The sequence below is a fragment of the Rhinoraja longicauda genome, chromosome 2 (assembly GCF_053455715.1).
Source record: "Rhinoraja longicauda isolate Sanriku21f chromosome 2, sRhiLon1.1, whole genome shotgun sequence".
Classification (NCBI taxonomy): domain Eukaryota; kingdom Metazoa; phylum Chordata; class Chondrichthyes; order Rajiformes; family Arhynchobatidae; genus Rhinoraja; species Rhinoraja longicauda.
This window is the reverse complement of record NC_135954.1, coordinates 107,208,926-107,353,104: the sequence shown is the minus strand read 5'-3', so window position 1 is coordinate 107,353,104 and position 144,179 is coordinate 107,208,926. Positions and strand designations below refer to the sequence as shown.

The following is a 144,179-nucleotide window of genomic DNA, read 5'->3' as shown; positions in this document are numbered from 1 at the left end:
CCGTTCTTATCTATTGTTTGTCATGCATATTAATGATTTGGCCGAGAATGTAGATGGCGTGATTAATATATTGGCAGATTGCACCAGTATTTAGATCAACTGGCAAAATGGGCAAAGGAATGGCTGATGGAATATAACTCAGACATGTGTGAGGTGATGTGTTTTGGGAAGTTAAATCAGGTGCATCGTAAATGATAGGGCTCTGGGGGACGTTGTAGAACAGAAAATCCTTGAGGTACAGTACATAGTTCCCTGAGAATGTTGACACGGACTGACAAGATGGTGAAGAACGCGTATGGCATGTTTACCATCATCGGACAGGACATTGAGTATAGGAGTGGGGAGATAATGCTAAACTGTATAGGACTTTGGTGCGTAGGAAGGAACTGCAGATGCTGGTTTAAACCGAAGATGGACACAAAATGCTGGAGTAACTCAGCGGGACAGGCAGCATCTCTGGATAGAAGGAATGGGTGATGTTTCAGGTCGAGACCTTTCTTCAGACTGAGAATCGGAGGAAAGGGAAACGAGAGATATAGAACAAATGAATGAAAGATACGCAAAAACTTAACAATAATAAAGGAAAGAGGCCATTGTTAGGTGGGAACAAGAAGCTGGTGTGACTTGTGTGCAGGGAGGGATGGAGAGAGAGGGAATGCTGGGGTTACTTGAAGTTAGAGAAATCAATATGTTCATACCACTGGGCTGTAAGCTGCTCAAGCGAAATATGAGATGCAGTTCCTCCAATTTGTGTTTGGCCTCACTCTGACAATGGAGGAGACCCAGGACAGAAAGGTCAGTGTGGGAATGGGAAGGGGAAATAAAGTGTTTGGCAAACAGGGAGATCAGGTAGGTCCAGGTGAACTGAGGAAGGTTCAGCGAAATGTGTTCCCCTTATTCTTAAACTGTGGCCCCTGATTCTGGAATCCCCCAACATTGGGAACATGTTTCCTGCCTCTAGCGTGTCCAATCCCTTCATAATAGTGTACCAGCGAAATGTGAGATAGGTTCTGGAAGACAGTGTGCCATAGAATGAAGACACACCAAAAATATCCTGAGATAATATCTCAAACAAATAGGAAACTTAAATCTGAAATTTGATACACTTTAATTTAACCAGCAGATGGCAAACCCACCACGTGAAATTGATATTCTTTGCCTTGGAATTAATTATGTCTAACTCCATACACTTAGAGATGGGATTTCAAATAATGGATTGTTATGACTGCACTTAGAGGTTAAATAAATTGATTAAATTAATATGTTCAACGTCTGTCTTCATATACATAGAGACAGGGTTTTAAAAGAACATTTATTATTACATTTAGGACACATCAATGTGAAGCTGCAACAAGACAGAATTTCATTGTACTGGTGCAGCTGACAAATAAACTCTCTTGTGGTGTCAAGTGCAGTGAGATTTGGTTTGTCAACCTTGAGCTCAGCTTTCGTGCAGCAGGGGAGTGCAGTGAAAGGAAGGTGATTACCTTGCAAGTGGATCAGGAGTAGCACTGGTACAACCTAACCCACTTGGGCCTAGCAAAAGTACAAATCCTCCTGAGTAAGTCAAAGCAAGTCATAAGTGATAAGAGCAGAATTAGGCCATTCGGCCCATCAAGTCTACTCCGCCATTCGATCATGGCCTGATCTATCTCTCCCTCCTAACCCCATTCTCCTGCCTTCTCCCCATAACCCCTGACACCCGTACCAATCAAGAATCTGTCTATCTCTGCCTTAAAAATATCAATTGACTTGGCCTCCACAGCCTTCTGTGGCAGAGAATTCCACAGATTCACCACCCTCTGACTAAAGAAATTCCTCCTCATCTCCTTCCTAAACGAACGTCCTAGACTCTCCCACTAGTGGAAACATCCTTTCCCCATCCAAGTTGAACAAATATTTAACATCATTGAAAATCTTAATTAATTTATTGAAACACCGAGTGCAGTCACACCCAACCTATTTTTTTGAAGTTAGAGAAGCTAATATTCATACGGCTGGGTTGTGAGCTGGGTCAGTGTGGGAACGGGAGGGGGAGTTAAAGTGTTTAGCAACTGGGAGATCAGGTAGGTCTAGGCAGCCTGAGCGAAGGTGTTCAGCCAAACGATCACCGAACCTGCGCTTGGTCTCGCCGATACATAGGAGTCCACACCTGATCTCAGTCTGAAGAAGGGTCTCGGGTGTCAGCGTTATAAGTGTCATCTCCTTCTTTACGTGGATACGGTCATAAGGTCACAAGTGATAGGAGCAGAATTAGGCCATTCGGCCCATCAAGTCTACTCCGCCATTCAATCATGGCTGATCTATCTCTCCCTCCTAACCCCATTCTCCTTCCTTCTCCCCATAACCCCTGACACCCGTACTGATCAAGAATCTATCTATCTATCTCTGCCTTAGAAATGTCCACTGACTTGCCCTCCACAGCCTTCTAGAAACATAGAAAATAGGTGCAGGAGTAGGCCATTCGGCCCTTCGAGCCTGCACCGCCATTCAATATGATCATGGCTGATCATCCAGCTCAGTAACCTGTACCTGCCTTCTCTCCATACCCCCTGATCCCTTTAGCAAAAAGGGCCACATCTAACTCCCTCTTAAATATAGCCAATGAACTGGCCTCAACTACCTTCTGTGGCAGAGAATTCCACAGACTCACCACTCTCTGTGTGAAGAAATGTTTTCTCATCTCGGTCCTAAAAGACTTCCCCCTTATCCTTAAGCTGTGACCCCTGGTTCTGGACTTCCCCAACATCGGGAACAATCTTCCCGCATCTAGCCTCTCCAACCCCTTAAGAATTTTATATGTTTCTATAAGATCCCCCCTCAGTCTTCTAAATTCCAGCGAGTACAAGCCTAGTCCATCCAGTCTTTCTTCATATGAAAGTCCCGCCATCCCAGGGATCAATCTAGTGAACCTTCTGCGGCAAAGAATTCCACAGATTCACCACCCTCCATCTGAAGAACAGTCGCGACCCGAAACTTCACCTGTTCCTCATCTCCAGAGATGCTGCCTGGCCCGCTGAGTTTCACCAGCATTTCGCGTCTAACTTCGGTTTAAACCAGCATCTGCTGTTCCTTCCTAGACACTCCCTGTTTTCTCTTTGGTCTCCGGCAATCAGTCGCAGTGAAATATGTTTTGTGTGTGTTTTGTGTGACATATAAATTTGCTGCGGTATTTTTGAAAAGATCAGGTGGGTCAGGGAAGACAACAGGATAATTGGAATGGAGAAGAATGTGCTACTGATTTGCGTGGGAGTAATTATCTGGCGAGTTAAATGCTCACTCAAAATAGTTCATTTCCTAGAAAAATAAAATAAATTATCTCTTGATGAAGTGGGTTTTACTGAACCGCCTGCAATCGTTTGGTAGGGGATTGGGGGTGGAGGGGGTGGGGATCTCATTTTCTATGCTTCTCAGAAGTTCTGATCCTGTAAGGCAAACTACAGTGTTATTAGACAGGAGCTCGGGAAGGTACGTTGGAATCATAGAAACATAGAAACATAGAAAATAGGTGCAGGGGGAGGCCATTTGGCCCTTCGAGACAGCACCGCCATCCATTGTGATCATGGCTGATCATCCACAACCAGTAACCCGTGCCTGCCTTCTCCCCATATCCCTTGATTCCACTAGCCCCTAGAGCTCTATCTAACTCTCTTTTAAATTCATCAAGTGAATCGACCTCCACTGCCTTCTGTGGCAGGGAATTCCACAGATTCACAACTCTCTGGGTGAAAAGGTTTTTTCTCATCTCAGTTTTAAATGGCCTCCCCTTTATTCTTAGACTGTGTGACCCCTGGTTCTGGACTCGCCCAACATTGGGAACATTTTTCCTGCATCTAGCTTGTCCAGTCCTTTTATAATTTTATATGTTTCTGTAAGATTCCCTCTCATCCTTCTAAATTCCAGTGAATTCCAGTGAACTAATCGGTTGTTTAGTTTAGTTTAGTTTAGTTTACTTTAGAGATACAGCGAGGAAACAGGCCTTTTAGCCCACCGAGTCCGCACCGACCAGCGATCCCCGCACATTAACACTATCCTACGCACACTAGGGAAAATTTCCACTCATATCAAGCCAATTACACTACATACCTGCACGTCTTTGGAGTGTGGGAGGAAACCAAAGATCTCGGAGAAAACCCACGCAGGTCACGGGGGAGAACGTACAAACTCCGTACAGACGGCGCCCGTAGTCAGGGTCAAACCCGGGTCTCTGGCGCTGCATTCGCTGTAAGGCAGCAACTCTACCGTGGCCACTGTTATTGGGTAAGTCCATATCTGACATATGGGAGCCTTTGAAGGCCAGTTGATTGAACTCCAGAACCAGCACGTCTCAGTAAGGAGGAAGGATAAACATGGCAAAGTATGGGAATCTTGGATGATCAAAGAGGTTGTAAATTAGGTCAAAATGAAAAAAGGAAGCAGATGCAAGGGTTAAGAGGATGGATTCAGACAGGGCCTTTGAGGAATATAAATAAAGGCCAAAGGAACTCAAGCAGGCAATTAGAAGGGCCAAAAGAGGCCACAAAATGGCTTAGGTGAGTCAGATTAACAAAAACCTTAAAGCTTGTTATACCTACATTAAAAACAAGAGGGAGAACATAGGATTTCTCAAGGATAAAGCAGGGAATTTGTGGTTTGAATCTGAGGATGCAGGCAACGTACTAAACAAGTACTTAGCATCTGTTTTAACTAAGGAGAAGGACATTGGCCAATTAACCAATGTACCTGCACGTCTGTGGAGTGTGGGAGAAAACTGAAGGTCGCAGAGAAAACCCACGCAGGTCACAGGGAGGACGTTCAAACTCCTTACAAACAAGTACCTGCAGACAGGATCGAACCCGGGCCTCTGGCGCTGTAAAGTTGCAGCTCTATCGCTCCGCCACCGTGTCGCTACTCCAGCATATCGTGTCTTTTGTTTTACAAACATGCAAGACTAGTCTGAGATAAAGAAGGAGGAGGTGTTAGAGCTCTTGAAGAGCATTAAGGTGGATAAATCTCCAAGATCCGATTTATCCCAGGTTATTGAGAGAGGCAAGACAGGAGATTGTGGGGGCCTTGGCGAAGATCTTTGTGTCTTTTCTAGCCACGGGTGAGGTCCCAGAGAAGTGGAGAGCAAATAATGTTGTCCTTTAATTTAAGAAGAGAACATCCAGGGAATAACAGGCTGGTGAGTCTCAAGAAAGAGTCAAGAGTGGTTTATAGTCATGCTAGACCAAGTGGACCCGTTAGGCCCAAACCTCTGCTGCATTGGTGCAGCACCCTGTCCTACCCCCCTCCCCTCTCCCCTCCCTCCCTCCTCCTCTCCTCCCCTCCCCTCCACCCCTCCCCTCCACCCCTCCCCTCCCCCTCCCCACCTCCCCTCCCCCTCCCAAGGCTCATCGATGCGTGAGTGCAACGAAGACCATCACGTCCGATCCACGGCGTTTCCACCTCGAAACTTACAGGACTTGAAGGATCTGCTGCTAATGTTTTGGTGCCAGATACCACAGGACACCTTCAGGGGTCTTGTAGAGTCCGTGCCTCGGCGGGTCGGCGCTGTTTTGGTGGCACACGGAGGACATAGAAACATAGAAAATAGGTGCAGGAGTAGGCCATTCGGCCCTTCGAGCCTGCACCGCCATTCAATATGATCATGGCTGATCATCCAGCTCAGTAGCCTGTACCTGCCTTCTCTCCATACCCCCTGATCCCTTTAGCAAAAAGGGCCACATCTAACTCCCTCTTAAATATAGCCAATGAACTGGCCTCAACTACCCTCTGTGGCAGAGAATTCCACAGACTCACCACTCTCTGTGTGAAGAAATGTTTTCTCATCTCGGTCCTAAAAGACTTCCCCCTTATCCTTAAGCTGTGACCCCTGGTTCTGGAACTGTGACCCCTGGTTCTGGAGCAACCAGAGATCAACAGCATATTAGGCAGGTGGGCATAATGTTTTAGCTAATCGGTATATATGGGAGAGGGGAGAAGAGGGAGTGGCCAGGGTGCGACTCGTCCTTGATTGTGCTGCTGGCCTTGCCGAGGCAGCGTGAGGTGTAAATGGAGTCAACAGAAGGGAGCATAGACCGCAGACTGCGAGGAAGGTTGTTGAAGTACACAGTGTGATACCTAATCCACAACAGATTTTTGAGTTTTGAGATGCTCCAAGTAGTCTACAGTCTGTTGTTAATTCATTATGTGCAAACTAATACATTTTCAGTAAACCAGATGAAGGTGTAGAAAGGAACTGCAGATGCCGGTTTAAACGGAAGATCGACACAAAAAGCTGGAGCGACTCAACGGGACAGTCAGCATCTCTGGAGAGAAGGAATGGGTGACGTTTCGGGTCGAGACCCTTCTTCAGTGGGAGTCATGGGAGAGGGAGGGTGGGTAAGGTGTGAAAATGAGACATCAAAGGGGATAAAGTTCAAGGAAAATGTAGAATAAATCATCGTTAGCTAGGAGAAGGTGACAACAAAGCAAACAGAGATAAAGTATAATCAGTTGACCAGCCAGACTGGTCGGAAAACTAGGATGGGAGACAGATGGAGAGAGAGAGAGAGAGAGAGAGAGAGAGAGAGAGAGAGAGAGAGAGAGAGAGAGAGAGAGAGAGGGAAAGCAAGGGTTACTTGAAGAGAGTTGTGAATCTGTGGAATTCTCTGCCTCAGAAGGCAGTGGAGGCCAATTCTTGCTATTGAGGGCGTGCAGCATAGGTTTACTAGGTTAATTCCCGGAATGGCGGGACTGTCATATGTTGAAAGACTGGAGCGACTAGGCTTGTACACACTGGAATTTAGAAGGATGAGAGGAGATCTTATCTTATAAGATTATTAAGGGGTTGGACACGTTAGAGGCAGGAAACATGTTCCCAATGTTGGGGGAGTCCAGAACAAGGGGCCACAGTTTAAGAATAAGGGGTAGGCCATTTAGAACTGAGACGAGGAAAAACTTTTTCAGTCAGAGAGTTGTGAATCTGTGGAATTCTCTGCCTCAGAAGGCAGTGGAGGCCAATTCTCTGAATGCATTCAAGAGAGAGCTAGATAGAGCTCTTAAGGATAGCGGAGTCAGGGGGTATGGGGAGAAGGCAGGAACGGGGTACTGATTGAGAATGATCAGCCATGATCACATTGAATGGTGGTGCTGGCTCGAAGGGCTGAATGGCCTCCTCCTGCACCTATTGTCTATTGTCTATAAGTTGGAGAAATCAATATTCATACCACAAGGGTGTAAGCCGCCCAAGCGAAAAACTTGAGGTGCTGTTCCTCCAATTTGCGCTGGGCCTCACTCTGACAATGGGAGGAGGCCCAGGACAGAAAGGTCAGTGTGGGAATGGGAGGGGGAGTTAAAGTGTTTGGCGACCGGGAGATCAGGTTGGTTTAGGCGGGAAGAGCGGAGGTGTTCAGCAAAACGATCGCCGAGTCTGCGCTTGGTCGCGCCGATGCATAGGAGTCGTCATGTGTACAAACGTTGTGGGGGACATGTAGCAGGCAAGGTGCCACCCGCCTACTTCAAACTTTGAAGAGGCATCAAACAAATCCGTCGTATCTGTTGGGAAACTTAGCCCAAACAATTCTGTTTGTCGAATGTCGCTTTGAAGTCTATACATTCAACATGAAAATGGGTCGTCTAATGCGACTAGTTCTCTATTGCACTTGTGATTTATTGAAAACATAAATCTGAAATTAGAACCAACATTACCACGGCAACGGCAATAATTATTCCACGGTCCCCGGCATCTAAGAAAATCTGTCGCTGAGTATTCTCCGAGTAATGAGACATGTTTTCCACCGAGTTAAATGAATGCAGATGAAAGGATGTTTAGGAAGGGGGAGTACAAGTCCCAAGTGAATGCAAACCCTTACCTGCCAGAGTGCTGACAGAGCATAGCTCAGCCGCAGAATCACAAGAGGCTGCTGGATACTCGCTTCAAATCAGCAAGTCTATCCATGAACGGAAAACTGCCCAATCTTTATAAATGACTGATTCTGCCCCACTCTGCGCACTGTGCTTCAGAAGAAGTGTAAGAAAATAACTGCAGATGCTGGTACAAATCGAAGGTATTTATTTCACAAAATGCTGGAGTAACTCAGCAGGTCAGGCAGCATCTCAGCAGAGAAGGAATGGGCGACGTTTCGGGTCGAGACCCTTCTTCAGACTGATGTCAGCGGGGCGGGACAAAGGAAGGATATAGGTGGAGACAGGAAGATAGAGGGAGAACTGGGAAGGGGGAGGGGAAGAGAGGGACAGAGGAACTATCTAAAGTTAGAGAAGTCAATGTTCATACCGCTGGGCTGCCAGCTGCCCAAGCGAAATATGAGGTGCTGTTCCTCCAATTTCCGGTGGGCCTCACTATGGCACTGGTGGAGGCCCATGACAGAAAGGTCAGACTGGGAGTGGGAGGGGGTGTTGAAGTGCTCAGCCACCGGGAGATCAGGTTGGTGAAGGCGGACTGAGCGAAGGTGTTGAGCGAAACGATCGGCGAGCCTGCGTTTGGTTTCGCCGATGTAAAGAAGTTGACATCTAGAGCAGAGGATACAATAGATGAGGTTGGAGGAGGTGCAGGTGAACCTCTGTCAAACCTGGAAAGACTGTTTGGGTCCTTGGATGGAGTTGAAGGGGGAGGTAAAGGGACAGGTGTTGCATCTCGTGCGGTTGCAGGGGAAAGTGCCCGGGGATGGGGTGGTTTGGGTAGGAAGGGACGAGTGGACCAGGGAGTTACGGAGGGAACGGTCTCTGCGGAACGCAGAGAGGGGAGGGGATGGGAAGATGTGGCCAGTAGTGGGGTCCCGTTGGATGTGTCTATTGTCTATTGTCTATTATCTCCTTCCTAAAGGAACGTCCTTTAATTCTGAGGCTGTGCCCTCTGGTCCTAGACTCTCCCGCAAGTGGAAACACCCTCTCCACATCCACTCTATCCAAGCCTTTCACTATTCTGTATGTTTTAATGAGGTCCCCCCCCTCATTCTTCTAAACTCCAGCGAGTGCAGGCCCAGTGCCGACAAACGCCCATCATATGTTAACCCACTCATTCCTGGGTTCATTCTTGTAAACCTCCTCTGGACCCTCTCCAGGGCCAGCACATCCTTCCTCAGATACGGTGCCCAAAATTGCTCACAATACTCCAAATGTGGTCTGGCCAGCGCCCTGTAGGGCCTCAGCATTACAACCCAGTTTTTGTATTCTAATACTCAATATTGAATTCAACAATTTCAGATAACCGGCCTCTCCAGCTTCGTCTGACCGTACAGCTTCTTAGTTTAGTTTAGAGATACAGCACGGAAACAGGCGCTTCGGCCCACCGGGTCCGCGCCGACCAGCGACCCCCGCATATTAACACTATCCTACACACACTCGGGACAATTTTTACATTTATACCAAGCCACTTAACCTACAAACCTGTACATCTTTGGAGTGTGGGAGGAAACCGAAGATCTCGGAGAAAACCCACGCGGGTCACGGGGAGAACGTACAAACTCCGTGCAGACGGCGCCCGTAGTCGGGATCGAACCCGAGTCTCCGGCGCTGCACTCGCTGTAAGGCAGCAACTCTACCGCTGCGCCACCGTGCCGCCCTGGGTGAGAGTAGGAAATGTGTGTGTGTGTGTGGGGGGGGGGGGGGGGGGGGGGGGGTCACTTGGTGTTTGGGTGGCATCGGTTGTGGTGGCTGCAGGGAGGAGACACAAGGAGTTGATCACCAATCAAAGAGGGATGGGGTTGTTGATCTCAGGTGTTAATCCTCCTTCTCTCTCTGCAGTCGCTGCCAGGCCAACTGAGCATTCCCAGCATTTCCTCTACGGTACACGTGTCAGATTTCCAGCGTCTGCTCTTTCTTCACTTTTACAACCTCTGACCCCTTTAGGTGATGTGCTCTCTCCACACGTGCTGCCTGACCCGCTGCGATTTTCTTCTTTCTCGTTTTTCTTCTGCTCTCCCCCTCTATTGAAGGATTAGCTTCCGTCAACAAATCGTCAGCCCCCTCGTCGCATCAACACTGTCATCCCCCAGACTCAGTCCCCCAGTCATTCACTCTATTATAGACAATAGACAATAGACAATAGGTTCAGGAGGAGGCCATTCGGCCCTTCGAGCCAGCACCGCCATTCAATGTGATCATGGCTGATCATTCTCAATCAGTACCCCGTTCCTGCCTTCTCCCCATACCCCCTGACTCCGCTATCCTTAAGAGCTCTATCCAGCTCTCTCTTGAATGCATTCAGAGAATTGGCCTCCACTGCCCTCTGAGGCAGAGAATTCCACAGATTCACAACTCTCTGACTGAAAAAGTTTTTTCTCATCTCCGTTCTAAATGGCCTACCCCTTATTCTTAAACTGTGGCCCCTGGTTCTGGACTCCCCCAACATTGGGAACATGTTTCCTGCCTCTAACATGTCCAACCCCTTAATAATCTTATACGTTTCGATAAGATCTCCTCTCATCCTTCTAAATTCCAGTGTATACAAGCCTAGTCGCTCCAGTCTTTCAACATATGACAGTCCCACCATTCAGGGAATTAACCTGGTGAACCTACGCTGCACGCCCTCAATAGCAAGAACGTCCTTCCTCCCTACCTTTTTTTTCTGCAAGATAAAACATCTCTGCTTTTAACACAGATGGTGATGACTGCCTTGAAGGGGGGGCTGGTGGAGGCAGATAGAATGGTGGCCTTTAAGAGACGCATGGATATGCAAGGAATGGAGGGAGATGGACCGCGTGCAGGCTGAGGAGATTAGTTTAACACTGTGGGCCGAAGGGCCTGTTCCTGAGCTGCACTGTTCTAAGTTCAGTGTCATAGAGCCATGCAGCACGGAAACATGCCCTTCGGCCCGATTTTCCCATGCCAATGAAGGTGCCTCATCTGTGCTGGTCCCATGTGTGTCCTAGAGCACTCCAAGTCTTTCCTATTCATGTACCTCACCAAATGTCTTTTAAGTAGCACCTACATCAACAACCCTCTTGTTTTTAATGTCGGTATAACAAGCTTTAAGGTTTTTGTTAATCTGACTCACCTAAGCCATTTTGTGGCCTCTTTTGGCCCTTCTAATTGCCTGCTTGAGTTCCATTGACCTCGCCAAATGTCTTTTAAATAGCACCTACATCAACAACCCTCTCACCTTAAACCTATATTCTCTGGTTCTTGATTACCTTACTCTGGGTAAAAGACTCTGTGCATTCACCCTATCTATCCCCCTCTTGATCTTATGTCCATTTTCAATACCTTCTTATTTCTGAGGAGAGGCTATTGACTCAAAATTGTAACTGTTTTCTCTCACTACAGATGCTCCTTCACCTGCTGAATGCTTCTAGCAATCTCTGTTCTTATTTCAGATTTCTCGCATCTGCATCTTTTGGTTTTCAATTTCCCTTTTTCTTATTCATTCACAATTTACAGATCTAGGCATCACTGCCAAGCTCGGCATTAATTGCCCATCTGCGACTAGTCTTGAAAGGATGGTGGCGATTTATTGTGTAGGAAGGAACTGCAGATGCTGGTTTAAACTGAAGATAGGCACAAAACGCTGGAGTAACTCAGCGGGGCAGGCGGGCAGAAAAGAAGTAGGTGACCTTTCGGGCTAAGTCCGAGTCCGAAACGTCACCTATTCCTTCTCTCCAGAGATGCTGCCTGACCCGCTGAGTTACTCCAGCATTTTGTGGTGGTCTATCTCCTGAAGGGTTGCAGAAACATCCACTGTAGGTACTCCTGCACTGTTGATGAGGTGGGTTTCCCAGGATATGGAGCCAGCAGAAATGAAACAGTAATATATGTTCAAGTCAGACCCTCTGTGGGGAGGCATATACTAGAGCTCCTATGCAAATGCTGCCCTTGCCCTCCTTGGCTAGAGATGCCGAAGGGTTTAGAAGATGCATATAGACCAGCCTAGGCAAATAACAGCAACGCTTTCACCATATGGTACACAAGTCAATGGGCAGGAGAGATGAAGATAATAATAATAATAATAATAATAATAATAATATATTCCTTTATTCGTCCCACACCGGGGAAATTTACAGTGGTTACAGCAGCAAAGTGAATAGTAAGAGATCATTCATTATAAATAAAAGATACATAAATTGTCATCAGTTTTCTGTGTGTTCTTAGCTGTTACTGTTGACTCGTCTGCCGGGAGCAGTGCTGGTTGTGCAGTCTCACAGCAGCGGGAAGGAAGGACCTCCTACATCTCTCCTTCACGCACTTGAGAAGGGAACAAGTGTTCAGGATTGTGGATGGGTACTTTGTGCAGGAAGGAACTGCAGATGCTGGTTTAAACCGAAGATAGACTCAAAATGCTGGAGTAACTCAGCGGGACAGGCAACATCTCTGGGCAGAAGGAATGGGTGTCATTTCGGGTCGAGACCCAAAACGTCACCCATTCCTTCTCTCCAGAGAGGCTACCTGTCCCGCTGAGTTACTCCAGCATTTTGTGTCTGTGATGGGTACTTTGTTTCGGATAGTGCTGGGTTTCTTGAGTATTGTTAGAGCTACGCTCGCATAAACAAATGGAGGATATTTCAACACACTACCGATGTGTGCATGGCAGCTGGTGGAAGGGTTCTGGGATGCTAGGTGGACAGTCACTCCTGACAGGATATCCAAACTCTGACACGCTCCTGTAACGGCTGTATTTATGTGGCAGGACCAGTTGAAATTCCGGTTAATGTTCATGTTCTTCCCCCATCCTTTCTGTGTTCAGGACGTGACTCTCCCAATTTCAGTTTAGTTTGGAGATACAGTGGGAAAACAGGCCCTTTAATGAACCGAGTTGATTAGCGCTGCACACTAACACTATCTTACACACACTAGGGACAATTTTGCATTCATACCAAGCCAATTAACATACAAACCTGTACGTCTTTGGAGTGTGGGAGGAAACCGAAGATCTCCGGAGAAAACCCACGCAGTCATGGGAAGAACGTACAATCTGCATACAGTCGGCACCCGTAGTCGGGATCGAACCCGGGTCTCTGGCTCTGTAAGGCAGCAGCTCTACCGCTACACCACCATGCCCCCCTTCTGATGAAAGGTTTTTGATCTGAAACACATGAACTCTGCTCCTTTCTCCATCTCTTCAGATTCCACTTGGTTTACTGAGCATTTCAACCTTTTGAGTTTTTATTTCAGATTTTGAACATCGGCATTCCTGACTTTTTGCCTAATACGTTCTCATTTTGCTGTGCTTTGTTTTGTTAAGCAAAGAAACCATTTGCGACTTTTGAGGTGCAATCATATTTTTAGGATTGTTCTTTCGAAAACATCTGTTGCCTCAGCCGAAAGATTTTTTAATAAATTTAGAAATAATGAGCACTCCACAGTCTTATTCAGCAAAAACCTTTTATGCTTAGTTTTATTTGCTATGCATTTTAATTAACCATGCAATCGTTAGCATTTGAATAGTTTCTAAAATGTAAATTGTTACTGGATTTTACTTTTAATTTAAGTTTTAGATTTTAGATTTTTTTTTAGATTTAGAGATACAGTGCAGAAACAGGCCCTTCGGCCCACCGTGTCCGCGCCGCCCAGCGATCCCCGCTCATTAACACTACCCTACACCCACTAGGGACAATTTTTACATTTGCCCACCCAATTAACCAACAAAGCTGCACGTCTTTGGAGTGTGGGAGGAAAGCGAAGATCTCGGAGAAAACCCACGCAGGTCACGGGGAGAACGTACAAACTCCGTACAGACGGCGCCCGTAGTCAGGATCGAACCTGAATCTCCGGCGCTGCATTCGCTGTAAGGTAGCAACTCTACCGCTGCGCCACCGTGCCGCCCACAAGTTGAACAAATACTTGTTAATATTTCCAAAAGTCCTTTAAATGGAAATCAAAACAGCATGATGAAGATCATTGAAAATGGGCATGCATTTTATATTTGTGCCACCATTTCATTCGGAAAAGTAGTTTGAAGTTAATTTTAGTTTAGTTTAGTTTTAGTTTAGAGATACAGCGCAAGACAGGCCCTTCGGCCCACAGATTCCGCCGCGCCGACCAGCAATCCCCGCACACTAACATTATCCTACACACACTAGGGACAATTTACACATACACCAAGCCAATTAACCGAAGATCTTGGAGAAAACCCACACAGGTCACGGGGAGAACATATACAAACTCCGTGCAGACAGCACCCATAGTCGGCATCGAACCTGGGTCTCCGGTGCTGCAAGCGCCGTAAGACAGCAACTCTACCGCTGCGCCACCGTGCTCCCATTGTTACACAATGTGTTTCATCTGGGTAATTTTCATCTTGATGCTTTCAAGAGAGAGTTAGATAAAGCTCTTAAAGATAGCAGAGTTAAGGGATATGGGGAGAAGGCAGGAACGGGGTACTGATTGTGGATGATCAGCCATGATTACAATGAATGGCGGTGTTGGCTCGAGGGGCCGAGTGGCCTACTCCTGCACCTATTGCCTATTGTTTATTGTCTAATTTGACATCCATATTTCTACATGGGACTGTATTTGAATTTTAACTTTCTACCAAGTTTTGAAAGATTCCTTTGCTCATCACTATCAAACTCAGTGGCCAAGTCAAATTTTCATGGAGGTTTTTACCAACTTGAGGTTCAGTGTCAAACTTGGCTTGACTTTCAGAGCAATAGCTTGTATGTTTGATAAAGGATCAGGCAGTAACATAATAGAAACAACCATTTGATCGCAGAACAATTATCCCCCTGGTGTGTCGTGGTAAATGTCACCACAATGTCACTGAAACATTGCCAAAGAGCTGCAAAAAAAAGTGTCCAATGCATCAGTGAACATGATTTTTCCTTTTACTAATTTAGATTAATTCCCCAGACCAAGCATATTAATAGCATTTAAAGGACACCGGAGCCCAGGAAGTGCTGACTGAATAAAGCCCGGAGCTCTGAAATGGTTTAATGAAACAGTAGCAATTTATCATTTCAGTGAAGGCCAATGACAGTTAAATAAGGCCAGTTAGTGCAAGTCACTGTGAATAAACCGGAACTACGAATCTAATCTGTTGCATGCATTATGGTCATTCTTTAAACTTTGTTGAATTTCCGACATTTTATCCGTGTCAATGTGTGTCTGTATGCGTTGCCAATCTTCATTCTTTCCTCCCTCTCTGCCGCCCATCACAGCCTTTCATTGAACTGTGTAGCAAGGAACTGCAGATGCTGGTTTACGTGGAAGATTGACACAAAATGCTGGAGTAACTCAGCGAGACAGGGAGCAAACTCTGGAGAGAAGGAATGGGTGACGTTTCGGGTTGAGACCCTCCTTCATACTGGAGAAGTCTGAAGAAGGGCCTCGACCCGAGACATCGCCCATTCCTTCAATCCAGAGATGCTGCCTGTCCCGCCGGGTTACTCCAGCATTTTGTGTCCATCTTTCATCAACCTGTACGTTTGGGTTTCAGCCCCCAGATCTCATTAAAGCCTGGCCATACCCTGGGGGTATGGAGAGAAGGCAGGAACGGGGTACTGATTGAGAATGATCAGCCATGATCACATTGAATGGCGGTGCTGGCTCGAAGGGCCGAATGGCCTCCTCCTGCACCTATTGTCTATTGGACTAAAGAGATGCATTACAGAGGTGATATGAGAGTGGTTACTCTTGATATCAAGGCACCCTTGATTGAGTTCGGCATTGAAGAGACTTGGAAAATATGAGTCAATAGACAATAGACAATAGGTGCAGGAGGAGGCCATTTGGGCCTTCGAGCCAGCACCGCCATTCAGTGTGATCATGGCTGATCATTCTCAATCAGTACCCCGTTCCTGCCTTCTCCCCATACCCCCTGACTCCGCTATCCTTAAGAGCTCTATCTAGCTCTCTCTTGAATGCATTCAGAGAATTGGCCCCCACTGCCTTCTGAGGCAGAGAATTCCACAGATTCACAACTCTCTGACTGAAAAAGTTTTTCCTCATCTCAGTTCTAAATGGCCTACCCCTTATTCTTAAACCGTGTCCCCTTGTTCTGGACTCCCCCAACATTGGGAACATGTTTCCTGCCTCTAACGTGTCCAACCCCTTAATAATCTTATACGTTTCGTTTAGATCCCCTCTCATCCTTCTAAATTCCAGTGTATACAAGCCTAGTCGCTCCAGTCATTCAGGGAATTAACCGAGTCAAGGGTTAAACTCAAGGGTTAAAAAAAAGCCAATGGTTGTGGTCTTACTTGGTTTTTAACCCTGGTTATGTTGTTTCACCCTAGGGATCCCTACTCAGAGGTGATGTGGAAATACCTCCACAGAGCACAGCCTCGTGGTTCAAGGTGACGTCACAGCACCACCTTCTCAAGGGCAACAATGCTGGTCTCATGAGTGATCACAGCATCCCTATTAAATGTCAGTTTTAGTTTTAGAGATACAGCGCGGAAACAGGCCCTGCGGCCCACCGAGTCCGCGCCGACCAGCGATCCCCGCACACTAACACTTCCTTACACACACGAGGGACAACTTACAATTTTACCAGGCCAATTAACCTACAAACCTGCACGTCTTTGGAGCGTGGGAGGAAACCGAAGATCTCGGAGAAAACCCACGCAGGTCCCGGGGAGAACGTACAAACTCCGTACGGACAGCACCCGTGGTCGAGATGGAACCCGGGTCTCTGTCGCTGTAAGCGCTGTAAGGCAGCAACTCTACCGCTGCTCCCCAATATTAAAACAAGGGGAGCTGGTGCAGTTTCTTAGCATCGGTGAAGATTAAAATAACTGCAGGTGCTGGATATCCGAACAATAAGAACCGAAAATACAGGAAATGCTCAGGTCGGGCATAGCCCCTGTAGAAAAGAAAGCACTTCAAATCAGAGATCTTTTGTCAGAACCGGAAAAGAGAAAAAAATCTGACTATATTGTTGTAGAGGAAGCGTGGGTAGAAAAAAGGAGACATCTCTGACAGGGTGAGACCAAAGATTTACAGGGCCCTAGTGAGACCGCACCTGGAGCACTGTGTGCAGTTTTGGCCTCCAAATTTGAGGAAGGATATTCTTGCTATTGAGGGCGTGCAGCGTAGGTTTACTAGGTTAATTCCCGGAATGGCGGGACTGTCATATGTTGAAAGACTGGAGCGACTAGGTTTGTATACACTGGAATTTAGAAGGATGAGAGGGGATCTTATCGAAACGTATACAATTATTAAGGGGTTGGACACGTTAGAGGCAGGAAACATGTTCCCAATGTTGGGGGAGTCCAGAACCAGGGGCCACAGTTTAAGAATAAGGGGTAGGCCATTTAGAACAGAGATGAGGAAAAACCTTTTTAGTCAGAGAGTTGTGAATCTGTGGAATTCTCTGCCTCTGAGGGCAGTGGAGGCCAATTCTCTGAATACATTCAAGAGAGAGCTAGATAGAGCTCTTAAGGATAGCGCATGTCAGGGGGTATGGGAAGACGGCAGGAACAGGGTACTGATTGAGAATGATCAGCCATGATCACATTGAATGGTGGTGCTGGCTCGAAGGGCCGAATGGCCTTCTCCTGCACATATTTTCTATTGTCTATTGTCTATTGTCTATTATAAACGTGACATTTATAAATTTATGTTATCCTTATTTCCCTGTATTATGTGTAGCTAAAGCAGGGCTATGGGACAGTGTATACTAATAGAGTGAGAAAACCGAAGATAAAATAGAGAGAGAAACTAGCGATTCACTTGCACTTCAGTAACAAAAATAAACGTCATCCACAGTTTATACTGTGCAGGAAGGAACTGCAGATGCTGGCTGAAACCGAAAATAGACACAAAGTGCTGGAGTGACTCAGCGGGACAGGCAGCACCTCTGGAGAGAAGGAATGGGTGACGTTTCGGGTCGACACCCTTCCTCAGAGGCTTGTTTATACTCCCGCACGCTGAAGAAACTAAATACAAGTCGGGTGATTGTTTTGTGGAATAGCTGTGCGCATTTCACAAGCGTGTCCCTGGTCTTCCAGTTGCCTGTAACTGTAATCTCACATCCCAGCTCTGGGCAAGCTTGACGAACAACATGCCATCTGCTACCCGGGCACATGACAGCAATCTGGGGTAGGAAAATAACTGCAGATGTGGTTCTGATCGAAGGTAGGCACAAAATGCTGGAGTAACTCAGCGGGTCAGGCAGCATCTCAGGAGAGAAGGAATGGGTGACGTTTCGGGTCGAGACCCTTCTTCAGACTGATGTCAGGGGGGCGGGACAAAGGAAGGATACAGGTGGAGACAGGAAGATAGAGGGAGATCTGGGAAGGAGGAGGGGAAGAGAGGGACAGAGGAATTATCTAAAGTTGGAGAAGTCGATGTTCATACCGCTGGGCTGCAAGCTGCCCAGGCGAAATATGAGGTGCTATGATACTTCAGATAGTTCCTCTTTTCCCTCCCCCTTCCCAGTCTTCCCACTGTCTCCCTGTCTCCAACTACATCGTATCTTTGTCCCGCCCCCTCCCCTGACATCAGTCTGAAGAAGGGTCCCGACCCAAAATGTCACCCATTGCTTCTCTCCTGAGATGCTGCCTGACCCGTTGAGTTACTCCAGCATTTTGTGTCTACAGCATCCTGGAATTTCTCCACCTTTAGCTAACTCGTGCTTTCTCCCTGTTGCATTACAACTGGTAATTTCTGCCAGTTAGCCTCCTGTGATTTGGCACAGTTTTACTTTCTCCAGTTAAATCCATTGTCCATATTACTTCACAAGACTACTTCTAGTAAGCCTATAAGGAACACGGATTATTCCTCTCTGTGTGTTTTTCTCTAGTTCACTTCATATGCCTTCGTGTTGCCACCAACCTAGCCGTCAGACTGATGCAGTGATCACGAAAGTTCATCTGAGAAGATTCAGCACGTTTGCACAAGGATTCTCTCAGACTGATGCACTGTGGAAAGCGTGTAGGAAAGAACTGCAGATGCTGGTTTAAATCGAAGAAAGACACAAAATGCTGGAGTAACAGGGCAGCATCTCTGGAGAGGAGGAATGGGGGATGTTTTGGGTCAAGATCCTTCTTCAGACTTCATGGGGAAAGGGTCGAGATGGGTTGACCCGAAGTGTCACCCATTCCTTCCCTCCAGAGATGCTGCCTGTCCCGCTGAGTTACTCCAGCATTTTGTGTCTGTCTTCGCACTACAGAAGGTATGCTGCTGGGATGCTCGCAGCCTGGTATTGATCTGCCCTGCCATCACCGCCTGAACCCATAGAGAGTGGTGAACACAGCCCAGTCCACTCCAGGCTCGTCACTCCCTCCCACCCAGTCCATCTGCAGGATGCATGCGTCAGGGAGGCTGAAAGTATTTTCAAGGATTCTTGCAACTCTGGCCATTTCCTTTTCTCTCTTCCACCTCCTGGGAGAGGATACAGGAGCTTGAAAGTGTGGACATCCAAATTTAAGAACAGTTTCTTCCACGCTGCTATCAGACTCCTGAAACAATCACTTCTTTCACACTCCCAACCTGATGGTGCTGCCACACACTCTCACTGACGAAGGATCTCGACCCAAAACGTCACCCATTCCTTCTCTCCAGAGAGGCTGCCGAAGTTACCCCAGCTTTTGTGTGCCAACTCTATCTCATTTGGTTAGTATGTATTTTGCATTACTTCAGTGAAATACAATCCCATGCACTATTCTGCTTTTGTTTTTGGATTTGCTGTTGCGTTTATTGTCGTATCGATCACTGCCAAGTATACATTGTACTCCTTGAGCTTGATGCAAAACAGGAATTTCATTGCACCCCGGTGAAACTAACTGAACCTAAATCTGAAGGTAGACACGAAAAGCTGGACTAACTCGGCGGGTCAGGCAGCATCTCTGGAGAGAAGGAATGGGTGTCGGTTCGGGACGAGACCCTTCTTCAGACTTCAGGGGGAAAGTGAACGAGGGATATAGACAATGATGTAGAGAGATTTAGATTTAGATTTACAGCGCGGAAACAGGCCCTTCGGCCCACCGAGTCCGCGCCGCCCAGCGATCCCCGCACATTAACACTATCCTACACGCACTAGGGACAATTTTTTACATTTACCCAGTCAATTAACCTACATACCTGTACGTCTTTGGAGTGTGGGAGGAAACCGAAGATCTCGGAGAAAACCCACACAGGTCACGGGGAGAACGTACAAACTCCGTACAGACGGCGCCCATAGTCAGGATTGAACCTGAGTCTCCGGCGCTGCATTCGCTGTAAGGCGGCAACTCTACCGCTGCGCCACCGTGCCGCCGATGTAGAACAATGAATGAGAGATATGCAATAAAAGTAACAAAAAAGTAACAAATCTGCCTACGTCAAGACTCATTAATCTGACCCTCACTATCCTGGCGTATTCACTTTCCTATACTAAATTGTGTCTTAATGAAGCATAAACATACGTCTTAATCTGATGATTCATATTCCGATATCAATGGCTTCTCTAACTTTAGATAGCTCCTCTGTCCCTTTCTCTTCCCCTCCCCTTCCCAGTTCTCCCACTGTCTTCCTGTCTCCACCTATATCCTTTCTTTGTCCCGCCCCCACCCCTGACATCAGTCTGAAGAAGGGTCTCGACCCGAAATGTCACCCATTCCTTCTCTCCTGAGATGCTGCCTGACCCGCTGAGTTACTCCAGGTATTGTGATGCCTTCAATTTATACCAGCATCTGCAGTTATTTTCCTACATAACCTTCCGATATCGAGGAATCGAAGAAGCACAACAAGCCCACGCCAACAGAAGTCTCTACTGCTTAGAAGATTTGTGTTTATACAAGTAAAATTATTTTTTAGTTTGTTATAAATGTTTTAACATTTCAATGAATATTTAAACCTTAATTCTTAAACCTTAAACCTTGGCGGCACAGTGGCGCAGCAGTAGTGTTGCTGCTCGTGAGAGACCCGGGTTCGATCCCGACTACGGGTGCTGTCTGTACGGAGTTTGTACGTTCTCCACGTGACCTGCACAGGTTTTCTTCCGAGATTTTCGGTTTTGCCCCACACTCCAAAGGAGTACAGGTTTGTAGGTTAATTGACTTGGTATAAAAATGTAAGAAATTTTCCCTAGTGTGTGTAGGATAGTGTTAATGTGTGGGTATCAGTGGTCGGTACGGACCTGGTGGGCCGAAGGGCCTGTTTCCGTGCTAACCTAAGCTAACCTAAACAGAACTTATTTACTGATTATTTTTAATCTTCTACAAAATGGTTGCATTTTTTAATTCATATAAAAGGAATAACAAACATTGCTTCAAAAAATATGCGTATGTATGTTTTTACCATTAACATATTTATGTATGTTATTACATATGTTATGGGTGGGAAAGAAAGCTGCAGATGCTGGTTTAAATTAAAGGTAGACACAAAAGGAGTAACTCAGCGGGTCAGGCAGCATCTCTGGAGAGAAGGAATGGGTGACGTTTCAGGTTGAGACCCTTCTTCAGACTGAATAACATATGCTATGTTTGTTATAGAAAACATTTTTAATCATAAAGTTACATGTCAATATATGCTGTGCTTACAACATTAGAAACTTGTCACTCATTGTCAGACAGTTATGTCCAAGATCGTAAAATTAGATAATCCGATTTATTTGATAATCTGACATATACAATGCATAACGGATTGGTTTGGATTAACACGCATCTACTGTATTTATTTGTCTCAAGTATACCATGTGGTAACAGGATTTACACTCGAATCAGTTTCTGGAGGTGAGAATTCACCAAAATTTCTCATTGGATTTATTAATGTTCACCACATTCATAACCTCTTGTTTTGGATTCCCCTACAAATGGAACCATTCTATTAATATGCCAAGTTTATCAAACACTTCCACAGTGTGAAAGATGCACATGAGAGGACATATCTCAGCTTTGCAGAGAAATGTGAGGTGTTGCATTTTGGGACGTTGAACAAGGGCAGGACCTACGCAGTGTACGGGAGGCCTCTGGGTAGTGTTGTAGAGCAGAGGGATCTAGGAGTGCAGGTGCATGGTTCCTTGAAGGTCGAGTCGCAGGTAGATAAGGTGGTCAAAATGACTTTTGGCACATTGGCTTTCATCAGTCAGAGTATTGAGTATAGAAGTTGGGAAGTCATTGTTGCAGTTGTATAAGACACTGCTGAGACCACATTTAGAGTATTGTGTGTGTTCAGTTCTGGGCACCATGTTATAGGTAAGATTTTGTCAAGCTTGAAAGGGTTCAGAAAGGATTTACGAGGATGTTGCCAGGACTAGCTCAGGGTCTGAGCTATAGGGAGAGGTTGAGTAGGTTGGGTCTCTATTCCTTGGAGCGCAGGAGGATGAGGGGTGATCTTATTGAGGTGTACAAAATCATGAGAGGAATAGATCGGGTAGATGCACAGAATCTCTCGCCCAGAGTAGGGGAATCGAGGACCAGACGACATAGGTTCAAGGTGAAGAGGAAAAGATTTAATAGGAATCTGAGGGGTAACTTTTTCACACAAAGGGTGGTGGGTGTATGGAACAAGCTGCCAAACGTGGTAGTTGAGGCTGGGACTATCCCAACGTTCAAGAAACGGTTAGACAGGTACACGTTTGGAGGGATATAGACCAAGCGCAGACAGGTGAGGCTAGTATAGCTGGGACATGTTGTCCGGTGTGGGCAAGTTGGGCCGAAGGGCCTATTTTCCACACGGAATCACTCTATGACTCTATGACTGTCCTCTACAAAAAAGTGCCTCTTTCTGGTTTACAATTAAAAAGAAGGTAGGGATATAGATATGAGAAAGAGCAGCACAACGACACAGTAGTAGAGATGCTGCCTCACATCACCAGAGACATAGAAACATAGAAAGTAGGTGCAGGAGTAGGCCATTCGGCCCTTCGAGCCTGCACCGCCATTCAATATGATCATGGCTGATCATCCAACTCAGTATCCTGTACCTGCCTTCTCTCCATTAAATTGACTTCATGGTCTGCAGAGACATTTGTGGGTCAAAGAGCCTTTTACTGGGTTGTACTGTTCTATCAGACATTTACTTCGGGCATTCTATCTTACACACCTCTTACATAGGGCAGCACTGTGGCTCAGCAGTATTGTTGCTGCCTTACAGTGCCAGAGGCCCGGGTTCCATCCTGACTGTACCGAGTTTGTACGTTCTCCCAGGGACCTGTGAGTGTTTTCTCCAGGTGCCCTGATTTCCTCTCACAGTCCAAAGACGTGCAGGTTTGTAGGTAAATTGTAGGTTAAATTGTAAATTGTCCCTAGTGTGTATAGGATAGTGTTATCGCTGGTTGGTGCAGACCTGGTGGGCCGAAGGGCCTGTTTCCGCACTGTTTCTCTAATCTAAACAAAAAAATTCTAACTTAAGTCACTAAATTGCAAAATAGAGCACAAGTCATCCAAATCATTAAGAAAAACCAACAGGAATTCTTAATCAGAAGTCAGAAAACCTACCAAAAGGCTAAAACGGAGAAAGATATTTCCTGTAAAAGTAATGTTAGGATGAGATATGTATTACTATTTTAGAGATGCGACATGGAAACAGGCCCTTCGGCACGCCGTGTCCATGCCAACCATCGATCACCCATACACTAGTTCTATGTTATCCCACTTTCACATCCTGCACACTGGAGGCAATTTACAGAAGCCAATTAACCTACAAACCTGCACGTCTTTGCAACGTGAGAGGAAATCAGAGCGCCCGGAGAAAACCCACACAAGAACGTATAAACGCCACACAGTCAGCGCCCGTAGTCACGTTCAAACCCGGGTCTTTTAGGACCGAGATGAGAAAGTTTTTTTTCACACAGAGAGTGGTGAATCTGTGGAATTCTCTGCCACAGAAGGTAGTTGAGGCCAGTTCATTGGCTATATTTAAGAGGGAGTTAGATGTGGCCCTTGTGGCTAAAGGGATCAGGGGGGTATGGAGAGAAGGCAGGTACAGGATACTGAGTTGGATGATCAGCCATGATCATATTGAATGGCGGTGCAGGCTCGAAGGGCCGAATGGTCTACTCCTGCACCTATTTTCTATGTTTCTATGAAAGATATGCAAAAAAGTAACGATGATAAAGGAAACAGGCCATTGTTAGGTGTTGGGTGAAGAGAGAAGCTGGTGCGACTTGGGTGGGGGAGGGATGGAGAGAGAGGGAATGCCGGGGTTACTTGAAGCGAAATATGAGATGCTGTTCCTCCAATTTGTGTTTGGCCTCACTCTGACAATGGAGGAGACCTTGGACAAAAAGGTCAGTGTGGGAATGGGATGAGGAATTAAAGTGTTTGGCAACCGGGAGATCAGTTCGGCCCAGGCGGACTGAGCGAAGGTGTTCAGCGAAACCATCGCCCAGTCTACGTTTGGTTTCGCCGATGTATAAGAGTCCACATCTTGAACAATGGATACAGTCAATGAGGTTGGAGGAGGGTGTAAATGAACCTGTGCCTAACCTCTGCCTTCAAGATTCTCAGCCTCCTTTTGAACTGAGAGAGGATGAGAGATTCAAAAAGAGCATCTGAAGAAAGGCCCTGTCCCAAACGTTGACCGATCTATGTTCTCCAGTGATGCTGCCTGAACCACTGAGTTATTCCTGCACTTTGTGTTTTTGCTCATGATTCCAGCATCTGCAGTTCTTTGAGTCTATTTAAATTAGTCCCTTCCCAACCACAAGTCATCTATAAATTCCCCAAAGACCAGTATTCCTTTCCCAGCCAACGCCATTGATCAGCTTATTTCATTGTCACATGCACTGAGGAACAGTGAAACTATCCAGTCTGCAGAAAGACAAACCATGATTACAATCGAGCCATTTATAGTGTATAGATATATGATGAGGGAATAACATTTAGTGCAAGGTAAAGCCAGCAAAGTCCGATCAAGGCTAATCCGAGGGTCACCAAAGAGGTAGATAGTAGTTCAGCCCTGCTCTCTGGTTGTGGTGGGATGATTCAGTTGCCTGATAACAGCTGGGAAGAAACTGTCCCTGAATCTGGAGGTGTGCGTTTTCACACTTCTATATCTTTTTCCTGATGGGAGAGGGGATTAATTATGCACCAATCATTTTGCAGTTGAAAATATTCTTGCAGTGTGCAATTTGGATGTTGCATCTAATGGCGAAGCATCTCTGGCGAGAAGGAATGGGTGACGTTTCGGGTCGAGACCCTTCTTTAGACTGATGTCAGGGGAGAGGGAGATACATAGATAAGGAAGTGTAAGGTGTGAAAACAGGACAAAGGGGATGAGGCTCAAGGAACATCTGCAGTTCCTTCCTACACAACTATCTCCTTTGTCTTGCTAACATTGAGGGGGAGAGGTTACAGTCCTGACACAAAGTTAATAACTTTTCTATCTCCTTCTTGAATTCCATCTCATGGTTGTTTGTGATGCAGTGGTGTCATCTGCAAACATGTAGATGGAGTTAGAGACGAATTTTGTCATACAGTCTAGTGTGTAGGGAGTGAGTAGGGGACGGAGAATGCATCCTCGTGTGGCATTGGTGTTTAGTTTAGTTTAGAGAAACAGCGCGGAAACAGGCCCTTCGGCCCACCGAGTCCGCGCCGACCAACGATCCCCGCACACTAACGCTCTCCTTCTGCGAGGGACAATTTATGCATACACCAAGCCAACCAACCTACAAACCTGTACGTCTTTGGAATGTGGGAGTAAACCGAAGATCTCGGAGAAGACCCACGCAGGTCACGGGGAGAACGTACAAACTCCCTAGAAACAGCACCCGTAGTCCGGATCGAACCCGGGTCTCTGGCGCTGTAAACGCTGTAGTGCAGCAACTCTACCGCTGCGCCACCGTGCCGACCACTGTGTTGCCTTACTGTGTCACCGTGCTTGTAAATCAGCATCTGGGCCATTCTTAGCCATTGGAACCTAATCAGATGTACAGCACTTTGGTCAACGTGGGTTGTTTTTAAATGTGCTATACAAATAAAATTGACTTGACTTGACGTGACGTGTGTGGCCAAAAATATGAAAAATTGTGGAATACATCTCTTCTAATTCTGAAAGCACTACAGGTATATTGTTTTGCATTGTGTATATGACTTATATATGTCAAAGTTTATCAAGTCAAATTTTTATATGTTATGCCGACAATGTTTATTTAGGGTCCGAGGTCAAATATGGCTGGTCACGTGTGTGACCTCACACGGAAGCAGTTTTTTCCATAAGTTTTATCTTACAAACTCTGTGAATTTTAAAAAGCTAGAATGTTCATATCTTTAGCAGACATGCATTATAGTTCTGTAGGTAGGAAAATAGCAACGAATAAGATTAATCTCTCGTTAAATAATTTTTTTAATGTGTTACTTTATGTGATTACTTTCAGTCTGAAGAAGGGTCTCGGCCCGAAACGTCACCCATCCCTTCTCTCCCGAGATGCTGCCTGACCTGCTGAGTTACTCCAGCATTTTGTGAATAAATACCCTTCGATTTGTACCAGCATCTGCAGTTATTTTCTTACAACATCTTTAGCAGACATGCACTATAGTTCTGTAGGTAGGAAAATAGCAACGAATAAGATTAATCTCTCGCAATAATTCTTTAAATGCATGACTTTATGTGATGGTGTCTGGTCACGTGTGTGACATTGTGGTTCACTTTCCGAAGAATGGCCCATCTGCAGCTCCATGGATCTCGAGTTTCCTTCTCCTTTTCTTCACCTTTCCCAATGGACCTCCTCCCTCTTGGTTCCATCTCCCCATCATTTCCCACCCTGCCTGGTTCCAGCTAACACTTACCAGACTCTGCCCGAGCCCACGTGGACCTCTTCCAGCGTTTGATTCTTGTTTCTCACGGGTCGGAAATGGAAATAGAAAGGGAGTTGTCAGTTTGCTGGGAGAGCTCTACTGATATTGACCTGTGAGTCAATAGGCGATAGAGGAACAGATATTTTGGACAAATAGCAGTGAGATATGATGAAAAATATATATTTACATTACTCAGGGATTTTTATTTCCCCATTATTAAATGTATTTTCAGTAGTATTCAAGGAGTGTCCTGGAGAGTTTGTTGTCACAGAAGATAGACACAAAATGCTTGGGTAACTCAGCAGGACAGGCAGCATCTCTGGATTGAAGGAATGGGTGACGTTTCAGGTATCTGTTGAATGTACCTGCAGAGACTACTGCCATCACTGAAGAGTTGGTTGGATGTATGTATGTTGCGGGCCAATGCTATAACTGAAAATCAGCATTATTTTGTCTTCTTGCTACGGAAATTATAATGGGAATATAAATGTGTTTGACACAAGACAGCCCAGGGGAGACTTGCACAATTCCATTTCAATTAGAATTTAATCTAAATTTGCAGGTTGAACAAATCATAAGGTTATAAGATCAAAAGTGATAGGAGCAGAATTAGGCCATTCGGCCCATCAAGTCTACTCCACCATTCAATCATGGCTGATCCATCTCTGCCTTCTAACCCCATTTTCCTGCCTTCTCCCCATAACCCCTGACACCTGTACTAACCAACAATCTAACTAATTTTGCCTTAAAAATATCCACTGATTGGACCGCCATAGCCTTCTGTGGCAAATTATTCCACAAATTCACCACCCTCTGCCTAAAGAAATTCCTCCTCATCTCCTTCCGAAAGGAACCTCCTTTAATTCCAGCACCGCCATTCAATGTGATCATGGCTGATCATTCTCAATCAGTATCCCGTTCATGCCTTCTCCCTATACCCCCTGACTCCGCTATCCTTAAGAGCTCTATCCAGCTCTCTCTTGAATGCATTCAGAGAATTGGCCTCCACTGCCTTCTGAGGCAGAGAATTCCACAGATTTACAACTCTCTGACTGAAAAAGTTTTTCCTCATCTCAGTTCTAAATGGCCTACCCCTTATTCTTAAACTGTGGCCCCTTGTTCTGGACCCCCCCCAACATTGGGAACATGTTTCCTGCCTCTAACGTGTCCAATCCCTTAATAATCTTATACGTTTCGATAAGATCTCCTCTCATCCTTCTAAATTCCAGTGTATACAAGCCTAGTTGCTCCAGTCTTTCAACATACGACAGTCCCGCCATTCCGGGAATTAACCTAGTAAACCTACGCTGCACGCCCTCAATAGCAAGAATATCCTTCCTCAAATTTGGAGACCAAAACTGCACACAGTACTCCAGGTTCGGTCTCATTAGGGCCCTGTACAACTGCAGAAGGACCTCTTTGCTCCTATACTCAACTCCTCTTGTTATGAAGGCCAACATTCCATTGGCTTTCTTCACTGCCTGCTGTACCTGCATGCTTCCTTTCAGTGACTGATGCACTAGGACACCCAGATCCCATTGTACATCCCCTTTTCCTAACTTGACACCATTCAGATAATACTCTGCTTCCTGTTCTTACCACCAAAGTGGATAACCTCACACTTATCCACATTAAACTGCATCTGCCATGCATCCGCCCACTCACACAACCTGTCCAAGTCGAGACCCTTCTTCAGACTGAGGTAAATTCTGCCTCTGTACAAAGCCTGGTGCTCAGTTGCTGCATCCTGTTTGTTCAGCAGTTGCTATTCATAAGGTCGCGACCATACGTTTTATTGCAAAACAAGATGGTCACATTGTCCTTACTTGCAACCGCAACATCACTAAAACGTCCTCCTTGAACGTGCCTCATTGTATTAACCTGCCTTGCGTTGTTATTTTCCTAATGGTTTTCCCTATTACCGAGATTGATACTTTATTCAGCCTCTGGAGCTTACTTTGGTCTCATCTTGTGCCTCGTGTGTGATCTCAGGCAGTAGCTGCACAGTCCCTCTTGCTTTCCATGCAGTTACTACACATCGGTTGCATTTGCTCGAGTATGACCTTATGTATGTTTATTTTTTTTCCCCTTAGTACCTAATCAGATGTGCAGCACTTTGGTCAACGTGGGTTGTTTTTAAATGTGCTATACAAATAAAATTGACTTGACTTGACTTGACTTATAAGCCGCGTTCCGACATCTCATTGACTTCCGCGTGCAACTGCCTCTCACCTGACCACAGTGCTGAACAAAAGACAGCAAATGCCTCTCGATGGAACGACCCAACTGCTTATTCCTCCTCTTTTCTTGTCCCACCAAACGTGGAGCGTGAACAGAAGACGTTGACCCCAAATGCTCTCATCTGGTCCCTCTCCAGCGTCAAGGTTTTGGACGCCTTCTTGCCACCAATATCAACAGCAGCTCAACTTTCTCCAGTGCTTTTCCAATGGTGCATCTCAGTACCCTGCTCCCACACAGCCTTGCTGGTATATGTGGATAGTCGAACATTGTCTTTCATTGGCGGGACTTATCCAAAGTCATGTCCGTATAGTCTCGCCCTATTACAGAACAATCTGTGGCAGGATCCAAACTCAAGAGTCAAGAGGGTCAAGAGTGTTTTATTGCCACGTGTCCCAAAACGGAACAATTAAATTATTACTTGCAAGAGCATAACAGAAACCGTAAACATGTGTAGGGAGGAAGTGCAGATGCTTGTTTAAACCGAAGATAGACACAAAACGCTGGAGTAACTCAGCGGGTCAGACAGCATCGCTGGAGAAAAGGAATAGGTAACCTTTCGGGTCTGAGAGTCGGGGAAACATGGAACTCTGAACATCGAACCTGGAACCCACAATAAACAACAGAAAAATATTACACACACACAGAGACACCGAGATCAAAAATAATGCCCCCAAGTCCTTGTAGTTTGGAGCTTATTTGGACGTTGTAGTGCTTAGTAGCCTGATGGTTGTAGGAAAGAATCTGCTCTTGAACCTGGATGTTACAGTTTTCAGGCTCCTGTACCTTCCTCCCAATGGCAGGAGTGAAGAGAGTGTGGCAGGGTCTCTGATGGTGCTGGTTGCCTTTTTGAGCCAGCGACTCTTCTAGATCCCTTTGACGGTGAAGAGGTCAGTACCAGTGATGGGCTGGGAAATGGACACCAACTTCTGCAATGTTCTTCATTCCTGGCCGTTTGAGTTGTCTGAGACAGACAGTCAATGAACAAACAGGGCAGCACGGTGGCACAGCGGTAGAGTTGCTGCCTTACAGTGCCCACAGCGCCTACAGCACCAGAGACCCGGGTACGATCCCAACGACGGTTGCTGTCCGTACGGAGATCGCACGTTCACCCCGTGACCTCTGTGGATTTTCTCCAAGATCTTCGGTTTCCTCCCACACTCCAAAGACGTACAGGTTTGTATGCTAATTGGCTAGGTATAAGTGAAAATTGTCCCTAGTGCGTATAGGATGGTGTTAATGTGCGGGGATCGCTGGTCGGCGCGGACTCGGTGGGCCAAAGGGCCTGTTTCTGCGCTGTATCTCTAAACTAAATTAAAACACAAGGGATAAATCCATTTCGTCTTCTCTTTGCCAATATAGCTTACGTCACGAGTCAATGATATGACCACACGCCACACTATTAATTTAAAAAGAAATAGAAAAACCTATAAAGGCACAGTAGATCAGGCTGCAGTTGTAGAGAGCAATACAGAGTTAATGTTTCAGGTCCTGGATCTTTATCAGAACCATTGCAAATCATCGATGAAGGGTCAAATGATGTATCCAACGGGACCTTGATCAACTGGTCCAAGGGATGGCAGAAGGAGTTTAACTCAGATAAATGCAAAGTGTCGCGGGTCGACCTGCGGTCGGCGGCCGATGAGAGCGTGGGGGGATCTGCCGGGAGGGGGGGGGGAAAGAACAATGGAGGATCCGGCAGGGGGGTATGGACGTGAGAGGGAGGGGGATGAACAATGGACAATGGAGGACCCGGCATGGGGGGATCGCTGTGGGGGAGGGGGGGTGGGGAGAATGAAGGAGGACCCAGCATACTTTGTAACTCTGTCAGCGCCCTTTACGTGGCGACTATTTGCATACCTTGGGTAAGCAAGCAAAGAATTTCACTGCGCTTGTCACATGTTACAATAAAGTATTCCATTCCATCCCGATAAGACAAACCAGGCCAGGACTTTCACTGAGCCAGTAGGGTGCTGGGGAGTGGTGTTGCAGAACAGAGAGATCTAGTTCTCTGAAAGTGGCAACGCAGGGAGATGAAGACGGCATTTAGTACGATTTCCTTCATCAGTCAATGCATGGAGTACAGGAGCTGGAATGTTCCATTACAGCTGTACAAGGCGCTTGTACATTTGTACCGTTTTGGTTCCCCCCCTAGAAGATGTCATCAAATTGGAAAGATTGCAAAAGAGATTTATGAGAACCTTGCTCGTTCTGGAGAACTTGAGTTATAAGGGGAGATTGGACAGGCTGGGGTGCAGGAAACTGAGGGGTAGTTTGTAAAACCATGAAGGGCATGAGATAAGATGGATAGCCACAGTCTTTTCCCCAAAGTTGGGGAGACTAAAACGAGAGGGCACGAATTTAAGGTGTGAGGAGACAGATTAAAAAGGGACAACTGTTTCCACACAGAAGGTGGGTAAAAATCTGGCATTTAAGACGTTTTAAATTGCTACATAAATAGGAAAAGTTTGAAGAGATATGGCCCAGGTGCAGGCAAGTGGGACTAGCTCTATTAAGTAACTCGGTCGGCATGGCAGAGTTGGGCTGAAGGGCCTGTTTTCTGTACTGTATGAATCGATGGTTCCAAGTGAACAGTCTAAATCCTGGCCCTATCTTACCTGGGACTGAAATATTAATTCTGTTTCACTTTTCATATCTGCTGCCTGATATGTTGAGTGTTTCCACCTTTTTCAGTTTTCTATTTCAGATCCAACATCTACAGTTTTTTAAAATTATAAATATAATTATGTAATTGGGAAAAGCCAACATTTTGGTAGAGGTATGCTCCAACTTTCACTGAGCCCATTTAAAGAAGCCTACAATTATAAATCTGATTATAATTATAATTGTGGGTTCCTTTAAATGGCCTTTGTGAATGTTGGAGCAAACCTCTACCAATTTGTTGGCTTTTACCACCCACAGCTCATTGCGTATTGCTTATCATCATTGCAGCCTTCTATAATACAAACAGGAAAATCATGTCCAAACATTCCAACTAATCACCAAATCCCTCGCAAACTTTCTCATCTGTTTCCAGCTTTCCAATATATACCGAACAGCCAAAACATTATGACCACTGACAGGTGAAGTAAATAACATTGATTATCTTGTTACAATGGCACCTGTCAAGGGGTGGGATATATTAGGCAGCAAGTGAACAGTCAGTTCTTGAAATTGATGTGTTGGATGCAGGAGAAATGGGCAGGAGTAAAGACCTGAGCGACTTTGACAAGGGCCAAATTGTTATGGCCAGACGACTGGGTCAGAGCATCTCTGAAACGGCAAGGCTTATGGGGTGCTCCTGGTCAGCAATGGTGAGTACCTACCTACAGTGGTCCGAGGAGGGACAAACCACAAACCGGCGACAGACAGGGTGTTGGGCGCCCAAGGCTCATCGATGCGCGAGGGCAACGAAAGCTATCCCGTCTGGTCCGAACCGACCGAAGGTTGACTGTGGCACAAGTCACAGAAAATTGTAATGGTGGTCACGGGAGGAATGTGTCACAATACACAGTGCATCACACCCTGCTGCCTATGGGGCTGCACACGGAGGACCAACAGCATATTAGGCAGGTGGTCATAATGTTTTGGCTCATCAGGTCATAATGTTTTGGCAGATTGGTATATATCCCTTCCTTCACTATTTCTGGCATCTTGTCTTCAGCCCTTGCTTGGCATGTGCTAATCTTATTTTAGTTTCAACTAATGTCTTCTGTTGCACCAAGTCTTTTGCAATGTTGTAAAGTTACCCAGTTTTACTCTCCACAGCCAAGGGCTTCCATTCAAACCCTTCCTCGTCACTAGTGCAGCGTATTGGACTTTCCTGAAGTGGTCACGAGCAGTGCTTCAACTATTTCAGTGTCACTCACCCTTGAGCCTTTATCACAAAATTTCATTCACCCTCGACTAAATTCTCTTATGTTTTTTGGCAAATTTTTGTCTTATTCTCCCCTGTGTGAAAAAATATATATAAAGACCTGAATAAATTAAGTCATTCACCCCTCTAGTTTCATTCACCCCAAAATAATTTCATTCACCCTTGGGTGAACCATTCACCAGTTTAATAAGCGCTGGGGTAGAGTATCGCTTTCACTTGCTCACTGAGCCATGAAGCATCAAGTGAACACTGGTTATTATGGCAGCCATTTGAAATGGCAAGCAATGTACAATGATGTTACAGGAAGTGGCACAGTCACCATATGAATACAGTCTTTTACGGTACTTGCACATCACCAACCTTTGTAACTACTATCTACACACCATCATTCCAACCTCAAGTTTACATTTTAGCAACAGATATCAGAGACCCTTCTGTAAATGGCTTCTGGTGTTATGTTAGCTTTCTATGTAGTGATTCCATCTCCTCAATAAATGGCAGACGGTGATAAAGCCTTCAATAGTAAATCGAATTTCTCAGAGACTCGTGTGACAAATACCAATGTGCATCCATTATTTATTCACAAAATGCTGGAGTAACTCAGCAGGTCAGGCAGCATCTCGGGAGAGAAGGAATGGGTGACGTTTCGGGTCGAGACCCTTCTTCAGACTGATGTCAGGGGGGCGGGACATAGGAAGGATATAGGTGGAGACAGGAAGATAGAGGGAGATCTGGGAAGGAGGAGGGGAAGGGAGGGACAGAGGAACTATCTGAAGTTGGAGAAGTCGATGTTCATACCACTGGGCTGCAAGCTGCCCAGGCGAAATATGAGGTGCTGTTCCTCCAATTTCCGGTGGGCCTCACTATGGCACTGGAGGAGGCCCATGACAGAAAGGTCAGACTGGGAATGGGAGGGGGAGTTGAAGTGCTCGGCCACCGGGAGATCAGTTTGGTTAATGCGGACCGAGCGCAGGTGTTCAGCGAAGCGATCGCCGAGCCTGCGCTTGGTTTCACCGATGTACCATCTGCAGTTATTTTCTTATACTGCATCCATTATTTGCAAGGTTCTTGCCCGAACGCTGCACCTTAATAAGTACAGCAAGCATCTGATACCAATTTGTTCAGGGTTATCGCCTTGTTCATTATAAATCAGTTACTTTGCTTACTTGTGAATAAGAATTGACAAGAAAAAGATACGTTGAAAATACTTCTAATTTGGCAGGGCTCGTGTTCGTTTATAGACGAAAAAGGGGTTAGATACTTAAACAGCACCTCCCGTGACTTCAGGCCACACCAAAGCACTTTGCAACCAATTAAGTTTTTGAAGGTAATGAAGTTTTGAAGTTTTTGAACATAATTGGAAGATTGGCCAGAATATCCTGCATCCTCCTTGCAACATAGTGAGAGATGGTTTTAGTTTGAAGAAGCCATGCTTAATGAACTGAGTCAACCCACTTGCAAGTCTGATATCAAACCGGAGAAGTCTCTGGTGCTTCAGGGCACTGGGATGCACTGGAAGTAGACATTTATCACTGGGAAATAATACTGCAAACAAGAGCCAAATCAGCTTTGGGTGTACAACATTTGGTGGCACAGCGGTAGAGTTGCTGCCTTACAGAACCAGAGAACCGGGTTGGATCCTGACCACAGGTGCTGTCTGCGTGGAATTTGTACGTTTTCCCTGTGACCTGCGTGGGGGTTTTCTCCGAGATCTTCGGTTTCCTCCCACACTCAAACACGTACAGGTTTGTAGGTTAATTGGCTTGGTATAACTGTAAAATTATCCCTAGTGTGTGTAGGATAGTGTTAATGTGCCGGGGTCGCTGGTCGGTGTGGACTCGGTGGGCCGAAGGGCCTGTTTCCGCGCTGTGAACTGTAACTAAAACATTTTCTATACTGGAAAGCTAATAGCTGATTAAAGTCTCCGCAGAGTTACACACGCCAAGTGTATAGGACACATTTGACAAATCTTCTACATACGAGGTTTTCTCAGTGGTGTGGTTGGGCCATTCTAAACTGGGGAACCCACACAAGGGAAATCAAGCCAATCAAAAGAAACAAATCGGTCAAATAATGTAAAAATATCTAAGGCTGCGAATAAAATTTGGACCACTTTACCTCAATTTCCTATCGCTAGCCAGTCAATGATCAACATCCTTTTTAGACAGGCATTTCCGAAGATACTTTTTTTGTAAAAGGTTAAGGTGCACATCATATATATATTTTTTTAAATAGGAGCAATGTTATCTCAAAAATGAAACCGGAATTTGAAATGCTGGTTCTGCAGTCTCCTCCCATGTAATTTATGTGGAATGCAACAGCTAAATCAGCTGAATAACACCAAGGCTCTGTGGGGGAGGGTCACAGTCTAGGGTCCTTCCGCTTCTGGTCATGGGCGAGGGGGGGGGGGAGGGGCAGGGTGTGATGGAGACGCCCCTCAAAATAAGGGAAGGGATTCCATGCCAGTGGGCCACATGAGTGGCATGGGTGGGGGGTAATTTTGTGTAATTGGTGTATTGAATGTATGTATATATAGCCTCCGAGAATGTCGGCTGATGTTTTGTAAGGAGCATGTTTTGTATATATTTATTTCTCGAATAAAGTATATTTTGAAATTATATATATTTTTTAAAAGGCCATTGCAGACAAACAATGCAAGGAGAGAAAAAGAACAGCAATTTCCGGCACATTCTACACCCAGAGCTAAAATAGCTTGCTTTGCTGTTGCCTAAAAATGTCCTTTGGTTTCAATTAGAAATGTGCTCTCAGAAAAAAAAAATGCAAGGAATTGTGCGCCTATTTTTGAACTGGTGTGGCACAGTGCAATTCCAGGCAGTCAGTCTACGTGTTTAAACCTGGAACATGACCAATTGTGGGTCAACTGTGGGTTAGCTCACTGCCACTAAAATGAAAAGAACTGGTCGCGAGTTTTGTTAAAATTCTCTAAATTGGCCTTGGATATAAATCTGCTTGATATTTGTACAGAATGTTTTTAGTGTGGTAAGCAAACTGGCATCACAAAAAGCTGGAGTAACTCAGCGGGTCAGGCAGCATCTCAGGAATGGGTGATGTTTCGTGTCGAGACCCTTCTTCGGACTGATGTCAGGGGAGGGGGCAGGACAAAGAAAGGATGTAGTTGGAGACAGGAAGACAGTTAAGAGAACTGGGAAGGGGGAGGGAAAAGAGAGGGACGGAGAAGCTATCTAAGCAAACTGGCATGGCGACCACTGGCGGTGCTATGCTTCAAGAAACCTGAACTCCATGTATTAATAGAGAGCAGTTCAATTGTAATGGATGCTGTAAATGTAGGCATTGGAGCTGCTGGAGGTATACGTTCAATGGGAATGGGAGGGCTCTTCAAAACTATATGGATGATTTCAAGAATGAGAGTAGCTCATGACAAGGCAGAACACAAAATGCTGGAGTATCTGAGCGGGTCAGGCAGCATCCCTGGAGAGAAGGAATGGGTGAGAGAAGGAATGGGTTTCGGGCGGAGACCCTTCTTCAGACCGAAGCTCATGACAAGATGTGTATTTTCTAGAAAGTCTCAAGTCAGTAAGTACCCATCAGCCTGAAGAAGGGTCTCGACCCGAAACGTCACCTATTCCTTCTCTCCCGAGATGCTGCCTGACCTGCTGAGTTACTCCAGCATTTTGTGAAATAATACCTTCGATTTGTACCAGCATCTGCAGTTATCTTCTTATAAGTACCTGCTGTACATTGACAGAGAGAACAATGAAGTTAAAAAGAGGATGGAGGGGAAAACGACACAGTATTACTTGTGTTAAATGCCACTCTGAGCTAAGAATAATGAAACAGCTCACACTTGTCCTTCGCATCTACCCCTCACCAACATACAACATTTTCTTCTACTCTTCCTGCTCCCGTCACCCAGTTTCTTTCCCCCTCCACTTCCTCCATCTGTTCACCTCATAAGGTCATTCAGCCCATCAAGACGACTCTGTCATTCAATCATGGCTGATCTATCTCTCCCTCTTAACCCCATTCTCCTGCCTTTTGCCCATAACCTCTGATACCCACACTAATCAAGAATCTATCTCTGCCTTAGACATATCCACAGATGGCCTCCACAGCCTTCTTCAAATTTGCTAGTGTTACTTTTAATCCCATCATCTAAATCATCAATATATATTGTAAATAGTTGCGGCACTCCACTCGTCACTGGCTGCCATTCTGACAGGGACCCGTTTATTCCTACTCTTTGTTTCCTGTCTGCCAACCAATTCTCTATCAATGTCAATAACCTACCCCCAATACCATGTGCTCTAATTTTGCCCACTTATCTCCTGTATGGGACCTGATCAAAGGCTTTCTGAAAGTCCAGATACTTTACATCCACTGGCTCCCCTTCATCCTTTTTACTTGTCACATCCTCAAAAAATTCCAGATTAGTCAAGCAGGATTTCCCCTTCATAAACCCATGCTGACTTGGACCAATCCCTTTACTGCTATCCAAATGCGCCATTATTACTTCTTTAATAATTGACTCCAGCATCTTCTCCACCACCGATATCAGGCTAACTGGTCTATAATTCCCTGTTTTATCTCTCTTCTTTCTTCCTCTTTGGAATGAAATAATCCTGCATCTTCTGGATTATGCCCGGAAATTCCTGCCATTGCTGCTCCACCATCATTCCTGACAGGATCCTTTTCCAGTTGACCTTGGCCAGCTCCTCTCTCATGCCTTCATAGTCCCCTTTGGTCAACTGCAACACTGACATTTCTGATTTAACTTCTCCCTCTGAAATTGCAGATTAAAACATCATAATATGGCCACTACCTCCTAGCGGTTCCTTTACCTTGAGTTCCCTTATTAAATCTGGTTCATTGGACAACACTAAACCCAGAATTGCTTTTTCTCTGGTTGGCTCCAGTACAAGCTGCTCTAAGAATCCATCCCGGAGGTACTCTACAAATTCCCTTTCTTAGGGTCCAGAAGCAACCTGATTTTCCCAGTCTACCTGCATATTGAAATCTCCCATAACCACGGTGGCATTACGTTTGTTACATGCCAATTTTAAACTCCTGCTGCATCTTGCACCCTATATCCAGGCTACTGTTTGGGGGCATGTAGATAACTCCCATTAGTGTCTTCTTACCTTCACAATTCCTCAATTCTATCCACAGCGACTCTACATCGTCAGTCCCTACATCACTCCTCGCCAGGGACTGAATTCCATCCCTCACCAACAGAGCTACCCCACCTCCTCTGCCCACCTGCCTGTCCTTTCTATAGGACGTATAACCCTGAAAATTCAGTTCCCAGTCCCGATCCTCCTGCAGCCACGTCTCTGTAATCCCCACAATGTCATATCTGTGGGGATGACAATCTCTAACTGAGCCTCAAGCTCATCCACCAATCTCTAACTGAGCCTCAAGCTCATCCACTTTACTTCTTATACTTTGCGCATTCATATATACTTTTAATCCATTACTCACCTCACCTTTCACATCGATTCCTATTTCACTTGGCCAAGCTTTCTGTCCCATTAATTCTGGTGTCCTTAACTTTTCCGATACTCTTTCCCTTTAACTGCATCCTTGTATTTTCAAGTTGTCTCCTCCTCCCCCCACCCCCCACTGTTTAGTTTAAACCCACCCGTGTAGCAGTGGCAAACCTTGTACTTGATGAACCTTCCGTACTTGATGAAATGAAACTGCCTCCAAGTAAATGGCAGCACGGTGGCGCAGCGGTAGAGTTGCTGCCTTACAGCGCCGGCCGCGCCAGAGATCCGGGTTCGATCCTGACTATGGGTGCCGTCTGTACGCAGTTTGTACGCTCTCCCCGTGACTGCGCGGGTTTTCTCCGAGAACTTCGGTTTGCTCCCACACTCCAAAGACATAATGGTTAATTGGCTTGGTACATGTGTAAATTGTCCCTTGTGCGTAGGATAGTGTTAATGTGCGGGGATCGCAGACTCAGTGGGCTGAAGGGCCTGTTACCGCGCTGTATCTCTAAACTAAACATTTGTGAATGCAGAAGGCATTACTTTTGGTCCCACCACAAATCACGTTTGCAATTCCCTCCTGTTCCCAACTCAGTATGACTGCGATGCATTTGTTTGCTACTTTTTGTCCAATTTATCCCTGGGCTACTTTGGTGAGACTAGATGTCAAGTCAAGTCAAGTCAATTTTATTTGTATAGCACATTTAAAAACAACCCACGTTGACCAAAGTGCTGTACATCTGATTAGGTTCCAATGGAAAAAAAATGAAACATACAGTAGCACACAAACAGTTCACAGCGCCTCCTCAATGAGCCTCAAACGCTAGGGAGTAGAAAAAGGTTTTGAGCCTGGACTTAAAGGAGTCGATGGAGGAGGCAGTTCTGATGGGGAGAGGGATGCTGTTCCACAGTCTAGGAGCTACAACCGCAAAAGCGCGGTCACCCCTGAGCTTAAGCCTAGACCGCGGGATAGTGAGTAGCCCCAAGTCGGCCGACCTGATGGACCTGGAGTTAGAGAGGGGGGTTAGAAGATTTTTGATGTAGGGGGGGAGTGTCCATTTAGGGCTTTATACGTGAATAGGAGGAGCTTGAAGTTGATTCTGTACCGTACAGGGAGCCAGTGGAGAGAGGCCAGAATCGGGGTGATGTGGTCCCTTTTACGGGTACCCGTCAGGAGTCTCGCTGCGGCGTTTTGGACCAGTTGCAGGCGGGACAGGGAAGATTGGCTGATCCCAGTGTATAGGGAGTTGCAGTAGTCTAGGCAGGAGGAAATGAAAGCATGAATGATTTTTTCTGTGTCGTCGAATTGGAGGAAAGGTTTGATTTTAGCTATGGTTCAAAGTTGGAAGAAGCTGGCTTTTACCACAGCGTTGACTTGCTTATCAAATTTTAATGCAGAGTCAAATATCATGCCGAGGTTTTTGACATGCCGTTTGACTAGACAGGATAGACTTCCAAGACTGCCTGTTATCAATTTGATGGAGTCGGGGGGGCCGAATAGGATGACCTCAGACTTGCTCTCATTTAATTGGAGGAAGTTCTGTGCCATCCAACATTTTATGTCCTCAAGGCAGTGTAAGAGGCTGTTTAAATTTGACTGGTTGTTGGGTTTCAGGGGGAGGTAAAGCTGAGTGTCATCGGCATAGCAGTGGAAAGAAATGCCGTGTCTTTGAATGATTTGGCCAAGGGGGAGCATGTATAGAGAGAAGAGAATGGGGCCTAGGATGGAGCCTTGTGGAACTCCGCAGGAGAGGCTAGTTGGAGCAGAGGAATAACTGCCTATGTTGATGGCGAAACTCCTATCTTTGAGGTACGAAGCGAACCAGCTCAGGGCAGTGCCATCAATGCCAACCGCGTATCGGAGACGGTCAATAAGGATGGTGTGGTCCACTGTATCAAACGCTGCGCTGAGGTCGAGAAGGAGCAGGATTGCACAGTCGCCGGTGTCGATGGCGAGAAGCAGGTCGTTGTGTACCTTCAACAAGGCAGACTCTGTGCTGTGGTGGGCTCTGAAACCTGACTGGAAACTTTCCAGGATGGTGTTTTGGTGCAGGTAGGGCACTAATTGGTTTAGAATTGCCTTTTCAAGGACTTTTGACAGGAATGGCAGTTTGGAAATGGGTCTGTAGTTGCTAGGCAAGGTGGGGGTCTAGGTTAGGTTTTTTCAGTAGGGGCTGGACCACCGCGTGCTTGAAACTGGTTGGAACAGTGCCAGTGGCCAGAGAACTGTTGATAATAGAGAGGATGCTGGGACCGGCTATTGCAATGACATCCTTCAGAAGGGCAGTGGGGGCAGGATCAAGGGGGCAGGTTGCAGGTTTCATAGCGGAGACAAGCTTTGCAAGGGAGGATAGAGTGACGGGTTGGAAGCAGTCCAATTTAGATGAACAGACTAGTGAGACAGCTAGGTCATGGGTGGGAGGGGAAATGTTCATTCTAATGTTCTCAACTTTGTTGGTGAAAAATTTAGCGAATTCTTCGCACTTAGCAGGGGACCCAACTAAGCTGGTACTGGGGGCAGGACATATGACAGAGGTAATTGTTCTAAATAGGACCTTGGAGTTATGAGAGTTTTTGGAAATAAGGTCGGAGAAGTATTGTGCTCTAGCAGACTTTACTGCTTCCTGGTATTTGAGAAGGTTGTTTCTCAGAATTTCGAAGGAAATTTGAAGCTTGTCACATTTCCACCTCCTTTCTGATTTTCTGCACTCCCTTCTTAGGGCTTTGGTGGAGTCATTGAGCCACGGCCGACCTTTGGGCTTAGGCTTTTTCATTTTAAGGGGAGCGATAGAATCCAGGATGGAAGAGCAAGTGATATTAAATAAAGAGGCGAGATCCTCAGTGCTGAGATGGGGGGGGGGGGAGGCCTCAATAGTGCAGATGTTGGGGACAGCTGTGAGAGCCTCGGAGAATTTACTGGCAGTCAATGAATTTATGTCGCGGGAGTAGCGAACAGGGAGATGAGATTTTGCGGGAGATAAAGGCAGAGATGCGTCAAAAATGATAGCGCTGTGGTCCGATAGACAGGCTTCAGTAGTTTCAATGTTGTTGATTGGGAATCCGGACGATAACACTAGGTCGAGAGTATGGCCTAACTTGTGAGTGGGTCCCGTGGTGTGAAGAGTCAGATTGAAGGACTCAACCAGGTGCATAAATTCACTCACAAGAGGCTTAGTGGGACAGCAAACATGAATATTAAAGTCACCAAGAATCATGATCCGGTCAAATTTGGGCAAAATGCTAGAAATCAGATCAGCAAATTGGGTGATGAAGTCCTTATGCATTTTTGGTGGGCGATACACAAGAACAATTAAGAGGGGATAGGCTAGGCCTACTTTAATTAGTTGCACCTCGAAACTGGAGAAATGATCAGCGTTCAGGAGGCGGCAGTTGAAATGTTTCTTAAACACAGTGGCTAAGCCCCCACCGCGTCCGGAGAGCCTAGGCGAGGTGAAGAAGTTAGTTATCAGGACAGAGTTCCACGAGTGGAGCAAGCTCACCAGGGTTAAGCCAGGTTTCTGTGAGCAGTAAGAAGTCCAATCCACGGGTGATGAAGAAGTCGTTGAGGATGAAGGTCTTGTTCTGTAGGGATCTTGCGTTGATCAGGGCCACTTTAGCAGGGACAGCAGGGACAGCAGGTGAGCTTCTGTCCGGTAGCGGGCGGAGGTTCAGGGAGACCACGCCGCTGCGCTTCACAGATGGCCTTGCTGGGAGCCCACGGGCCGGCAGTCCAGGGACCGGGATGATCGGTCGAAGAGCGGCATACCTGAGCTCGAGGGAGCGCCGGTGGATGGAGCTGTAAGGTCGACCAGGTCCGACTTCGCAGCGCTGGGCGAGGTAGGCCGCTGTTGGATGAGCGCGGGCGAGGTTTTTTAAATTTTCGAATGTTCCCGCGCGTTTACCCCGCCTCCTAGCGCGGTGCGTGCGGCGGTGGTGGATGTAAGGCTGGGCCCGCACATCTACCGGGAGTTGATCGAGGAGCGATCGCTGGAAGAAACTTTGTCCGGGACCTGGACTGAAGAAGTCGACGACGGAGGGTCGGATCAACAGGAGGGTTCGGCGGTCGTAAACCAAAGTGGCTCGAACACTACGATCTCCAGGTGAGCGACGACAGGCAGCCAAACACAACGGCGTGGCCATCTTGAATAGTTGAGGTGTAGTAATGTGTACAGTTCTGGTCCTCCCATCTATGAAAGGATGTACCTGCCATAGAAGGAGTGCTCTGAAAATTTGTGAGACTGGTTTTAGGGATGGCAAATATTGGTGTTGGTATATTATGGCCATCTGCACCAAGATACAATGAAAACTCTTGCATGCTATCCGGGCAAATCATGTTATACACGAGGACACCAAGTAGTGCAAAGGAGAAAATAAACAGGGCACAGTATATCGTACTTCAGAAGAAGTGCAGATGATAAAATAGTGCAAGACCCTCAGAGGTAGATTGGAAGACTGGGAATTCCACCCTGAAATATGTCAGGCAGCATCTCGGGAGAGAAGGAATGGGTGACGTTTCGGGTCGAGACCCTTCTTCAGACCCTATTCAGTCTGATGAAGGGTCTCGACCCGAAACGTCACCCATTCCTTCTCTCCCGAGATGCTGCCTGACCTGCTGAGTTACTCCAGCATTTTGTGAATAAATCGATTTGTACCAGCATCTGCAGTTATTTTCTTATAGAGAATAACTGGTGTCTGAGTGGTCCTCGAGAAGAAATTGTGTGGGCTGAAAAGAACGAGAGAAGATCTCACTGAAACTTCATAAAGGGCATAAGCGATTGGTAGTAGAATTAGGCCATTCGGACCATCAAGTCTACTCTGCCATTCAATCATCATGGCTGATCTATCTCTCCCTCCTAACCCTGCTAACAAGGCATTGGAGATGTTTCTTGTGACTGAGCAGTCCAGGACCATAGATTCAGAATGAGAGGCAAACTTTGTAAGACTGGAATTAAGTAACATTTCTTCACCCAGGGATGGCATGTTTGTCATATGACTTGGGTTGACTCACGGTTCAGCAAAACGGTCACTAATTATAAGGGTGCTCATACCTCTCAATGCCCTTTGCATTACATGCCTCCTTTACTTCCTACAACCCTCAGAGAACCTATATCCCCTCAGATCTGGAATCCAGTATATTTCCAGTTTCCATCAACCCTATTCATTCAGCTTCGTGGGTTACACAGTTTGAAATCTATTCCTCGTCTCATTTGGTCTGTCCCCTATCCATCTAAAATGTGCTTTTGACCAAACCTTTAGCTCTATGTCAAATGTTGCCCAAATACACGTCCTGGAGTCAGTGCAAGATTATTTAACATGAGAAACAGCCAAAAAACATAAATGCATGTTGTTGCTGAAATGTCAATTCCACAGCATCTTGAAATGTACTTAGAAAGAGTTGCCACAGATATTTTAAATGAAAAGTTCACAAAGTGAGTGTTAGTCTCAGAGAAATGTCTGGGTTATTCATAGTGGTAAACAAGGAAATGGCAAATGAATTTAAAAAGGTATTTTGGATTAGTCTTTGCTATCGAGGATACAAGTAATATCCCAGAAATAGTTGTAAATCAGGAACTGAGTAAACTTACAATCCGTAGGGAAGTATTGCTGTGCAAATTGTTGAAGCTGTGGGTTGAGTCTCTAGATCCTTTTGCATGTCCTCCAAAGATCCTAAAATAAGTGGGGGGTTGAGTAGAAGAGGCAGAGGCTCACCACCACAACCTCGTGGCCAATTTGGAATGGGCAATGATAGCAATCCCCAAAATCAATCAAAATAATCTCAAAAGATTCATGCCAAGGTTATTTGGTAACCTGGAACAGCAGTCAATTGTTGCTGCCAAAGCAATGTCCAATCCAAAAAGGTGGAATACTTCAAAATGCGGCTTTGATAGAATTTCGAGCTTTGATGCAAGAATAAGACCACGAAGATCATCTCATCAAAGTTCATCACCTCAAATTCCAACACGGACAGGGAATTTAAAGGGCTTTTGATCAATAAAGCCAAAGTCTCCACAGTTGGCTGCTTATGAAAGCACCCAAGTAAATAAACCAGACTTTGTGTTTGGACCGACAGTAAAAACACAGTGTTTGCCAACAGAAAACCACTTCTGGGGTCAGAAATCGGGACGCTGTGCAAGTGACTTATTAATATGCCACAGGGTTAAAAAAAATGACAGTTCAATGGTATCAGTGAATTCCTTCGTCCTTGAGTGGTTGGAATTGATTGCTCAATTTACTTGTTGACCGGTTTCACTGGTGATGGAATCAAAGAGGCCTATCGAACGTAAATGTCAAATTATTTTTGTGGTGTCAGAGGTGGAATGTAAGCTGGGCTATCGGGATAGTTGCTTGTTGGTCTTTTTATTTTACATGCTTCGTCCATAAATAACTAAGTCACTGTTAAACTTTGGTTTAGCATCATCTTGCGTCTAGTTTTCTCTTCTTTGGAAACCAATGTGCATGAAGTTGTGTGAATAACGACAAGTGGTTAAACTTCATTGTGTGCTTTATTGACCACGAGGCTGGAGAACAAAGACCAAGCCTGTGCATTCCATTCGAAGACTCCTCAGTCTGTCTGAACCTCCCTAGCACGCATGCGCCAGATAAGACATTGCAGTAACAGTCCGAGGGAACACCCAACATGGATCAGGATTATAGTGACTGATCTACACAATGTACTTTGCAGAAAATGATGAGGTTCACTATTAAAACAGGGAATCTCAAACACATACAATTACAGGTGCTCATATCTCGATTCACTATCAATTGCATACACAAATTGTAAACTGAAGCGAAAACAGTTGAAGTGAACACCTGGTTGTAATAGGTGTAAGAATCTTACTGAAGTTGGATGACATTACCTCAATAAGTAGGGATGGATAGCTCAGTGGGAGAAATTGAGTAAGCGCAGGTCCGAAGAAAGGTCTTGACCCGAAACGTCACCTATTCCTTCTCTCCAGAGATGCTGCTTGTCCTGTTGAGTCACTCCAGCATTTTGTGTCTATCTCCTTTAAACTAACTAAACAGGCCTCACAGATACCAGAAACAATGATACGGGCTTAGGGAACAATGAGATCTGAGGGAATCTTGACTTCTCTACAACCTCTGGGGGATGTTTGCTATGTTGCTAATTAATCGCTTATTATCAGACATATGCAAGTTCCAGTCTTACCAGGGCAGTTTGGTACCCGAGGCATTGATGCCACAGAGACACACGGGGACAGAGACAGTGTCTATGTAGCCATTCAAACTGTTAATATAGGTAAACAGTGGACCAGGACCAACCCTGCAACACTCTACTGGTCAGACTTCCAAGCAGAAAACAACCCTGCATAGCTACCCTTGGACTCCTCCTTCCAAGCCAGTTTTGAATCCAGCTGGCTAGCTCATTTTGAATTCCATGTGATTTAGCAGACTGGCCTACCATGTGGAACCTTGTCAAAGGCCTGCTAAAGTCCATGAAGACTAAGTCCACTGTCTGGTTTTCAAACCACTTGGGGACCACTGAAAAGCTATCAGATTTGAGACTCGATTTCCCCACGCACGAAGCTATGCTATCTTAAATCAGTCCAAGTCTATCCAAATGCTAGCAGATCCTGGTCCTAGGAATACTCCCCAACAAATTTCCTCTCACTGAAGTCAGGTCACCGGCTCCTAGTTGAGTGGCTTGTCCTTGCTGCCCTTCTTCAACAGCAGTATAACATTCACCACCCTCCAGTCTTCTGGAACTTCCCCTGTGGCTGAAAAAGGGTGCAAATATCTCTGCAAGGGGCCATGCAATTTCTTCCCCAGTTTCCCTCAAGATTCGAGGATGCACTAGGGTCAGGCCCTGGGGATTTATCCACAATAATGTGCTCTAAAACCACCAATATCTACTTCACATAAATCTCCACCCTTCATAATTTTGTACGTCTGCATGTCCCCTTTCAGCCTTCTCCAAACCCTAGTCCATCAAGTTTCTCCTTGAAACAGAAATAAATGCCCAGGCAATATTCTGGTAAATCTACTCTGCACCGTCTTCTGTACGGTCACATCTTTCCAATGACGCGGCAACTTGAACTGTACTTGAGCAGCGGCCTAACCAACCAGTCCAAAGGGTATCTTTCCAAAACTATCCCATTTCCCTTCACAGATGCTGCCTGACCCTCCGAGTTACTGTTTCTTGCTCCACTAACCAACATCTTGAGGCACCATTTTACAATGTTCTCCCATAACTTCCCTGCTCTTATATTCTGTGTTCTGGCTAACGATGGCACTTTTTGCAGCTGATTCAGTTTGGGCTATCATACCCAAGAACACATGCCAAGTGCGAGGTGCCAGTGTAACTAAATTTTGCAGTAAAATGGAGATCGAAAGACACAAAATATTTTTATAAAGTCATTTATTTAATAAATAACTCAAGTGTACGCCAAGAGTGAAAATACTTAAAATAAAAAGGCACTTTAAACCAAGAAAGTGATCCAAGTGAAATCAGTCCATACCCGGACAGGATTAATGCAAACAGCTGTATCTAGCATGTGTTCAAGTTACCATTTGCTTGCAGTTTATTAGTACTTATAGCAATTGAACATAAGGGACCGTGCTGAGTTTGTGCAGTTCGCAGAGAACCTGCTTAGAAATGGAAGCGATTGCTAATTGTGTTGATACAAATAAAAGGCCTAGTGGTTGCTACGAAGTACATTAAAAAAAATTGTAAAATTATAAACCAATGAATACTTGCACCTAAATTTTAAAAACGAAGTTGGATCTGTCATGATTTGGCAGTCATTTACCATTAAATGCCATTAAATAAAAATAATCCACATTTGGCAAAGTAGTGTACGCTTAACATCAAATATTTCAGTTACATGTTTAACACAGTTGTATAATGTTTTATAAATAAAAGCATGTATTTTGCTCAGTTACCCTGATCCAAAGGGTGGTAACAAAATAAAGAGATTACAATTATTGATTTTATAAGTCATGATATGACTGCTGGACTAATGTGGAATTAGTGAAAAACTGATACTAATTTTTGGCCTACAAAATTCTCTCAGGCACGCGCGTAAATAACAGAAGAGTTTATTCCAAATCATTACTTTTGGCACAGTGGTCGTGAGGAGATTCTTTCACTTTTGAGTTTTTCTTACCCAATTTAAAATACTGCTAATAGAATTTACATGATAACTTTGGAAAGGCTAAATTCTGGAGTATTAAAAATTAAAACAAAGCTATATAAAGAAACAATCATTCCATTCCAACGCTGGTTTTTTTTGCACTCTCTCAAATTAAAACTTTAAAAAAGCAACTAATTGTTTACACATACTGTACATGTTTCAAAATCTGCATAGAAAAACTTACATTATTGGTTAGCAAATCACTGCCAAGTGATCTAAAGCTAATTTTGTGACTACAAAAAACCCAAACCCATTATCTATAGTTTTCATAAAATAAAAAGGAACCCTCTCAAAAATGCACAAACTCCATCATTTCCCCTCATATTTTGGATTGACAATAGTCGTCACAGCACTCTTGTAGATTGGATTTTCACCCTAGTGAGGAGAAAGATAAAATTAATTTTTGGAATTCAAAATAGCTGCCAAGCATATTATTGACAAAATTTACTTCCAAAATATATTATAGTCAATAATTATTGCATGTTATACAAGTGTTTTCACTGCTTAATCACTGTAGAATATTTATCAACTTACAAATAACAATACACTTGGATAGTCATCTGCAGGTACAACATTCTTCTTAGTTTTAATAACATTTACTGAAATTAGAAGGTTTTAGGTTGGACTTGATTTACCTCTCACATTGCCCTATCTACTTGCATGACCTGGCTATTTTTACATTGTCACGTTTCATTTGGATTTTGGCAATACCTAATCAGTAATTAAGTCCCTCCATTCCCAATGATAAATTCCCGATCTGCTGAATAAGGATGGAAATTTAACTCTGGCATAATAAATATGCTTTTAAGCCTTCTCCTGGCCTCTCATATCTTTGAGGGAGAAGGAAGCCAACAGAATATTAATCTTCAATTAGGGTGGCACGTTTAAGTTTCCACAGGATAGCACAAGGTTTTAAATTCACAAATCGAAGCATCAGTAATAGGCTAATTAGCTGAGTAAACCCATCTAAGACAGTTGTCAGTGTTAATCCAAATTATAAGCCATTTAAAAAATAACATTATTACGCTTTGTATTAACATTCAGTTCCTTATAATCCATTGCATGAAGATTTCCTGGTATTTAAAAAGGTGTGGCTTCAAAATACATTCCACCTCTAGATTGGACCGGCAAGGACTCATTTTGTTCACCTGTCATCTTCCTTCACTATTTTAAACATTTTAGTGACAATAGAAAATCTTTGTATAGTAAGAGAGAAAGAGCAGAGCAGTGGACCATTTGGATAGCTCCAAGAGGCAAAATGGCCTGGAAATCCTTTTCTCTAATGCACAACTTCATATCACCTTATTAACTAAATTGTTCTTATAATCCTTGCTTTCTTTCAGGAGAGTGTGCCACTGTCATCATCACAATTCAGCTCCAATTGTAATAGATCCATCCCTAGAATACTATGTCCAAAAATGAGTGCTATCCTCATTTACCTGCACATCTCATGTAATTATTTACAGAAGATTGGTTTGTTGCTTGTTGGCAAGCGTTTTTTCTTGGAATGGTAAGATAAAGAAATAATCAATACTAGTAGCTGGAGAATACCATACACAGTAATCCCCACTGGACAGGTCATCTCTGTAAGGCTACCGACTTAACCAAGAGGAAAATATTGTGTTTCAGAACTATTTCACTTGAAAATTCTATTATTTTTTCAGCCATCAGCACACAAAATCTTAACGTTTTTAAACACATAATAACCTGCTTAAAATAACTTTCGGTAACTTGGTTATTTTGTAATAATATAAGTATTACAATGCATGTAACACAAGTATTACATTTCAATCAATCTAGACGTTAAATCATGTTTCTAAAGATGCAAATTATATTCTCACATTGCAAGTACCATTTCAGAGCCTAAATACATAACTGTGATAAAATTTCAAGCAAAATTAAATACAACTTCAATTCACAGCACAGCAGTGGCAGGTTAGTTTTTAATGCAGTCTTTAAATTTGGAAGCCCACGAGTCAGGATTTAAATGCAGGTTCACAATGTAAAGCAACACCAAACAAAATGGCAATTGTAGTGACTCATCACATCATTTTCTAAAGCTTGCATTTAAAAGCACCATTAAAATACAAAACAATTTCACGGCACTTACTAGAAATACGATTTCAACAAAGCACGAGATGCCAAGAGAACACAGGCATCATTGATAGTTGAGGATCAAAGGCATAAGATTGTACGCTTAAGGGAGAGTATTCTGAAGCAAGTGACTCTCGTTGTCATAGGAGAGCTATCAAGTATGGGACAAAGAGGAGGCATGGTAGAACCCAGTGTTAGTGGGGCAGAACCGTCCACGTGAATGGTTAGGTCATGCGTAACTGATGGGGGAAAGCTGTAAGGATTTGAAGAGTGTGCAGATTTTGGAAACTGGGCATCAGTGATGGCCGATCAGAACAAGCTAAGTAGAGTTTAATTCCAGATCAATTTGACTATATTTTGTAATTAATTTGCTCCAAAATAATTTTGAAAATCCAGAAGCCATGAGCGGCACTATATCCAAAGCTTTCTTTGACGTAATTTTGAATGAGGGGCGGAGGATTGCGATACCAGCCAGGGAAGAATGAAATCTGGCAGGTCAGGAAGACACTGTGTCAATAAAAGTTCCAGAAGCAGAGGGGATGAAGAAAGAACAGACGCGGAAGCTAAAAAACCTGAGAGAAGGTGGATGTGGAATTGACAACTGTCTGGATCATCTCAAGGGCTGGCCACGTATGGATTCATTGGAGCTGTGACTTAGAGCAGAGACTAGGTGAAACTGCAACGTAATGTTCACTGAATCCCCAATCTAATAGGAATAGGGAAGATAGACACAAAAAGCTGGACAAAATGCCAAGACCCTTCTTCGGGTCAGTCCCCTGACTCTCAGTCTGAAGAAGGGTCTCGATTCCTTTTCACCAGAGATGCTGTCTGACCCGCTGTGTTACTCTAGCTTTTTGTGTCCATCTTCAGTTTAAACCAGCATCTGCAGTTCCTTCCTACACATATTAGAAATAGGGAGTTCTTTCTAAACTAAATGAAAATTAATTTTGATAATATTTCAATTCAGCTGTTACATCTAATCATTCCCTTTTTACACCAACAGAAACATCCAGGAATATCATGCCAAATCACACATCCTGACTTACGTAGCATAGACAAACTGAGGCTGCCTTCTTATTCAGAAAATGATTGCCTCTGAATATCATGTCAACACCAACAATCATCTATCTGACTGTAAAAAAATAATCTATCTGACCGTAAAAAAATAATCTTTCAAAGAGTACAAATTTTAATGCTTGCATGCTTGGCATTTTAAGAACTTCCCTTTCCTATCCTTCCAGTTTAGCTGGGCCTCAGCCTCATGCATATGTTGTATACAAATACAAGTCTGCAGGATTACTCTCTTATTGTGGTCTGGAGAGCATACTGTTGAAGTTACAGTGCTCACATTTCCTTATCAGCAGATCTGTCAAGATTGTAATTGTTTGAGGAGGGATACATACCACCTATCTTATTCTCTACTAATGTATGGGTGATGTTTCGTACAGAATCCAATTTTAATAATATGGATTCCTGATAGTGACATTGAATCACAAGCTACTGGTCCTCATTCTAGAAACGGTTCAAACATCAAAACCTGGAGCAAGTATTTCCAACCTTTTGACTGAGAGGATATCTCCAATAATAAAGATTCCATGTGATTAACCATCACAATCAATCAGCATAGTAGGCAAGATACTTATACATAATTGGAACTTGACCAAATGAACAAAAAAAAACTTAGAACAGCAAACCATGTTTCGGTCATACAAGATGTTTAGTTAGTAAAGTGCACAAACCATGCGCCCAGGCACTCAAGGGTTTCTAAAGAAGCCTCGCCATTTCCAACAGAACTTGGGTGAGCAGGTTTCTGAAGAGCATAATTTATTGTTTTGTATACAGTGTAGGGTGAAGCTTGCCGAACTCTGTTTTGCCGATTAGTTTATTGGATTCTTGTGTGCATGTCTGATGTAATTCTAATACAGAATGTATGCCTCCTGTCTCTGGTTTCAATCAAAAATATCCGTGAAGAAAATCAGATTTCATTTTCCTTTGTACATGTGTGTAAATGTATAAAGGGCAAGTCTTCGGTCACTACATGTTAAGCAGGCAACCACAGAAAAGCAAAGATGAGAAAACCATGCAAGAGAAGATAATACAAACAGGTTTAGAGAGAAGCAACTTTGCGCCCATAATTTGGATTCTTGAATTTGTGTATAGGACTCCTGTAAATAGGATTTTCTTGCTACAGAGAAAACAAACATGGAAAATCAGCAAAAAAAAAAGGATAAAAAATGTAGATATTTTATACATTATAAAGAGTCAGAAACTCCTAGATTCACGGGGATTGTAAATAAAACGTGGTTACTTTGTTGAATCCATGATAATCTTTCCAAAACGTACGAAGAACTAGACTTACTGTATCCCATTTAGCATTCATTTTCTCCTTTTCGAATTTTGCAAACTCCCTTCGGTCATGAATGATCATCAGTAGTTTCCATATCAGCAACAAGGCAAGGCCTATAAGGACAATACCAGCAACCACACCAGCTACAATTGGAATGATGTCAGGTGCCTGTGGACATTCTAAGAAAAAAAAGACAGTAAAAACAAAATACAAATTAATTTTATGGGCACATATGATCAGCATAACATTTTCTTGGAGAAAATACAGCTATTCTATACAAACAGACCAGAACGTTCAAGTCTATCTATTGATGATATATAGAAATAATTCACACACACCGGGAAAATACAAAACCTATGAGCAGAAGTTTTGTTTTATTCTCATTATTGCAATGGAAGTGCGTTGAAGGTGACGGAAATTATAAAGGTGATCCATTGTACATGAAATATGGTAGGGTGGAAATCAAGGACCATAGAAATACTAGCCTTGCTCTGGCTGGAAGATAGTGGGAGGATGAGATGAATGTGGAGGTTCAGGAAAGACATGAGACGTACTTGAGGGTTTTGACCACTGTGGTAGAAGGAAAGCAATGATTGGAGGCATTATATGTGGAAAGCCTCATCATTAGAACAGATGCAGCAGTGATAGAGGAACTAGAAGAATGGGATAGAGTCCTTGCAGGAGCCACGATGAAAGGAAATCTAGCTACAATAGGTGCTAGAGCCTGTGGGCTTGTAAAGGATGTTGGCCACTAATCGATCCTGAGACAGGTAGAATAATTCAGAAAGTAAAGAATCTGAGGTGGACAACATGAAAACATGAGGCGGCTGGAAATAGGCAGCAAGGGTTCTTTGAGTTCCATTTGAGAGAAGGAAGCAGCACCAATGCACAAATACGGTGCTGGGGACAATTGAGGTGATGTGGAGGGTATCCCAGCAAGACCACATGTCCCACAAAGACACAGGCACTGCTTGGGCTCACGCAAGTTCACACAGCCACACCTCTGATCTGGAGAAAATGTAGAGGTAATTGAGAAGTTATTCAATATCCAAATCAGGGGAACGGGTCAATTGTTGGAGGGGAACTAGTTGGGTCTCTGTTCAAAGAAATAAGTTTGCTGACGGCAGGCTAAAACAATAGACAGACTGGCTTGTGCCCTTTAGGGAAGAGGTAGAAGTGGGCTGAGAATTTGGGGGCATTACTAGGCTAGAAGCTGCTGAGGGAAAACCTTCTGAGGAAATGAGATCAGTGAACATCTGTACACAATGGGTTGATGTGACCATTTTTAGGTTTTCTGATCTTTCAGGGGAATACATTGCCTTTTCAATAGGAGTTAGAACGGCTGTTACCTGATAAATTGACCTCCATTGAGAGGAACTCAAAAGGACAATTTGTCTTCAATTACATTCCCATCTATTGGTTGTACTTTCCATAACTTAAGCACTGCAAAAAGGAAATGTTGACAATCCTTCTCTGACAGATCCCTAATGAATCCTGTGCTGTTCTAGATACCAGTTTTAATTTGAATTCCATCTATTGCTTAACTAACATTGCTTACAGAAAATGTCTGTTAGTGTACTTCTTGCATTAGATCTTACCTACAATTTGTAACATACCAATCATAGTGGAGGATGCCCAAAACACAATAGTCTTACCTGGGTTTTTGGTAACATGAACTTCTGGAACATTCTGGTCATTGACAGAATAGGAAAAGTAGAACCAACAGTCATTCTCGTCCTTCTCCTTACAGTGAGCAATTGATGGAACTTGGCCTGGCTGTGGTAACTCATCTTGCTTTTCCACCAAAATAACGTCAAACTCACACTGATCACAGGTATCTTTCTTGGGTCCTTCCTGGAAGGCTTTACATTGAACGCAATCCCTAGCAAACACACGTATTGCAAGTCAGTGTATAATCTTTCCAATTAGGGTACGAAAGAGATTAAATTATAGATCAGGCGACCGGGGTAAGTGACTTCAATAAAGTTCCATGGGAGATTTCAGACCACTTTCCTTAATTTACTCATGATTTGAAGATAACATTTCTACAAATGCCAACCATCCACTGTTCCAATTTATGATAGTTTTAGTAGGCATACAGGATTTGAACACAGTAATAGACAAAATACAGATTAAACTAATCATGTTTTCTCTTTGCATGCATTTTAAAAAGGACATTTATTGGGTATCACTGAAGAAATTGAGTTTACCCTTATCTCAAACAGCTAATATTAGGAATGTATCTCTTCATGCCCCATTTATTTCTGCATTTTCCTAACATTTTTAAACATGATAACTCAATAAGATTAAGTGTTTGTCCTAAAATAGGAAAAAAATATATTTACTTATGCACCATAACTTTCATTCAATAAACATGGCCTCAAGTGCAGAGGCTTTTCTATAGGAACATGAAGAAAAAATTATGAACTCGTTGATCACGCAAATACCTACCTGTGTTCTGTACAGACTCCTGGGCAAGTTGGGCACATTTCACAAGCGGACCCCTGGAATTTTGGATCAGTGCACTTGCATCGACCACATTCACATTTTCCTCTGCCATTGCACTCCTGTCCATTCTTTGAAATACAAGTGGAATTGTCCAGGGAGCAATCACAGGCATTGCCAGTAAAGTTGGGGAAACATTCACAAATCTTACACTTACAGATTCCATTTCCTGCAGAGGAAGAAACAAACATTTCTAAATACTTTGTAATCCACACACATTGCCACCTCTCCACAACTATTGCTCCCACGGCAAAATCAAGATACTTGTGAACCAGAATCATAGTTACAGCAGAACCATTCCTGCTAGTCATACTTCGCCTTGTGTAAAAAGGAACTGCAGATGTTGGTTTAAACCAAAAATAGACCCAAAAAGCTGGAGTAACTCAGCGGGACAGACAGCATCTCTGGAGAGAAGGAATGGGTGACGTTTCGAGTCGAGACCCTTCTTCAGAAGTGTCTGTTTCGGGTCTCGACCCTTCTTCAGAGGGTCTCGACCCTTCTCTCCAGAGACCAAACCCATTTTTAAATTTGGGATTTTGCCCGTTAATTTATAAACCCAAATTATAAATTCAATAGTCAAATGCCTTATAATTGGTAGCAAGGGAAGTGGATGTTTTAATCCCTTTTCATAGTCAGTAGAGCTATACAGCGCAGAAACAGGGCCTATGGTCCAATATGTCCATCATAACTAAATTATTTAACCAAGCCAATCCCATTTGCTTGTTCTTGGCCCATATCCCTTCAATACCTTTCCTGTCGATGTACCTGTCCAAGGGTCTTTTAAATGTCATAATTGTACCACCTCAATTACTTCCTCTGGGAACCTGTTCCATAGATGTACCAACCGCTGCATGAAAAAGTTATAAATCAGGACTTAAAAAAAAAAAATCTTTCCCATCTCACCTTAAACCTATGTCCTCTCGTTCTCGATTCCCCTACCCTGCCGCAAAACTGGTTATTCACCTTGTCTACGGTCCTCATTATTTCATATATATCTCTTCACAATCACCCCTCAGCCTCCTACATTCCACAGAAAAAAATCCCAACCTATTCAGTCTCAGCTTATAACTTAAATCCTCCACTCATCCTTTTTTGCATTCTTTCTAGTTTAGTATTATCTTTCCTATAGCAAGGTGACTAGAACTGTGCACAGAACTGTCATTTTGGCCTTACTAAGATCTTGTACAGTTGCAACACAATGCCCAAACTCTTGTATCCAATACCTTGACCAATGAAGCATGCCAAATGCCACTTCAATGTTTCAGCCATGAGAGGGACCACTTTCAAGCAAATATGTGTGTGTGTGTCGTCCCCCCCTATAGGTCTCTCTATTATCGTTGTCTGCATTTGAAATACAGAATTGCAGCTGATGATTCAAATACAAAGTGCTGGAGTAACTCAGTGGGTCAGGCAGCATCGTTGGAGAACATGGATAGGTGTCTTTGGGACCCTTCAGACTGATTCAGTCTGCTGAGTTATTCCAGCACTTCGTCTCGTTTCACCTTAAAACTTAGTGCCGGTGCCGCTGGGCTGCACCAGCCATCCCTTCATCGGTTCACGTGGCTGCTGTTGGGGCTTACACTGTAGCCCCCGAGGACAGCAGGCCCACTTTCTTCAGGCCGCTGCCAAAAACAAGACGTGCTCAGTCACCTGCGGCCGCTTCCAAGTTGGAGTATGTTGGTGATTCTGGGGGAGAAGGAAGAGGCAGAGTGGGGGGGGGGGGGGGGGGGGGTGAGGAAGAGGCCGAGTTGACAGAGTGAGGGGAGAAGGCGGCAGCGGTTGAGCGGACAAAGTGAAGGAAGAAGCAGTGGAAGGAAGGTGCACCTTGTCAGGCGAGGAGGGCTCTCGGAAGCCTGCGTTCTTGAAGGCCAGGGAGGTCGGGGGACCATACACCATAACTGAAATCCGTTATAACGGACAGGGTTGTTAAAACGAGGGTTTACTGTACCGTACAGTTTCAAGAAACCCCCTCGGATATACCTAACAAATTCTGTTTCCTCTAATCCACTGACTAAGGAAGTCCCAGTCATTACTGTGGAAGTTAAAGTCATCCACTGCAAAAAAGGCACAGACCCAAAATGTTGTCTGTCCATTCTTTCCACAAATATCTCCTGACCCAGGCAGAGTTCTTCCAAGCACTTTGCTATGACAACCCTGTTTCTTTAACATTTTTCCTTAATGTTTCATGATACCTGTTTCTCTATCCCCTGCTGGCTATTGGGTTTTACAGTATAATTTCACCAGAGTGATTGCACCTTCCTTATTTTGGAGTTTTGCTCATTTTGCCTCAGCGAATGAACCCTCCAGTCGGACCTCTGTGACATTATCCCCACTTAGTCAAGCAACTCCCCCACCTCTTTTACCTCACTATCACGTCTGGAACATTGAAACACTGGAATGGTGAGCTACTGGTCACATTCCTCTCAAAATCAAGTCCGTGTAATGGTCATGACATCAAGCAAACGTATTTATTTTGCCCCAGTAAGAATATTTGTGACAATGCCGCAAATAAGTGTTCTGTGAAGATAGACACAAACTACTGGAGTAACTTGGGGGGACAGGCAGCATCTCTGGAGAGAAGAAATGGGTGATGTTTCGGGTCTGAAGAAACGTCGACCCGAAACGTCGCCCATTCCTTCTATCCAGAGATGCTGACTGTCCCGCCGAGTTACTCCAGCATTTTGTGTCTACCTTTGGTGCAAACCAGCATCTGCAGTTCCTTCCGACGGTGTTGTGTAAAGCCCGGTTACTAGCAGGTGCAACATTGATTCAGCCAGGCCACACGTGTAGCATACTTGCCTCCACAGATGAAACCACCAGCTCTGTCACAGTTGAAGTTATCACATTCACAATATTTGCCCGAGATGATTTCATTAGGATTGTCTCTCTTTTTGCAGACACATTCCCCACAGATGCAATTTCCATTGTCACTACAGATTAGAGATGTATTATCTTTTCGACAGGAAGCATCCATGTCCTCATTGTTTACTTCATCAGTGCTGCATTCACAGAAGCGACCAATGCGCCCTGTGTTACATCTGGAAACGAAGCAGACCACATTTTAAACGGGTGATCGTAATACCGCTCTGACATATTTAACATTAAAAAAAAAAAAATCTTATCTATTACTTTCTCCCAGCAGCAAAACTGCCACAAATAATAAATCTGAATGTTGCTATATTGAGAGAGGGGCAGAGACACTTTGGCACACAGAGTCAATGCTGACCATCAAATATCTTCCACATTGTGATTTTAGATTTTTAGATTTAGAGATACAGTGCAGAAACAGGCCTTTTGGCCCACCGGGTCCGCGCCACCCCAGCGATCCCCGCACATTAACACTATCCAACACCCACTAGGGACAATTTTTACATTTGCCCAGCCAATTAACCTACAAACCTGTACGTCTTTGGAGTGCGGGAGGAAACCGAAGATCTCGGAGAAAACCCACGCAGGTCAAGGGGAGAACGTACAAACTCCGTACAGTACAGCACCCGAAGTCAGGATCGAACCTGATTCTCCGGCGCTGCTTTCGCTGTAAGGCAGCAACTCTACCGCTGCGCCACCGTGCCGCCCTAAATAACCCTCCTCTATCAATAACCCTCCTCTATCCCCCTGATTCTATCATTAATTTATTGGCAACTTACAGTGGCCAATTAACGTGTCAACAATAGACAATAGACAATAGGTGCAGGAGTAGGCCATTCAGCCCTTCGAGCCAGCACCGCCATTCAATGCGATCATGGCTGATCACTCTCAATCAGTACCCCGTTCCTGCCTTCTCCCCATACCCCCTCACTCCGCTATCCTTAAGAGCTCTATCCAGCTCTCTCTTGAAAGCATCCAACGAACTGGCCTCCACTGCCTTCTGAGGCAGAGAATTCCACACCTTCACCACTCTCTGACTGAAAAAGTTCTTCCTCATCTCCGTTCTAAATGGCCTACCCCTTATTCTTAAACTGTGGCCCCTTGTTCTGGACTCCCCCAACATTGGGAACATGTTTCCTGCCTCTAATGTGTCCAATCCCCTAATTATCTTATATGTTTCAATAAGATCCCCCCTCATCCTTCTAAATTCCAGTGTATACAAGCCCAATCGCTCCAGCCTTTCAACATACGACAGTCCCGCCATTCCGGGAATTAACCTAGTGAACCTACGCTGCACGCCCTCCATAGCAAGAACATCCTTCCTCAAATTTGGAGACCAAAACTGCACACAGTACTCCAGGTGCGGTCTCACCAGGGCCCGGTACAACTGTAGAAGGACCTCTTTGCTCCTATACTCAACTCCTCTTGTTATGAAGGCCAACATTCCATTGGCTTTCTTCACTGCCTGCTGTACCTGCATGCTTCCTTTCATTGACTGATGCACTAGGACAATCTCGGCAATTTTTAGGATAGAAAGGGAAACAAGAGCACCTGAAAGGAAACTAATGTGATCACGGGGAGAATGGAAACTCCCCTTAAGACCGTACGATAGCAACATTAAAGAGGCATTTAGACAGATAAACAAACAGTCGGAGGATAGAAGGGTATGGACTATGTACAAGCAAATGGGATCAGTTCAGATTGGCATCATAGTAAGCATAGACATGGTGGGCTAAAAGGACTGGTGCTGTGCTGCACGGTCCTATGTTCCCTGATCATGCCCAGGTTGCTGGGGCTCCGTGTGACCTAGCAGGTCCACTTGCTGTGCATATGAAAAACCTCTTACAACATCACTGTGGTGAAAGGAGCTGACCGCGACAAATAATGCAAATTCAGCTTTACAGAATAATTTTCAGAAACTATTTCATATGGTAGAACTGAAATTTATGCACCCACAGTGTCAGGCAGTGGTGTGACAGGAAGAGGAAGAGATATTAAGAAGCCACAAAAGCAAAGAAAAGGCAATTTGATAATTCATAGAAATTAGTATTATCCAAGGTCATTTTAGTGCAGACACCACAATCAAATAAAAACTGCAGATACTGCGCATCTAAAGTAAAACAGAAAATGCTGGACATGCTAGTCAGAACTATGGTAGGAGAAACAGCTTCTCTTCAACCAGAAATGTGAACTGTTTCCTTCTTTCCACGGGTGCTGTTTCCAGTGTTTTCTGTTTCATTTCAGATTTACACGATCTGCAGGGCTATTCTTTAGTTTAGCTTTGTTTAGAGATAAAGCGCGGAAACAGGCCCTTTGGCCCACCGAGTCCGCACTGACCAGCGATCCCCGCACATTATCATTATCCTACACACGCTAGGGCCAAACCTTTGACATTTATACCAAGCCAATTAACCTACAAACCGGCACGTCTTTGGAGCATGGGAGGAAACGGAAGATCCCGGAGAAAACTCAGGTATCTGGCGCTGTAAGGCAGTAGCTCTACCGCTGTGCCACCGTGACGTTATGCTGGGTTCATCCAACATTTAACCACCACAGGTTTGTATTCGGATTTACAATAATCTGGGTACTGTGCTATACCTGAGATTTACAAGATTGATTTAAGTTTATATTTATTATTGTCACCTGCACAAGTACAGCGTTGAACTTTGTTCTGCATGCTATCTAAAAGATCAAATAATGCTATAGATAAATACAATCAAGTCAAACTCAAGTAGAATAGATAGAGCAAAGGGGAAAGGAGCAGAGTGCCGAATATAGATAATGTCCTTGCTTCCGTAAACAAGTGAAAACAGAACAAATCTTTGCATGAATTGAGAATAAATGGTCCCTGGGGCAATTACAGTAATAGGCCATGAATCATTAACATACCAGATGGCATTTAGAAGTAAGAGCCTTAAACAGTCACACCTCTATACATTACAACACTGCACCAAAATGATTTCTTACAGACAAATTACTGTCTCATTAACTGCATTAGCAGTTCCACCGAGACACATCAATGCTTTGGGTGCAATCTTATCCTTCCAAAGGAGTTTCATCCAAAACAATGTAGCTCCTAGATTGCTTGCATTATTGTTGCTACCTCATTAAATGCTGTTCAGTTCTACAGTGCCAACATTCCTCACCTCGAACAAAATAATTTAAAAGATATTCCTTCAATATAAGCTGTCACAAAGAACAGGCTCCTTTGTTAAATCCCTGCATTGTTAACCGCTGAAAAGATAAGCTATCTTGAACTTCAGCATCGTGTTGAGTTACAAAAACAATTGTAATGACCAGAAACACAATGTAGCTTGACCTTTATTGTTTCCCCATCCCAGACATGAACACAATGATTAAAACACTGGATAAGCTGGTCCCTTACCTGCAGGCTCCACATTCAAAGGTTCCATTACCCTGATTACACTCTTGGCTATTGAGTAATCCTTTTTTATGGCAGTCACATTCACAAATAAATTCCAGAGTAACCACTACCTTCTCTGTAGATCCCTGAGGTTTTATTTCAAGAATGTTCTTTTCACCTTTATTTGGACATTTTATTGCTGTGATGCTTATGTTGAAGCTCACCTAAAAGGCAAAGCAAATGATTTTCTTTCACTCTTGGTCCCATGTTCCCTGTCCATTTGTCAGTCCCCTGGTTCCCATTCTCCCATGTGGTTCCATTGGCTGAACTCCAGAGGTGAAGTGAGAGTAACTGCTCTTAACATCAAGGCAGTATTTGATCAAGTATTGCATCAAGGAACCCTGCCTAAACTGAAGTTAAAATGGAAATTGGGGGAACCCCACTGCTGGACATCTGTGCAGGCAACTCAGGTTGGCATCCTAGGACCCACCATCTTCAGCATTCTTCACCGATGACCTTCCTTCCATCCTCATGCCAGAATAGGGATATTTGCTGACAATTGCACAATGTTCAATACCATTTGTGACTCCTTGGTCCACATCCAATCGTAGCAAGATCTGGACAAGATCTAGGCTTGGGCTGACAGGTTGCAAGTAACATTCAAGCCACGCGAGTGCTGGGCCATGATGATACTGAACTAAGGAAATCCAGCCTCTTATTCCTTACCAATATCCTGGAGTTACTATTGATCAGAAAATGAACTAGAACAGGCATATACACAACTGTGGCTACCGGAATAGGCCAGAGGCGAGGAGTCCTGTGCTAAGGAACTCACTTACCAACACACCATGTACAAGGCTCAAGTCAGTAGTGCGACAGAATACTGTCCACTTGCCTGGATTATGGCAACTTCAGCAACACTCACGAAACTGGCTGCCACGCAGTCTGCTAGATGCATACTCCATCCACACCCATTCACTCCACCACTGACACACAGTTCTGCCATCTACAGGATGCACTGCAGCAATCTATCAAGATTCCTTAGCACCTTCCATACTAAGGACCCCCTACCTACCCAGCTTGAAGGACAAGGACCCAGCTTGAAGGACAAGGGCAGCAAACGCATGGGAACATCCAACCATGCCATTTTGGAAATATATTATCGTCCCTTCACTGTTGCTCAGTCAAATTCCTGGAATTCTCTCCCTGACGGCATTATGGGTGCATGGGCACCCAGGGACTGCACCAACGCAAGATGACAACTGGCAATCTTTGGGGGTGGGGGTGGGGGGAAGAGGGGGTGGTGTAATTAAGGATGAGCAATTAAGTCCAGGCTCAACCTGCAAGGCTTATGTCCCTTGAACGAATGAAAGAAAAAGGGCCAGAGACATCACGGTACAACTTCACAAAACACTGGTTGGGGTCCTAGCTACAGTACTAAGTGCAGCTCTGGTCATCACAGGTCAAGGTAGTCCAAATTGCCTGGAGTATAGAAAAAATGTACCCAGATGCTGTCTGGACAAAGGGCTTCAGTTTGAGAGATTCTGGATAGTCTGGGTTAGTACGCTTTGGAGCAGCGGGGGCTGAGTGGAGACTAACTGAGGTATGCAGAATTCTGACGGGCAATGATAAGATAGAGAAGTCAGGAGAAATCCTTTCTCCATGGCAGAGATATACAAAACTGGAGGGCATAGATTTAAGGAGAGGGAGGTATAGGGAGTGGAAGTTGGAATCTGGAATGCACTGCCTGAGGGACATGTGGAGCCAGAGACACACATTTAACTATTTAGTTGAGCATTTGTATTGGCAAAGGATAGACAGTAAGAGGATTAATGTAGAGAGAAAGTCAATAGTCAGCAAGGTCGTGATGGGCAGAAAGATTTATGTCTGTGCTCTATGCATTAGAAACATGCCATTATTTTGCTTGATTGTAGAGATGGTAGCATTAAAATCAAAGATATATGGGGAAGCAATACAGATTTTGATGAATTGCTAGAGTAGACATCTCAATCATTAGACCGGGCGGTAAGGTTGTATGTTGCTTTGTCAGAAGTAATATTCTCAGATACTAACTTTTCATCGATATTGAATAGAGAATCTAGATATACCACTGGATGCATATATTCACAGAGGAAGATGGGGTGGTAAGTGATAGGTGGATACAGGTGAAGAGGGGTTTATTGGCATATCATGGTCAGGTGGGGAGAAAAAGGTGACCATAGCACCAGAGGCCAAGAAGTAATAAATGGACCACAAAAGGGTGCAGATTCTGGAATCTAACAGGAAAGGACGGTGAAGAATGGAATTGAACAACAGTTGGTGGAGATGAGAACAACATAGCAAAGGGAGGAGTGAGCAATGGTGGGGGAAATAAAACAAGTTTATGGGCAAAAGAGGATGCGAGAGGGGATCAGGGGAGATAGCTGGAGAGAGGGGTGCAGGTTAAGTTGGAGATAGAAACGGGCAGCGTGGGGTTGGGGAACTATCAGGTTGGAGGCCGTGGAAGGGAGACCTCCTGAAGTGCCGAGATCTATTATAGTATGAGAATGTAGTCTGATCTTTGGTGGTGAGGACATGGTCCAAGGGGAGGCAAGATCAGGCATCAGAGAGCTAGCATCTGGCCGTTCCCAATTTCAGATAAAGCCCCAGCCCCTTCTGTCCCCTCCACACTCCTCCTCTCTCACAACCCCTTCTTCCCAACGTACCCCCAACCCCCTCATCACTGTGTCTTCCCCACCCCCTCCACCACACACTCCCCCCACTGGATCCCCTCCCTTGTCCACTGCTCACCTCTCCCCTTTCCTGTTCTTGCCACCTACCACCACCTCTCATTCAGTTGCATTCTTCACTTTCCTTTCCTCATGGATTCCTGAATTTGTAGCCTTTTGTTCTCCACTTATCACTCTGCCTCTGTCACCATCTCCACCCTTCTCTCTTCCATCTGACCTTTAAGTGCCAATCAACCCCTCCTCGCCTGTGTCAACTTCTGTTTACTAACTAGCTCCAGATAAAGGATCTCAACCCAAAACTTGAATCACTCATTTCCCTCCACAGATGCCACCTGACCTGCTGAATTCCTGCAAATGGTCTTATGCTTGTTGTTATCATTAATGAGGAACTCAGCAGAAACAATAGTACGTTTCAACCTAAATCAAGACATGTAAAAAAAAACTTCCTGATTCCCATCTTTTGCATGACTGCAAGTACACAACCAGTGACCAAATCTTTTAGAAAAAAAGTTAGATTCAATAATGATCAGAAGGACCTTACCTCATCACCAATCTGAATACCTAAGCAGTGTCTGCCATTTTCACCTGTGTGAACAGTATTATTCTTACAAAAGGATGTATATTGCACTGAAAGTCCCTCTGGCAATTTATTGTTCTCAAGGATAACTTCAGAAGATAAAGCCTGTTAAAATAAAACAGGAATATAATCACCATTGTTTTTATTTTAAGTGCAGGATTGATAAAGGAAGATGAATTTAGAAAATCAATATGTGTGACCTGTACTTACATGATAAGCATCAAGGATCAACTTGATGACATTACTGGAGTTTGCAGAAAGAACACCCACTTCAGATTTTGGAATAAGATTATGGAGTTCCTATTAGAAATAACGCAACACTGTTACCCACAGGTTATTTAATAACAACAATGAAACGTTATTAAGAATAATAGCAATAAGAACCATAATCTTTTTTCCGATGAATAGGAAACATCAAGTGATAAGTGAACGCTAATAAATGTACAATTTAGAAGAGCTAAATGCATGAATGCCATTCTCCAAATTAATAAATAATACAAAAAGTTTGCTCTTGAGAGATTAAGACAGAGGCAACCAGAAGAGAACCAGAACGGATTAATGATTATAACCAGGAACCATTCAATAATTCATAACTATATACAGCTGTAACTAAAGACCAAAGCACATAAGTATCCCATTCAATGTGCACCCTGTTTTACATGCTAACTTTATTGTTCATATTCTAACTTGATTACATCATTTGCTTTTGTTCCAATTTCACAACATTTCAAATCACTTTATCTAGCCTTAATTCAGATAAAATTTGGCATAATGTTTTTGCCGCTAAGTGGCTCAGTCAATTTTCCTTTCGAATGCCAATGAACCTAGTTAACTTGCAATGAACCATATCTGCCATTTCCAAGGCTCTGACACATCATTACACCTCTACATAAGAACAAGACACTTCTTCTACTTCCACATTTACTATTTAAAATTTTCAAACATTTCTCCACTTCCTTTAAAGATCCTGACAATTCTGCTGCCACTATTGATAGGGCATTCCAAACACATTTCCCTTAGGTGCATGAATGACAAGGTTATCTCTTTTTATACGCTGCCTTAAAATCAAGGACAATTTCCTTTCATTCTGTAGGTTCAGAGGTGATCACAGACCAATGTGGGAACCACAGACATTATTACCAGGTAGGGCATGAGTTACTTTAACATTTGCACGCTGTTTCTGTGTGCTTCTGAAGCATGGACACAAGGTTCTCATTCCATTCCAAATACTCTTCCATCAGTGAAGAGCTAAGAATTTCCAAAATGCTGGAGTAACTCAGCAGGTCAGGCAGCATCTCAGGAGAGAAGGAATGGGTGACGTTTCGGGTCGAGACCCTTCGAGGGTCTCGACCCGAAACGTCACCCATTCCTTCTCTCCTGAGATGCTGCCTGATCTGCTGAGTTACTCCAGCATTTTGTGAAATAAATACCTTCGATTTGTACCAGCATCTGCAATTATTTTCTTACACTAAGAATTTCCAAAGATATGAACCAAGCGCAGGCAGGTGGGACAAGTATAGCTGGGACATGTTAGCCGGTGTGGGCAAGTTGGGCCGAAGGGCCTGTTTCCACACTGTATCACTCCATGACGCTATAATCAGTGGGAATGTTACATTTATCAAGCCGACTCGAGTACCATCCTTGAATATTTTCCTCATACATTTGATAATCACTTCCCAGGACTGAGCTTGGAATATAGATTCTATTTCAGAAGTCTGGTATTGTGCATGTGAATGATGTGGCTGGCCCAAATGAACTGACTAAGTGTAACTTGGGTCTCAATAATGGGAATGTTGGCCTGGGAGAGGAAACTGACATTGGTACTCTTATCATCCAAAAAATTGGGAGAATATTGCGGAGACCACATTGGTGGTACTTTGTCTGGAGATGTTTGCTGTAGATGGTCTGGGTTCAAAATCATATTGGAGGGCAGGGCTTCCTACAGTCTGATGAACATGACACAAAGCTTATGGTCCAATTCCTAACTTTCAAATATCCTTTTCCTCAATGAACAAAAAGCTGTGATAACATATTACGAGTGATTATGCGAAGATTTCTGTCTTTGCTGATAGGTCACCCCCCCCACCACCTCCAAGAAGGATGTGGATGCTTTAGAGAGGTTTATTATGATGTGGCTTGTAATAGAGATCATTAGCTGTCAGGAACAGTTGGTTAAAGGGAGACTTTGTAGAAATATACAAATGTCTCACATTACATTAATAGGCGAGACAGTCTGAACCTTTTTCCACGGGGTGAACATGTCAAAGACGAGGGCACTGCTTTAACCTCAGAGAGGGAAGTTTAAAGGTGACGTGTAGGACAAATTCACCTCCCCCCATACACCCACCCACTCACAGTGGCGGGTGGTGGAAACAGATGCGATAGTGACGTTTAGCAAGGTTTTACATAGGCACATGGAAATGCAGGGAATGGTGGAACACTTGTAGGCAGAGGTGATTAATTTGGTATCATGTTCGGCCCAAATATTTTGGGCTAAAGGGTCTGTTCCTGTAACTGTATTGTTCTTGATTACTTAGAATAAAGTCCTACAACCAAAGTTCCCGTGATTAAATAACAATAATGAAGAAGCGTTAAGAATATTTCTGTACTTCATATTCAAATATTTATTTTGTACTGATGTGAAATGTATTTAAGTATTTACCTTGTATACACCCTTGAAATCTTCTGTAACAGCAAAAATGGGCTGAATATTATTTTCACTAAGCTTCTGTACCAAATGAGCAATTGATGGATAATCCTGCACAGAAAAAAAAGAAAGATTTTCAGCTGATTGATACTTTTACAGATTATTTGATCATTTATAAAAGTAGAAAAGTCATCATTCTGTCTTTGGGAATGTAGTAAATAATATTTTCAAGGTCCATAAATTCCAGGATCAAATAACAAACTTACAAAGTAATCACTCATGGTGTAGAGGCCTTGATCATTCAGATGGCACCTCCCATCATTTGGTAGAACAATGCCTCCCAGTTTACCATCTCCTGCAAAGTGAAATCCCGCATCTGTAGAGAATACGAGCAACCGCGTAACATCTCCTCGCCAACCAATTTTTTCCTGCAAAGTAAAGCATAAATAAATGAGCTTCTGAATTCCAGTCACTTTTACAATTCTAATTTATCCGAGGCACAGATGGCGAGGTGAAAACGGACGTTACTGGAGAAAGTAAAGAGTACTGAGAACAAAGGAGAGAATCATGTGGGGATATTGGAAAAGTTCTACAGCACACTGAAAGGAGTTGAGGGAAGATGTGTTGAAGTACGTGCTAAGTGGGTGCAGATTTTTGCAAAAACCTTATGATCTTTACAATAGAACAATAAGTGAAAATAAAGCCAGAACATTTCAATAAAATCTCCATAAAACCTAAGCAGGTACGAAATATTTCAGTCAAAATAATGAAGGAGAGTTATTATCACTTACCCCGCAGACAGCAACCTGCATAATGGCATCAAAACCACCTTCTGGAGAGTCCAGATTCCCAGAAATGGTTTGGTTGCTTACGAGTTCATTGAATTTCGATCCATCATTTGTCAATGGTAGCACATTTTTGTAGCTAAATGGGCTTGCACATACTTCACCACCAGGGCAAGGATTTTTTCGTTTGGCTGGGGTAGTGCTGATGTACGGCATCACAGTTTTATCAACAAAGGACCCAAACCCTAAATTTAAAAAAAGGTTTAATACAAGATGAAGCACTGTCTGCAAAAAGCAAGCACGTACAACAAAAAAATAAAACAAGATTCGTACCAATTCTGAAATCAGATGTTATCTTTTGCATTTCATTTTTTAATTCAGTTCCTAACTTTTTAACGTTTTCCAAGTCATCCTTCATAGAAAAAGAGAGGTCCATAAGATAATAGAGATCAATAGGATAGTCCTCAGCTCTCCTGAAAGACAATGAGAAGGTTTGGGGTTCTCCTGCAAAAACAAGTGATTCCAGTGTTAGAAATGGACATACAAAATGAAAATTCACAAGTAATTTATTTTAACCATGTAAACAGTGAATGACGGAATGTCCCAATGAGTTTTGCTATTTGAAAATGATCTACATTAGGTATGTCATGCAAATTAATACCATCTTAAGTTCATTACACCTTTGTAGAAGGCCTAAATCTGAACTGTATCTTTATTCTTGTACCGGAAGTGACAGCATCTATTTAAAAAATCTATACACTTAACATAAACATCAGAAACAAAAGATCAGGTGAATCAGAATGGCAAGAGTGGGGGAGGTTTCAGAGAATCCATATCATTTGTGGCACAGAAGGACGTTCATGCCAGATAAGAGTTATCTACAGAACAATGAGAACTTCTAAATATAAAACTGTTATTATAATCCAGCAATAATGAATTCAATGTTGAACAACAGAAGTTTGCGTTTTATTACTCAGATCCTCAAATGGCTGATCTTATTTTCCATGTAAAACAGTAGAAGGTGGTGTTTTATGGGAATTTGGCATAATCTAGATTGAAAATCTCAATACAGAAGCAATGTCATCATTCTTCTTAGCCTCCCCTTGGTCATGGCTGACCATGGGTGATGCATCCTAGTTGACTGCTTGCTCCACACCTCGGCTAGAGCAGCGTCGCTTGTGGCTGAAGAGACCAATGCGGGAGCGACATTCTCTGTCGCAAAGGTCACATTTGTGTGTGTGGTCTCTGGTCTGTTGAAGTTGCTCCTTTCTGCGTGCCCGCTTTTCTGCCGCTGCGTTCATCAGTTTATCTTCCCCCCGTTTTGAGATGTTGGTTCAGGGTACCTCTGCTCTCCCAGGACTCCACATCGATGTCAAGCGCCTTCAAATCTATCTTGCAGACATCCTTGTAACGTAGCTGGGGGCAGCCGATGGTTCTCCTCCCAGATGTTAGCTCTCCATAGAGGATGTCTTTTGGAATACAGCCATCCTCCATGTGGTGGACATGGCCCAGCCATCGCAGCCTGCGCTGCCTGAGTACAGTGTACATACTCGGAAGGCCAGCGCGAGACAGAATCTCGACGTTGGACACTGTCTTGCCAGGATATACCCAGGATACGGTGGATGCTTCTAAGGTGGAAGGTGTTGAGTCTTCTCTCCAGTCTGGCATATGTAGTCCATGTCTCACTGCCATACAGCAGCGTGCTGTTGACACAGGCGTTGTAGACTGCTATCTTTGTCTTCACTGTCAGCTTTGGATTAGTCCACACTCGAGCTGTGAGGCGAGCGAGAGTTGTAGCTGCCTTCCTGATCCTCTTATCAATCTCTGTGTCCAAGGAGAGGTTGTCGGTGATGGTGGAGCCGAGGTACGTGAACTGATGGACGGCATCGAGTTCGTAGTCGTCGATGGTGATGACAGGCGGTGCCTCTGTATCCTGTCCCAGGACGTTCGTCTTCTTCAGGCTGATGGTCAGCCCAAAGTCCTTGCAAGCCCGATAGAAGCGGTCCATCAATGACTGTAGTTCCTGCTAGATGTGGGACACAACTGCTGTGTCATCGGCAAACAACATGTCTCTGATGAGAGCTTCACGTACTTTTGTCTTGGCTCGGAGGCGGGTGAGGTTGAAGAGCCTGCCGTCTGATCTAGTACGCAGGTAGATCCTCTCTGTTGCGGTGCCGAAGGCAAGTTTCAGGAGCAAGAAAATGCCAAAGAGTGTAGGAGCGAGGACGCAGCCTTGTTTGACGCCACTGCGGATGTCGAAGGGCTCCGAGAAACTGCCATTGAACTGCACTGTCCCCTTCGTGTTGATGTGGAAGGATTCTATCATGCTCTGCAGTTTTGGTGGGGAGCCGATCTTTGGGAGAGCCTTGAATAGGCCATCTCTGCTGACGAAGTCAAACGCCTTGATGAGGTCAATGAAAGCAATATACAGGGGCATCCGCTGTTCTCTACACTTCTCCTGGAGCTGGCAAAAGGAGAAGACCATGTCTACTGATGACCTTTCAGCTCGGAAACCGCACTGTGACTCTGGGTATACACGTTCTGCCAGCTTCTGCAGGCGGATCAAGATGACCCGAGCAAAGACCTTGCCGACGATGTTGAGGAGGGAGATGCCTCTGTAGTTGTTGCCGTCGCTTCTCTGGCCCTTGTTCTTGTAGAGGGTAATGATCGTGGCATCCCTCATGTCCTGCGGTACAGCTCCTTCTTGCCAGCACTGGCAGAGGACCATGCCGAGGAAGCAGTAAGGTAGTCTTGCAGTGCTTGATCAGGTCAGGGGGAATCCCGTTGCTGCCTGGGGCCTTGCCTGAGGCCAGGCTGTCAATGGCCTTGCTGAGCTCTTCTACCGTCGGCTCTCCATCTAACTCATCCATGGTCGGCAGGCACTCGATGGCGTCAAGGGCTGAGGGGGACATGGTGTTCTCTCTCGAGTAGAGGTTGGAGTAGTGTTCCACCCATCTCTCCATCTGCTGGCATTTGTCTGTGATTACTTCCCCAGTGGAGGATTTGAGGGGGGCTGTCTTGCTCTGGACTGGTCCTAGTGCCTTCTTAATGCCATCGTACATTCCCCCGATGTTCCCTATTATGGTGGCCATCTGGATGTCCTCACTAAGCTGTGTCCAGCACTCATTGGCGCAACACCTGGCAGTCTGCTGAGCCTTGCTCCTGGCAGCCCTGAGGATCTGCAGGTTCTTCTCGTTGGCTGACCACTTGTACTCGGCTAGGGCGGCGCGCTTGGCTTCGAGGATGGCAGTCATCTCGGTCGACTTGGCCTCAAACCAGTCGTGTGTCTTTGAGATCTTCTTCCCAAAGCTAGCCAGGGCTGTGCGGTGCATGGTGTCCCGCAGAGTTTCCCACTTCTCTGTTGCTGAGTCTCCAGGACGCGAGGTGCCAAGTTCTCTCTCAAAAGCCTCTGCAAACTGTTGCACGAGGTCTGGATGGAGCATCTTGCTGACATCGATGTGGGGTTTCCCCGGCTTCCTGTTATGGTAGAACCTCTTTGGTTGCAGCCTGATCTTGCAACACACCATGGAGTGGTCTGTGTTGCAGTCCGCACTGTGGTAGGAGCCTATGTGGAGAACGCTCTTGAGGGCAGCACGTCTGACTAGTATCAGATCCAGCTGATGCCAGTGCTTTGAGCGTGGGTGTCTCCAGGAAACCTTATGCTGGGGCTTTGTCTGGAAGTACGAGTTGGCAATGCACAGGTCATGGTAAGTGCACAGCTCGAACAGTCGCTGTCCGTTCTCATTCATTTTGCCCACACCAAACTGCCCAAGGCAGGAAGACCATGATTCGTGGTCTGCTCCCACTCTGGCGTTGAAGTCGCCCAAGAGAACAAGTTCTTCCTTGCTGGGGATGCTGCTGATGATGGATGCGAGGTTCTCGTAGAACTCGTCCTTTGTGTCTGATGTGGAGGACAGTATCGGGGCATACTCGCTGACAAGGGTGACCGGGCCTGTGGTGGTGTTGAGGCGGGGAGTCAGGAGTCGCTATGAGCCATTTCTGCCTGGTTCCACCGTGTTCAGCAGGCTGCTCCTTACTGCGAAGCCTACTCCGTGCTCTCTGGGCTCGTCAGAGTCCTTCCCCTGCCAGTAGAACATGTAGTCCTTCTCCTTCAATGTGCCCGAGCCTGCCGGCCTTGTTTCCTGAAGGGTGGCTATGTCCATGTTGAGTCTCTTGAGCGCATTGTTTATGACAGTTGTTTTCCTGGAATCGCTGATGTCCTTTGGGTTTCCAGAGAGGCCGGTCATCATTGTCCGGACATTCCAAGTTCCCAGTTTTAGAGCTGGTCTCTTTTGATGTGTTCTTTTGTTGGCAGGTGCGATCTGCTGTTCGGATGGTTCCTAATCCCTGTGTGCCCAGTGAGGATAGCAGACCGTGGTGGGACAGCACCTTATTGGCTGGGGGCTGCCCAGCTTGAGGCGGGCAGCAGCTGTCCAGTGAGATCCGAAAATCCCTCCCACCGTCGGGAGCAACCCCTGATGCCTCGCTTTACGCCAATCTAGCGGTGACTTATAACCGGTAACTGTTGCTCCCCGTGTTATGTCGACGCCGCAAGCGAAGCTGGAGTGTCCTCTCCAGGCTGTAGGTGCAGGTTTGCAGTGATGTGTGGTCGGATGCAAGCCTGGGCGATGTCATATGAAGGAAAGACTGTCCTTACAATCTGATTTAAATCACAATCTTGCATATCAGAGCCAGGGCATCACATATTCAAATAGAAGGTAGCTGTCACCGTGTTATCCCTCATTAACAAAGTTCATCGCATTTGTTTATGGGAATCTGCAGTATACTAACAGATGATTTTGATTAATAATAACATAATTATCTACAATACAGTCAACGTAACAACAATATGTGGACTCAGTCATTGGAATATTGACCAACAAAAACCCTTGTTGCAATCCATCTACTCTCTGTAATCTCTGCTTAAACATAAAAGCCATTAACATCTTTGGTGTTTCGCTAGTCTCTGGAGCTGAACTTTATGAACAGGAATTGGCTAATTTTCCCCCTGTGTCAACAAACGAATGAGTGGTTGGACACTAATTTGTCATTAATTATAAAGTACATTAAACTTTGGCCCTCTGAAGCACACATTATAAAAGCACTACTGATTTCCTACATCCAGTCTCCACCCTGTGAGGTAGTGGGAGAAAGTGAACAACAATGTAGCCTTGCACTGCATTTCAAATTACTGCTAGGCCACTTCAAAGCACCTCACCTCAAAACTGGACTGTCCCTGTACTAAATTAGAATGCTTTGAAAATGAAGTTGCCCAAAACAATGTCCACAATACTAAAATAACATATGTTTGCCAATTGGCCACAATGGTATTTTTCAGTTATGCGGGCCAGCCTACCAGGCAGTCAATACTCCTGTGACTGCGTCCACACAATGTAGTGTTATACTGACTGTATTCTTGACAGTGGTCAATTTTCTGCTTGGATTAAATAATTTTAAAGTCCAATCATTTTAAAGGCCAAACGCTCAACTACTTTGCATCTCAAGATAATTTATCTTGGATGTGTACCTGAATGGAACAGTTATTATTTGCAGCGGACCTTATTGAATTTTAAATATTTTCTACATGAAAGCAAATATTACTCTGAGTATTTCCTATAGAAATACCTGATCGTAATTTCAGGGTTAGCTTCTGTGGTCGAATCTGCGTAATGTCTTCGAGCTTTATCTTTCCACCGCTTCTACGACCAGTAAGTTCCTTATCAGCGGTTATCGTTTGTGAACCTTTGGGATTTTCAATCTCATCCATTGCACACCCTCTTTTTTTCAATGATTGGATATCATCACAGCGTGCAGAGTTTGGCTCCCCCTGTTGTAAGAATTCCTACAAAAAATACAAATTTATTTGTTTGAGTAGCAGATTAAGACAATCTTTGCAGTTTTTGAACTCATTTGATACCACGTATTTTATGCTATTTGATTTTATTGTGTTATTGCTAATCAGTATATCATAGCTGAAACATCCAGGTAGATTTGGGTCACGTGTGGCGGCGCCTAACGGCTGCGGCTCGCTGGCAGTCTGTTTGTCCTTTGTTCTTTTTTTGTTTGTGTTGGTGTTGGGGTGTTTTGTTTTTGGTTGTGTATGTGTGTGTGGGGGGGGGGGGGGGGGGTGTATGTGTGGGGGGGGGGAAATCTTTCTTTTTTTAGGTCTCTTCCTCGGGGCGAGGCTTGGCCGCGGGGTCTTCCATCGCCTTGTGCGGTTCGGCCACGGGACTGAACAGCGCCCGGTGCGGCTCGGCTGCGGGGCCTTCCATCGCCCGGTGCGGCTCGGCCGCGGGGCCTTCCATCGCCCGGTGCGGCTCGGCCACGGGACCTTCCATCGCCCGGTGCGGTGCGGGACTGAACAGTGCCCAGTGCGGCTCGGCCGTGGGGCATTCCATCGCCCGGTGCGGCGCGGCCACGGGACTGAACAGCGCCCAGTGCGGCTCGGCCGCGTGGACTTTCCATCTACTTGCGGGGGCTGTGCGGGTCGGTCGCCTCGGTAGGGGTCGAGTTGTCTGTACGTGGGAGGGGCATGGGGGAAGAGAGAGGGGAAGTTTTTGGCCTCCATCACAGTGAGGGGGTGTTTGGAGTCACTGTGATGGATGTTTGTGTTGGGGTTGTGTCTTGTGTTTTTTGTACTGCTGGCTAAGTAATCTCGTTCGGAACGAATGACAAATAAAGCTATTTTGGATTTTGGATTTGGATTTTCCCATCCAGGCGGCCCATTTTAACAGCTTACTGAAATGGCAATTGCCACGCCCATTAACAATCCTCTAAAACTCCTCATACATCCCAACACCAATTTTCCTTTAGCAGATAAATTTCAGCCGCTGTGCGATATTGTTGCATAACAAGTAAGTTTTTAGATTTCTCCATGAATTAATCTCAACTCAAATATTACAAGGCAGGTGATTTAGGAAATAAAGCAGGAAAGCACTAATAATTATACACGTTCAGGAACTGGCAAGCAGTAGGTAAGTACAGGTGAGGACGGGTGATGAGAGAAGCAACCACTCCCAACTTACACTAAAGCACTTCATAAACACTTGCAAAATATTTCACATGCAGGATTAATATTGTGTAGGGAACAAAAAGAATAAATTCAATGAGCTACAATTATTTGTGAAAATGACTGAGCAACTTTCTGCACTGAAAATTCAAAGTGATATTGTAATAAGTGGTATAACAAACAAGTTCACATTGCTCAGCTCCAAGCCATACCGCAAAGGAATTCCAATGCTGAAATCATTCCCATTTAACAAACTGCCGTCATAATTTGCCGAGTAAGAGATTAAAAAATGTATTTAACACTGAAGTATATCTGAACCTCAGTTCAATTATTGGCTCTTTACCCCAGTTACTTAACACTTCCAAAGCTGCTATTTTCATTAGATCATTTTCTAGTTTTCTTTGGCATAAATCTTTGCTCTCTTTGAGCAATATTTTTGTTTTCATCTCCTGCCTTGATCTCGCCCAGACTCGTGTCTTAAGTGATTTTGCCACTCTCTCAGGTGGACCTATGACTTGAAGGTCGAGACCCTTCTTCAGACTAATGTCAGGGGGGGCGGGACAAAGAAAGGATATAGGTGGAGACAGGAAGACAGAGGGAGAACTGAGAAGGGGGAGAGGAAGAGAGGGACAGAGGAACTATCTAAAGTTGGAGAAGTCAATGTTCATACCACTGGGCTGCAAGCTGCCCAAGCGAAATATGAGGTGCTGTTCCTCCAATTTCCGGTGGGCCTCACTATGGCACTGGAGGAGGCCCATGACAGAAAGGTCAGACTGGGAGTGGGAGGGGAAGTTGAAGTGCTCAGCCACCGGGAGATCACGTTGGTTAAGGCGGACTGAGCGATACGATCGTCGAGCCTGCTTTTGGTCTCGCCGATGAAGAGAAGTTGACATCTAAAGCAGCGGATACAATAGATGAGGTTGGAGGAGGTGCAGGTGAATCTCTGTCTCACCTGGAAAGACTGTTTGGGTCCTTGGATGGAGTTGAGGGGGGAGGTAAAGGGACAGGTGTTGCATCTCCTGCGGTTGCAGGGGAAAGTGCCCGGGGAGGGGGTGGTTTGGGTAGGAAGGGACGAGTGAACCAGGGAGGGAACGGTCTCTGCGGAACGCAGAAAGGGGAGGGGATGGGAAGATATGGCCTGTGGTGGGGTCCCGTTGGGGGTGACGGAAATGTTGGAGGATGATTTGTTGGATACGCTGGCTGATGGGGTGGAAGGTGAGGACTAGGGGCATTCTGTCCTTGTTACGAATGGGGGGAGGGGGAAGCAAGAGCAGAGCTGCAGGATATAGAGGAGGCCCTAGTGAGAGCCTCATCTATAATGGAAGAGGGGATGCCCCGTTTCCTGAAGAATGAGGATATCTCTGATGCCCTAGTGTGAAACACCTCATCCCAGGCGCAGATGCGGCGTAGACGGAGGAATTGGGAGTAGGGGATAGACTTTTTGCAGGAGACAGGGTGGGAAGAAGTGTAGTCCAGATAGCTGTGGGAGTCAGTGGGTTTGTAATAGATGTCAGTCACTAGTCTGTCTCCTGTGATGGAGATGGTGATATCCAGAAACGGTAGGGAGAAGTCGGAGATAGTCCAAGTATATTTAAGAGCAGGATGGAAATTGGTAGTGAAGTGTATGAAGTCAGTGAGTTCTGCATGGGTACAAGAGGTAGCACCAATGCAGTCGTCAATGTAGCAGAGGTAGAGTTCGGGGATGGGGCCGGTCGGTGTATGTCTGGAACAGGGATTGTTCGACGTACCCGACAAAGAGGCAGGCATAGCTAGGGCTCATGCGAGTGCCCATAGCTACTCCTCTGGTTTGGAGGAAGTGGGAGGAGTCAAAGGAGAAGTTAAGGGTAAGAACCAGCTCTGCAAGGCGGAGGAGAGTGTTAGTAGATGGGGATTGGCTGGTTCTACGGTCGAGGAAGAAACAGAGGGCTTCAAGACCATCCTTGTGGGTGATGGAAGTGTAGAGTGACTGGACATCCATGGTAAAGATGAGGGAGTGGGGGCCTGGAAACCGAAAGTTATCGAGGAGACAGAGAGCATGTGAGGTGTCTTGGACGTAGGTGGGGAGGGATAGGATAGAGTTGAGGTAGGTGGAAATACGTTTGGTGGGACATGAACAGGCAGAAACAATGGGTCTGCCAGGACAGTTCTGTTTATGGATTTTAGGTAGAAGGTAAAATTGGGCCGTGCGGGCCTGGGCTATGACTCAGGTCACACAACCTCTCATGTTCTGCCCTATCGCAAACCTTTCCTTTTTCTCTCTACTTTTCATCTTCGCTCAAAACTTAATGTACTTGGTCCTCATTTTCCCCACTTCTGATTAACCATCTTTGCCCTGAAACGTTGAATGTTTCGCGTTCTGCAGATGCTGCATGACCCGAGTATTTCCAGCATATTTCCTGCTTTTTTTATTTTGTCTTTTCTTATTTCAGAAAAGCTGTACCCAGCTATCTTAATGCCCTAATGTTTATGACTTACTTTGACCATTTTTTCTACTTTACCATGAGTCAAATTCTTTAAAATAAACCCATTCCCACAAGCCACTGTTTCAGTTGTGGTAAAGTACCACAGCAACTTACTTCCTTCCAAATGGCAATAAGGCCTCGGAAGATCTGCTAACATGACCGCTTTTTACAACTTAATCAAACCACGTCAAGACATCTGATTGAATTCCACGTATTTACCCCAGTCAAAGACAGTTGGGCATACAAAATGTCTTTAAAGTTGAAGTAGCAAACATTTGATGATGCTTGGAAAAAATGTGGATTGTTTTCTCTGGAGCATGAGGGGCTGATGGAAGACCCAATGGAAGTTTATTTAAACTAAGGCATAGATAACGTAGACAGTCAGAATTTTTTTAGTGTCAAATGTGGAAGTGTCAAATAATGCAGAGGAGATACAAGAGAAGCAGATACAAATTTGGCATTTAAGAGACTTTTAGATAGGTATATGAATATGCAGGAAATGGAAAGATATGGATTACGTGCAGGCAGAAGGGATTAGTTTAAAAGACACAAAGTACTGAAGTACACAAAGTCCCGAACTGAAACATCGCCTATCCATGTTCTCCAATGATGCTGCCTGGCCTGCTGAGTTATGCCAGCATTTTTTGTAAATCAGCATCTGCAGTTCCTTGTGCCCAGGAATTAGTTTAATTTGGCATCATGTTCATCAGACATCTAGGACCGAAGAGTCATCTCCTGTGTTGCACTGTTCTTTCTGCTATATTTTAGTAGGCAGGCTAATGACAAAATGTGTAGGAAGGAACTGCCTACCGAAGATAGACACAAAATGCTGGAATAACTCAGCGGGACAGGGATCATCTCTGGAGAGAAGGAATGGGTAACGTTTCGGGGAGAGACCTTTCTTCAGACTGAAAGTCATGGGAAACGGAAACGAGAGATATAGACGATGATGTAGAGATATAGAACAATGAATAAAAGATATACAAAAAAGTAACCATGATAAAGGAAACGGGCCATTATTAGCCGTTTGCTGGGTGAGAACGAGAAGCTGGTGTGACTTTTGGTGAGGGAGGGATGGAGAGAGAGGGAATGCCAGGGTTACTTGAAGTTGGAGAAATCAATATTCATACCACTGGGCTGTAAGCTGCCCAAACGAGATATGAGATGCTGTTCCTCCAATGAGCTTTTAGCCTCACTCTGACAATGAAAGCCTCGGATAGAAAGGTCAGCATGGGAATGGGAAGGAGAATTAAAGTGTTTAGCAACCAGGAGATCAGGTTGGTCCAGGACGACTGAGCGAAGGTGTTCAGCAAAACGATGGCCCAGACTACATTTGGTCTCACTGATGCACAAGATTCTACATTTTGAACAATGGATACAGTAGATGAGGTTGGAGGAGGTGCAAGTCTTTATCATTGTTACTCTTTTGCATAACTTTCATTCATTGTTCTATATCTCTCTACATCATCGTCTGTATTTCTCATTTACCTTTCTGATGACTTTCAGTCTGAAGGGTCTCTCGACTGCCTGTCCCGCTGAGTCACCCCAGCATTTTGTGTGTATCTTATGCCAATGACAAAGCTTCAGAAACTAGAACACTTGGTCTGAGAAGTTACAATGACCGTGTACGAGTGCTATTTAACTGTGAATGCCCAGTGCCCCGATGATTTCCAGCATTCTCCCGTCCCTCCACAACAGAAACACAAGTCATGCAATATTTGCAGTTGTGGTTCAAATGTTTTTTAATTAAAAAAAGACTTACACTTTTGGTGCACCATCCACAATTTCTACCAGCCTGTATACATTCTCCACATGACTTTGCGTTGACTTTAAAACACTCACTAAGGTCTGTAACATAGAAAGGCAGATTATGTTTCCAAACTGTCTAGCTGCATTTCAATTGCAAAAGTAGTATCAAGTATATACTGAAACACTAGGAAAGCTCATCAAAATCCTTTAAGCAAGATTCTGTTTATCACCAGCCCGACAAATCAAACTGGAAAAAAAGCATTCGGATCATTGACGGAGATAGGCTCCATCTCTTTCAACCTACTTCAATTCATAACTTGTGTCAGCACACCATCTTTAAGAGTGTCTATTTCCCAATGTTTTAATCAAAAGCCTTTAAGTCTTATTAGCTGGACAAAATTTCCTTTAGCCGATTTATCTGCTTCCTCCATTAACTTTAGCACATCAATCAGATTATGCCTTAAATGCCTCAAAATAGCCTAGTTTGTTATTCCAATTATCAATTCACCAAGACTCTAATCTACTAATTTTTTTCTTAAATTGACAAATTTCAGTATCATTAAAATTTTTCAGATGATGTTTAGATTTAGATTTAGAGATACAGCGCGGAAACAGGCCCTTCGGCCCACCGGGTCCGCGCCACCCAGCGATCCCCGCACATTAACACTATCCTACACCCACTAGGGACAATTTTTACATTTGCCCAGCCAATTAACCTACAAACCTGTACGTCTTTGGAGTGTGGGAGGAAACCGAAGATCTCCGAGAAAACCCACGCAGGTCACGGGGAGAACGTACAAACTCCGTACAGTACAGCACCTGCAGTCAGGATCGAACCCGAGTCTCCGGCGCTGCATTCGCTGTAAGGCTGCGACTCTACCGCTGCGCCACCGTGCCGCCTAAAATTTATCTAAAATTTATTTCAAAAGTTCTACAGTAATCTTGAAAAGGCTCAGTTTTAATCATGTTTTTGCAGTTCTGATTTATTTTTTAAAAATTGAGGACCTTGAGATAATTTGGTTTGTGATCATTCACCCCTTTTCCACTTAAATGGAACTTAATTCATATCTGCTTGCATTCTCTTCCCTCTATTCCTGTCCTCAGATTCATGAGTCATACTGAAGAAACAGATCCTCCTTCAGCCCCTCATGCACACTGACTATCACCCATCCATTTACACCAATCCTACATTAATCTTTATTTTATCATTCTATTCTCACCATATTCCCATCACCATCACCCCCCCCCCCCCACTTAAAAAAATTATACTGCTGAATAGCACAATTGGTAGAACTGCTGTCTCACAGTTCCAGCAAGCTAGATTCAATCCTGACCTCAAGTGCTGTCTATGTGGATCGTACATGTTCTCCCCACGACCACGTGTGTTCTCCTTTGCTCTGGTATCCTCCCATTTCAAAAAAAAACATGCAGGTCGGTATGTTAATTTGCCATTGTAAATTACCCTTGGTGTGTAGGTGAGCAGTAGAATTCGGAGGGGAGCGGGGGGGGGGGGTTGGTGATGGGAACGTGGCAATAAAATGAGATCCGTGTAGGGTTAGTGCAAATGAGCAGTTGATTGTCAGTGCGGACTCGAAGGGCTGAAGGGTCTGTTTCTTCAGTAAGACTCCCATGAATCTAAGAAGTTGTGCAGAGGGAAGAAAATGCAGGCAGATATCAATTTTGTGACTTGAGGTTGCTCTGTTAATTGTAACCAGGTTTAGTGGAACACTGCCCACTGAATTCAAAACAGTGGCATGGATAGAATTCACTTAACAAGTGAACTCTGAACTCCAGTTCCGTGAGACCACACCCAGAGTACTGTGGGCAGTTTTGGTCTCCAAATTTGAGGAAGGATATTGTTGCTATTGAGGGCGTGCAGCGTAGGTTCACTAGGTTAATTCCCGGAATGGCAGGACTGTCATATGTTGAAAGACTGGAGTGACTAGGCTTGTATACACTGGAATTTAGAAGGATAAGAGGGGATCTTATTGAAACATACAAGATTATTAAGGGATTGGACATGGTAGAGGCAGGAAACACGTTCCCAATGTTGGGGGAGTCCAGAACCAGAAGCCACAGTTTAAGAATAAGGGGTAGGCCATTTAGAATGGAGATGAGGAAAAACTTTTTCAGTCAGAGAGTTGTAAATCTGTGGTATTCTCTGCCTCAGAAGGCATTGGAGGCCAATTTTCTCAATGCTTTCGAGAGAGAGCTAGATAGAGCTCTTAAGGATAGCAGAGTCAGGGGGTATGGGGAGAAGGCAGGAATGGGGTACTGATTGAGAATGATCAGCCATGATCACATTGTATGGTGGTGCTGGCTCGAAGGGCCAAATGGCCTACTCCTGTGTCTATTGTCTATAACAATTATCAATGGAAGCTGGGGTGGTCACACCCTCAATCTTGTCAATACTACATCAATATAATTAGTCAATGGAGACTACGCAGTTAAAAAAATAATCGTATCCAATTTAAGGCATTCAAACTAAGTCAAGCAATTGATGAGATCATTTGTTAAGAAAAGGCATGGTCACAAGCTGTTAAAATAATAGATTAATGACCATCTACTATTAATCACCAACTCAATGGTTTTTCTATCTGTGAAACTATTGCATCATTTGATAATGTGGGTTTAAGTGAAATTTCTATAAAAATCAGTAAAATCTCATGGTGTGAAAACTATGAAAATATGTAGATTAAAACTATTAAGCATCGATACTTTATTTTTTGGATCTGGATCTCCTTACAACAATTCATTTTTCACCCCCAACTGTCCTCGAGCCCTTCATCTCGAGCTTATGATGGCCATAAGCTCCTTCTTGAACTACATATTCAATCCTTTTCTTCCCCTAATGTAGATAAATCAATGGGAAGGATAAACCCATAGGATGAAAGTATTGAAACAAAGTTTGAAGAGGTTTCACCACTGAATGGGCAAATTTGGTCAGAAGCAAGGCTGTGTTCAGGGGGAACCCCGAGAACAAGTTAAGAATTCTGGATAGAGCAAAATGACCTGGACACCAATAATTTGGCTTAGTTCATAACAATCAATTAATATGGAATGGAATGTGCAAATTTAAGAAGGGCTTCAACTTTACCAGTTCAACAGGAGGACATTGCTACACTGTCAAGACTGGATCGTTTTACCATGCAATACAATATGGATGTGCAGGCAGACTGGACATCCAAATGTCAAATGAGTGAACACCAGTTACTGTAAAATAATGCACTTTAGCACAAAGAATGGAGAAATTTAAGGCACAAGGAAACCTGGGCTTGGATGAAAAAATGTTGAGGGGAGATTTATTGCAGGTATGCACAATGACAACCATCTTAGATAGGTGGAGCGGGCTGCTGGTCCCATTAGCAGTCAGTTCAGAGACAAGGGGAGTGATGTAAAACTGAGCAAAAGATACAGCAAAATCCTGATTATTGGAAAATCTAATGTTTGGGCTTCTGGCTCACACACAAGCTGGGCTGCAGAATGTAAGCAGGGTGTGCAGCTGCAATTTGGAAACTGAATGTGTACAGATTCGTAGCCTGATCTAGAATAATTGTCTGTTTGAGCTTGTTTTGTTGAGCTGAAACTTACAGCGTCTACTTCCTGCTTCTTTCAAACTCACCAGTTCACTTATTCCTTTGAACTCGCATGTAAAAAGTGTTAAGTAAAATCACTGGGGTATTAATAGTAGTAACAAGCAATAGTACAGAAAACCTGTGAGTCTGGCAACAGAATTTTCAGAGCTTAACTTTAAAAGGAAAGCGGATAAAAAATAAAAGCAGTAGCTGTGATCTAGAAAGTATTGCCCCCACAGGTTGTGAAAACAGAATCAGGAGTCTTAGAAATTGAATTAATAAACAGTTAAAGCCGAATAATTTGTAGGACTGTGGAGGAAAAAAAAAAGCATGGGGGGTTGGCACTGATGGGAATACTTTTCTGGAAACCAGTGTGGGTTCAATGGGTCGGTTATTCTCCTGTGCTGTACTTGTCACATGGTCCTGTATATAACACTCAGTGTTATATGAAGTCGCACCTCGGCCTTCTGCCTCCTCCCCTCTCCCATCAGGCAAAAGGTATAGAAGTGTGAAAACGCACACCTCCAGATTCAAGGACATTTTCTTCCCAGCTGTTATCAGGCAACTGAATCACCCTGCCACAACCAGAGAACAGTGCTGAACTACTATCTACCTCATTGGAGACCCTCAGACTATCTCCTACATAACCTACAAAGCCCTCCATAACCTGGCCCCATCCTACCTGACCGACCTCCTCCACAGGCACACTCCCACCTGCACCCTCCGCTCTGCTGCTGCCAATCTCCTATCCCCCCACATCCGGACCAAACTCAGAACCTGGGGGGACAGGGCTTTCTCCATCGCTGCTCCCACCCTATGGAACTCACTACCCCAAAACGTTAGAGACTCCTCCACACTCACCACATTCAAAACATCGCTGAAGTCTCACCTGTTCAGTACTGCCTTCAACCACTGAAGGTCACCTCACCTTCTGTCTCCTTTCTCTGTTCGTTTATTTATTTACTTATTTATCTATTTATTCATTTCCCTATGTTCTCTAAATCTCTGTAAAGGGTCTTTGAGTATATGAAAAGCGCTATATAAATAAAATACATTATTATTATTATTATTATCTTTGACCAGACTTTCCCGGCTTTATCTTGCATTAAACGTTATTCACGATATTCCCTTTATCATGTTTCTATGTACTGTGAATGGCTCGATCGTAATCATGTATTGTCCTTCAGCTGACTGATTAGCACGCAACAAAAGCTTTTCACTGCACCTCGGTACATGTGACAATAAACTAAACTCAAACTATAATCAGAGATGCAGCATTGTACTGATGTGGTAAAAGGATTGAGAGAGGCAATGAGGTAGGTGTCATCAGCATGTGCGAAAGGCGTGTATCGTCCAGGGCTCTACACGGGAAGAGATGAATGGCCAAATCTTGTGAAAGATTCTATTAAACATTGTGAATCGAGGGGAATGAGCACAAGCAGCGACTTTATGGAGTAAGCACAGAGTATAATTGGGAGTAGGGGATAGACTTTTTGCAGGAGTCAGGGTGGGAATGTGCTTTCACGAAAACATATCCAAAAATAAAAATTCTTGATATTTGATTGAATATCTGCAATGTTAATTAGTCATTAATTTTACGTGTTACCTGATTGGGCAAGACCTTGCCAGCAGCTGCAACAAATCAGTACCGTACACAGGATACATTTCAAATCCATCTGAAAGGATTAAACAAAAGTTTCATGAAATAAAAATCAAAGATGCATTCAAAATGTTGTTTCTGCCTAAAACATTTGTTTGCATGTTATGGGAAAACACTGCATTATGGCATTTCCCAGGGTAATCAGCTGTTGCGTTTATGAACCAGGTAATTTTGGGTGGCACTTTAGTAAAACTCAAGTCCTATACATCCAGATTCCAGATTCCTGTTTTCACAATTTAAGATAATCTTCACAGCATTCCCCAAATCAATAGACATCTCCATGCCTCTGAGAATTTTGCATTGCAATGCTCATAATAGCGGAGAGCATTGTGACCACACCCAAAACCCTGCCCCCTTCCTTTGGTTAAAAAATGCCCACATCACATCCAAGCAAATCTATATTCTTCATGTGAATTTATTTTTAGACAGAGTCTTGGAACGCACTGCCAGAGGTGGTGGTGGAGGCAGATACAAGAGTGACATTTAAGCAGCTTTTGGATAGGCATACGTATGTGCAAGAATTGACAGAATATGGAGCATGTACAGGCAGACGAGATCAGTTTAATCTGGCATCATATTTGGCATGAACATTGTGGCCCAAACGGGCCATTACAATAGATAGGCAGTACCTCAGAGTACCTCAGCAGGTCAGGCAGCATCTCTGGAGAAAAAGGGTAGGTGACATGTCGGTCAGGGCCCCTCTTCAGACTGAAGAACTGTGAGAAAAAATCAGGATAAAATGGCCTCCAGCAGGTTTGGTGCCCTACCTAGTAGGCCAATTGTTGGCTAGGGAAGTTGTGATCTCAAGAGGGATACAAATGTAGTGAAGTGTGGAACTGGTTAGTCAACCAAGGCGAAGTAAAAGTTACTTAAAATTAGCGAATTCAACATTCCTACTGTTGGGTTGGAAGCTACCAAAGCAAAATACCAGGTGCTGTTCCTCCAATTTGCTTGTGGCATCACTCTGGCAATGGAGGCCCAGGACAGAAAGGACAGTATGGGAATGGGAAGTAGAGTTGAAATAGTTAGCAATCAGATGAATCCATAAGCCTTGGCAGACCGAGCGCAAGTGCTCAGCGAAATGGTTGCCAAGTCTGCCAAGCCTACATTTGGTCTCGCCGATATTCAGAAGCCCCATCGGGAACACCGGATGCAGTAGATGAGGTTAGAGGCACACCTTAAAAGACTGTTGCTGCCCCTAGATGGAGACTGAGGGAGGAGGTTTAAGAACATGAGCAAGTTGCATCTCCTGCAGTTTATAGTGGAAAGTACCTGGGGAGGCGGTGGTTTGGGTGGGATGGGATGAGTGAACCAAGGAGTTGCGGAGGGAATGGTCTCGGTAGAAGGCAGAAAGTGGAGGAGATGGGAAGACGCGATCACGTAGGCGGCGACAGAAATGTTGGAGAATAATGTGTTGGATGTGGAGGCTGGTGGGGTGAATGACGAGGACCAGGGGAACTGTCCTTTTTGCGTCGGGGGGGGGGGGGGGGGCAAGAGAAAAAACTACGGGACACAGGAGACACATGTGAAGACCCCATCTATCACAAAAGGAGGAAACCACATTCCCTGAAGAATGTCCTAATATGGAACACCTCATCTTGAGAGCAGATGCAGCGGAGGCGGAGAAATTGAGAGTGGGGAATAGCATCTTTGCAAGAGGCACAGTGGAAAGAAGTGTAGCCTAGATAACTGTCAGAGTCGGTAGCTTTGCAATAAGATTTGTAAAGGTTTATCTGTTAGTAGGCTGAGTTGTTCTATGTTCTTACTGGCTGGCATTCAATGGTTAACACGCCACTTACTTCAAACATCAATGTTGTTTCCCTGCCAAGAACATAAACCAAAGCTTCATGCTGCAAAATCTACCCAAAGCTGCAAGGAATGGTTGATTACATTTCTACATGTATTTCTATTTATCATTTGATAGACTAAAACGGTTATATGCAACTCTGGAGAGCACTTTGTAAAACAGTAGTTCTCAACTATGGTGCTCTTGAACTTCTAGGGGGTGGGGGTGTAAGGGTTTCATAATGTTAGAACAATTTAGTTAGAATGCACACATATGTAAACATAGATTTAAAAAAAACACTCTCAGCCTGCCAAATGCTCCAGACATTGTGTTGATACCAGTCCCATGAAATACCCAAGCCAGCACTAACGCCCTAAAAGTAACCCATTACGTCACCCAGGTGCCGGGGGATAGATTTGTATGTTATACAAAGTGCGAACAAGCTGGGCTTTCATTTAGCAAAGTTGGGAACCACTGCTGCAATGGACATTTGGGGGGGGGGGATACACACAGAATAATTCTGCAATTATCGTCATTTAGCCAACTTATTGGCTAAATTGGTTAGTTCCTGTTTGCCTAACTGGACAGAGGATGCAGGTTATTGAATTAGGTATTAAATCAATTATAGAAACAAAGGCTAGTCCAAGTAATAAAACAGTTTTAATAATCTGGAACGGTACTCATCAATTCACAGCTTCAGAACACATTACATAGAAACATAGACATAGAAAATAGGTGCAGGAGTAGGCCATTCGGCCCTTCGAGCCTGCACCACCATTCAATATGATCATGGCTGATCATCCAACTCAGTATCCCGTACCTGCCTTCTCTCCATACCCCCTGATCCCTTTAGCCACAAGGGCCACATCTAACTCCCTCTTAAATATAGCCAATGAAATGGCCTCAACTTCCTTCTGTGGCAGAGAATTCCACAGATTCACCACTCTCTGTGTGAAAAAAAACGTTCTCATCTCGGTCCTAAAAGACTTCCCCCTTATCCTTAAACTGTTACCCCTTGTTCTGGACTTCCCCAACATCGGGAACAATCTTCCTGCATCTAGCCTGTCCAACCCCTTAAGAATTTTGTAAGTTTCTATAAGATTACATCACCAGTGGACAATTTTCTTCTCAAATTCCTAAAACAAGGTGAATTAAAAAGGGCTAACCCAAAACATTAAACTGAAGAGATGTACATTTAGTTACAATGCTTCAGAGTGCTCTGTATACATACAGAAACAAAGTCAATGAGCCAGTTTAATCCCCTTTCATTCAGAACACATTGACTGTTTCTTTGCCCCATGTTGGTGATGCAACTTAACTATTGCAATACATGTGTTGATGGTGCTTAGTTGGGAATTCCAGGTTATTAATCCAGTGATGATAAAGGAAAAGCATTGGGCTAGAACGTCCAATTGCTCCCATCAAGAATGTTGAATGGAAGCCCGGGAACCATTATCTCCAAGTTCAAGAACAACTTCCTCCCATTAACCACTAGACTCTTGAACCACTCTGCACAACCGTAACCACAATACTTTCTCATCACTGAATCAACAAGAACAGTGTATCACTATGGTTGGTCTATGGTCGATTTGTGCACCATCATAGTTTATTGAGAACGGCTGAAAATCTGTTCAAATTCCTCAATAATATGTTTAGTAATGAGGTTTAGGAAGAAGAGAGCTATTATATCCAAAGTTACACTTGAACTTACATTGGAACAATCTAACAAGTTGTTATCTGTTCATTTCTAGTGAATCCAAAACTAGCCTTGTATTCCTGATATTAAATTAAGGGCTCACCCCTCAAAAAAGCACTTGAAACAGACACTTATGAAAGTACACACGAGCAAGCATTTTTGCATGGCGGCAAGCCTTCCAAAACACTGCTCCAACTTGCTGATCTGATAGTCAAGTTGAGACAAATAACCCGGCCTCAATAGCAAAATGCCATCCATGTCTTTATTCTACCGCTTTTTAAAAAGAACGCATCAGCTGTCATTAAATGACATGATCATTCATCGACCTCGACAAGGTACCATAGTTAACATGCATTACAATGTTCAAGTCTCTACCAGAGTAAAATTTGTATTTTGTTAGTTACAAATATTAGCAATGAAACGTTTTAGTTTTCAGAATAAAAGCAAAGCTTATAGTTGGACATAAAAAGTTGACGTAACTCAGTGGGACAGGCAGCATCTCTGAATAGAAGGGATGGGTGATATTTCGGGTCGAGACCTTTCTTCAGACTGAAACGTCTTTCAGTCTACGGTTGAAAGACTGTCTGTCTGTCCCACTGAGTTACTCCAGTAACTCCTGTCCTACTGAGTTACTCCAGCTTTTTGTGTCTATCTTTGGCTTAAACCAGCATCTGCAGTTCCTTCCTACACAAAGCTTATAGTCATTGTTCATTCCCAGATTTTTTTAGTTTCATATCATATACATACCACCGGAAACAGGCCTTTTTCGGCCCTCCAAGTCCGTGCCGCCCAGTGATCCCCGTACATTAACACTATCCTACACCCACTAGGGACAATTTTTTTTACATTTACCCAGCCAATTAACCTACATACCTGTACGTCTTTGGAGTGTGGGAGGAAACCGAAGATCTCGGAATAAACCCACGCAGGTCACGGGGAGAACGTACAAACTCCTTACAGTGCAGCACCCGTAGTCAGGATCGAACCTGAGTCTCCGGCGCTGCATTCGCTGTAAAGCAGCAACTCTACCGCTGCGCTACCGTGCCGCCCAGTTTAGTTTAAAGATACAGCGCGGAAACAGTCCCACTGAGTCCGACCAGCAATTCCCGCACATTAACTCTATCCTACACACTAGGGACAATTTTACATTTATACCAAACCCCAATTAATCTACAAACCTGTACATCTTTGGAGTGTGGGAAGAAACCAACAAGCTCGGAGAAAACCCACGCAGGACACGGGAAGAACGTACAAATTCCGTGCAGACAGCACCTGTAGTCAGGATCAAAACCGGGTCCATGACGCTGTAAGGCACCAACTCTACCGCTATGCCCATGATGCTCTAAAGTGGAGAGTCTCCTTTCTGAACTTCCATTGTGCCTCAGATAGTTGTGGTATATTACTTTGGAATATGATTAAAAGATCAATCACCCATTTCTGATAATGGTCATGCTAGATCAGGGCAGGCTTTGTTGACCCAAAGGATGTTTTGTGAACTAGTTGGATGCTCTTGATCATCCAAAACTTTAACTGTTTCATTTCCCGCTTTCTTCCCCTGTCCAGTCTATTAATGAATTCCTCCAAATTTCTTTTGAATATTCAACTTGTAAAGGAAATAAAATACAATGAGTAGCAATTTACAGCAGAAGAAGTGAATACATTCCGACTTCACTGAAGTGACACGTATCGGAGATAATCAAAGCACTACAATCTAGTTCATTGAAATGTGTACGAAGGAACTGCAGATGCTGGTTTAAACCGTAGACACAAAAAGCTGGAGTAACTCAGCGGGACAGACAACATCTCTGGAGAGAAGAAATGGGTGACGTTTCGGGTCGAGACCCTTCACGCCTCAAGCATTTTAACAAATCAAACGCTTCAAACATTCTACCATTAATATAACTTTCAGAAAAGTCAGAGCACAAAATTTGTTCCTATACAGTCCTATACTTTATCAGACTCAAATGGGCTGCTTAATTATTAATACTGTACCATTTTCAACATATCACAGGTCCCATCTGTTATAACAATGTTTGACTACTTAGAACTATGTCTTAAAATTTTCTTTAAAAAGATGAGCCTTAAAGTTGGTCAAGCAAGTAAATATACCTCCAGCAAACCATCTTACAGCAGTATGATGTAATCTGGTGCATGCTACAAGATTACTTCCATTGAAACAAAAATTCCACAGCATACAAAACAGCATTCCCACTACACATCAGAACTCAAAGGGTCAACCCGAAACATTAATTTTCCTTTACTTTTCATAGAAGTTACCACACCTACTGAATGTAACCAGTGCTCTTTGTTTTATTGCCTAAATATATATCAATTATTAATTGTGAAAATCAATAGCTGCAGATGCTAGAAATCAGAAATAAAACTAGAAAATGCGGGAAATATTCAGATCGACCGAGGACCCTTCATCAAAACTTGGGAAGAAACGTCGTTAATTTTAAGTTGCAGAGAGGGTGGGGTGTACAGGATAAAATATAACCTCTCTGTATGAATGGAGCCAGGGTTGCCATAGGGTTAAGCTGTAAAGGGCATCTGGTCAATGGGTTATTTGAGGCAATTGGGTAGAGAGAGAAAAAAAATGGTGCTATGAAATGAGACTGGAAATGCAAACATGGGAACATAAAAGTAGCATAATGCAGTGTTGAGAGACTCACTAGCAGGTCAGGCTGTGCTAATGAAGAGACCCAGAAGCAGATTGTCCAGGCAGATTCCTTTTTCCACCAACCTACTTCCACAAATGCTTTCTAAACCTGTTTCTCCTAGGTCCAGGAGTCCAGCATCGATGCAACTTCACAGTTTGTAAACATTTAGTGTTGGCAGCGTAAATATTATAAACAAGAAACCAAAACACTGCAAATTATTTTCTAAAATGCATTCCTAGGATACAAAATAAGACAGCTCACAAAAAGCAAGAACTGTGCATGTAAAACTTTAAAAAAAATTGTTGACACGTTACAACTTCGCGAACTACAATCTGAGAGACCAGGATATCATAAAGCTAAAAATATTCATCCTGTGCAATAGGAAAATAGCATTTGAAATGGGAAGCATAAATTCAAATGGCAAATGCTACTTAAACTATTGCTGTTTCTGCCATGTACTTGGTTGGTACATGAGAATGGTGCCGAGGCAAAATATCAGTCATGACCTTATAGAATGGTAGAGTTAACCTGAGGAGCCCAAGTGTCTACTTCTTCTACTTTTTATATGTATTAAACTTTACTGAAAATTGTAATGAACATACTTCATCTATCACACTGAATAACATTTGGTCAATACTTACAATGATAGTTGCTCACAGAAGTTGAGATGGGGCTCTAATTCAAACTGCATAACTATTGAAAGGCAGATCTATATTAACAATTCTTTCATAATATGAAAGCTAAACACAAAATGCTGGAGTAACTCAGCAGGCCAGGCAGTATCTCTGGAGAAAATGGATAGATTAGGGTTTGAGTCGGGACCTTTCTTCAGACAGGGAGGGGGAGGCAGGGACTGGAAGCAAAAGAAAGAAAAACATGATACATAGGGGGTCTGCAACAGATGACCTCCAGCAAAGAGGTTCATAGAAACATAGAAAATAGGTGCAGTAGTAGGCCATTCGGCCCTTCGAGCCTGCACCGCCATTCAATATGATCATGGCTGATCATCCAGCTCAGTAACCTGTACCTGCCTTCTCTCCATACCCCCTGATCCCTGTAGCCACAAGGGCCACATCTAACTCCCTCTTAAATATAGCCACGGGAGTTATTTAGCCAAGGGAGTTCCCTGAGGGGTTGCATAAAATTGGAGAATCCAGCATTCATACCACTGGGTTGTAAGCTACCCAGGCAAAATGTGAGGTGTTGTTCCTCCAATTTGTGTGTGGCCCCATTTTGGCAATGGAGGATAGAAAGGTCACTAATGGGAATGGGAAGTGAAATTAGAGTGGTTAGCAAAAGGGCGATCCTGCAGGCCTTGGCGGACCGAGCTCAAGTGTTCAGCGAAACTTTTGTCAAGTTTATGGTGCCTCGCCATTGAATAAGAGCCCACATCGGGAACACTGAATGCATTAGATAAAGGTCAGAAGTGGTGCACATGACCTGTCTCTCATCTGGAAAGACTGTCAGGGTTCCTGGATGGAGTCAGGGAGGAGGTGTAAGGATTGGCGTTACATCTCCTGCGGTGGCTGGGGAAAGTACCTGGGAGGGGCTGGTTTGAGTGGGAAGGGATGAAAGATTCATAGTATGAACCCTGTTAATAGGTGGCAGTACCATTTCCTCTGCATCACCATGTAGTGACCTGAATTAACAAATTTGCAAAAGCTCCTTCCAAAACAGGGTTCACTTTTAGTGAGTTTACAATTGAGCTTGTTTTTAACCATTGGCTACCTCCTTAATTTTTTTTAAAAAACAACAGCCTTCCCTGTTGTCCAGCTCTGCTTCTGCGGTACACTCAAGTCTCGTGTTCAATTGTTAAACAGTTGCACTGTCTTCAATCCTAATGCAGGGTCACAAGCTGAAACATTGACCTTTCCTTTGCCTCCACAGATGCCGCTTGCTCTGCTGAGTTCCTCTAGCGGGTCGGTTTGTTTTTTGCACTCTATTCCCCACTCATTGCTGATGATGTTTGCCTGTTCGGTTGCAAGTTCCCATGCACTTCACTGCTTTTGCAATTACACCCACAGCCATGTCCATTATAGCTACTGACAACTGAATCCCTTCTCCCTGTACCACTGGTATTAGCTGCAGACCACATGAAGAAATAATAGTCAAATAGTCAATAGTCATTTATTTGTCACATACACATAAATGTGCAGTGAAATGAAAAATTACCCGCAGTTCAACAATAAGACCAATAAGAATAAGCAATAAAAATATGCAATAACACATACAATCATAAACCAACACCAAACAAAAGAAACATCCATCACAGTGAGTCTCCTCCAGTCACCTCCTCACTGTGATGGAAGGCCAGAATGTCTTTTCACTTCCCCTGCCGTCTTCTCCCGCGGTCAGGCTGTTGGAGTTGCCACATCGGGGTTGTTGGGGCTCTCGACATTGAAGCGCCGCACTGGACGGTGAAAGGTCCGCGGCGGGCCGACCCAAGAAATGGGAAGCGCATGAATATTGGAACTAAGTCAATGGCTGACTAGCATGATATGTGGAATTCCCAGAATACCCCGCAGACTTGCTACTTTCTGCCTCCATTACTTTGCTTTGCAATTCCTTAGTTTGCATGGCAAAAATCTGATATCATAACCTCTTCCAAAACCCTGTCATGTATACAACCCAGTCTTTTGCTCTCAGATCTGCACACATATCAGACATTCCCTCAGTGTTCCCTGGGTGTTTGGGCATGTTTTGTGGTGTCCTTATGTTCAGAAATTCCATTCTACGAACATCAGTCTTCCTTCCTATTTCTTTCGAAATCTAAGAGTCACCTCAGTGTTTCCAGGAAAGGCACAAAGTGTTGGGGTAAATCAGAGGGTCAGGCAGCATCTCTGGACAACATGGACAAGGGTCATTTCGAGTCAGGACCCTTCTTCAGTCTGAAGCTGAAGAGTTGCTGCCTGAGCCGCTGAGTTACTCCAGCATTTTGTGTCTATCTTTGGTATAAACCAGTATCTGCAGTTCATTTTTATTACACTAGTGTTTCCAATATACTTGGAAGCAAAGTGCTGAGACAAGACAATACAGCTGTTGGAATCTGGAGCAAAAATACAAACTGCTGAAGGAACCCAACAGCTCAGGCAATATCTGTGGACGGACTCTACATCTGAACTGAAAGATTTGAGGGGACTTAGCCACTTAAATGAGTTGAGAGAGAGGGGCTTAACATGGTAGCAAGCAGTAACATGATAATTGGAATGCACTGTGGAAAAAAAATGTTGGTACACGCAGCAACAAAAAAACAATGTGTTATTTCAACGGTGTGGGATTAGATCACACTGATGCTCAGAGGGACCAAAGTATGCTTGTGCCAATAATACTAGGTACCATAACAAAGCAAACCAAAGTCAATAGTGCAAGCAAAACAAAGTCCATAGTAGATCAGAGGTATGGTTGAGCTGTGTAGTTCAATGTAGAACCTGATGGCAACAAGATGTTCTTGAAACTGGAGGTCATGGTTCTCAGGCTCCTGTATCTTCTTCCCAATCAAGATCCTTGATGGAGCCGACAATGTCCACCACTCTCTGTGGTTTTCTTTGCTACTCGGCGTTTGAGTTACTGAACCAGGCCAGAACCAGTCAGTATGTCTTCTACTGTACAGCTGCAGGAGCCCGAGTGAGTATTCAGGGACATGCCAAATTTCCTCAATCTTCTCAGGAAGTAGAAGAGTTTTCTTTGTGATTGCATCAATGTGCTGGGGCAGATCTTTAGAGGTATACATGCCCAGGAACTTGAAGCTGTGGCCGTCTCTACCGCTGTCACATCTTTTAAGACAGGTTCATAGATCCTCAGCTTTCCCTCCCTCAAGACAGCAATCAGCTCCGTGGCCATGATAATTTTGTTTTAAGAGATACAGCGCTGAAATGGCCCTTCAGCCCACTGAGTCTGCATCGACCAGCGATCCCCACACATTAACACTATCCTACACTGGGGACAAGTTACACTTATACCAAGCCAATTAACCTATACACCTGTACGTCTTTGGAGCGTGGGAGGAAACTGAAGATCTCGGAGAAAACCAATGTGGTCACAGGGAGAACGTACAAACTCCGTACAGACAGCGCCCGCATTCGGGATTGAACCTGGGCCTCTGCCGCTGCAAGTGTTGTAAGGCAGCAACTATACTGCTGCGCCACAGTGCCACCCATGTTAAAAGCAAGAATGTTGTTCTGGCACTATTGATATTGTCAATCCTCCTCCAGTACCCTCACTCATCATTAAATGTTATTCAAGCAACAATGATGGTATCGTCAGCAAATTTAAAGATGTTGGTGTTCGAGTTGCGTCTGGCTACATAGGCATCACTCTAGAGTAGAGCATGGGACTGAGCACACAGCATCGGGGTGCTCCTATGCTGATAGCCATTATTGTCATTTCATACCGACTGAGGTCTGCCGATGAGGGAGTCGAGGATCCAATTGCAAAGGGACGAGCAGAGACCCATTTGCTAGATTTTGCCTTTTCTTTTATTCATCAGAAAACATTTATGGAAGGGAAGTGACTAATTGCTGAATAACCTTCCATGAAAGCTACACACAAACACAGGAAGTGATACCACGCACAGATAGATGCAGACACACCCATTCAAATCAGAATGTCATATAGATAAAAAGATCTGGATTTTAAAAAATCATACCAGGGCAGAGTATTCAAGACAAAACTAAATTCAAAGGAAAAATGATCCTCATGTTTAATAATTTTGCAAGCACAATCCACATAAATGAGAACAGTATAGCCCAGGCGCTTCAGGATATGCACCAATCCATGATACCAGTCTAAATTAACCCTATCTACCTGCACCCGGTCAATATTACCCCCAGCCTATTTATGTGCACCTGAATGCTGCTTAAATTTTGCTTTCATATCTGCTTCTACCGCTTCCTCTGGTAGCATGTTCCAGGCACCTATCACTGTGTTAAAAAAAAAACTTGCTTCTGAAACCCGCTTTAAACTCTCCCCCTTTCACCTCAAACCAATGCTCTGGTATTTGACAAACACTTTGACCAACTAGCCTTGCTAAGACTAATGCAATATTACATGCTTCTATCAGGTCACAGCTCAGAGAGAAATTAGAGAGAAACATGCTTCAGAAAAACAAACTAACGCTTAGCATCAAATATTCACTAATTGGGCTTGAGATATTAAAAAAGTGGTAGATAGCTTCAGTCATAAAGATATAAGGCAGCAGGATTACCACTAAATATTCACTAATTGGGCTTGAGATATAAAAAAGTGGTAGATAGCTTCTTACCAGCTAGCAGCATTCACGTTGATTATCGAAGGCCAACAATAATGTTAAATTTACTGCCAATTACTTCAAATCGCGAATCAAATTTTCTTCTCTTATATGCTTGCTAATGTATGTGTGCGCTACAATTAACCTCCAACACTACCAAATATAGAATAGAACATATTTTTTTTTTTACAATGAGTAACAAACTTGGAGATGCGATTTTAACAAACCATCAACACCTTGATGCTTCCCTACATATTATCAGGCTTGTTAATCTGACATCAAAATCATGAATGAGTAACAATTTCCTTCAATTGTACCAGTTTCAGATCTCACCAACTCCACCCTTTGATTCAGGCAGAATTAAATGTAAAGGTTTGACACCTTCTGAACCCAATATCCTGCCAGTAGGTGTTTTCATTTCAAGCTTCGTAGCAAAAACAATTATCCAAGGCTTTATCAAATATGTACTTCGGATATTTGCACACTTGCCTTTCCACTAAATCTTAGCCTGCCTTGAACTAAAACAAAGAAAAGTACAGATGTCTGCACTGACCATGATGCTAATACAAACTAATCCCACTTGCCTGTACACAGTCTTATTTCATTCCACTCCCCGGATGTTTATGTGTTGATCAAAATACCTCCACAATTTGTAGGGAAAGGCGACAAAATATCCTTAACAATGATCCTCAACACCGATGCGCTGCATGGCAGCATTCGCAGCCCCTTACTACACTCCTTATACATTCACAACCACGCGGCCAAATTCTGCGACAACTCCATTTAGTGGTGTGGTGCTGGATTTGTTTTATGGAGTCAGGAAAACAATCTCTCCCTTAATGTCAGAAGGCAAAAACAGCTACCATTTCAGGAAACAGGGTGGTGTTTGTGCCTTAATCAGCATCATGGTGTCGAATTGGAGATAGTCAAGAGCTTCAAGTTCCTGGGTATAAATATCACCAATGTCTTGTTCTGGTCTAGTCATTTTGACGCCAGGGCCAAGAACGCATACCATGGCCTCTATTTCCTCATAAGACTATGGAAATACAGCATGTCTCTCCATTGACTTTTACCAACTTCCACAGATGCACTGCAGAATATAACATATCACATCACTGGTTTGACAACTGCTCTGCCCAAGATCACAAGGAATTGTGGATGTATCCTGCCATCGGGAAGGTGGTGCAAGAGTCTGCAAACATTAACGTCCAAGTTCAGCAACAGCTCCTTCATACCTTCAGGCTATTACACGCTACCTCTTGCACATTCTCTGCATCTATAAAACTATATCCTGCATATCTTGTTATTTTTCTCTTTACACTACCTGTATGGTTTGATTATACCTATGCATGGTATGATTTGACTAGATAGCACGCAAACAAAACTTTAAAAGACACAAAATGCTGGAGTAACTCAGCAGGTCAGGCAGCATCGTTGAAAACACGGATAGGCGACAGATTGGGACATCTTCAGACCGAATGAAAGGGCCCATGTTCTCCAGAGATGCTGCCTAAACCATACAGTTACTCCAGCACTGTCTTTTTTGGTAAACTAGCATCTGCAGTTCCTTGTTTCAACAACATTAATAAACTTTATTTAGGTACACATGACAATAACAAACCAATACCAATAAATGTTGCTATATCTCCTCCCTTGACAATGCACACCAGGCATCTAAAGCTGTTTAAAGCAGAGCATGCCTCAAATCTCCTTTAAATTTGCCCCACTCAACTTAAAATTGAGTCCTCTAGTATTTGACATTTGCACCCCGGGTAAAAGACCACCTAACCTATTTTTACCCCTCATATTTCTGAACATTTCTATCGGGTTACACCCGAGTCTGACCCTATCCTAGGTTATCCAACCTCTCCTGACAACCAATACTCTAATCCAGGCAACATCCTCATTTGCACTCTCCAAAGCCTCCATATCCTTCCTGTAATGCGGTAACCAGAAGAGCGCACAATAGTCAAAATGTGGCCTACCAAAATTTTATATGGCTACCATATGACTTCCTGACATTTAAACTCAATGCTTTACCACTGAAGGCAAACATACCAGTAGCCTTCTTTGCTGACTTCAAGGAGCAGAGGACATGCACCCTAAAATTCCCACGTGGATCAACACTCCTATAAGCGTCAGCCATTTACTGCACACCTTTCCCGTTCCATTTGTCCACCCCACACTTACCGTATTAAACCCATCGGCTTTAAAAAAAAAAAGAGATACAGCACAGAAACCAGCTCATCGGTGCCTCTATTCTGCATCAGTCACTAAATATCCATTTACACTCATTATTCTCCCTCCAATTCCATTATCTCCCCACAGATCCTAGCCTTTTCATTTGGTCTGTATCTTGTATTCTTTGACAATCTTTCTCTCTAACCACAACTCCATTAATGTTTCTTTCAGCCCACCAACATTTTGCCCACATCATTTAGATATCACAGAGCACCTAGGACCTCAAAAGAGGAAATTTGGCACGTCTCCAATGATTCTGATCAATTTCTACAGATGCACCCGTACGTAGAAAGCACCATATCCAGACACATCACAGCATGGTGTGGCAACCACTCTTCCAAAGATCGCAAGAAATAGCAGAGATTCATGGACTCAGCCCAGTCCATCATGCAAACCAACCTCTCCCGCGCTCCCCAACCCTCACCCCACAACCATCAACTCCATCCTCACTTCACAATGCCTCAGGAAAGAAGTCAACATAATCAAACCTCGGGTAGAAGGTACAAATGCTAGAAAGCTCATTCGCCCATATTCAAAACCGGCTTCTTCCCGGCTGTTATCAGACTCTTGAAAGGACCTCTCATATTCCAAGGATGACTTCCTGATCTTCCAATCTACTTGTTGAGGTAGTTGCTTTAAAAAAAAAAAAGAAGCAATTTCCCTGTAAGTGTAACATTATATTCTGCACTGTTTCCTTTCTCTTTTTGCACTACTGGGTGTGCTCATGAAAGGCATGATATGCCCGGAGAATATGGAAAACATAATAAACCAATATCAATAATAAATGAATACTTATCTTTTCAGAGCACCAGGGGGTCACAGACCTCCAGTCAGAATAGCACCTACATCAGAGCTCTGCCTTCAGCACCATAATCCTGGACCTAGCCCTCAGCAACCCCCCATGGCAACCAGATCCTCAACTGCAATAGACTATATGGGACTATAGACCCATAGACTGCAATCAGCAAGGATAGGGTACAAAACATCCTCCACAATACTTCTCAACACTGTTGCCTTCAAGCTGTTGTTAGTCCCTAACTACACTGTGTTGGCAAATTCTGCTCTAATCCTCCGACAATTTTGCCACCTCCAACGAAATCCTGCCACGAGCCACATTTCCCATCTCCACCCCTTTCCACCTTCCGCAGAGACTGCTCTCTCCGCAACCCCGTTTAACATTCCTTCCCACCCAAATCACCCCCTTCCCAGGTACTGTCCACTGCATCAGCAGAAGATGCAACAACTGTCCCTATACCTCCTCCCTCGATTCTGTCCAGGGACCCCGACAGCCCTTTCAGGGTAGGCAGAGGTTCACTTGCACCTCCTCCAACCTCATCTACTGAATCCGTTGTTCAAGATGTGGACTCGTACATCGGCGAGACCAAATTGTACACTGGGCAATCGTTTTGCGGAACACCTTCACTCAACCCGCCTGAACCTACCGGATCTCCCGGTTGCTGGACACTTTAATTCTCCTTCCCATTCCTACACAGACCTTTCTGTCCTAGGTCTCCTCCATTGTCAGAGTGAGGCTAAATGAAAATTGGAGGAACAGCATCTCATATTTCACTTGGGCAGCTTACAGCCCAGTGGTATGAATATTAATTTCTCTCACTTTAGGTAGCCCTGGAATACCCTCTCTCTCTATCCTCCCCCACCCAAGTCGCACTAACCTCTCATTTTCACTTAACAAACAGCTAACAATGGCCTGTTTCCTCTATCATCGTTATTTTTTTGCATATCTTTCATTCATCGTCTATATCTCTCCATTCCCATATCAGTCTGAAGAAGGGTCTCGACCTGAAACGTCACCCATTCCTTCTCTCCAGAGATGCTGCCTGTCCCGCTTTTTGCATCTATCTGCAGTGATAGACTGCAGATTTGAAGGAAGGCCTTGCTTTAGAATAATTTCACTTATGTATATTGATCTGGGAATCCACTAAACCCAAAATAACAAGACAGACCAGAAATTATAGTTTTAGATTAATCTCGAGTTTGAATTCTGCAACCATTAGCATGCAGATTTGGGCTTCTGAAATGTGGTGAAAAGTTTGTGTCTTTGCAGGAGTTCCAACACACATTCCTTGGTCAAAAGAAAAAATCATTAACTACCTGCAATCCTATCAATGAACTGAAATCTATGCCCTTAGTTTCTGACTTCCCTGTTCAAGGACACAAATCCTTCCTAATTAATTGTTTAGCTCTTTTAATTTTATATATTTCATTTACATATCCTCTTAGTGTCCTTTATTTCTAAACGGAAACCCGGTTTGCCTAATCTCCCCTTGTTATTAACTATTTTAGCCCAGTACATTTGCTCTGTTCTCCAGTGCAATCACAATTTCCCCTGTACAGTGTGGTGCTTAAACCACACTATGTCTCCAAATAAAGCATTTCTCAAACATGAACTTCTTGTTCTTAAATTCAAAATCTTTCCTAAAAAGGCCAGTAACACATATATCTTCTGTATAACTTAATCTGCGGGTCTTGTTGTGACATAAAAGTAACCACAAAGCAACAAAACATCTTGGATTTTGATAAATACTGGACCAAGTGGACCCGTTGGGCCCAAACCTCTCCTGCATTGGTGCAGCACCCTCACCTTCCCACCTCCCCCATCCCCTCTCCCCCTGCTCCCTCCCCACCTCCCCCTGCTCCCTCCCCTCCCCCCTCTACTCCATCCCCCTCAACTCCCCTTATCCTCCCTCCTCCCCCCCTCCTTTCACCCCCATCCCTCCCTGGGAGATAGATTGAAACTTTAAAATATGAATAACTTTAAAAATATAACACCCACTTTAATTAAACCTCTTCCATTAGCACCAAAGGGACGATGGTGAGTAAGGTGGGCCTAAAATTGTCACGTTACCGTGTACCGTTTCGGCTGTAGTCCAGGAACAAACAAACGAGAGTTTTAGTATATAGATAAATTATTTTTTAAATACAAAGTTAGATTATTGTTAAAACCGTTGATCTGATCAAAGCTGAGTATCAAATTTAGAGGACCACCTATGCACTGCTTCCAACCACAGTATATCTTTCCATATGTAGAGATCAAAAATATTCATAGTATTCCAGTTATAGTTTGACCAAAGACCCAAGTTTTACGAAAACTTCCCTACTTTTGTAGAACACCAACAGAACACTAACATGCAAAACGAATGGTCTAATATTGTACCCAATCGATCATATCGTAACTGGTCAGTTAAACACAAAATTGTCAGGCTAACTGGATCTCCTTCAGGCTGGCAAAATCATAATTTGTAGGGTCCCCACTTATGAACTTGCATTAGTGACTTTAAAAAGGTAATAAGTGTATATAGCAAAATCTGCTGACAGCACAGATATATTGAACATGCAAAGAGTGGTGGACAAATGCTGGAGTAAATCAGTCAGTTGGGCAGCATCACACTTCTTCAGACTGATTGCAAGGGGGTGGCAAAGAAAGCCGAGAGAGACAACACAGCTTGACAGGTTATAGGTGGACACAGACGAGGGAGGCTTTTGATAGGCAGACGGTTAGATGAAAGGCCAGAGATAAAAGCAGGTATGAAACAGACTGGTGGAAAAGTTGTAAATTATGATGCCAGAGGAAGGAAGAGGGAAGGGAGAAATAGGTGGAAGTCCAAGTGACGTGTGGGTGAGGAAGGGAAGGGCTTGTTAGAGGTTACCTAAAATTGGAAAATTCAATGTTCATACCGTTGGGTGGTAAGCTACCCAAGTGGAATAAGGGGTGCTATTCTTCCAGTTTGCTTGCGGCCTCACTCTGGCATTGGAGGTGGTGTAGAACAGAAGGGTCAGTACGAGAATGGGAAAATAAGTTAAAACGGTTTGGGAGATCCAGTAGGCCTTCGCAGACTGAGCACGTGTTCAGCGAAAAGCTCACCGAGTCTATGCTTGGTCTTGCTGATGTCCAGGAGGCCACCTAGAGAACGCTGTTTGCGGTATGCGAGGTTGGAGAAGGTGCACATGAACCTCTGTCTCACCTAGAAAAACTGCTAGGGTTCCTGGATGGAGGCGAGGAAGGAGGTATAGGAACAGGTGTTACATCCCATGTGGTTGCAGGGGAAAATACCCGATGAAGGGGTGGGAAGGGAGTGAACCAAGGAGCTGTGGAGAGAGCGGTCTCTGTGGAAGGTGGAAAGGGGAGACGATGGGGAGGATGGTGAGATGAATGATGAAGACCAGGGGAACTCTATCCTAGTTCTGTTTGTGGGGAAGGGTAGGGAGAGCACGGACACAGGTGACTCCAATGAGGGATTTATCTATGATAGTGGGAAAAAAACCACATTTACTAAATAAAGAGGACATCTCAGATGTCATAGAACAGAAAGCTTCATGTTGGGTGTGAATGCGGCAGAGTGGGAGGAACTTAAAGTAAGGAACAGCGTCTTTTCAAGATGCAGGATGGGAGGAAGTGTAGTCCAGATAATTGCGGGAGTCAGTAGGTTTATAATATTCGTCAGTCGATAGTCTGTCCCCTGCGACAGAGACAGGGAGATCAAGAAATGGGAGAACCTGATGGCACTTTCAGAATAAAGGGTTAAAGCGTTCCCATTTAATACTGATGCAAGAGGGGATCTCATGAGAGTTATGAATGTTGGGAATTCTCTAACGAGACACATGGAGGCTGAATCACTGACGGTCGTGGGATACTGGAGGTCATGAGGAAAGGCAGGAAAATGGGGACAAGATAAAACTCGTTATAATTTCTTTCAATTAAGGAATTCTAAAGGAATCGCAATGCCTCCTCCCATGTATGCTCTAAAAAAATGTTTGAATACTGTTAAGTGATCTACCCAGTAGGCAAGTTGTTTTTTTCTCTCTCCAGTAAAAAAAAAATCTACATTCCTCACAGAAATGTCTAACATGGGAATTAGAGGGCCAGATTCAATGATTCACAGCTGTCTTGAGTAACATTTTCCAAATAACAAGGACGTGGAATTAGCTTTTTCTGGAAAGTAATGTCAGTAAAAGTAACTGGAATTATGGAAATTCATTCTAAAATGACTACCCCATGTATAAGGTGCAAAAAAATAGTGGATCTGGTTTGTAGGTGTAATTCAGAACAAACAAAACTGTTGATGACTGAAGTTGATAAGTGCAAGTTCAATACATCTATAACTTTCACACCCAAAAAGGGTGATTGTCGGGTTTGAATACGTATATTCAGTTAAATTAAGTGAAAAAATATACTGCAAGAGTTTTATTATTTGTAAAATTTATTCTTCTACTATGATACAGTTTTCAGACAATTTTTAAGCTGTAACAGGAAGTCCGGCATGTCTCTAATGACTACAGATGAGCCATAGAAAGCATCCTATTCGAATGCATCACAGTACGGCTTGGCAACTCCTCTGCAAAACCACAAGACATTGCAGATAGACAAAAAGCTGGAGTAACACAGCGGGACAGGCAGCATCAATGGAGAGAAGGAGTCGGTGATGTTTCGGGTCGACACCCTTCTTCAGAAATTGCAGAATTGTGGATGCAGCCCAATCAATTGTGCAATCCAGCCTCTCCTGTATCCTGCCCTCACCACCTATTTCAAGACCCACCTATTACACACTTGGTTTATCACATTGCTTCACACTTTAATTTCTTTATTTTATTCGACAACTCTCATTATTTCCTCCCCATTAACTTTTGCTTCCTCTGTACTTGCTTAAAACTTTTTCCATTTCTGATTAAAGGTAATCTCTCATCAGCAGTTGCTTGGCCCGCCAAATATTGTCTTTATATTTTATTTATCCATGAATATATCAAATAGGACTACACAATTCAGCACTTTAAGCCTCGTCCAACATTCAATAGTAATTGTTAACTAAATTGTAATAAGATTGTAAACTCAGCTCTACATTCGTACTAATGAATGAATGAATAAGTTTATTGGCCAAGTATGCAGATACAAGGAATGTGCCTTGGTGCTCCGCTCACAAATGGCAACACAAAAACATACTTAACAATTAAGCATAAAGCATAAACACATCAAAACAATAAGGGTACACCATTACGGTCTAAACATGTGGGTGAAAATAAACCAGAGCAAAAAAGAGACTACAGACTTTGGTTATTGAGTAGAACTATCACTCGTGGGAAAAAAAGCTGTTTTTATGTCTGGCTGTGGCTGCTTTGACAGTCCGGACAATCCCTGGTAATGTTTCACCCTGTGCTGAAATAATCCATTCAACTCTGCCTTAACGATATCCATAGACTTTACTGCAACTTTTGATGCAATGGACCATAAAATTACCCAAATCCTCTTCTCCGCTCTTAACTTCTCTTCCATGGATCTCCCTTCTTCCTGTTCTGTCATTGCCTAAACACTTCTAAACAATTTAGAATTCCAGAATTCAAACATCTGAAACTGTTTGGAAGATTATGATGAAGGAATTTACAATTTCTGCCCTTACTTTCCTCATTAAGGTATTGTGACTGTGCGATTTATCCAAACTATGAGCTGTTTGCCTTTCTCGTATCTTGTTTTCAATTTTTAGTCCATTCATGTTAACTGTATCTTCCTTTGCCAGCAGCAGCAGCAATAACTTCCCTGGAAATAAACTATGTAAAATACTGTTTTAGTACCTCAGCCAGAACATCTGCCTAATAAACACATTTTCTTTTTGGCCACTGATCAGTACCATATCTCCTCTTACAAACCTTTTCTTGTGCACCTGCTTACTGATATTTTTTAGATTATTTTCTGCTTGCGACCATTCTTTCCTGTGCTTTATTTCTGATTTTTTATACTTCCCATCTGAACGTTCTCTATTGAACCCAATTCTCACTTGTAAGTAACCCGATCTAATTATATAGATTGAAAGATACAGCAGGGAAACGGGCCTGCGGCCCACACTGACCATCCAATCTATTTACATATTATTCCACTTTCATATCCCCCCTCTCTCCACACTAGGGGCATTTTGTACAGGCTAATTAACCTGCAGACCTGCACTTCTTTGAGACGTGGGATGAAACGAGATGAAATGTCGCCCCATGGGAAACATGCAAACTCCACACACACTGCACCAGAGGTTTCTGGCGCTATGAATAAGCAGCTCTACCAGTGTGTCACTTTGTGATCTTTAATTCATCTTAATATTCTTTAGTTTCCCTGCCTTTCCCTCATGGAAATGCTTCTGCACTAGCTGAAAGATCTTCCCCTCAAACACCGCCCAGTGTTCATTACTGTTTTACCTATCAAGCACTTGTTTCCATTTATATCATATCATATCATATCATATATATACAGCCGGAAACAGGCCTTTTCGGCCCTCCAAGTCCGTGCCGCCCAGTGATCCCCGCACATTAACACTATCCTACACCCACTAGGGACAATTTTTCACATTTACCCAGCCAATTAACCTACATACCTGTACGTCTTTGGAGTGTGGGAGGAAACCGAAGATCTCGGAGAAAACCCACGCAGGTCACGGGGAGAACGTACAAACTCCTTACAGTGCAGCACCCGTAGTCAGGATCGAACCCGAGTCTCCGGCGCTGCATTCGCTGTAAAGCAGCAACTCTACCGCTGCGCTACCGTGCCGCCCATACCGTACCGTACCAGGGCCACATAATACATCTCATTCCATAAGAAATAATCTTTCTCCAATTGACTATTTTTAGCTTGGAGAGGTCCACTTCCTTTTGCATTTCAATGCTATTTCTTAGATGTTGCCCCACTCACACTTGATTCTATGAAATGGTGTTGGTATTGGTTTATTACTGTCAGGGATACCCGGATACAGTGTTACAAAATACAACATTGTTTTTGCCTGGAGTAACTCAGCAGGTCAGGCAGCATCTCGGGAGAGAAGGAATGGGTGACGTTTCAGGTCGAGACCCTTCTTCAGACCCTTCGTCATTGTTTTGCCTGTTATCCAGGTACAAACATGATTACAATCAAACAACTTTTTGTCCCTTGACAGCTTTTATTCTGCAAGACAGCTTTTTGTTTTCTGCTTGTCAATTTCCCAAATAACTATGCTCGTGTATGGTTTTGATTGTAATCCCATGATCCAGGACAAGTCCAGGACAGGACCTAACCTAGACCCCACCTTGCCTAGCAACTACAGACCCATTTCCAAACTGCCATTCCTGTCAAAAGTCCTTGAAAAGGCAATTCTAAACCAATTAGTGCCCTACCTGCACCAAAACACCATCCTGGAAAGTTTCCAGTCAGGTTTCAGAGCCCACCACAGCACAGAGTCTGCCTTGTTGAAGGTACACAACGACCTGCTTCTCGCCATTGACACCGGCGACTGTGCAATCCTGCTCCTTCTCGACCTCAGCGCAGCGTTCGATACAGTGGACCACACCATCCTTATTGACCGTCTCCGGTACGCGGTTGGCATTGATGGCACTGCCCTGCGCTGGTTCGCTTCGTACCTCAAAGATAGGAGTTTCGGCATCAACATAGGCAGTTATTCCTCTGCTCCAGCTAGCCTCTCCTGCGGAGTTCCACAAGGCTCCATCCTAGGCCCCATTCTCTTCTCTCTATACATGCTCCCCCTTGGCCAAATCATTCAAAGGCACGGCATTTCTTTCCACTGCTATGCCGATGACACTCAGCTTTACCTCCCCCTGAAACCCAACAACCAGTCAAATTTAAACAGCCTCTCACACTGCCTTGAGGACATAAAATGTTGGATGGCACAGAACTTCCTCCAATTAAATGAGAGCAAGTCAGAGGTCATCCTATTCGGGCCCCCCGACTCCATCAAATTGATAACAGGCAGTCTTGGAAGTCTATCCTGCCTAGTCAAAAACCTCGGCATGATATTTGACTCTGCATTAAAATTTGATAAGCAAGTCAACGCTGTGGTAAAAGCCAGCTTCTTCCAACTTCGAACCATAGCTAAAATCAAACCTTTCCTCCAATTCGACGACACAGAAAAAATCATTCACGCTTTCATTTCCTCCCGCCTAGACTACTGCAACTCCCTATACACTGGGATCAGCCAATCTTCCCTGTCCCGCCTGCAACTGGTCCAAAACGCCGCAGCGAGACTCCTGACGGGTACCCGTAAAAGGGACCACATCACCCCGATTCTGGCCTCTCTCCACTGGCTCCCTGTACGGTACAGAATCAACTTCAAGCTCCTCCTATTCACGTATAAAGCCCTAAATGGACACTCCCCCCCCTACATCAAAAATCTTCTAACCCCCCTCTCTAACTCCAGGTCCCTCAGGTCGGCCGACTTGGGGCTACTCACTATCCCGCGGTCTAGGCTTAAGCTCAGGGGTGACCGCGCTTTTGCAGTTGCAGCTCCTAGACTGTGGAACAGCATCCCTCTCCCCATCAGAACTGCCCCCTCCATCGACTCTTTTAAGTCCAGGCTCAAAACCTATTTCTACTCCCTAGCGTTTGAGGCTCATTGAGGAGGCGCTGTGAACTGTTTGCGTGCTACTGTATGTTTCATTTTTTTTCTTCCCATTGGAACCCAATCAGATGTACAGCACTTTGGTCAACGTGGGTTGTTTTTAAATGTGCTATACAAATAAAATTGACTTGACTTGACTAGTAATGTCACTTTTATGTTAGGCCAGAACATTATGAAGTAAATACTCTCCGACATGCATCAGATGCATCTCGAATTGAAATGCTTAAAATTCCAAAATATAAAACATATTTGTATATTATATAGGTAACAACATTCAAGGAAAAGTAAATTAAAGCCAAAAGATGAAGTATGTTTTCGAAGGAGAAGCCAAACATTTATTTTAGTCCTCAGAACGCTGCCCAGGTAGCTCTGCTATGAGTGTTTCCATTGTAGGAATTGGATATAATTGAGAGAATCAAATAAACGCTAATTGTATTACGCTGGCCAAATTTGTCATAATGCAATTTTGATCAGGAAGTGGAGAACCACTTAAAAGTCACTTTTGGAAAGTGACAATCAGGAAAAAAAGGCTGTCTTCGGGACAAAGAAAATCTAGGAAAAAGACTTTCTGATATAAACTCCCTGCGGTAATCAGATACCATTGTCTCTTAATACATTCTGTCTGCTTCACCCCAGGTAGCCATTGGAATTGACAATTGCTTCTATTGACATTTGTGCAATGATGCTCTACAATGTCACCTACAGCCTTTTAAAAAAAAATAAACTTGCAGAAGTAAACTTATAGCTATTAAAGAGTCTTTTATTTTTGAAAATATTGCAGGGAAGTTTGTCATTGCAAGTCTGAAACTCTAAGCCCATTGGTTTCATAATGTGATTATCTATAATACAAGGTAACTCACGTTATAACAGAATTGTTTGCTTCTAACCCATCCAACTGTCTACATCATGTGCAGTAATTATTTACTTTACTTTCCTTTTGAAGACGGCAAGTTTATTATGCAGAACGTGGTGGGTGTCTGGAACACATTGCCAGAGGTGGCGGTGAAACAGAGGCGATACTGGGATTTGAGTGTTTTTTAAGATATGCATGTAGCATGGAGGGAATGGAGGGAGAGGATATGGATCATGTGCAGGCAGATGAGATTAGTTTGACTTGGCATTCTGCACAACACAGGCATTGTGGGCACAAAGGCCTGTCTCTGGGCTGCAATTTTCTATGTTTTAACTGGGATCAGTTATCAAACTGCATTGTTTCACACCATTTGTCCTCTTTCTGCAGAAAACAGGGTTTCCGTGTCAGTGTGATTAGAGCCTTCACCCACACGACCTCCATTTCCCACACTGCTGCTCTCAACCCACCTCCCGATAAACAGAACAGGGATAGTCATTGAGCGTTCTCACTTTTCACCTCGCCAGCCTCCACATCCAACAGCAATTTGTATTTACATCAGTTGCAGTCTGAGAATTGGTATCTAATACCAAACACAATACAAAGGGTAGCCGAATGTGAGAAATGTAATAACTTCCAACAAAGTTGCGTTGCCACATTTTACTTCAGGCAAAATTAGCGTCTTCATGCTTTGTTAGCAATGTTACTTGTTTAAACATGTCGTAAAGGGTTGACTCCACTTAAACCATTATGCTCCATTATTCTAATGCTATGTGGCCGCACATTCCAGCTTTCAATTCTACTTTCCATATATTGCTGAAGTTGGCTCGTTTTTTTAATACTTATTCTAGAAGCAATTAGAATGATTTACCCCCCAAAATTTGTCATTTTTGTCCTAATTTGAAATCTTTATGACAAAAAATATATCAGCACCAGGTCGTGGATAGCATAGATATTACTGGAGAGGATGCAAGCACAGGTTTGTTTTCTATGTATGCAGACATACCTGTGAGAAACTTGAGACAGATTCTACACACTGCCACACTTGCATTATCCAGTCCAACCCAATCAAATAAACTGAGCTTCATGCACACTAAAATATTACAATGCTTTAAACGGAAGATCATAAGTTTTCTGCTCCTCGCGATCCACAAGAACGCCTATCCTATCAAACTGCAATCCAATACAGCCACAGGAGCAAGGGGTAGTTTGATAGGATTTTGTGGTTGCTATGAAACAGTATTATTTAAATGGTGTAATAGACAGAACATATTTTAATTTTCTATTCATGCCTTCAAAAATGTGCAAACCTAACAACATTCTTAGATAGAGACACAAGGAACTGCAGATGCTAGAATCTTGAGCAAAACACCGTGCTGGAGGCAGCATCTGAAGAGGAAGCGGACAGCACATTGACACATTTTACACAAAAAAAAAGACCCCTCACCTATATCCATCTATCAACCTTACCAGCTTTGTCCCACTCGCAACTCTCTGGCTTTCTCCCTCATACTGCAATCAGACTGAAGAAGGGTCCCAACCCTAAACATCGCCTCTTCATTCCCTCAACAGATGCTGCCTGATCCCGCCTCACCCCTCAAGTTCCTCCAGTACTTAGTATTTGCTCAACATTCTTAGAAAGTTTGAATCTAGTTTATAACATACCACGTTTTCCACACTAATTTAACAAGATGTGACCCTCACTGGAAATGTTGACATTTATTGCCCATCCCTAATTATCCCAAATTGCAAAAACAGTCAAGATCTATACACGTCAGTTGCTCTGGAGTTATGTATAGGCTAGACCAGACAAGAAAGGCAGATTTCCTTCTGAAAAAAGGACCGGTGTAAACCAGGTGCACATTTACAGCATTTGGCAGTTTCATGGTTATCATTACAGAATTTAGCTTTAATACCAGATTCCTGAATTTAAGTTCCCCAAATGTATTAGAGTTCTGGATCATTGAATGGCCCATGCTCAAATTAATAGATATATATTTTTTAAATAAAATTAATTAAAAGATGTCTGAAATGAAAAAAATAATTCATCCCAGGACAAGTCTGACAGCAATATGAATGAAGGAACATACTTTCAAGCTCATCAGAAGCTGATCAGAAGCACACTTCCAGACCATCAGGCAGGAGGTACAGAAGTGTGAAAACGCACCAACTTCCAAATTCAGGACAGTTTTTCCCCAGCTATTATCAGACAACTGCACCATCCTATCAACAACTAGAGAGTGGTCCTGAGTAATCCTGAGCTACCGTTCTGTCTACCTCATCGGAGACCCCCTCAGAATACCTGTAATTGGACTTTGATGGACTTCATCTGGCACTAAACATTATCCCCCACCTCTTATCCACCAATCAATTCCTTCTCACCAGTATGGACCGATTGTTTGCTAGCATTTGCCACACCCCACCCCCAACCTCTTGCTACTGGCTTCCTCCCTCAACTTTCAGTCGAGATGAAGGGTCTTGACCTGAAATGCCGACTGTGTTTCTCCTCACAGATACTGTTTGGCCAGCTGAGTTCCTCTGCCTACACTCCATTTTTGCGAGATTCTAGCATTTGCAGTCTCTTGTGCTTATTTTCCACCATGATCTCAGGATATCGCAATTATAATTAATCGGTTACTGGGAGATGCCCCAAGGCTATAAAAACTACTTCCTTCAAAACCAAGTACATTTTTCTTGAGGTGGTCATTGCTGCAAAACAGGGAAGTTTTTTTAAAAACCAAAATGCTACCTGGATTGTGGGGTTTTAGCTAAAGTTGGACAAACTTGGGATTGTTTTCTCTGGAACACTGGAGATTGAGTGGAGACATGAAATATAAGTAATGAGGGGCATAATAGGGTAGACAGTCAGAATTTTCCCCCCAGGGTGGAACATAGGGTAGTGGGTGCTTGAAACGTGTTGCCAGGGATGTTGATGGAGGCAGATGCGATAGTGATGTTTAAGAGGCTTTTATATAGGCACATAAATGTGCAGGGAATGGAGAAATGGATTGTGCAGGCAGATGATTAGTTTATCTTGGCATCATGTTTGACACAGATATTGTGGGCTAAAGGACCTGTTCCTGTGCAGTACTGCTGTATGCAGCAGCCAATTTGTACACAGCATAGTTTTGGTAGTTATTCAAAGAACAACCAATTGGAATTCTTTTCCATGACTGTTTAAAGGATTATTCATCTGTACAGCAAGAATAATGCCTTTAATTATTACTACGGGATTTTCGTTGTAAAAGAGATCCACCTGGAGGTTCCAGATAGGACCTCAGCATGACATCTCATTTAAAAGATTGCACAGTAGATATCATGCACACACCCCTGGAAATACAATATCAATAACCCATCAAACCCTAACCTAAAAACAGATACCCCTTGGTAAAGAAAAATAATAGCCACGTCAAAGTTTTTAGTTTTAGAGATGCAGCATGGAAACAGGCCTTTGCACCGACTAGCAATCCCCGCACATTAACACTATCCTACACACACTAGGACCAATTTTACATTTATACCAAGCCAGTTAACCTACAAATCTGTACGTCTTTGGAGTGTGGGAGGAAACCAAAGATCTCGGAGAAAACCCACACAGGTCACGGGGAGAACGTACAAACTCCGTACAGACAGCACCCGTAGTCGGGATGGAACCCGGATCTCCAGCACTACAGGCACTGTCAGGCAGCAACTCTACTGCTGTGTCACCATCATACTTTAAACATTAATTTTGATCTTTGTTCTGTTTATATTAGCGTGAAATGTTTCTTTAATCTTTTCACAAACATCTTAGGTGAACATTTAATTGCACATCACAGCACAAAACACTAGTTTTATGAAATACAAGTATGCAAATATGCATTTCCCAAACTCCCAAAAAACTGATAGTAAATAGCAAATAAAGGTGATTGGTACGTGGAGCTAATCTTCTTACCTAAGTGCCCAAAATGAATGAACTCACTCAAATTTGCCTCCCAAATGGTTAGCACACAATGCACAATTTATATAAAGGAAAACTGATTTACCAACCAATCCTATATTATGATGCCATCTTTAACATAGGCCATTTGTACAAGCAGAAAATAACCCGCCTGTCCAATCTTTATTGGATAGTTACAATGATCTACATTTTGCAATATTCTTTGTCAATCTCCTTTGTACTCTTGAATGCAATCGCATCTTTCCTCTGATGTGGAAACCAGAGCTCTCCACAACACTCAAGCTGAAGCCTATATAATTCTATCCTTAAACATATTATATTGAATGCCTTTTTAACCATCATGTCTTGTTTTGTCATTTTCAAGAATTTGTGATCTCTACACCATATCCTCCATTTATTGACTATTTCATTCCCTTTTATCACTTCCAAATACATCACCTCACTCTGATTTAATTTGCCTGACTGATCAGGCTACCTAACCCCTCCAGAATCAAAAATGTCTCCCTTCCTAGCCAATCAATGTTTGCATTAACTACCAACCTCTCTATCATACCTTCCCTATTTGTCAAAATCATCAACAAATACAAAAGCACTGGACCAAGTACTGAGACCTATAGAAAACCACTGGTATCAGCCAACAAAACAAGGTATAAAACCAAATTCAAATCTATTTGCCCACTGCCCCTTTAATGCCTCCTACTTTTCTGGCCAGTCTGTATATGGGTCCTTATCTAAGCCTTGCTGAAATCAATGTTGGTCAATTAAGTTAGTACATTTATAACCTTTCCTTGACAAATCCATGCTGACTATCATTGAAAGTTTGTGTCTTTCTAATGAAGGCTCAAACTAAGTTTCAGAACTGATTGCAATAACTTGGCACTCACTGGTTGAACAAAATGGCAAGTGATTACATGATTTACGCCTTTCCTTTTACAGTATCAGTTCTCCAATCCTGCACCCCCACTCCAGTGGCCCAAAATGACTGAAAATTGTTAGATATTCTGCAATTTCCATCATAACTTTTTATATAAATAACAAGAAAATGCACATCTTGGACCTGGCAATGAATAAACTTCAAAAATATGTGAAGTTAGCCTTTCAGCCTGCTTAACCATTCAACAAGATCATGGCTGATCTAATCGCATCTTCAACACCACTTCTGTGTTCTGTCTACAGACCCTTGCATTCCTTTGTAGTTCAATCATCTTTCGAAGTCTTCAATATATTCAATGGCTCTGCTTCTACATCTCTCAGGAATTCCAAACAGTCATAAGCCTCAGAAGAAATCCTTCTCCTCCTCTCCGTCTTAAACAGACAAGCCATTGTTTGGAAATTATGCCTTCTGGTTCAAAATATCCCAAATCAGGGATCATCCTCAACAGCTATCCTGTCAATTCCCCTCGGGTTTCAATAAAATCACCTTTCATTCTTCTAAACGCAGAGTATAGATCTAGTTAAACATCTTTTCATGTATCAGTCTCTTCATCCCAGGAATCAACCAGGTGAATCTTCTATGCACTACCTCACGTCCTTCCTTAAACACAAACAAGCAAATCTCACCTATGCTATGTAAGGTATTAAAACACCCCTAACTTTATAACCAAGGTATCCTCAATCTTATACTTGTAACTTGTGCAATAATATTTAAGGCATCTTATTGAATTTCTTCTGGAAATCCAAATCACCACCGCTATTGACTCCCATTTATCCAACCCATGTGTTACATGCTTAAAGTAAATTTGTTAAAAACAATATTAATTTCATAAATCCCTATTGGTTCTGCTTGGCTGCATTATGACTTTATAAACGCTCAACCATTTTATCCTTAATAATGGATTCCAATACAATTGCCTGCTTTCTACTCTCTCCTTTCTTGCATCATGGTGAAACATTAGCAATTTCTCAATCTTCTGGGAAATTCAAGGAATTTTGGATTATTGCACACAATGGCTTATTTACATATCCATATCCATGATTAAAAGTGTTCCATTGACGTTCCCCCAAACAGCATTCTAACGGTTATTGACTAAATACAAAGTAAGCTGATGAGCTGCACTACACGAATCAGAAAGGTGCTGACTATCCAAGTCCAACTATTATATAACTGAGGAGACACAAAAGGCTGAAGTAACTCAGCGGGTCAGGCAACATCACTGGAGAAATGGAATAGGTGACATTTCGGGTCGAGGCCCTTCTTCATATTGATATATAACTGATGCATATGTAATTATAGGTTAGTAAAAAATTTCCTCCATACAATGTTCCCAGGTTATGACTGAGAATTTTATGGAATCTAAACAGTTCACAAGTCAAAAACAAACAAATGGTGTGTGAAAGAGAATCACAGAAAAACCGCAGGAGATGCAACACCTGTCCCTATACCTCCTCCCTCGACTCTGTTCAGGGACACCAACAGCCCTTTCAGGTTAGGCAGAGGTTCACTTGCACCTCCTCCAACCTCATTTACTGTATCCATTGTTCAAGGTGTGGAAACTTATACATCGGCGAGACCAAATGTACACTGGGAAATCGTTTCGCTGAACACCTTCGCTCAGTCCGCCTGGACCTACCTGATCTCCCGGTTGCTAAACATTTTAATTCCCATTCCCACACTGACCTTTCTGTCCTAGGTCTCCTCCATTGTCAGAGTGAGGCCAAATGCAAATTGGAAGAACAGCATCTCATATTTCGCTTCCAACTCAGTGGAAGGTATTTATTTCACAAAATGCTGGAGTAACTCAGCAGGTCAGGCAGCATCTCAGGAGAGAAGGAATGGGTGACGTTTCGGGTCGAGACCCTTCTTCAGTCTGCAATTATTTTCTTGCAACTCAGTGGTATGAATATTGATTTCTCTAACTTCAAGTAACCCCGGCATTCCCTCTCTCTGCCCCTCTCCCACCCAAGTCATACCAGCTTCAAAGTAGTCTTGTTGAATCTCATTGTCTGTACTCGTTCTCACCTAACAAGCAGCTAACAATGGCCTGTTTCCTTTAACATCGTTACTTTTTTGCATATCTTTCATTCATTTGTTCTGTCTCGCTACATCACCGTCTATGTCTCTCGTTTCTCTTTCCCCGACTCAGTCTGAAGGGTCTCGATCTGAAACATCACCTATTCCTTTTCTCCAGAGATGCTGTCTGACCTGCTGAGTTACTCCAGCTTTTTGTGTCTCTACAGAAAAGGCTGTGACAGGATAGCAAGCAGGTGCAGGAAGAGCAGCCGTCAGTCGGCCTCACGGACTCAGAGTGGGCATCTGCTCAGCACTGTCAGCTCTGCCAGTTAGGCCAATCCCAATTGTCACAACGTGGGTGGTGGGGAAAGGGTGCGAGTGATTGAGAAGGCATGCAGAAATGGCTTGCTCCCTCCAGGAAGATGCCGCCTGCAGCCCCATAGCAGTCAGCACATCCATCCAACCAGCTTCCCACATGCTCGCTAATATGTACAGGGTGTTGGTAAGTTTGGCATTCGTAACCCAGGGAGGACCTACTGTAGCAGAATCAATGCTGATGCCTGTCTTGCCATTCCAGAAGGAATTTGCACTTTTCTACAATGTCTCATCTTGGATATTGCTCAACTACAGTACTGAGAGATTGCTACAGTGTTAGCAATGTTTTGAAAGCAAAATTAATCTGAGGCCATCGACAAAAGATCCCAAACCCTTATTTCAGGGCAGGGTTCTCTCTCACATCCTGATTGTTATTCTTAATGACACTAACTAAACAAGGCCATGGCTTAAAGATGGAAACTTTAATGGGAATGTATGGGGCAAGTTTACTTTAACATAGGAGTAGTTGCCTGGAACATACTGCCAAGGGCAGTAGTGGAAGCAGATAGAACAGTGGTGTTTGAGGGTTTTAAGATCAGCACAAGCAATTGAGGGATATGGATCACTCGTTTAATCTGGTATCATGTTCAACAAAGACATTGTGGGCCGAAGGGTCTGGTCCCATGCTGTGCTGTTCTGTAGTAGAATGCCTGCTCTTATCACATTGCTGTCTGTAAAATTTACTTGTAGCGTTTAATAAATGATAGCCAAAATTAAGTATGACACTTTTGAACATTCCCTGTAAAAGCACTACAAAAATGCATATCTTTCTTTTCAAAACTTTTTTTTGCATATGCAGGGTAAGAGTTTAGATTAGATTCCTGGGGAGATAGTCATGGGGAAAGTAAATTACTGCTATTTTTATTAGTTCTATGATTCATTTTGTATGTAAATTTCTCAAACCACAGTAACAAGAACCTATTTCTTTCACATTAAATTGTTATTTTAAATGGAAAGGCTTTAACACCTTCATCCGTTGAATCCCTTTTCCATATTTGTCCATTTGTGAGATAAAAACAGGTCACGTCATCATTTATACAAGGCCTCACATGGCAATTTCTTTTAAAATATATATTTGAATCAAACAAGACGCCCGCAGCATAGGGCATTCCATTGTTAATCTTTTTTTAACAATATAAAATATACAAAAAACCTTCAAAATGAATCAATCTATCAAGTGTAGTTAAAGCCGAGACGATTACAAAGGCAACAAGCAGTAGTCATCATTACATTTTTTTTAAAGAACAAAAGATAAAAGCAAATAAAATACACGCCCAAGGCCACAAGAGAAAGCTGTGCCGCTTTCCCCGGCTGTTTAATTGCCACTGCGAAAACTCAAGGTTATATCTGAAGATACCTCCACAGAATAGAAACAAGTGATCGAGTTAAAACTCTTTCACAAGGAACTTCCAAGTTTCGAGCTGGAAAGTTGGAATTGGAGCATGAGGAAAAAGCTCAAATTTGCTCAGATTATTGTACAAACGACTGTTAAAACAAAACTTAAAGCTCCTAAAATGCGTTGAGAGCAGATTGGCCTCGTCGAGACGTAGAAAATCGACCCTCCTCCCCCACACACACACACACACTGTGTGTGTGTGTGTGTGTATATATATATAAATGCAAAAAGATGTACATTTAAGTGGCAGCACGTCCCCCACCCATAAATAGGGCATGAATCACATTCCTGTCCTTACTGCGGTAAAAGACAGTCAGAGGGAGAGGCGAGAGAGATGATTGTTTGCATGACTCTTCCTCTCCCCTCCCCCAGACCCAAGGATAGTATGGAGTCGGTGAAAAACACCGAAGGACTCTTCGGCTCGGTGGTGTCTGGAGGAAGGGGGAGGAGAGAAAGGGGGGGGGAGAGAAAGGGGGGGGGAGAGGAGGGGGGGGGGAGAGGAAGGGGGGGGAGAGGAGGGGGGGGGGAGAGGAGGGGGGGGGGAGAGGAAGGGGGGGGAGAGGAGGGGGGGGGGAGAGGAGGGGGGGGGAGAGGAGGGGGGGGGGAGAGGAGGGGGGGGGGAGAGGAGGGGGGGGAGAGAGGAGGGGGGGGAGAGGAGGGGGGGGAGAGGAGGGGGGGGAGAGGAGGGGGGGGAGAGGAGGGGGGGGAGAGGAGGGGGGGGAGAGGAGGGGGGGGAGAGGAGGGGAGGGGGGGGAGAGGAGGGGGGGGGGGGAGAGGAGGGGGGGGGGGAGAGGAGGGGGGGGGGGAGAGGAGGGGGGGGGGGAGAGGAGGGGGGGGGGAGAGGAGGGGGGGGAGAGGAAGGGGGGGGAGAGGAAGGGGGGGGAGAGGAGGGGGGGGAGGAGGGGGGGGAGGGGGAGAGGAAGGGGGGAGAGGAAGGGGGGGAGAGGAAGGGGGGGAGAGGAAGGGGGGGAGAGAGGAGGGGGGAGAGATGGGGGGGAGGAGAGAGGAAGGGGGGGGGAGAGAGGAAGGGGGGGGGAAGAGAGGAAGGGGGGGAAGAGAGGAAGGGGGGTAGAGAGGAAGGGGGGGAGAGAGGAAGGGGGGGGAAGAGAGGAAGGGGGGGGAAGAGAGGAAGGGGGGAAGAGAGGAAGGGGGGGAGAGAGGAAGGGGGGGAGAGAGGGAGAGAGGAAGGGGGGAGAGAGGAAGGGGGGGAGAGAGGAAGGGGGGGAGAGAGGAAGGGGGGGAGAGAGGAAGGGGGGGGAGAGAGGAAGGGGGGGGAGAGAGGAAGGGGGGGGAGAGGAAGGGGGGGAGAGGAAGGGAGGGGGGAGAGGAAGGGAGGGGGGAGAGGAAGGGAGGGGGGAGAGGAAGGGAGGGGGGGAGAGGAAGGGAGGAAGGGAGGGGGGGAGAGGAAGGGAGGGGGGGAGGGGGAGAGAGGGAAGGAAGGGGGAGAGGAAGGGAGGGGGAGAGAGGGAGAGGAAGGGAGGGGGAGAGAGGGAGAGGAAGGGAGGGGGAGAGAGGGAGAGGAAGGGAGGGGGAGAGAGGGAGAGGAAGGGAGGGGGAGAGAGGGAAGGAAGGAGAGGGGCCCACTTACCTTTTTATACGCGGGTTAACCCGAGTGAGCAGATTTCCAGCCGCTCAGACGAATTGCGGCCCCGGCGAGGATTGTTATCCACACAATGGATGTCCCCGCCCTCCCTCCCTCCCTCTCTCTTTCTCACACTCACACGTTTAACGATCCCCGCTTTTTTTCTTTTCTTTTTTTAAAAAATAAAATAAAAAAATACAACGTAAAAATAAAACCTACCCTCCACCCGCCCCTACAACCGGCGCTTGACTTTCTCCTACTCCGGGTCGCGGCAGTTGCAGCGCCTGTCTATGACTGCTCCTGACTTTTTTTTTCCTCTGTGTGGCCGCTGCAGCAGCAGCAGCAGCAGCGTCTCCCGGCTCCTCCCTGGAGAAGGATGGCGATGATTCCCGAGTCCACGACCGCTGATTGCTCCTCCTGCAGCGTCTCCTCCGGCTCCTCCTCCTCCTTCCCGAAGATTCCCGAGTCGGGCGGCCGAGCGGCGGCGGTTGGGCTCGCGACTGCTCCTTGCAGCTGTGGTCGCTGCAGCGGCTCCCGGCTCCTCCTCCTCCTCCTCCCCCTCCCCCTCCCCCTCCCCGAAGATTCCCGAGTCCGGCGGCCGCAGCACCAGCGCCCTTGGGAGCTGTGGTCGCCCCAGCGCCACCCGGCTCCTCCTCCTCCCCGAAGATTCACGAGTCCGGCGGCCGAGCGGCGGCGGTTGGGCTCGCGACTGCTCCTTGCAGCTGTGGTCGCTGCAGCGGCTCCCGGCTCCTCCTCCTCCCCGATGGCGGCTTGCCGATTGTTCCCGAGTCTGGCCGAGCGGCAGCAGCAGCGGTAGTGCCCGTGGCTGCTGTGGTCGCTCCCGGCTCCTCCTCCTCCTCGAAGGCGGCTTGCCGATTGTTCCCGAGTCTGGCCGAGCGGCGGTGGCGCCCGCCGGCATCGAATTCCAGACCCTACACGTCACTGCGTGGGCGTGGCGCTGAGATAAGGGTGATGTCATCGCCGGGAGCAAGGGGGAGGGGAGGTTGGGGAAGGTTAGGATTAGGGGGGAGGTTAGGGTGAGGGAGGGAGGGAGGGAGGGGGGAGGTTAGGAAGGTGAGAGGTTAGGGAGGTGAGGGGGAGGTTGGGGAGGAGGGGGGTTAGGGGAGGGGCTGGGGGGATTGGAGGGATGGAGGGAGGGGTTGGGGGGTTAAGGGAAGGGAGGGGCTGGGGGTGCGGAATTGGGGAGAGGGGGGGTGTTGGGGGAGGGGCGGGTAAGGGCAAGACAAGACTTGTACCCACGCAAAACAAACCCAAACGCTGTCGGCCATCAACAGGTCATAAGTGACAGGAGCAGATTTAGGCCATTCGGCCCATCGTCTACTCTGCCATTCAATCGTGGCTGATCTATCTCTCCCTCCTACTCCCATTCTTCTGCTTTCTTCCCATAACCGCTGACACCCGTACTAATCAAGAATCTATCTCTACCTTAAAATATCCATTGACTTGTACACCACAGCCTTCTGTGGCATAGAATTCCACAGATTCACCACCCTCTGACTAAAGAAATTCCTCCTCATCTCCTTCCTAAAGGAACGTTCTTTAATTCTGAGGCTGTGACCTCTGGTCCTAGATTCTCCCATTAGTGGAAACATTCTCTCCACACCCACTCTATCCAAGCCTTTCACTATTTGGTGTTTCAATTAGGTCTCCCCTCTTAGCCTTTTAAACTCCAGCAAGTACAGGCCCAGTGCCGGCAAACGCTCATCATATGTTAACCCACTCATTCCTGGGATCATTCTTGTAAACCTCCTCTGGACCCTCTCCAGCACCAGCACATCCTTCCTCAGATATGGTGCCCAAAATTACTCACAATACTGCAAATGCGGCCTGTTCACTGCCTTATAGAGCCTCAGCTTTACATCCCTGTTTTTGTGTACAAGCCCTCTGGAAAGAAATGCTAGCATTGCGTTTGCATTGAAATCAAGTCAAGTCAAGTCAAGTCAAATTTATTTGTCACATACACATACACGATGTGCAGTGAAATGAAAGTGGCAATGCCTGCGGGTTGTGCACAAAAAGAATTACAGTTACAGCATATAAATAAAGTTAATAAGTTACTATTATTGTCGACAAAAATTTAGTCTCTGTGGTTATAAAAGTTGACAGTCCTGATGGCCTGTGGGAAGAAGCTCCGTCTCATCCTCTCCGTTTTCACAGCGTGACAGCGGAGGCGTTTGCCTGATCGTAGCATCTGGAACAGTCCGTTACTGGGGTGGCAGGGGTCCCTCATGATCTTGCTTGCTCTGGATCTGCACCTCCTGATGTATAGGTCCTGCAGGGGGACGAGTGTAGTTCCCATGGTGCGTTCTGCCGAACGCACTACTCTCTGCAGGGCTATCCTGTCCTGGGCAGAGCTGTTCCCAAACCAGACTGTAATGTTGCCGGACAGGATGCTCTCTACAGCCCCAGAGTAGAAGCAATGAAGGATCCTCTGAGACACTCTGAATTTCCTCAGCTGTCTAAGGTGGTGAAGGCGCTGCTTAGCCTTACCCACCAGTGCGGCAATGTGCGTTGCCCACGTCAGATCCTCTGCGATGCGGACTCCCAAGTATTTGAAACTGCTCACCCTATCCACAATAGACCCATTTATCTCCAGTGGCGTGTACGTCCTTGGATGTTTAGCCCTTCTGAAGTCCACAATCAGCTCCTTTGTTTTAGTGACATTCAAGAGGAGGCTATTGTCCTGACACCAGAGTGCCAGATCAGCCACCTCCTCCCGGTAGGCCTTCTCATCGTTGTTGGAGATCCGGCCCACCACCACAGTGTCATCAGCAAACTTGATGATGGAGTTTGAGCTGAACCTGGCCCCACAGTCATGTGTGTACAGGGAGTACAGTAGGGGGCTAAGGACGCAGCCCTGGGGGGATCCTATGTTCAGGGTGAGGGAGCTAGATGTGTGTTCCCCCATCCTGACCACTTGGGGCCTGGCAGTGAGAAAGTCCAGGACCCAGGCACACAGAGGGGTGCTAAGCCCCAGTTCCAGCAGCTTCTCAACCAGTCTGCTGGGGACTATTGTGTTGAATGCTGTACTAAAGTCAATGAACAGCATCCTCACATAGCCCCCCTGGCTGTCCAGATGAGAGAAAGCGATGTGTAGAACCTGGGAGACCGCATCATCCGTGGACCTGTTCGGACGGTATGCGAACTGTAGTGGGTCCATGTTGCGAGGAAGGAGGGCGCAGATGTGCTTCTTGACTAGCCTCTCAAAGCATTTCATGACAACCGAGGTGAGGGCCACCGGTCGGTAGTCATTTAAACACGCTGGAGAGGCATTCTTTGGCACCGGTACAATGATGGATCTTTTGAAGCATGCAGGGACCACGGACTTTGCCAAGGAGAGGTTGAATATTGTGGTGAGCACTGGAGCAAGCTGAGTAGCACAAGACTTTAGTACTCGCCCAGATATACCATCTGGGCCTCCAGCTTTCCTCGTGTTCACACGCATCAGAGCCCACCTCACCTCACCTCATGCTCGGACACCGAGAATGTGTGCACATCCCCGGCGGTGGATCCCCCTCCAGCCTCGCTAGTCAGTGCCCCTTCGGTGCTGTTTTTAGACGGCGAGCTGGTGGTGTTACCCGTCTCAAACAGTGCGTAAAAAGAGTTCAGGTCATCAGCTAAGGAGGAGCCGGCACTTCTGGTTGAGGGGGTGCTGGACCTGTAGCTAGTTATAGTCCGTAGCCACTGCCAAAGGCGCCTGGTGTCCTGCTGCTCCATCTGTGACTCCATCTTGTCCCGGTACCTCTTTTTTGCGTCCTTCACTGCCCTTCGCAGTCGTTAGGACTCTCCCTTGTAGTCGTCCATGTTGCCGGATGCCAGGCCGGAGTTGTAAGCAGCGGTGCGAGCATTCAAGGCCACGCGAATAGACCTGTCCACCCAGGGTTTTTGGTTAGGGAAGATACTGACCCTTACCGTGGGGATGATGGTATCGGCTATTGTGGCAATGAAGTCCGTAACCGCTTCCACAAACTCATTTACGTCTCTGGAACTTTCTTGGAACATGTTCCAGTCGACTTCGCTCAGTGCATCCTGCAGCATGGCCTCTGAATGGTCAGCCCACCGCTTTACGTCCAATCAACAGGTCTTTTGGGTTCTGTGGTGAAAAAAAGAAGCATAGAGTTAACGTTTTTGGGTGGATGACAAACAAACGGAACGGTTATAACACTGAAGGAATTCAGAGGTTGCTGCTGCTGCTTCACAGCTGCAAGGACCGAGATTCAATATTGACTTTGCTCTCACACTTCAAAGTTAAACCAGTAGGTTAATTTGCTTCTGAAAATTCCACGTAGTGTAGGTAAGTGGCAAAACAAAAACAAAGGAGGGATGAAAGAATAAATTGCGAGATGACAGAAGAAATAAGAGGGGGAAATATGACTAATAGGGGGCTTACTTTGCTGAGAGCTGATATGAACCTGATGGGCTGAATGGCCTCCTGCTATGGACTTACTGAATAAGTAAGTCTAACCACATAACTATAGATCCTCGTCCTTGGAATTATTTTAGTAGATCTGTACTGCCTTAAAGTCTCTAGGTCCAGTGGGGCCTAGAAGATATAGAATCAGCCAATGTTCGTGACTTCTTCTCTCTTTTGTATGAAGGACCTTGCAAATGAGATCAGATGATGAGTATCTGAAAGGAAGGTATTTACACGGCGAGGGGAAGGATGAGGGAGTGGAAGAGGGTGGCTCTTGCACAGAGCTGGTATGACTCAACAGACATACTCAATGTGTGCAGTTTTGGTCTCCAAATTTGAGGAAGGATATTCTTGCTATTGAGAGCGTGCAGCGTAGGTTTACTCGGTTAATTCCCGGAATGGCGGGACTGTCATATGTTGAAAGACTGGAACGACTAGGCTTGTATACACTGGAATTTAGAAGGATGAGAGGCGATCTTATCGAAACATATAAGATTATTAAGGGGTTGGACACGTTAGAGGCAGGAAACATGTTCCCAATGTTGGGGGAGTCCAGAACAAGGGGCCACAGTTTAAAAATAAGGGGTAGGCCATTTAGAAAGGAGATGAGGAAAAACTTTTTCAGTCAGAGAGTTGTGAATCTGTGGAATTCTCTGCCTCAGAAGGCAGTGGAGGCCAATTCTCTGAATGCATTTAAGAGAGAGCTAGATAGAGCTCTTAAGAATAGCGGAGTCAGGGGGTATGGGGAGGAGGCAGGAACGGGGTACTGATTGAGAATGATCAGCCATGATCACATTGAATGGCTTTGCTGGCTCGAAGGGCCGAATGGCCTACTCCTGCACCTATTGTCTATTGTCTATAATGTGTGTAAGAGGGAACTGCAGGTGCGGGTTTAAACCGAAGATAGACGCTGAAGAAAGGTCTCGACCCGAAAGGCCACCCATTCCTTCTCTCCAGAGATGCTGCCTGTCCCGCTGAGTTACTCCAGCTTTTTGTGCCAATCTTAGACATACTCAATGGTCCTCTCCTTTACTGCGCTCATTCTGTGCCTTTACATTTTGATAAACGCTAGTTACAGACGAACACGTGTTTCAGAAGTGAGTGCTTTCTTCAAGGTTAATGAGACCTACCACTCCCTACAAACATGAGTCATTTCCATATTAATATAAAAAATGTACCACAACTTCCTGTGCTCTATAGGTTATTGTCCTTTTCAAATGTGCTAGGTGTTGCCACTAAAGATAATTGAGATTCAGACCGCCATCATATTATGTCGCTATCTAATTTATATCACAACTATATTTAAATATGTGCCCTTGCACTTTTGATCCCTCGGGTAATGGGAAATATCCCTTGTATTCTTCTTTCTTTTTTTTAAATGATTTGACACTGCTGTCATATTTTTATGATTTGGGACGGCACGGTGGCGCAGCGGTAGAGTTGCTGCCTTACAGCTCCAGAGACCCGTGTTCGATCCTGACTACGGGTGCTTGTCTGTGCGGAGTTTGTACGTTCTCCCCGTGACCTGCGTGGGTTTTCTCCGTTTCCTCCCACACTCCAAAGACGTACAGGTTTGTAGGTTAATTAGCTTGGTATAAATGTAAATCGTCCCTAGTGTAGGATAGTGTTGGTGTGCGGGGATCGCTGGTCGGTGGGACTGTTTCCGCGCTGTATCTCTAAACTAAACGAAAAAAATGCCACTGGTTGGGAGTTGGTGTGTCCGGGGGAGGTTGAGAGGTGTTGGGGGGAACGGTTTCAATTTTATCTCCCCTCAGTAATCACACACTGTTGTCTATTAAGAACGTACTGTAAGTTTCACTGCAGGTGGCCATTGAAATTTATAAGCAATTGCTTCTAGAAATACTTGTGCACTGATAATGTATTAAACAATGTAACACACAGCCTTTAATATTTTAACTTAGTCCATATTTTGGCCTTGGCAATGGCATTTTAGCTGTGGATTGTAACTTTCCTAGTTGCTTGTGACGATGAAATTCTCCAGCATTCTTGGATGCTGTTTCCATCAACACAGCAATTTTACATTCAATTTGTGAGACAGTGAAACACTTAATCTTGATTTTGGCCGATTTTCCAGACTTTTGGATGTTATTCCAATTAATACTGTTAAAATGGTAACATTTAAATGTACTTTTGAGGTGTCACCAGCTTTGACTGAATTTGTTGATCTATCATTCATTACACATCATGTGAAGGAAACAAAATCATAATGCAAACATTCATTCTTTAATGAGGCATTACACCTACTATTTTTCTCATCCTATTTTTGCATAATATCTTTCAATGGGGTTTATGGTGGAGCATGTTAATGTTGTTGTGTCGTGCTTCTGGTGCAGTCTATCAGGAAGGTTGCAATTTTATGCTTGTATATCATATTGTTTGGACCTATTCAATGATTGGATATTTAGATTGGGCAGCTTACAACCCAGTGTATAGGCAAGACCAAATGTAGACTGGACGATCATTTAGCTGAACACCTTCGCTCAGTCTGCCTGGACCTACCTGATCTCCCAGTTGCCAAACACTTTAATTCCCCTTTCCATTCCCACACTGACCTTTCTGTCCTAGGCCTCCTCCATTGTCAAGAGTGAGGCGAAATGCAAATTAGAGCAACAGCATCTCAAATTTCGCTTGGGCAGCTTACAACCCAATATTGATTTCTCTAACCAAGTAACCCTTGCATCCCCTCTCTCTCCATCCTTCCCCCATCCAAGTTGCATCAGCTTCTCGTTCCTACCAAACAGCTAACAACGGCCTGTTTCCTTTATCTTCGTTACTTTTTTGCATATCTTTCATTCATTTGTTCTAATACCTCTCTACATCACCGTCCATATCTCTTCTTTCCCTTTCCCGTGACTCTAGTCTTGGGTCTCGACCCAAAACGTCACCTCTTTCTTTTCTCCAGAGATGATGTCTGACCCGCTGAGTTACCCCAGCTTTTTCTGTCTACCTTCGGTTTAAACCAGCATCTGCAGTTCCTTACTACAAAATTACAAAAGAACAATTCTATTCATTGCAATGTATGAGCTGAAACTTCTCAGTTTTTGGTCATACATACCAACACTGCCCATATAGCCATTTAGAGCATTAATGTTTTAATTTAAAAGTGACATGGTTAAACTTAGAGCATGTGTTGTTCTGTGCCTTACACAAATGAGATTCCATGTGATTAGTCACAAAAAGCAGCAGGAAACATCCTGTTTACTTTATGCAACATACTCACAGAGCTTGCCAAAGAATCCAGAGAAATGGCCTTACTCATTGCCAGTTTGTAATAGACAATAGACAATAGGTGCAGGAGTAGGCCATTCGTCCCTTCGAGCCAGCACCACCATTCAATGTGATCATGGCTGATTATTCTCAATCAGTACCCCGTTCCTGCCTTCTCCCCATACCCCCTGACTCCGCTATCCTTAAGAGCTCTATCTAGCTCTCCCTTGAATGCATTCAGAGAATTGGCCTCCACTGCCTTCTGAGTGTAATGTCTTTATACACTAAATATATTGAAGCTCAATCTATATATGTTCAGAAAATTATTGATTTATGTTGCTGGATATCATGCTGGAACTATTTATACATTGAGTCTTTAAGCTTTTGATTTGGATTAATTTGGGTTTCTGTGTTCCAGATAAAGTTAATTTGCAAAGCAAGCAAAGCACACGACTCTCCTGCTCAATTAGGGTTATGGTATGAGCCCCACATGGAGTTCAAAAGAAGATAGACACAAAAAGCTGGAGTATCTCAGCGGGTCAGACAGCATCCCTGGAGAAAAGGAATAGGTGACGGTTTTGGGTCGAGACCCTTCTTCTCGACCCGAAATGTCACCTATTCCTTTTCTCCAGAGATGCTGTCTGACCCGCTGAGTTACTCCAGCTTTTTGTGTCTATCTTCGGTATAAACCAGCATCTACAGTTCCTTCCAATACACCTATAAGCAAATACATGCAGAATTCTTGTGACATAAGTGGCAGAGCGAACACTTATCGTTAGAGTTATTGTGTTTTTTGATTGGAAATCACTGGATGGACAGAGGCCCTTTGGCCCAACTAATCCACGCTGACCATCAATCGCTCATTCACACTAGTTGTGTGTTATCCCACTTTTGCCCTACACACTAGGGGCAACTTACAGAGGCCAATTAACCTACAAACCCGCATATCTTTGGGGTGTTAGGAGAAACCAGAGTGCCTAGAGGAAACCCACATGGTCTCAGGGAGAACGTGCTATCTCCGCGTAAACAGTATCGAGGTCAGGATCAAACCTGGGTCTCTGGCTCTGTTAGGCAGAATGTCTACCAGCTGTGCCACCATGCTATCCCACTTTTCATGGGTTTAACCTCAGCCCAATCATGATGCCTATCTGAACAAGTCCCATTTACCTGCATTGATCTATATCCCTCTAAACCTTTCCACATTCAATTATTTTGAAATTATACTTTGTTATTCTTTTTCACTGCTCTGATTTTGTGCCATAGTCTGGTACTATTTTGCTGTTTTACACTTGTTATTTTTGGGGGATTTAACGTTACTGTGTGTACAATGTTTACTCTGTGGGCTTCATGTGAGCAAGGAATTGAATTCCCCCTGGTGTACATGACAATAAACTAATCTACCTAACTATCCATGTACCCGTCTGTACGGAGTTTGTACGTTCTCCCCGTGACCTGTGTGGGTTTTCTCCGAGATCTTCGGTTTCCTCCCACACTCCAAAGACGTACAGGTATGTAGGCTAACTGGCTGGGCAAATGTAAAAAAAATTAAAAAAATTGTCCCCAGTGGGTGTAGGATAGTGTTAGTTTGCGGGGATCGCTGGGCGGCGCGGACCCGGTGGGCCGAAGGGCCTGTTTCTGCGCTGTATCTCTAAAATCTAAAAAAAATTCTGAATGGTATCATTGTATCCTCCTCTACCACTTCTGGCACCACATTCCACCAGCACACCACCATCTGTGTAATGTCTGACCCCGATGCCTTTAAAAGATGGTAATTGATCTTCTCAGAGGGTTACGGTTTGTCTGGTGGAAATGGCAATTAACATTCACACTATAATCTTATTACCCAGGGAACTCCAGACTCCAGACTTTTGACTCGAATTAGGATTGTGTGTGACTTTGTAGGGGAGCTTGAAAGTGATGGAGTTGGAAGAAGGGTCTCGACCCGAAAAGTCACCCATTCCTTCTCTCCAGATATGCTGCCTGCCTCGCTGAGTTACTCCAACATTTGTGTCTATCTTCGGTGTAAACCAACATCTGCAGTTCCTTCCTACACATGGTTTCCCTTGCACCTGGGGTGCTTGTGCTAGACTCGGAAAAAACAACGGATTCGGCAAGTGTCGTTGAAGAGATATAATTGCACAAATTCTGAAGACTGAAATAAGTGGCATGTGACATCAATCATATGGTTAATTAAGAGGCTCTTTAGCTACAAGCTGGTGTGGGAGCTGGTGCCTAAGATGGCCATGTTGGGTGACCAAAGCCACAGGATTGTGAGAAGGATCACTACAGGCACAAAATGCTGGAGTAACTCAGCAGGTCAGGCAGCATCTCAGGAGAGAAGGAATGGGTGATGTTTCGGGTGGAGACCCTTCTTCAGTCTGAAGAAGGGTCTCGACCCGAAACGTCACCCATTCCTTTTCTCCAGAGATGCTGCCTGACCTGCTGAGTTACTCCAGCATTTTGTGAATAAATACCTTCGTTTTATATCATATCATCATATCATATATATACAGCCGGAAACAGGCCTTTTCGGCCCTCCAAGTCCGTGCCGCCCAGCGATCCCCGTACATTACACTATCCTACACCCACGAGGGACAATTTTTCACATTTACCCAGCCAATTAACCTACATACCTGTACGTCTTTGGAGTGTGGGAGGAAACCGAAGATCTCGGAGAAAACCCACGCAGGTCACGGGGAGAACGTACAAACTCCTTACAGTGCAGCACCCGTAGTCAGGATCGAACCTGAGTCTCCGGCGCTGCATTCGCTGTAAAGCAGCAACTCTACCGCTGCGCTACCGTGCCGCCCTTTTGTACCAGCATCTGCAGTTATTTTCTTACACTACAGGCACAAGGTTGTGTGATAAAAGTACAAGGAGTATATACAACCGATGCTGACAAATCTGTTTAGATCTTTAACTTAAACCCATGAGATAAACCTTAAGAAACGATGTGATGGTTGCAAGACCTATTTTCATTCTGTAGCTCTTGTTCATAAAAAATAGGCATTAACAGTCAATATAATGACATCAAATAACAAAAACCTTGTTGACCATTTGTATAGCAAAAGGATAGTATATTGCAAGGTAGACACAAAATGCTGGAGTAACTCAGCGGGACAGGCAGCATCTCTGGAGAGAAGGACGTTTCAGGTGGAGAGTCTTCTCAGGAGCTCGCAAGTTGGTTTGGCAACAGCTCTGACCAAGATTGCAGGAAATTGCGGAGAATAATGGATGCAGCCCAGTCCATCGCGTAATTCAGCCTCTCAATCCTCCCCATCGATTCCATGTTGTAATCTTTGCATGGAAGATCCCATCAGAACAGGCTCATTTGATGATAAACAAGAATAAATTCCCGTGCAGGGTTTCGGAAATCTCCCCCGTGGTGCCTGAACAGTATTTGTCGTCGTGGCCATCCCTCGAGGTCGAGGATGATGGTCTATGTTCCGATGTCAGAACGAAGACGCCTGTGCGTGCGTTTGTTTAACGTGTACTTGATGTTGCTCTCCAAGAAGCACACGGTCCCTCACAAATCAATCAACTAATTCCAATGGCAAGGGAACCAAGACGATTGGAGCTGATAGATCTGTTGCAGCCTTCATCCGTCTTCATAGCCGTTGAGTTGCCTGAAGAGTATTATACATAGGCGACAAGGGAGGCAGGCTCATCCATGGAATTTAAGAGGCTAGGATTATTCCTAGTTGTGGTCCCAGATAATCATACAATAGCCAGGGCATATTTCCTCGAAGGGAGACACAAAATGCTGGAGTAACTCAGCGGGTCAGGCAGCATCTCGGGAGACAAGGAATGGGTGACATCTCAGGTCGAGACCCTTCTTCAGCATATTTCCTCCCTAAAATCAAAATGTAGCTATGGACATTTCCAAAAGAATTACAGAGATGCAAAATTACATCTAGAGAAGAGCAGAATTTTGGCTGCCACCAACTTCTCATGTTTATCTAAATAAATAGCTACTCAGCAATAAAATATTCCCAACTATATCTACGGGTGCATGGAGGAAAACACATTCTAATGAAAAATACCTTGAATTGGGATATGAGTGCTGCATTCTTAGTCAGTCCTTTCTGAAGTCAGAACTCTGATTTAATCTATAATTGTGAGATTTAGATTACATTTTGAATTCTGAGACGCCAATAGAGAAAAGTACAATCGGACACTTGAGACAAAGCAATATCTTGAATTAAATAAAACGGAAAATGCATTGAATTGTGCATTTACACCTTACGCTGCCCCAGCCGGGCCAGCAGCTATAAACATTTCCTCTTCTCCCCTCTCCCATCAAGCAAAAGGTATAGAAGTGCGAAACCGCACACCTTCAGATTCAGGGACAGTTTCTTCCCAGCTGTTATCAGGCAACTGAATCAACGTCGCACAACGAGAGAGCAGTCCTGAACTCGGGAGAGAAGGAATGGGTGACGTTTCATGTTGAGACCCTTCAGTCTGATCTGAAGATCTCCCAAGATGCTGCCTGACCCGCTGAGTTACTCCAGCATTTTGTGTCTACCTTCGATTTAACCCAGCATCTGCAGTTTTTTTTCCCTACACAGCAGTCCTGAACTACTATCTACCTCATTGGTGACCCTCAGACTATCCTTGATCGGGCTTCGCTGGCTTCACCTTGCACTAAAAGTTATTGCCTTATCATGTATCTATACACTGTCAATGGCTCGATTGTGATCATGTATTGTCTTTCTGCTGACTAGTTAGCACGCAACAAAAGCTTTACATTGTACCTTGGTACACGTGACAATAAACTCAACTAAACTAAAATGCTGTAAAAAAAATCAGCAAATTAGACAAAATGGGTGCAGGCAGCAACATTCCACTCCAATATTTACACCTGCTAATGAATGCTAATGTAAAAGCAAATATTAGAATTGTGTATGCCATAAATAAGATCCTTGATCATTTTTTAAAAAGAGGGGAAATAGCAAGTATTAGGTTTTTCATTAGCAATAACCCGAGCAATGTAATTAATTTGTAAGGTTAGTACACTATTATGTGATTGGATCATCTATACACTAAAACTCTTGTTTGTTTGTTTGTTTGTTCCTGAACTACAGCCAAAACGGTACACGATAGCGCGACAATTTCAGGCCCACCTTACTCACTGTCATCACTTTGGTGCTAATGGAAGAAGTTTCATTGAAATTGGTGTTATATTTTTTAAGTAATTCACATTATAAAGTTTAAAACTATCTCCTAGGGAGGGAGGGGGAGGGAGGATAAGGGGGGGGGTTGAGGGGATGGAGTGGGGGGTGGAGGGAGGGGGAGGGAGGGGGGCGAGGGGGAGGGGGAGAGATGGGGGAAGGGGGGGTGAAGGGGGGGGTGAAGGGGGGGGGGTGAAGGGGGGGGGAGAGGGGAGGGGGAGGAGAGGGTGCTGCACCAATGCAGAAGAGGTTTGGGCCCAACAGGTCCACTTGGTCTAGTTACCCACGAAACTCAATCCATTGAAATCATTATTAGTTACAATTTGTGAGGATTACTTACGATTACTTAGTTCCAACACTGGAAGTTGTGAGTAATGTTAAACCATATGAGTAGGTAGACTGAGTCTTGGCTAACTGGTCGAAAAAAGCGTCGGAATAAACAGGTCCTATTCAGATTAACAGACTGACCACGCCACTTAGTAAAGATTCAGCACATCAGCCTGTATCTGTGGAAAAGGAAAGACCTATGTTTCTCTGACAAAAGTCCAGGATCCGACACGCTATTTCTCTTTCTACAGAGACTGCTTGACCGAAACTGATTGAATGTTTCCAGCAATTTTTGTTTTCTGTTTTAGAATTCCACGATTTGCAGTTTTTACGATTTTCATTCAGTAATATAATGAGACTGGCTTACGAGAGTAATGAAACCTTGAGGCAACTCTTCACACCTTTTGTGAGATCGCTCAAAATGTGGATTCACATTTACATTCAAATGTAGATTGGTTCTTGGGAGAGGAGATTTTCCAATAAAAAGTGCATGGTCTGACATTCATTATAGTTTAGAATTAGCAGTAATGTCATTGATATAGGCTACATAGAGTTGAGAACATGGGAAGAGTCTCGAGTCACCTTTTTAGGGTGGCACTGAGGAGATATTTCTTTGCTTGGATAACATATCACTGGAAAGCCATGAATATTTTGAAGACTTATTCCAGAGGGCTGTTAATACAGCTGTTGTGCATACTCACCAAAGCTGACATTGATGGATCATGGTTGCTGAATACGGGGATTATGAGGAAATGTAGGGTCAGTGGAAGAGGAAGAGCAGGCTTGGGAGGTATTATTGTTGCTCTTTCTTCTGTTCTTATGAAAGTAAAGCACTTGACATGTGTCCGACAACTATGCCACAACTTGGAAATAAATAAGGACACAAAAGTGCTGGAGTAACTCAGCGGGTCAGGCATTTCCATTTCTCTGTCATCTAGCAAGGCGATTGTCACGTCTTACATAGAAACAAAGAAACATAGAAAATAGGTGCAGAAGTAGGATATTCGGCCCTTCAAGCCAGCACCATTCAATGTGATTGTGGCTGATCATCCAGAATCAGTACCCCATATCCCTTGATTCCGTTAGCCCTAAGACCTATATCCAACTCTCTCTTGAATACATCCAGTGAATTGGCCTCCGCTGCCTTCTGTGGCAGAGAATTCCACAGATTCACAACTCTCTGGATGAAAACGTTTTTTCTCATCTCAGTCCTAATTCTTTATTCTGCCCCTTATTCTTAAACAGTGACCCCTGGTTCTGGACTCTCCCAACATTGTGAACATTTTTCCTGCATCTAGCCTTTCCAATCCCTTAATAATTTTATATGTTTCTATAAGATTCCCTCTCATCCTTCTAAATTCCAGTCGATCCATTCTTTCTCATATGTCTTAACAAATAACCATTGGAGGTCAATCTTTTGCCCTCAGTCCGAAGAAGGGTCTCAACCCGAAACGTCACCCATTCCTTATATCCAGAGATGCTGCTTGTCCCACTGAGTTACTCCAGCGTTTTGTGTCTATCTTTTCGTACAGAAATGCTGTTGATGGTGCAGGAAGGCCTGGTCTTAAGTGTGAGCAGTGAAGATGTGGAATGTGGGGAACAGCTTAGCAAAGAATGCAGTTTGAATTTGATTGTTTTTTTCGTTCACCTGATTTCATGTGAATTGGCACTTATAAAAGCGAGTTGATCCATGAGTAAATAAAGAAGATCATTTTTCAGACCAGTGAGGTTGTACATCACCTGAAAAGGGAAAAACAGAGTTATTTTGTTGGAAAGATAGTGGTGTTTTAAAAAAAATTCTCTTGGTGTATTGCCCATCACCAATTTCACTAAAAACATTTATAGGGCAATCGATGCCTTTGTTATTTGTGGAAGTGCGTGAGCAAAAATTAGCTACCGCACTACTTTCCTTACAAAAGAAGTACTCAGTAGCAGTTAATTCAAGCCTATTGTACTTTGAACTGCCAGACTATAAAACACATTACTGAGGGCATTGCAAACAGAAGAGTGATTTGCTCTTGCCAAAATAAATGATGGAATTATTTTTATTTCGCTTTTACCTCAGTAACTCTACGTATTCAAATATTTTTAAAGGTTTTTACTGTCACTATTTTCAGGAATAAACTCTGCACTAACTACTTGAATGAATTTCAGAGAGGTGTATGTGGTTGAACAGAGGCTAAGGAGTAGTCTAATTCAGATCAGTCAATTTGGGAAATAAATCCTTTTCAAATAATTCCCTTTAATTTCACAGCAACACTTGGATAACACCTCACATGCTAAACAACCAATTCCTTGGCATGCAAACAAGTCAAACAAAGACATACTCCACTTGTCACTAAGAACTTTCAAGTGTTTATTTAAGATTTTTGTACATATCTTTTAAACTTCAGTCATTATACAGGAGATTGATCATTGGTGAGATTCAAAAATAGTCTGTACTTAACTCATTGTGCAAACAAATTTAAATATGCAAATATATTACAAATGGGAGCCAAGAGTTCAAGTCAGAAATGGTGAAGTTGCCTTTTTCTCAATTTGAAACAAAGCTAAGAAGGAATACCATGGCAATGGAATGCTCCCTGGTAAACCGGATATGATCTTTTGGTTGAAACAGTCCTTCAAGATTGGCACTCACCCCCTCAGTTACATGGCAGTTTTGCATTGTCCCACAGACCAATAAATAGAAGAACCATTTTGACGTATAAGCAGATTCTGGTCCCTCCAAGAAAGAACTTCTTTTTTAAATGCTGCCATTGATGTGATATTTAAATTGAATATTTACTTGCGTGGGTTCATGCTGGAAGCTGATTGTGCACTTCAGCCTTGATGGCAATCCATGCTTCTAATTGAATATTTGTTGAAATGTTGTATCCGATTCAAAAAGATATGTAAAATTCTGAAAACTGCCGTGAAAAGTAAAATTAACGCCAATATAAATTCACCCAATCCCTTTGAAATAGGAAAAAAATCCCATGTTGTTTGCAGAGGCGATGAGGAAAGGAGAGGCAACCGAACAAAGGTTGGGGCTGCACGGTGCTGTAGAGTTGCTGCCTTGCAGCGCTTACAGCGCCGAAGACCCAGGTGCGATCCCGACTACAGGTGCTGCCTGTACGGAGTTTGTACGTTCTCCCCGTGACCCCTTGGGTTTTCTCTGCGATCTTCGGTTTCCTCCCACACTACAAAGACGCACAGGTTTGCAGGTTAGTTAGCTTGGTATGAATGTAAAATTGAATAGTATGGTGTGAATGTGCGGGGATCGCTGGTCGGTGTGGACTTGGTAGGCCGAAGGGCTTGTTTACGCGCTGTATCTCTAAACTAAACTAAACCCATATTCGTAATCATAATCATAATTTATCATACTTTGCAACATACGAGGAATTTGTTTTGCCATACAGTCATACCAATTAAAAGCAACAGAACACACAAAATCCATTTTAACATAAACATCCACCACAGTGACTCCTCCACATTCCTCACTGTGATGGAAGGTGAAAAAAAATCAAATCTCTTCCCTTCTTTGTTCTCCCGCAGTTGGGGGCCTCTAACCTTCTGGTGACAGGACGATTTTGACTCCCGTAGCCGGTGGCGTTTGGGCCCTCTGCATCAGGGTGATCAAGCTTCTGCATCGAGGGGGGGGGGGGGGGGGGATCACAGCACCTCTGCGCCGGGCGATCTGACCCTGGTTGGGGCTGGTCGAAACCTCCAACCTGTTGGAGCCACCCGACATCGGTTTCTACCCGAGACTCCGAACTCCTCGATGGTGAAATCCGCAGGCCGCAGTTGGAGCATCGATCCCAGGCAAGGGATCGCAGGCTCTGATGGTAAGTTCACGGCCCCGCGGTGGGGCTCAAAGTCAGTCTCGAGCAAGACCGCCAGCTCCATGATGTTAGGCCGCAGAGCGACTGGAGATACGATCCGGAAAACAATCGCATCTCCGGCAAGAGATTGAACAAATGTTTCCCCCGATCCCCTCCCCCACATAAAACAAACCAGAGAAAATTAACACAAACTTTTAAAACACACTAAAAATACCAAAAAAGACGAAAAAACAGACAAACTGTTGGCGAGGCTGCCATCGCTTGTAGGCTCCACCCGGTGGATAAACTAAAAGGATTTAAAAACTCAGAAGGCTTTTAATTAAATGGATGCAAAGAGAATGTTGCAACTTGTGTGGAGAATGTAACTAGAGGCCAACATTATAAAGCTCGACCCGAAAGATCACCCATTCCTTCTCTCCTGAGATGCTGCCTGACCTGCTGAGTTACTCCAGCATTTTGTGGAATAAATACCTTCGATTTGTACCAGCATCTGCAGTTATTTTCTAACATTATAAAGTTAGTCACCACCAGACCCATTGTGGAAAGCAGAAGGAACATCTGAGCAGTATGAATGTGAAACTCCCCACTGCAGGGAATGGTTGAAATGATCAATGTAGATGGATTTAGGAGTGACCAGAGAATAGAAATTCATACTGATTGATTAAGATGAGCAAAGTTGGAGGATGGCACAATGGAGGATTGTACCGTAGAGCAAGGATGCCGGCAGGGATTTGTTTGGCTGCCTCTATGCTCAATATCCTGTGTCTATTGAGCAGGCCATATTTTTCACATGCCAGATTCCTGAAACTGATATTCTATTGCAAGCTCTGTTTTGGCAAGGGAGTGCCAGGCAGACTTAGGAAAAGCTTCAAGCATCCATGAAGAAATGCAACTCCTGGGCGTCTGCATCCCATGACTGCATAAACTGAAGAAGAAGTCATTGAGGTGATGTTGAGAACCTTGAGTCTATGCGGCACGGTGGCCCAGCGATAGAGTTGCTGCCTTACAGCGAATGCAGCGCCGGAGACTCAGGTTCGATCCTGACTACGGGCGCCGTCTGTACGGAGTTTGTACGTTCTCCCCGTGACCTGCGTGGGTTTTCTCCGAGATCTTCGGTTTCCTCCCACACTCCAAAGACGTACAGGTTTGTAGGTTAATTGGCTGGGCAAATGTAAAAATTGTCCCTAGTGGGTGTAAGATAGTGTTAATGTGTGGGGATCGCTGGGTGGCGCGGACCCGGTGGGCCGAAGGGCCTGTTTCTGCGCTGTATCTCTAAATCTAAAAAAAATCTAAATCTAGGCATCAGGAGCACATGGAGGCCCCGTGCCTGTAGTGGAAGGAATGCACAATCTACCACTCATCTGCATTCAGCTCCATCAGTGGCCTCGCTCGCTATTATTAGAACTCACAAACATGGCGTGGAGGCAAATTACCTTCATTACACGATGATTGGCCAAGACAAGACTTTGAGCAAAGCTCTGGAAACCAAATTAAAGGTGACGTTAAGAAGTGATGACCAAAACCCAGGTAGAATGGATGTGCTTTAAGGTTGGTTTCAAAGGAGAGGGATGACGTAAAGTGGCTGCGATATTCCATCAGAGGATTCAGAGTATGCTATCCAGGCAGATGGGGGCACCGTATGGTGGAGGAACAGGCAGGTGGACAGTCTCCAGAGTGGTGAACAAAAAGAACAGAATGTACACTCGAGGCAACTTAAGATGGAACTGATGGATTTAAAAAACAAAATGGTGGGAAATAATATGTCACATAAAATCTTACTTAAGACCAGATCTGACCTGGGCGGATTAGAAGGTAAAAGATGGGAAGAAGAAGTGGGATAGGAAAATCTTTCACATCACCCCTTTCTCCTGCCTCTTAAACCGTGATCTTGGCCAATCTGATCGGAATGGGCGTGGTTGTGGCAGACAAATGCCAAAAGTTTACAAAAGCAAAACTTTATAATATCGTGCAGGAAGGGAATGCAGATGCCGGTTTAAACCGAAGATAGACACAAAATGCTGGAGTAACTCAGCGGGACAGGCAGCATCTCCGGAGAGAAGGAATGGGTGAGGTTTTGGGGTCGAGACCCTTCTTCAGACTGGTTAGGGATAAGGGAAACGAGAGATAGAGACGATGATGTGGAGAGATGTGGAACAATGGATGAAAGATATGCAAAAAAGTAATGATGATGAAGGTAACAGACCTTTGTTAGCTGTTTGTTGGGTGAAAACCATATATTGTTTCATTTAATATAATTTAATATCATTTATTTATTTATTTATTAATCATTTATTTAATAGTATAATTACATTTTTGGATACATGTCTGTGTTGTCCTGCATGTACTGCTTCAGAATAGGAGCAGCAAACCTAAGACCCTTGTTTAATGTTTAAGCATTATTACACACGCCCAATCTTTCCCAGCAGTGATCACGGAAACGTACTTTTTCTCCCCGTTTGTTTCTACTTAGTTTAATTTAGTTTAGAGATATAGCGCGGAAACGGGCCCTTCGGCCCACCGAGTCCACAACCGACCAGCGATCCCCGCACACCAACACCATCTTACACTAGGGACAATTTGACACTTATACCAAGCCAATCAACCTAAAAAAGCTGTACGTCTTTGGAGTGTGGGAGGAAATTGAAGATCTCGGAGAAAGCCCACATGGTCACGGGGAGAACTTGCAAACTCTGTACAGTCAGTACCGGTAGTCGGGATCGAACCCGGGTCTCCGGCGCTGCAAGCACTGTAAGGCAGCAACTCTACCGCTGTGCCACCGTGCCGACCCTTGTACTCTTTATACAACTGGGGCTTTTATCGGAAATCTACCATTTCATTTCTTATTATTTTTTAATTGTCTTGGCTTCTATTTCTCATTTGATTTCTTAATAGCAGAGCCCCTGATGTGAACAGTGAGCCCGGTGACCTGATTTTCATTCTGCAGGTGTCTAAGGAGTGGTATCACCACTCATATCATTATCAGCCATTTTGTCCTCTTAAGAAATGCACGTAATCACCATAAATTAAAGGAACCACTTAAATAGTTGAAAATATGGGAAAGGAAATTAATCATTCATTGCATGATTTTCTTCATTCGTTTATTGCTGTCATGTTTTGAAGTTCAAGGTTCATATTATGATTCACTATTATTGGTGTACATATGTTTGGTGCTGTTTGTGTGTTTAATTAGAAGCAGATGCCAAGCAAAGTACACATAAAAATAATAAACACATAGGTACATTTTCTTGATTAGTCTAATAACTGCGAAAAAATTAATACTTAAATTTTGGAAAAAACCAATAACCCCCACAATTAAAATGTGGACTACGGAAATGACAGAGACCCTGCATTTGGAAAAAATAAGATTTGCCTTAATCGACAAACCTGAGTTATTTTTAAAAATATGGTCTCCATTTATTGAATTTTTAGAAAAGTAAATGGGTTTGGCACAGGACTAAAATAAAAAATTTAAATTAAAAGTTGAAACTTGAGTTAGGGGTTGGATGTACAACTGTGGTTATTGTCTCCCGGATCTACTCCCTTTAATTTTTATTGTTAGATCCTTTTTTTAACCCTCTTATTCTCTCTCCCCAAGTTTATAGTTTTTTTTTTTTTTTTACTTTCTCTCTTCAAAAATTTAAAAATTGAAGCTATGTAAGAACTTTGTAACAAATGTGTTTTTTAAATTTCTATTTGTACATATGCTTTTCAAAAAAAAAAAAAAAAAAAATAATAATAATAATAATAATAAACACTTGGTTGGTTCAATCATTGATTTATTATATTATATGAAATTGTAAAATTCGCACTATATCAGTATCACTTAGTTTCGTTTAGTTTAGTTTAGAGATAGAGCGCGGAAAAAGATCCTTCGGCCCACCGAGTCCGCGCCGACCAGCAATCCTACACACTATCCTACACATACTAGGGACAATATACATTTATACCAAGCCAATTAACCTACAAATTGGTTTAAACTACAAACAGGCCAATTAACCTGTGCATCTTTGGAGTGTGGGAGGAAACGGAAGATCTCAGAGAGAACGGACAAACTCCGTACAGATAGCACCTGTAGACAGGATCGAACCAGGGTCTCTGGTACTGTAAGGAAGTAGTTCTACCGCTGCCCCACCATGCTCCCACTTAATGGTCATCTCGAACAAGAACGAGTCAATCTATCTACTGTATCTCTGGCATTCAAGGGCATTCCCAAAACAATCTTCCATCACAGTAGGTTACCTTCGACCAGAAGCTCTGTTGGGATCAGAGTTGCCTCTTGGTATCCCAAGGCATTTCTTTTGTCAGTAAGGGACATGCCAGGAATGTAAATGTTGTACAGTTTTAACATTTCTTTAGTTCATAGATCAGTACAGGGTTGCTGGCAAACCTGTTCCAGAGGTGATTAATACTGGCCAGCAATCCAGGTGATGGATCAAATAATTCACGAGAAAGGCGTCTAAAACTAGAGGGCTCAAAGTGAGAGGGAAGAGGTTTAAAGGGGATTTGAGGGGGTAACGTTTTCACAGAGAATAGGTGCCATCTGGAATGAGCTGCCAATGGAAGTGGTGGAGGCAGGAACAGCAACAAATTTAAGAGGCATCTGGACAGGTACTTGAAAGAGTAGGGCATAGAATACTGGTAAGTGGGCTGGTAATAGCACGATGGTGCAGTGGTAGAGTTGCTGCCAGATAGCACCTACAGCGCCAGAGGCCCGGGTTCGATCCTGACTGCGGGTGCTGTCTGTACGGAGTTTGTAAGTTCTCCCCGTGACCTGTGTGGGTTTTCTCTAAGAACGTCGGTTTCCTCCCACACTCCAAAGACGTACAGGTTTGGAGGTTAATTGGCTTGGTATAAATGTAAAACTGTCCCTAGTGTAGGATCGTGTTAATGTGCGGGGATCGCTGGTCGGTGCGGACTCGGTGGGCCAAAGGGCTTGTTTCTGTGCTGTACCTTGAAACTAAACCAAAAAGTGGGATTAGTATAGACAGGCCTGAAGGTTATCACAGACTGAAGGGCAAATGAGTGAAAATTGTCAGATTACTACAAAGGCTCAATTGTCCTTTAGGGATGTCAATGAAAATCCTCCTTGAGACTTGCCTAATTAGAACCCCACCTCTCAATTGATGTGATTGATTCTTACCCGACTCCTGAAGTACTGTTTGCACCATCATCTTTTTCAATAAAACTTGGGATGGATACTGATGAGTCGATGGTCGATTTCGATGTTTAGTCATCTATTTGAAGTAGGTGTGATGCATTTTGTGTTCTGATTTACTGGCATGTCTTACAGTAAATGCCCAGTGACTCACTCCAATTGATTATCAGTGCCTTACATATTGCTTTGGAGTGCAGTGGTTCAGGTAAATAACTCATCTCCATCATCTCAAGTGTGTTTAGGAAAAGGCAAATTGTCCTTGCCACGAACATCCACATCCCAGTAAATTAAATTCAGATATGTATCCCCAGATGTCTAGTTTATCCATTTCATTTTGCACTAATCTTAATTGCACCTGCCTATGGTTATTGCTTATTGGTTTATTATTGTCAATTGTACCGAGAAACAGTGAAAAACTCTATTTGCTTGCTATCCTTGTGACAACCTCGTGTCCTGGTGTCGAGTCTGACCTTTCTGTCATGGGCCTCCTCCAGTGCCACAGTGAGGCCCACCGGAAATTGGAGGAACAGCACCTCATATTTCGCTTGGGGCAGCTTGCAGCCCAGTGGTATGAACATCGAATTCTCCAACTTTAGATAGTTCCTCTGTCCCTCTCTTCCCCTCCCCCTTCCCAGACCTCCCTCTATCTTTCTGTCTCCACCTATATCCTTCCTTTGTCCCGCCCCCCTGACATCAGTCTGAAGAAGGGTCTCGACCCGAAACGTCACCCATTCCTTCTCTCCTGAGATGCTGCCTGACCTGCTGAGTTACTCCAGCATTTTGTGAATAAATACCTTTCTTTCAATGAAACAACGACCAAGAAAGCACACCAACGCCTCTACTTCCTTAGAAGGCATAGGACGTGCAGCATGTCCCCTACAACTCTCACCAACTTCTACAGATGCTCCGTAGAAAGCATTTTATCAGGATGCATCACAGCTTGGTTTGGGAACAGCTCCATCCAAGACCGCAAGAAATTGCAGAGAATTGTGGACGCAGCCCAGACCATCACACAAACCAACCTCTCTTCTATTGACTCCATTTATACCTCACGCTGCCTCGGCAAGGCCAGCAGCATAATCAAGGACGAGTCGCACCCTGGCCACTCCCTCTTCTCCCATCAGGCAAAGGTTATAGACGCTGCCCTCACAGCTGCGGCTTGCCTGCAGTCCGTTTGTCTTTTGTGTTTTTTGTTGTTTTTGTCTGAATTGTAGTTTAAATATGATGTACTGTTTGCGGCTGTGTGTTATGTGGGGGGGGGGGGGGGTGGGAACTGTAACATTGTCTCTCCCGAGCGGAGACCCGACCTTTGTTTCTGTGTCGTGTCTCCGTTCCCGCTGCGGCCTACCACCGGCCATGCACCTGGAGCTGGCGGGCTCCGGCTGGGACCACCTGGGGCTCTGGTTCGCAGAGCCCATGGCCCGGACTCACCACCTGCGGCGCTGGCTGCCTTCGGATGATGCGGGAGCGGCTGCGACTCGTCTCCGGAGGCTCCGGCGCGGGCCGCCTGGACGTCGGAAGCCCGCAGGCCCCTGGGTGGGGACCGACATCGGGAGCTCCGGCAGCAGCAGCGTCTTCGCCCGCCCCGAATCACGGGGCTTGGGTCGGCCCGCCGCGGACCTTTCACCGTCCGGCGCGGTGCTTCAATGTCGGGAGCCCCGACCGCCCCGACGTGGCAACTCCAACAGCCTGAACGCGGGAGAAGACGGCAGGGAAGAGGAAAAGACATTCTGGCCTTCCATCACAGTGAGGAGGGACTGGAGGAGACTCACTGTGATGGATGTTTCTTTTGTTTGGTGTTAGTTTATGATTGTATGTGTTATTGGATTTTTATTGATTATTCTTATTGGTCTTATTGTTGAACTGCGGGTAATTTTTCATTTCACTACACATTTATGGTATGTAGGTTAATTGGCTGGGTAAATGTAAAAATTGTCCCTAGTGGGTGTAGGATAGGGTTAATGTACGGGGTTCGCTGGGCGGCACGGACTTGGAGGGCCGAAAAGGCCTGTTTCCGGCTGTATATATATGATATGATATGATATGATTTATGTGTATGTGACAAATAAACGACTATTGACTATTGACGTGTGAAAACGCACACCTCCAGATTCAGGGACAGTTTCTTCCCAGCTGTTATCAGGTAACTGAACTATCCCACCACAACCAGAGAGCAGTCCTGCACTACCATCTACCTCATTGGTGACCCTCGGACCATCATTGATCAGTCTTTGCTGGGTTTACCTTGCACTAAACGTTATTCCTTTATCATGTACCTATACACTGTAAATGGCTCGATTGTAATCATGTATTGTCTTTCTGCTGACTGGTTAGCACGCAACAAAAGCTGTTCACTGTACCTCGGTACACGTGACAATGAACTAAACTGAACAGGTCCAATCAAATTACACTAAACATGAGTACAGTCAAGCCATACACACGTACAGCAGGTAGTGGGGCTCACGTTGTCGACCTCCCCATGGTGAGCCCTGTGAAATGACCTCAGCCAGGCGAACGACAACAAACAGAGACAGCAGAAGCAGAAGCATAGAAGTTATGAAGCTGCTTCTGCTTCTGCTGTCTCAGTTTGTTGCCTCAAACGCAAGAAGAAGAAGAAGCAGGTAGTGCAAAGTGAAACATACCAGAATGCAGAAAATAGTGTTAAAGTGTCATAGCGTTACAATTACAGGGAAAGTGCAAATAAAGAAAAAGTGCAAGATCCACAATGAGGTAGGTTGAGAGATCAAGACGACACCCTAGCTTATCGGAGGACCACATGGTATGCTGATAACAGTAAAGAAGCTGTTCCTGAATCTGGTCATAGGTGTATTAAAGCTGTTGTATCTTCTGTCTGACGGCAGGGGGGGGGGGGGGGGGGGGGGGGGGGGGGGGGGGGGGGAGGGAGAGGGGGAGAGGAGAATGGTCCTTGGTTATGTTTGCTGCTTTCCAGAGGCAGAGTGAAGTGCAGATGGAGTAGAGGGGGGTGAGGCTGGGCTATTACAGAAATGGGTGGAGAAATGGCAGATGAAATTTAATCTGAGTAAGTGTGAGGTGTTGAACTTTGGGAAGTCTAATGTAAGGGGAGTGTGTACACTTAATGGCAAGACCCTTAACAGCGTTGATTTAAGAGGGATCGCGCGGGGACCAAGTCCATAGCTACTTGAAAGTGGCAACAGAAGTTGACAGAGTGGTAAAGAAGGCACATAGTATGCTTGCCTTTATCAGTCGAAGAAGACTAGACTAAGTGGTCTCTTTAGGCCCAAACCTCTCCTGCTTTGGTGGAGCACCCTCTCCTCTCCCCCCCTTCCCCCTCCCCTCCTACCCCCCTTCCCTCGCCTTCCCCCTTCCCAGCTCCCTCCCTCCTCCCCCTCCCTCCCCACCCTCCTCCCCTCCCCCTCCCCTACCCCCACCTCCCCTCCCCCTTCCCCTCCCCTCTCACTCCATCACCCTCAACCCCCCCCCCGTTATCCTCCCTCCTCCCCCCCTCCCTCCCTCCCCCCCCCCCCCTCCTTCCCTATGAGATAGATTTAAACTTTAAAATGTGAATAACTTTAAAAATATAACACCGATTTCAATGAAACTTCTTCCATTAGCACCAAAGGGACAACGGTGAGTAAGGTGGGCCTAAAATTGTTGTGCTATCGTGTACCGTTTTGGCTGTAGTTCAGGAACAAACAAACAAACAAACGAGAGTTTTAGTATATAGATGTGTAGGAAAGAAAACCGCAGATGCTGGTTTAAATCGAAGGTAGACACAAAATGCTGGAGTAACTCAGCGGGTCAGGCAGCATCTCTGGAGAGAAGGAATGGGTGATGTTTCGTGTCGAGACCCTTCTTCAGACTGATGTCAGGGGAGGGGCGGGACAAAACTGGGCAGGGGGAGGGGATAGAGAGGGGAAGCTTCATTAGAGAAGCTTTGAAGTTAGAGAAGTCAATGTTCATACCGCTGGGGTGTAAACAGCCCAAGGGAAATATGAGGTGCTGTTCGTTCAATATGCGCTGGGGCTCACTCTGACAATTCAGTATAAGAGTCAAGATGTCATGTTGCAGTTTTAGAAAACTTTGGTTAAGTACATTTGGAGTAATGTGTGCAGTTCTGGTCGCCACATTACAGGAAGTTCATAAATACATAAGTGATAAGAGCAGAATTAGGCCATTCGGCCCATTAAGTCTACTCTGCCATTCAATCATGGCTGATCTATCTTTCCCTCTTAACTCCATTCTCCTGCCTTCTCCCCATAACCCCTGACACCCGT

At 44.3% G+C, this 144,179-nt stretch overlaps 1 protein-coding gene across 2 annotated transcripts; it reads right to left on the bottom strand.

Moving 5' to 3' along the window:
- Nucleotides 1–45,471: 45,471 nt before the first annotated feature.
- Nucleotides 45,472–118,328, bottom strand: LOC144608111 (integrin beta-1-B-like). Of its 2 annotated transcripts, none has more exons than XM_078425458.1 (16): nucleotides 117,793–118,328; nucleotides 83,632–83,701; nucleotides 78,464–78,549; nucleotides 72,856–73,072; nucleotides 67,564–67,734; nucleotides 67,237–67,475; nucleotides 66,712–66,873; nucleotides 66,461–66,556; nucleotides 64,009–64,098; nucleotides 63,763–63,903; nucleotides 60,514–60,716; nucleotides 57,060–57,298; nucleotides 54,207–54,429; nucleotides 53,411–53,637; nucleotides 51,768–51,934; nucleotides 45,472–47,689 (listed from the first exon to the last, which is right to left on the bottom strand). In XM_078425458.1, exons 2-16 carry the CDS (start codon nucleotides 83,699–83,701, stop codon nucleotides 47,624–47,626), a joined length of 2,397 nt encoding a protein of 798 aa, XP_078281584.1. In that variant the 5' UTR covers nucleotides 117,793–118,328; the 3' UTR covers nucleotides 45,472–47,623. The 2 variants fall into 2 exon arrangements, with proteins under 2 accessions (XP_078281584.1, XP_078281593.1); XM_078425467.1 differs by having other exon boundaries at nucleotides 118,006–118,328.
- Nucleotides 118,329–144,179: the final 25,851 nt, after the last annotated feature.

What these genes read in the sequence shown, in the direction of transcription:
- LOC144608111 (XM_078425458.1), bottom strand. Translation starts at nt 83,701, where the DNA reads ATGGATTTGAAATGTATCCTGTGTACGGTACTGATTTGTTGCAGCTGC. An exon ending in AACCCTGAAATTACGATCAG is followed by an intron (nt 67,735 to 72,855) that starts GTATTTCTATAG and finishes TTGTTTTTGCAG; the next exon opens with GAGAACCCCAAACCTTCTCA. An exon ending in AACATCTGATTTCAGAATTG is followed by an intron (nt 67,476 to 67,563) that starts GTACGAATCTTG and finishes TTTTAAATTTAG; the next exon opens with GGTTTGGGTCCTTTGTTGAT.